This window comes from Brassica napus, chromosome C1, assembly GCF_020379485.1.
Source record: "Brassica napus cultivar Da-Ae chromosome C1, Da-Ae, whole genome shotgun sequence".
NCBI lineage: Eukaryota > Viridiplantae > Streptophyta > Magnoliopsida > Brassicales > Brassicaceae > Brassica > Brassica napus.
The window spans coordinates 10243213-10380966 of NC_063444.1; the positions used below are offsets into that span (position 1 = coordinate 10243213).

Below are 137754 nucleotides of genomic sequence, written 5' to 3' on the forward strand. Positions count from 1 at the left end.
ACTCTGCCAACTAACTAAACAGAAGCGACTATTCGGTTAATGCCTTGCACGAAAAGCATATACGTAATAAATTTAACCTTTACATATTCGGTCAGCCCATTCCGAATTTAATACAACCAACCATTATGTTAATAATAAAATTTGGAATTAAATACATAATCAAAAGTTTACTTATGTAGATATAGCGAATCGTTGTGTAAGGAGTATATCAGTAATCACGATAGGGGATATGAAACAATTGTATTTGACGGTGTAACAATTATATAACATTTTGCTAGGATGTTTAATTTTAGACTAAGCTCAACATATTGAGCTCTATTTAACTGCCACGTAAGACAATTAAGAGCACAAAAAACTGACACGTAGGAAGGGGCTATTTTTAATTATTACAAATTTGAGGTTCTAACTTTTTAAATGATTCACAATTAATATATAGGGGATTAGAAAATGTGTCATATATTTTACTCACAGATCATTTAGATGCAAGCAAACATGCATAATTAAAGTTTATAATTATCCTTGAAAAAATAAAAAAAAAATTACATATTTTCATTAAAAATGTTACTTTATCAAAATATAAAATATTATTTTTTCGTTTCAACTGTAAAATCATATTTTGTTAGAAATGTAAAAGTTTAACTCTTCTTCACAGCTGTAAAATATATTTATGTAAAAAAATATCAAAACTAAATTTTCACTAAATCCATATCATTTTTTTTTACAACGAATAGCTATTATATTTTCTTAAAACACCAAATCCAAAGCATTATATATTTTTTAAGATCCAATAACCATATAAATGATATGTATCTCTGATTATTCATTTATTATTTAAATGATACTTCCTTTTTCAATGAATTTGACTCACTAAAATAAATAAAGGTAACTGATTTCTAAACATTAGCTACGAAATGGTTGATATATGCTACTACCACATTCAATTTTTTTAAAAAATATGACATAATTTTTAAAAATATAACGATATCTATATAATTGTGACATGTACAATTCTACTTTTAAAATTTTATATTTTTGCAAGTTTTTAAATATGGTAATGATTTTTTTTGTGCACCAATAAATATGGTAATGAATATTAACTTATAACCATTAGTATATTACTATAAATTATTTATATAAACAATTATTTTTGGAAAAAACTATAAAATAAATTAATATTTACAAACTCATATATCACTATTTCTCCTGTTGTAACAAAAATCTAGGAGTAATAATAAACATATTAAGTTATAGCCATCACACGTTAGAAATGCTCACACTAAATGACGATACAACAGGAGATATCACTACAACAATCATAGCCAAATGATGAAGGACGGCCAATGCAACAAGATATATCATCTTTGGAGTTGGCCAAACTTCAAGGACCAATGTCTACAATGTTACGTAGTCATAACCAAAATTATGAAGAAATTTCATTTAATAAAAAGGTCTTTAAAAAATTTTCAACCCCCCACCCCAAAAAAAAAATTCAGATCTGGATCAGGATGCGATTTATGCTATTACTTCAAACAAATGAAATGTTATGTCTGTTTCATGGAGCCTAACGCACTATCTTTTTCTTCCAACATGCAGCTTTAAGCCATGTGGTTATGCTCGCAATTAATCAAATACATTATTTGTGTATTCTATAAATATTTCAAAAATACTACTTTCTCAAACAAATAGAATTTTGTTATACCCTCATTACAAACGCGAGTTTTTAAGTGGTTGATCAAGTTTTTTATAATAATTTATTTAGATATAGAATCTACATAAAGAACATAGTTAATTTTTCAAGCTTCTATTCTTGAATAAATCATTCAAACATAGAGAACGTAATCAATCTTCTATGAAACCACCTTGGTAAAGGAAAATCTCATCTTCTCTCTACAACTCATTTTTTACTAGATAACTTTCAATAGCTCCCATCAAAATCTCCTAAATGGTCTAAATAGGCAAATTGCTTAGAATATAATTTTTTTAAGAAAATACGCAATTTCTAGGATTTTAGTTTAAGATTAATAACTTAGAAAATAAGCGCAAAACAAGTTCATATGAAGTTATATTTACAAGCCCATCTATCAATACTTTGTTTACGTTTTCAAATACTACTTAAACTATTCGTCTACACAATAAATATAATTCGTCTACACAATAATATATTTATATCACATTACTCAATAAATAATATATTTACTCACATATATAATAGAATTGCAAATGGTAATAAAGATGTGATTCTCAACAGTTGCGACTGTTCCAATAACAACTCTCTCATTCTATACAAATAACAACACACTATTGGAAAACTAATACGAATTATCTTATGCCATAACTCTAATTGTTAACTTTTTTCTGTGCAACAACTCTAATTGTTAACTCATAATTAGTTTTCCGAACAAAAAAACCAACATTATGTCATATAATTAACGTATATCCCGCGCGCAGACTCTAGTTACATATATATTAATGAAACCGTTGTGACACTCTTCTTCTTCATCTATCCGTTTGTTTGATCTGATGGATTTCTTTCTCATCACTTTTTTTCTGATGGATTTCTTTCGCTCAGATCTTTTTCTCAAGATTATGTCCCTTTCTTCAACACCTGGAATGTGCTCTGAGAAAAAAGAGCATATATCTCTTTAAAATTTGATGAGAATAAAATTTAAGTTTTTTTTAATCAACACTAACCTTTACTATTTATTTTTAACAATATTTTTATAATTATTTTGTATAGATCACATACTTTGTACCACCCATAGTTTTTTTTTAAATATATTTTTTACTTTTTCTAAACGTTTTTCTTAGTTTGACTATGATAATAAATAGAATGAAAGTTTAGAAATTGTTTCCAAAAAAAAAGTTTAGAAATTGACATTAACTTTTTCTCTTTTTAATTTTTTTTCTTAAATTCAATAGTGTTTTCCTATTTTATATATTTTCTTAAAATTGTTGATTTTGACAATATGAAAAATAATCAATTCACTGTAATAAATACAATATTTTTAGTTAGGTACTTCATCACGAAAATCAAATATTGATAATTGCTATTTAAAAAATAGAATCTTTTGTTTAAATCTTGGCAGGTACTTGAAAAATAATCATGATCAACCAACAACCAACAATAGAATATATTCAGTAATAAACCCAGCAATGAATATATCAGTTAGGAATGTTCTGTCTAGTCTCTCTGTTCCTTTTCTGACTTTGAGTGAGAGTCAAATCATTTTTGTTCTTCCGATTTTACATGGAAACTGCTAATCTCAGCGTTTGTTCAATGTAAAAACAAAAAGTTAGTAAAAGAAGTTTGTTCAATGTAAAAGCAAAAAGTTAGTAAAAGAAGTTTAAAGAACAATAATAATGAAGATAGCACTTTCACTAATCTCATCTATAATTTTTTGTTTTTTTTAATCAAGATATGCCAGATTGCTGGAGCATGTCATAACACGATACTTTAATTACTCCTTGACATTGACTTCTCCTCAAGAATCTTGTTAAGTAAATCAGGGTTTATTTTACCTTTTGACATTCTCATAACCTTGAACAGAAAGCAACACATGAGTTAAACTAATTCAGGCGTCAAAAGTTTTCAAGCAAAGGGATCGTCGTATCTGCCATACCTGGCCAGCAAAAAAAAAAGCCATGGAGCTTGGTTTTCCCATTTCGGTACTGCTCAAGCTGCTTTGAGGATTCAAAGACCACTTTCATAACCATTTTCTCAATCTCCACACGATCAGTTATATGTAGCACGTCACACAAAATCAAAAATTACTTTACAGTAGGGCAAAACTGAAATATATTCAAAATGTGCCTCAGGATCCTTCGCATCTCACCGGTGTATTCAGCGGCTTCGATCCCATTTCTCATATCAGGTTCAAATACAATCTCGAGCAAAGGATCTCCTGCTCTTTTAGATACACATGCACCATAAGAGATACCAAACATTAAGAAGCAGATACATATCCCCTAAAACCAAGAATCTGATTGCATAACGTCTTTGCTTGATCATTGGTTATACGGATAACACATATAATATATATAATCAAATCTGGTGATCCGAAGCCTCACATGTATCCTGCAAATCTTCTACGTACAGCCGTAAACATTTCTAGGAACGTTTCTAAAAAAAAATATTTCTAGGAACAATAACATGGTAAACAACAAACTAATATGAAATGTGGTGGAGCCATTGATGAGAAGTACGGGAGACTTCGTTTCAATTTATAAGAAATTCTTTTGACGGAGTAATAATGGGAGTTTAAAGAGACATAGTGGAAGATTCTTGATTATGTAATTTAAGATGGAGTTTAGGAGTTACATGTTCGTTCGGTACGGTGAAATCGGGGTAGGCGTGTCGTTGCCTCGTTAAGGGCTTGGAGGAAGTGGAAGCTGAGATGTGAGGAAGAAGATTGATTTTAAAACTAAATGTAAGGTTCTTTTTGTTTTCTTTAAAGGATTTTTAACGTTAAAACCCCTCAACTAAGTTTGTTTTGGGTAAAAATCTCCAAACTAAGTATTTAATAAAAAAATCCTCGAACTAACGTTATTTAATGAATTAAACCCTAGCAGGTCATAATTACCATTACTACCGGTAAATCTTTAATTTAGGGGTTTCTACATTAAGTAAATAAGTTGAGGGGTTTTACCATTAAAATTTAAAAAACAAAAAAAATCAAAATTTTATAATATTATTTAAAAAATAGTAACTTTTTTTTGACAACATAAGCGAGAACTAAGTAACTGAACCGCACGATTCAGAAAGCCAAACCAAAAGTATTGAATCGACATATAACATAGTTGAGGGAGAACTTCTCTCACCACTTGCAAGCTTGTCCGCCATAGTATTTTGTGCTCTTGGAATATGTCTGATCCGGTAGTTAGGAAAGAAAGTCTTACTGCGTCTAAATTCTTTATATAATTTTTGTTATATTTTTTTGGTTTTTACATTTTTAATTTATACATATATAATGTTGATGTTAAAAACACATCAAACTCATATATTTACAAAAAAAAATTAAAAATGCTAATTTTGAAAATTTAAGTTACTAATTTTTGGATAATATTATAAAATTTTGCTTTTTTTTATTTTTAATGGTAAAATCCTTCAAGTATGTTTACTTAATGTAGAAACCCCTAAACTAAAGATTTACCGGTAGTATTGGTAATTATGACCTGTTAGGGTTTACTTCATTAAATAAAGTTAGTTTGAGGGTTTTTACGTTAAATACTTAGTTTGGGAGTTTTTACTCAAAACAAACTTAGCTGAGGGGTTTTAACGTTAAAAATTCTTCTTTTAAACACAAATAAGGTTTGTTTTCAAAATAACTAATGGGATATGGAACGTTTCAAATATTTTTATCGGAAACCATGGAAACTGAATGTGGACGGCGCTGAACAATTACCTACGCTAACACAAACCTGAAACACATGTTGGGCTGAGATTTGAATCAAGATGGGCCCAAACGAATAACCCAGCGAGAATTTGAGACCTGTCGAACACAATCGTTTTTAAAAGAAGTAAAGAGAGAGGGAACATGACACGTGGCAAAATTTGGAGATAGCATTGGCACAATTTGGAGATAGGAATGCTGAAGTGGCGCATCGTGGCGAGTTTCTTTTCTACTAGAGGGCTGTTCGTTTGGTTGCCGCAGGTACCGGCGGCAGCGGCAGCGTCAACATTATGCGTCAACTCTTGTTCGTTTCGTTGACGCAGGAAACTGCGTCTGACGCCGCGTCCGAACGCCGTGTCCTGCGGCTGACGCCGATAAAATCTGCGGTCGCGATATAGTATGCGGCAGCGGCAGCGGCAGTGGCAGCGTCAGCGTCTGCGAAACGAACAACAACTGTTCTCATTGACGCTGCCGCCGAAACCTGCGGCAACCAAACGAACAGGACTTAGATAGATATTACTAATACTAGTTTTTGCATGAGCATTGAACACATAATGGTTACTGTTTCCTTTTTTTTTTTTTTTTACCAAATGGTTACTGTTTCCAAATACATCCATCTGATGGTAAAATATATATATATAAGTATGTTGTCTAACAACTACAAAGATTATAAGGTCGTAATAAACAAGAACCTCGAAACTTTGGAATCCACTGATAAAACCCTTAAGGTCTCTCCACAACACAAATCTTTTCTTGAACAAAAAGCTTAGACCAATCCCCATTTTAGTACTTCACTGAGCTAACGTATCCGTTCTTTCTCTTTGTCTATGTACATATAGAAAAGTACCATATGTATATGTACTTGTAAGACATCTCTTGTTGAAAAATGTTTCTCTAGACTTTACCACTAAATGGTGAAGATTCTCCGCTGATCCTGCTATGAGCAGGAGTATTCCTCCGCGACTGACGTTTGGTGGGAACAATAATGGCTTCCTCCTCAAACTTCCGGAGCTTGTCATCATCATAGTCATCCTCATCTTCATCGCCTCTAAACACTGGATGAACGTAAGCACTCTGCAAGTAGCCTCTGAGGTTCAAGTTCGGCTCTCTCGCGCTTTCCAATGTATCTTTCATCTTAGCTTCCTGCAAAGGGTACCTGACGAAAGCCGGCTCGTAACGACCTTTGCAGAAGTGGTGGAACCCGATGGTAAGCACAGGCAAAGCAATGAGAAACGGCGCAGCTAACGCAGCGTGTTTAGTTCCCAGTAGACCCATAAGAAGCAGCTGAGATATTATCAACGCAGCTATGACTCGTCCATGAACGTCTGGCCAAAACGCAGCAGCGCTCTCGTATTCTTGATTGTACACGTTTATGATCTGATGACGGTAAACAATGTAAGCAAGAGCGAAGAAAACCAAGATGAAAGGAAGAAGCATAGGCGTCACAGGAGCGTAGACAAGACCAAGAAGGAAGTAAAGCTGTATCCTCGGCTCTCCAGTGTTAAACCCAATGCTCCCCGGATCCATCGCCTCCTCTCTGTCTTTCTCAGTCTTGACCAAGAACGTGTTCTTGAGATGGAACATGATCAGAGGTTTCAGCATAAGTATCTCTCCAGCTACACCTGCCCAGCCGTCGACCATTATGTAAGTGATGAAGAACGTCGCCTTCATCGGTATAGCCACACCGATGGTTTTGGGGATTTGGTTTGGGGACTGGTTGAGGAAAGCGCTGAGCTGTTCAAACGCAGCTCCGGTGATGACGCTGGCGAGAAAGACGTTGACGAAGTTGAAGATGTAGTACCTCGACGCCGAGCGTCTCTCTAAGGAAGAGATCGATGTGAAGCCTTCGAACTTGGACATGATCATGAGGATGGATGGGAGGAAGATGAGGAAGAGCTTCAACGCTATACCAGGTAGAAACCCTTGTATCACTGACTTCATAAACTTGCTGCACAAGAAACAAACAGACTCAGCAAATGTTTTCAGTAAGAAGAAAGAGAAGGGACTCACTCTTCGACGATAACTTTCAAGAACGGTGCAGCTTTGACAATCCCTTCAATGGTAGCGAGAGATTGAACAAAGGCGATTGGGATGATGAAGAAGAAGGTTAGGAAGAAGAAGGCAACGTGCATTAACAGTCTTCTAACGGTCAGAGAAACGTATGGGATAGCGAGGTTGGGCCAGTATACATCACGAGGCTCTGGAGCCCATTCGGTTAGCCATTGGGTGGGGTTCCGGGTCTGCTGGGTCTGAGCGCAGACGGCAGCAGCCCAACGAGTTTTGAAGGAGACGAAAGATGCTGGCATGATGGACTTGGGGTCTTTCACCACTTCCTCTCTCTCTTTAGCTATCTCTTTTGATATTTTGTCAACTTCGGCTATGTAGTGTTCGATTGCATCCACTTTTTGTCCCCAAAGCCCAAGGAAGCCAAGCTGGTTTGATGAAAAGGGTCAATCTAACAGAACAAAAACTAAAATTTGTGAAAACTGAGATTTTCATTTCAAGTACCTTCACCATAAGTCTCTGAGAGTTGTTTCTAGCGTATTTGAGCTGGTAATAGTCAAGCCAGTTCTGCATCTTTTTCTTCTTTTTCACCAAATCTGCTAGCTTGTTTGCATTGCATACAACCTACATATTGTTTCCACAAAAGGTAAGAAGAACCCATCAAGGTACTTAACAGATTCAAATTACAAACTTCTGAGAGATTTACCTGATTAGTCAGGTAGTGATCAGGGTGATTGACAAGGAAGAAATGCTCCACAAGTTCACTAACAGACTCATCTGCATCCGGAGGTACATTTCTGACAAGAACCTATCATAAATCTCAACATATTAGATTCCAACTTTGTTCGGTTTTTCGAAATTTAAACCAAGGGGGGAAGAGAAAAGAGTGTTTACAGTGAACTGGTCAGGTCGGCGAGCTTCTGATGCAACAAACTGAAGCCTCATGTTAGCAACCGTCTCATATTCTTTCATCAACACATAACAAGTCCAGATGGTAAATGCATATGCCATCACTATATGTGTCCAAAACCTGGTAAAAAAAAAAACAACAAAAATGTCAAGAGACAATGCAGCTCAAAACCCAACCTTTATAAACAGATGGTAAAGGTCTGAACCCACCTCATTGAATACTCTGGGATATTCGAAACAGACAGTTTATCAATATCACTCGACGTTACATTCCTTAGCTGCCTAGCCAACTCCAACGTGTTGTTCGTCCAGTTAACCGGCACAAGAACAGCCCAAGCAAGCGCTGCTATTGGAACAAAGATCTTAAGCCTGCACACACAAATCGACAACACAACAGAATCAAGAAGAGAAGGAGAAACTAAGTACTAAAACCAACAAAGTTCAAGACTTTTTACCCTAGCCAGTAAATCCTGAGATACACAACAGAATCCAAACCGGCGTGATCGATCAACTCAGGCTCAGGCATCTTGAGAGCCTCAGGCATCCAATTCAAGAACTTCAAGTACGCCCTGAAGTCCAAGTTCACAAAGCGCTGCACAAAGGCGCCACCGCGAGAAGGGCTGCTCCTCAGCCCCTTGAGGTACCATTTGGAGAAGTAGACTCTGTCGTTAAAGGGCTGGAGCCTCAGAACCGCAAAGATTATGAAGAAAATGAATGCACTGAGGATGTTAATCCCAGCTGATACACCAATATCCGAAAGTGTTGCCATTTATTATATTGCCCAAGGACTTAACCTGTAAACAATACAAAGAAGCAGCAAACTTGTTATTGCCAAAGTTAAAAGATTGAAACTTTATGATAAAGAACGTTCATTTTCAAAGCTTAACCAAATCAAAAAATCTTGGGGCTAACTTCAGATCTGAATCTAAGGGGAAATGCTAATTATAAACCCAGAAAGGACAAGTCTTTGGGAGCAAACCTCACAACAAAGTTCCAAAAACAGTTCGAATCTTTCTAGAGAACCTTTGAAAGGGACAATGCACAACAGCTCAGAGAATCAAAAAAAAGGTTTTCTTTTTCGTTTAGTTATCCCTCAAGTTTACTCCACAGAAGCAATGAGATCCAGAGACAAGAGTAAATACAAAAGAAAGAAGGAAGAAGAGAGAGAGGGAGAGAGAAACCCAAGAGAAGAGGAGTGGAATAAGACAGTGTTTCATCCAAAGCTAAGAACTTTCTTTTTTCTCTCTACCCTCTTCAGTGAGTTACTCACACGCAAACACAAACACACAAACCAAACCCTCTGAAAAAAGTATATAGGGAAGATTTATAAAGTTAAAGCAAACAAAAATAGAATCGTTTTTTTTCAGGAAATGTTTATTATATTTTTATAATACTGTTTCGAGACAATGCAGTTACGTAGGGGTAAAAGTAAGGGAGTGAGAGATGAAAGAGATCGTTACAGTCGCGTGGAAGAAGAAGAAGAAGAAGAAGAGGAAGACGGCCAGGGTTTTTGTCGTGATGCTCCACTGGCTTACCAAAAGTATCCATATAAAATATTTTTCATAATTTTTTATATTCTATAGTACCGTTGGATTATTTATTCTTGTGAAAGGCTACTACGTTCGTTTCACCTAATTAACTAAAAACAAATTAAGAGACGGTCAATTAAACAATTTCTAAAGTTGTTTTCCGAATCTTCCTTTGTTTTTTAGCTTTGCTTAAACAAAGTGTGAGATGATCTTTGACGCAACCGACAACATGTGTATTTTTATTGTTTATTTGATCAGGCTGCTAATTGTTGAACGTTACATATATGTTTAGGTAGAAAAATGTCATCCATTTACCTTTGAAGTTACTATTTCCCCAATCACTATTACGCTTTTTTTTTATATAAATAATATTTCCATCTCATGTAGAATTGATAAAATGAATAGCTTAGTTAGTGGGTTGGAATTGGCCTTTAAAGGATCAAAATAGATGCTATGTCGTTTGGAATCCAAAAACAGATGCTGTAAAACCCTATCAATACACCATCTTTGGATTCCAAACGATTGAGCATTTATTTTCAACTTTAAGATTCCATCCAAACCACTAACTAAACTATTCATTTTGACCTTAAGACACCATGATGCATCGACTTGGCAAGTCATAATCGGAGGTATAAAAGAAGAGCTTCATCAACACCAAGAACTGGCGTTTATCTCGACATCATCCTTTCTTATGTTGCCCTTTCTTTGAGATTATCTAGTTGAAATGTGTGAACCGGTGAAATATATTTTCACTGAATAATTATCGTTCATTACTTTTTAAATGTATAAAATGATCCAAAAGAACTTGTTGAATTATGGTTTCAGGATACTATCTCTTTTCTCTTCCAAAATATGAACTTTGTATTCTAGTATATGGATATACTTTTCTTACTGTTTTAGGAGTCTTTTCTATTAATTGTGTTAATCACTGACCTATAAGAAATTATAAGAATTTCTTATAGTTAAAGCTTTTAAACCCGATATTAACATGAAACTAAATATTAAAATTCGAATGATTTATGTTCTCTCATTCCAGCTTCCTCTATGAATAAATCTACTTCACATTGTATAGTGATTGATTTAAATCCACTTTGCACATTGTTGATCAAAAACAGCATTTTGTTCACTAAACAATACTACAAGTGTTATTAACTTATATTGTTGTGTAAATAGTTCTTTCTTTAGTATGGGAACAATTGTTTTGGCGATTTCCGACCGTTGATGTTTTTATATTTTTAATGAGCATTTTTGTTCAAAAAGAGCATTTATTGAGTGAGCTGTAAGTTTTGTAAAAACGGTTAGTTGAGCAAGGACTTCGTAACGGGCAGAAAATGCAGACTGTTTGGAAATTTGAATCATGCGTAAATTAAGCGACTGGCTAGAGGGCAGAGATTGGGTAAGACATACGCTTTACGTGGGACACACAAATGTTTATGATTAGGGCATGCTTGGAGCGTGTGAGTGGTTTACTAAAACTTTAATTACCATACTTAAATGAGTATTGAGTAGGAGTATTATTTTGGCCTAAACTCTAAAGTGAAAACTTTATGCTGAAAATCATGCAAGGTGGCGTGTTCTTTCACAGTCCACTAGATAAATAAAATTTGTTGAATAGGTGAATCTTTTTGTTGGAATTAGACTAACAAATAGCAACAAATTCTACTTATGAATTCATTTTCTAAGAGTACATGGCTTACTGGCCACGACCCCATAATACGTTTTCATGTATATTTTGGATTCGGTTATGGAGCCCACTATATGATGAAAATTAAAAAAGACCAATTGATTCGAAAAAAATATATAGAAAGTGATAGGTGTGGACGTCCGGATACCTGTCGGGTTCGGATCGGATATTTTAGATTTTTGGGTATTTCGGTATAGGGATATAGAACCCGTTCGGGTATTTCTATATTTTGGGTTGGGTTCGGGTATTTTTAGTTCGAGTTCGGTTATTTCGGGTTGGGTTCGGATATTGAGATTTTGAAAGAAAATAATTAAATTTTCATTTTTAGATTTATTCTATTTAAAAATATAGATTTCACTTAACAGTTTTTTTTATTTTTTTAATAGATTGAATGATTGATAGATTTGGAGATAACATTTCAAAAATAAATAAACATTAATTTGGCTATTGTTTTGAAATTTCAAATGTAACTTTTGTTAATATATGAAAAAAAAAATTTGACATGCATTTTAATTGAGTGACAAATCATTTTTCCGTAATTATATGTATATTATATGATCATAAAGTATGTGTAACATCAATATAAATATTTTAAATAAAATAAGAGATGTAAACAAGAAATATAAGGGTAAGTATATATATGTTCGGTTATCTTCGGATATCCATTCGGGTTCGGATATTACCCGTTCGGATATTACCCGTTCGGGTTCGGATATTCAATCTCTCCTAAATCAATACCCGTTCGGGTATTTTGCTATTTCGGTTCGGATTTTGGTTCGGGTTTTTCGGTTCGGGTTTGGGTATCGGGTAAAATGCCCAAAGTGATATCAAAGGATTGAGTATTACAATTTACAACTAAACATACAATAATAAGAATCAATGTTCAATATTTGTTAAAATATTGATCCTGACTTCACAAATTATGGGAAAGACATGTAATTTATCGCATATTTTGAAGAAAGAATTGAAGTTAGTTTAAGAGGAAAAGTTTTACGCGGTATGAAGCAAACCGTTTTTCGGTTATAGAAAGCGGCGGTTGGCGTAGGTTATGAGAGCTTTGAGCTTGTCTGCGGGGTTCTCTTGATCTTCGGTGATATCTTTCGGTGTGGATGCACATCACAATGCCATGGCCTTTTCTTTGATCTGCTCATGGTAGTGCATTTCACTATTACTTCTTTTCCAGGTCACATGACTTAAACTGGTTCGAGTTGTTGTGGTTGACTCGGTCCCATTTTCTTGTTCATTTGTGCTTGTCGAAAGGTTTCTACGGTCTCTCTTAATACAATTTGAGGTGTTTGTGCAATTGGATTTTACAAGGCACTCTCTCTAGGTTAGTGTATTTGGCTCTACCTTCAATTCGTCGGCGCTAAAGTGACAGTTCGATTACAAATAAATATCGAAGATATCTTTGGATACTAGTTACTCCGGAGACGCGGTAGGAACTCCCGACATCTGAGGCAAAGAGAAGAATCTTACATTTTCGTGTCAGTTGAAGGTTAAAATTATTATTCAATTCCCAGGGATTTATAATTTGAACTAGCAAAATGTACCGGGAGAGTTAGGTCGAAAAAAGCTATTAGAGTTTTTACTTGGGTTATTTTGTGCAAAAATCTTATGGGGATGTATTCAACCCATAGTTTCGGGTAATTTGCGTAAAAATGACAAATCCACTGTTATTGAAACATGAATTTTAAAAACTCATTTAAAATCCAGTGTTATTGAACTTGACATTTTATAAAGTACTCTGAAATTTACTGTTATTGAAAATATTTTAAGATTTGAATGATTTTAAAGTGTTTGAGTGGAGTTTCCTAGTTAAAAAAATTAAAACTCAAATCTCATAGTTTTAGGTGATATTTTAGAGTGGTTTAACAAAAATTATTTTATTCTCCGCAATTTCCTAAAATCATCTAAAAACTCGTTAAAAATCAAATCACCTCAAATTTTAGGTCGAATACACTCTCCCCCTTAGTAATCAAAATTATTCTCGATTCTCGAGTCAAAAATAAAAAAAAAAAATATTTGAAAAAACAAAAGTTTTATGCCGCGCTTCAAATTTCCCGGACATATATAGTAACCAAACCATAAATGTTTGGGCCGGAGTCCAATAAGGCCCTTCCCAAGTAGCTTGATTGACGGACCAGGATTAATAAATTCTCATATGCTTCGAACCAATAAGTCGGTCTGAGGTTTTTCACTCTTTAATTTTTATAACACTTGTTTTTTTTTTTTTTTTTTAACAATTTTAGTTGATCCGGATGGACCGGATCAATTTGGATTAGAACAAGATTCAACCACACACCTGTCTTAAGCTGGCCGACTAATTCCATTTGTTTTGTTTTTTTTCCACTGATTTCTATAATCTCATTTTCGTTTCGTCGACAATAAATTTGGCATGTCTCTCAATCACGAATATCCTGTGAATTCTGTGACTTTTGTTTCTTTCAATTTTTTTTTATGAGAAAATGAAATTACATTTAGTGTTAGCCCGTTAGGGTCTTCCTGAAAATAATAAAACATTACTTGTTTCCACTTCCCTTATGATCTCATAGATTTCCCATAGATTTTAGAAATTTGAAGTTGTGTATATGTCAAAAATTATAACTTTGTTGTAAAAAAGGTTTTTTTCTATGCATAGAAGAGAAGAGTTGTAGCTTTATTTTGTGTAAAACACAAACATAATAATGTGATTCCAGGTATAGAATTTATTTGGAGACATTAGGGATTTGGAAGATTCATTTTCGTTATAAAGACTGTATAAAGTTCCAAACAGAATGTTATGTACTAGGTAGTATGTCCTTCACTATCAATGATTTTGAAGCATCAAACAAACAAACAAAAATCGTCGTTAGATGGTTTAAATATGAAACGTGCAATGTGAATTTAAAGTATTTTTGCTACATGCATGACTGACTCAACTACTCATCATCTATATTATTTTCCTTAAGTTCTGTTCGAAATGTGGTCATATTGAAGTCTTGATCCAAATTTTTTTTTTTGTTCCAAATAAGTTAGGATTTCATGAAAAAATATATGCAGAAACAGTTACGATACAATAGTAACACTTCGTAGTTTTTAATTTCTCAATTATGACATATATAATGGTATTTTAATATATTTACGTTGGAAGAATCCAAGACAAGTTCACGGGATTTCATTCCATGGAATAAAGTCTCTCCTTCGAGACATTATGGAATAAAGTCTCTCCATTGAGACATTAAACAAGCAATCTTGATTCTTCAAATTACCCTGCAAGTTCATGTACTTTTTCAGTTCACCAACACAATACACAACACAAGACAGTAAGAAGTACTGTATTTCTTTTTACTTAGAGTCTTAGACGATAATTAATCATTAAGATTTTTCAAAAATATATATAAATATTACAAAATAACACAAACTACAGTGATATGAATTCATTAGACCATCATTAACCACAGTCTCTTAACTGAAGTTCTTAACTTTGACGAAGAAAGGGTTCTTAGTTTTTATTAGATTTTAACTAAAAAAATTTAAGAACCGTTTTTTAAATAAGAAATATAAGAACCATCTATTAAATAAGAGATATAAAAATCGTCTCTTAGCTAAAAAGTGTAAAAAAAAAAATGTCAAATCATAAGTTAAAAAACCCGGTTAAGACATTGGGGTTAATCATGCCCTCAGTGTTTTAGGGTTTCCAAATTCCAATTACATTAGTCTCTTGATAAGAGCGCATTAACTAGACAAAGTATATCTCTTATCAGTCATTCAAATTTCACTGTAATGAAAAGAACAAAAGATAATGAGGAAAAGTTTAATTTATCAAAATTAATGTTCTCTTCTCTGTCAAGAACAGGTGAACAAGTTTATAAGCTACTAGCCAGAGTGGATACACACATAATTCTACTTTCAGCTTCTTTGATCTCTACATGTACTCATTGATGAATTAAAATATATATCGAGAGGAAATAATATTTTCATAAAAAGTACAAAAAATAATACAACATGAGAACAGGCCAAAAGGTAACACAATATTCGTGTTTTCATGAGTGGGCAATACTTTTGCACTATTTATTCTATTTTTAGTCGTTTTCAAGAATCCCACATTTCTTTTGTCCAAAGACATATGTCGTTTTCCTATTTGATGCCATTATAATTTCTTCAAAATTCTCTTAAAATTATAGAAAAAGGAAGAAACTTGCAAATACCTTCACGTGTTAGATAAAAAGAAACTCATGCACAATGTAGTAAAAATTGTATTTATTTTTATCGTCGTATATTGGTTGGCAAGCGAATAAGACTGCTAATGAAAACATAAATGATAAGTACTCAAAACTTATAAATGAGAGACAGAGATGTAAGTAGTTTAAAAAAAAAAATTGTTTCAAAATGCAAATAATTTTCATATTTCTAGGTAACTTTTATATTTATTAAATAACCAATCACATTTTAGGTTAAATTATATCTGACCTATTTATTATATAATTTTTTTGTAAAATATACTAATAATTTTCTTGATCTTTTGTGCTTTTAGACTAAATTATTTATAGTATAAAACGGAGGAAGTACAAAATAATTGGTGAGGAAATGGGTGGAATTAACTCATTGACGTGGTAGTGGCACAGAAACATAAAAGTGTACTATAAGAAAGGAAGGGACACCCGTAGAGGATCACAGAAAAATGAGTTCTGGAAAAAGCAAAACGAAGCTGAGAGCGAAAGCCAAATAGCCCAAAAAGAACGCGAGTCAAATGTTTGCTTTAACTATTCTTTTCACTTCCCCAAAACTATACTATGCTAATTCCTATTGTTTAAATATTTTAAAAATGCTTAATAAAACTTTTTAAAATATATGTGGACGGGAAAAATGAATAGCAAATTCCAAACTCCCACCGACACTAACACCAGTCAATAGTCAGATTTTTCAATTGAATTTCATCTCATCTCAATCATACGTTTGTCAAAAATAATAAAATAATACTACTTTTATTAATAATATAATCATTAAATCAGCACAATTAAGAATCTTGCCTTATGAGTTATGAGTTTAATTGAAGTCTTTAAATCAGTTAATGTTGCATGAATCTACGAAGAAACAGAGGTTTTTAATACTCCAAGGAAAAGAAACCTGTATTAATTAAAATAATAATCATAAAGCTCTCTCTCTCTCTTCATAACTCTCTCTCTCTCTCTATATGCTTTTCTTTAATGGCGATGCTTCTAACCACTATCCCCAACACAACACCCACTGTAACTATTTTTCTTCTTTTTCTCTCACTCTTTATCATCTCTGTACTCTTGTTTTCACCTTTTGGAGCTTCCATAGAGTATGTTTCTCTGTAATGTTACCCTCCGCATGTGATCACCGACACACGTAATGGCTACTGGAGATAGAGCTATGCTTCTGGTTTTGCTTGTACTCTTCACTTCGATCTATGTTGTTCGTTGTGTTACTGATCCATCTGATGGTAAAGTATTCAGCTTTTCTTGCTTTTACATCATTGTGATCGTCTCTCTTTTGCGGTTCTTTTGAGTGAAACCTGAGGTTTTCTGGGTTTCTTTTTTTTTTTGGGATTTTCCGGGTTTCTTTGTTTCTATCTTAAAGTGTTAAGACTTTAGATTCAAAAGATAAACCCTTTTTCTTAGAATCTGTTTTGCCTTAATGTTTGTTTTAATGATTTTTAAGAATGTTTTTACTTACTTTTTAGCTCAGAAAGGAAAGCTGTAAGCTTTATGAAAGATTTTACTGATAGATCCTTGATTGGTTTCTCACTCTCTGAGGTGTACTCTTCTGATTGGTCTATTGCAGTTCAAGCCCTTCAAGTTTTGTATACTTCACTAAATAGTCCTTCACAGCTAACCAATTGGAATAATGGAGGTGGTCCATGTGGAGAGTCATGGAAAGGGGTTACTTGTGAGGGCTCAGCAGTTGTCTCTATGTAAAGGAATCAGACTCTTGATTTTTTGTTTCTTTCCACTTGACATTGATTGATTTGATTGTTGAGTGTTGTTAATGTTCTTGTTTTGTTGTTGTGACTTGTAACAGAGATATATCAAATTTAGGAGTCTCTGGCACTCTTGGATACTTGCTTTCAGACCTAATGTCACTCAGAAAATTGTAATTTTTTTGTTTCTGTTTGTTTGATCTTTGTTCTTTTTGAGGATTTTGATTCAATAACTTTAGTCCCTTCCACTTTGTTACAGGGATGTAAGCGGAAACAGCATCCATGACACACTTCCCTATCAACTGCCACCAAATCTCACAAGCCTGTAATGCTGTCTTTAGCTTAACAATGTTTTTTTTTTATAATTTTAAGTCTCAGTGTTCAGTTTGAAACTAACAGTTGAAAATAAAATGTAATGCAGAAACTTGGCTAGAAACAACCTAAGTGGCAACCTTCCGTACTCCATATCTGCTATGGGATCTCTTTCTTACATGTTAGTTTAACATTTTAGATTATGTGATTTAGCATTATCCTTCTTGTGCATTAAAGTTTGAAAATGTTGTTGTCCAGGAACGTAAGTGGTAATTCACTTTCCATGTCCGTAGGAGATATATTTGCCAGTCTTAAGTCACTTTCTACACTGTAATATCTCTTTCCTCTCCATATATCGCATTCATATCATTGCCAGCTTCCATTTATCTTCCACTGTTGATGTATCCAGGGACCTTTCTCATAATAACTTCAGTGGCGATCTTCCGAGTTCCTTGAGTACACTGTCTCAACTTTCCGTTATGTGAGTGCTTTTAAACTTTCTCTGTTGCATTGAGAAGTGCCATTAAGAAGTTACTAAATGATGATGATATCTTCATTTGTGACAGTTACGTTCAGAACAATCAGTTGACAGGTACTATCGATGTACTCTCCGGTTTGCCTTTGACAACTCTGTAAGTTTCATTTCCAGATAGAAAAAAGCAACCACTGTGGTAATCCCCATCACATTTACCCATGGTTCTAAAATTTGGTTTAGGCTGTGCCTAGCTGACACAAATTTGTTAAATCGATTTAAATCAGTTTGAATCTGTTTAAATCAATTTATATCAGTTTAAATCAATTTAAATCAGTTTAAATCTGTTAAATTAGTAATAATGTTAGTGCAAATTTATCTAATTTTTTTTGTATATCTTATCTAATTCACCAAAATAATTTTATAATTAACCCAAAAACTAAAATATCTTATCCAAACGTTAAATATATATATAATATATCAATAGTTATCAATAGTTCATTAATGCCTATGATCCGAATAATCCGCTTAGTCACTAGTCGTATACAAAACACATAGTTACCACCTATATATTTCTTGAATATTTAACTATATGTTTTCTTGGCAGAAATGTTGCAAACAACCATTTCAATGGGTCCATACCTAAGGAGCTTAGCTCTATCAAGACCTTAATGTAAGTTTTCAATAACAATCTGTTCACTTCTTTACTTGGAGTTTTAATTCACTTTATGTCTTTGAATTGTATCCAAAATTGAAACAGCTATGATGGAAACTCCTTTGATAACGCACCTGCATCTCCTCAACCAGAAAGACCTGACAAAAAGAGTAAACCTTCTTCTGGTTCCAAGAAACCCAAAAACACCCCTGACGCTAAACAAAAGTCTTCTGAATCTTCTGACAAGGGTGGTTTATCCGGTGGAGTAGTAACCGGCATAGTCTTCGGTTCTCTGTTCGTTGCTGGTATCATAGCACTTGTTCTTTACTTGTGCCTTCATAAAAAGAAGAAAAGGAAAGTTGGAGAAAGCACAACAAGAGCTTCTCACAGAACAAGCCTTCCACTTAGTGTCATACCCGAAGTGCAAGAGCAGAGAGTCAAAACCGTAGCAGACATGAAGTCATCATCATCGCCTCCAGACAAAGTAACCGTCGATAACGTTATGAAAAACGGGTCTCTAACTAGAATGAGATCTCCCATCACCGGTTCGCAGTACACCGTTTCGTCTCTCCAAGTAGCGACAAACAGCTTTAGCCAAGAGAACATCATCGGGGAAGGCTCTCTAGGCCGTGTCTACAGAGCAGAGTTCCCCAACGGGAAGGTGATGGCGGTTAAGAAGATCGATAACGCAGCGCTCTCGTTGCAAGAGGAAGATTGCTTCTTGGAAGCGGTTTCGAACATGTCGCGTTTGAGGCATCCGAACATCGTTCCGTTGGGTGGATACTGCACCGAGCATGGTCAGCGTCTGCTGGTGTATGAGTACGTTGGGAATGGGAATCTAGATGATATGCTTCACTTGAATGATGATAGAAGCATGGCGTTGACTTGGAACGCACGTGTTAAAGTGGCGCTTGGAACTGCCAAGGCTTTAGAGTATGTGACGTGTTTACATTTGTTTATGATTATTATGTCTAAGTCTCTAACCTGAGTTTGGATTAAACAGGTACTTGCACGAGGTTTGCTTGCCTTCAATAGTACATAGGAACTTCAAGTCAGCGAATATATTGCTAGATGAAGAGCTTAATCCTCACTTAACAGACTGTGGTTTAGCTGCTTTGAACCCAAACACTGAGAGACAGGTTTCAACACAAGTGGTGGGTTCATTTGGATACAGTGCTCCAGAGTTTGCATTGTCGGGAATCTATACTGTGAAAAGTGATGTGTACACTTTTGGTGTAGTCATGCTTGAGCTCTTAACTGGTCGGAAGCCTCTTGACAGGTTTCTTTTTCATCTAAATGTTAACTAACAAACACCACCATTCACTTCAATTTTTTCTTAATTATCTGCATTTTGTATGTGTGTTTGATAGCTCGAGAACGAGAGCAGAGCAGTCACTAGTGAGATGGGCAACACCGCAGCTTCACGATATAGATGCTTTGTCTAAAATGGTTGATCCTTCTCTTAATGGAATGTATCCAGCTAAGTCACTGTCTCGTTTTGCGGACATCATTGCTCTCTGTATTCAGGTACATTAACCATCCCTAAGAAAAATGAATTAAGCTCAAAATTATTTCAGAAAGTAACCAAATCATCTTCTCCGTTTTTTTTAAGCCGGAACCAGAGTTCAGGCCTCCAATGTCAGAGGTAGTGCAACAGCTAGTGAGGTTGGTTCAACGAGCAAGTGTAGTCAAAAGAAGATCAAGTGATGACACTGGATTTTCTTACAGGACACCTGAACATGAGCACATGGATATCTCTTTCTGAGTAATACAACTACTCTAAGCTCCATTCCAGTCTTCTGTTCACTCGAAGCAGCTCTTATACTCCCAGAGGGAGAGAGTTTTGCTTGGTAACAGAGAGGTAAAGAACGCATCCTGGTTCAGACTCACAAGTATATAAGAAGAGTCTCTGCATCTTTTGCAATCATCCTTTTTCTTCTTTTTGTTGAATAATCAATGAATCTGAGACTTCTAAAAGTTTTGAGTTTAGCATTCCGGTGTTCTCGTTTATTATTTCAAGATAAGCTAAAAATGATTAAGAAAATGGAAGACAGAAGGCAGATAAGAAGTGAAAGCGCTCTCTTCATGTTCTCATCAGACACAAAAACAACATTTACCCACAATAAACAGTAGACCTAAAAGTTAACTTAAAGACCCCACGGAGAAAGTCTATACAACAGACTCTGCCACCATAACTTGTCTTCATCATCTCTCTCCTTTTTTTTTCACATTTTCTCTTGAGTTTTGGAACGCAACATACAGGCATCATCACAACAAAGACTGACACAGGCAAAGAAAATCCTAACTTACTTAAATATGCATCAAAGAGCTTACAAGTTATATAACTTGACAACCCCTGCGCGGCTTTTACTCATGAGAACCTGGCGAATTATCTTTTTCTGCGCTTTGTTTCCACCTGAAGACAACAATGACATTGTTAATATCAGCCACAAGCTTTCGTACACAAAACAAAAAGAAAAAAAAGATGAGCCGTTTCCTATAAATGCCAAACATTTCAGAAGCTAACAATTGGGGAAAAAAGCTTTATGAAATCATATTCTCCCTGGTAACTCCAATATCTAATAGTATGCTCAAGTTGGTGGACGTAGAAGCAAATACATAATTGATCTTTGATAACCTTAACAAACAGATTGTTTTGCAGAAACGTTAAGCATAGATTAGATCCAGACAATACCAAGAACCACAGATTGTATCTCTCTGACCATTCCCAATTTAGCAAAGCACCATCAAGCCAAATGCATATTTTTGGATTTGAAACTTTTTTCAGATCTCAAATTGAGTCAATGACATGACATAGGAGCACCATACAGAGCGGTAGAGGCTAATGTTATCTAAGTAATAAAAAAATCTACACAGGAGATGACTAAAGAGACAAACGGACCTTGACATCATCAGCTGGAGACGCAGTAAACCCGTTCTGCGACTTCTTGACATCGTCATCAGAACTGCATTCAGCACACACAAAGTGATCAAGCTTCTTTGCTTCTTCAATGGTCATGCCAACACACCCAGGATGGTACCTACAACATCAAATTGCAACTCCTACCATCAATAAATCATGGGAAAAAGGGCGACATTAAGTTTCTTATGTATTGAAAACACAAGTAAGGAAGTTTATAAAAAGAAAAAAACATTAACATTTACCAGTCTTTGCAGCCTTCACACTGCACCATGAGATCGTCTGGATTATAAGGCATTTCACACTTGCAGTACCTTCAGAACCAAACACAATCCACAGCATTAATATAAAAACAACTGAAACTGCAGGGAATTTAAGAACTGATTGCAACTTATCTACTACTTACACAGCAACTCGGTCAGGGGTGAAGGCGCCAGTAGCAGCCTTGTACTCGAACCTACAATAATAATCCTCCGCTCCAACGTTTTCAAGCCTAGTGTAGTTCTTGAAGGTGTGAACAATGCATTTCCCCTCGATGGTGTGTCCGCTCTGAACGTCGAAATGGTCGGACAAGAAAAGCTCTTTAGCTCCATGGAACTGCCTCCTACCACCAAGGGACTCCTCGGGGCGGTAATACCACCGACAGTGCACCTTCACGTTGTTCCTAGCATCAGCTTCGATCTTCTCAACACGTGCCACGTATGGTGGCTTGCCAGCATCAGATGGGCGCATCAACACACACTCTCCAGCTGCAGAAAAAAACAAACATCAAAAGATTACTTCACAGCTCATCATAGGGATCTCGTGACATATCTAACTGACATTCTATAGTACAACAAACACCATAAGAAGCTTCAAATGAACAAAAACGTCAGAGTATGGGTTGCAAATTTAAGTATAACATTACTCTTGTTCACCTAAGTAAGTAAATGCAAGATCTTTCACATGTAAAAGCAAACATTTTTTCATCAACAGACTTAACGAGCTACAATGCAGATGCAATAAAACGATATAATGTAACAAATGAAACAAAAGAAAATGGTTTATATTTCACAGTTAAGCCACTGCCACTGAAAGAAAGCTTCTTCCGAACAGACCGAAAAGGTAAGAAAATTTACATAAAAGCAGACCAATTGACATAATGAAACAAAAGATCACACTTTGCGTCATTACATAAACCAAAAACACCTTCTAAAGTGTAGCTACGAAGCAGTGGAACGAATTAGACTAAGAAACAATGGTGAATCTTACAAAAAAAACAGACATTGGAGCGATACAGACCAAAGCAGACATTGGAACGATACAGACTCCACATCTAAGCTAACTAGCAATCTCTTCCTTTGTAAACATACTCTCAAACGCTCAAAAAAAACATGCAGAAGAATGTATAATTCTACGAGTAACGATATAAGATGATATGAGACTTACCTCTCACGACTTTGTTGGTGCCTTTGATGGTATAAGAGTCAAGCTCCTTCCTTCCGGTTTTGATTTTGGAGGGGACGCCAGGTCGAGTTTTCGCCATGGAAGGTAGACAGGTAAAGCGGGGGGGATGAAGCTAAGGTTTGTGTTCGGTCTCTGTACCTTTGAAATGTAACAGAGATTTGGGGGTTTAGGAAGATAAGGAGGATGTGTGTAGATCGAAGGAGGGGGAGAAGGATAGGAGAGGAAGAGGAAGAGTAAATCTGGAACCCTAGATTCTCTCTTGGTGGAGAAGATGAGTCATTTGTGATTTTAATGAGTTTTACTGTTCACATATGTGTAGTCAATTTACTATATTGCCCTTTTATTGTTTTTGACCAAACAAAATAGAAATATTGCCCTTTTATGGTTTTTCTTAAAAATGAGATCTGGAGGTGAAATACAATGATGGAATATAACCGACAATCAAATACAATCCCAGTGTCCAAAACCCATATAAAATCCAAAATAACAGAGATTTTGTTAAATGAATTAACTCGTAAATTTAATTTTTTTTCATAATTCAATTTATTTATTATTCAAAGTTTGATATATAAACTTAAATTTAAATCATCTTAATCACGCGTTAAATAAGTTAGCTGGTTTATATAATTCATAAGTTAATAATCTCTATCATTAAACTCATTTGTTTATACTCATGAAATTACCAAGTTGAAATAAGCCATCTGAAGATTTAGGTTTATTTGAAACTCCTAAGCACCATAAACCAAATCACAAATGTTACACAACTAATACAAGAATGAGATCACTCAACCTACTAGAGAGCAAAAGAAAAGAAATATAACTCAGGAACAAAATGATGGAAGACAGACACCTTACCACAATATCAAAAGGATATCGTAGAATAATATATTACCACCACTTGAAGGGGACAGAACCACAAGGAGCTTGAGCCAATTTACACATTCCGAAAAAAACTTATTGATAAACTGGTTTAAACATGGCTTTCCAAAATAAATTTCAGACATTTTGCCCTTTTCTTTCGGTTTTTACTTCCTCTTTTTTTTTTTTATCTTTTAACAAATTTTGGAATTATGTTTACTTTTTCCTGCAAGAGACATTTGCCGGAAATGGGAAAAGGCTCGATTTTAAAATTGTTTACTCCCGTCTGAGATTTTGATGGAAAATATTATTGCAAGAAAAAGGTAGAACTAGATAAATGAATTTATTTTTCGTTTGCATGGTCGTTCTTGTTTTTTATGTTATCATACCGTCAGCGACAGGATCAATGTTAGTATTTAAATCAAGAATGGTACCACGCGTGATCATCTTTCGGCAAATAAAATTACTAATTGTTCAATATAACTATCCAATAACAATATAACTATCCAATAATCATCAGTTTTGGTATGTGATGAAACCTAAAAATTGTTTTAGGTGAAACAAAACTACAAATTAATCAGTGCATCTAGCATGTCCAAAATCAGCCAGTTGGGATACCAGCAGAATGAATAATTTATTTAGAAGAAAACATTTTTTAACGATCATTAGTAAAAAAGAAAATTTTGAAAAAAGAACGATTATTGATAATTGATTAGATACAAACATCTTTTTGTAGCCATGTCATAATTGTTTAGATTTTGAACTTCTAATAAACACAAAATCAGGATAACTTTAGTGAGCGGAAAGAAAGAAGGTAGATGATCCCATCAACACAAACCAGGAATGTTTATGGAGACCTCCTCCCCTTAATTGGTTGAAATGCAATACTGATGGAGGTTGGCACAAAAATAGAATCAACAGTGGCGTGAGGTGGATCTGCAGAGATGAGAAAGGTCATGTGTTATGTGCTGTGACAGGACTGGAATCCAGTATTAGAACAGAGGCAGAGGCGCTAAAATAGGCTGTGGAAGCAATTGCAATGTTCAGCTACAACAAAATCATGTTTGAACCTGATTCCATGACCCTACTCAGGATGATAAATGAAACAGAAGAGGTTTGGCCAATGCTATATCCAGTAATAGAGGTCATTCGCCGGTCTTTTTCACATATTCAGGACTACAAGGAGAAGTATTATCTAAGAGAAAGAAATTAGACAGCTGACAAAATAGCAAAGGATACTATCATTTTTGTTTAATGTTCCTAAGTTATATTTTGTAGTGCCAAAGTGGTTGAAATTTCAAGTTGAATATGATTAAATGTTGCATGGAGAACGAATTGGTTAATAAAATTAGTTTATGAGTTAATAAAATAAAATAAAACTAAATCTTTTTTTAACGAAGATTTATGCTATTACAGATTGTGAAAAATATTATAAGGTGGCTATGCAATCGATAAATTTTACTCTATCCATTTCATTTTAATTATCATTTTAGACTTGGACAGACAAATTAAGAAAACAGTTAGTTAATTTTGTATATTTACTTAATAAAACCATAATTACCAATACACATAACCATATTTTAACTAATAAAATAATATACTAGAATATGAAAATAATAATTTTTTTGTGTACAAATTCATAAACTAAGGTTTTACTTTTACTACATATTATTTGCACCATGCTAAAATCACAAATCAAATCATTGTAATAAGAATGACTTCCATAAAATCAGATCATTTTTAGGTGAAAACTTGAAACACTTAAAACATAATTAAAAATCACTTAGTAACCAAACTTTCCACTTTTGTAACATGTAAGAACCCCTAAAACACACATACTCAAACAAAGAACATACGAACCATATATGATTTTTCCCCTTCTTGCCATAATAAGCCGATTATGCACTTTTTCTTACAAATCACAACATTCTTTTGGAAATCTTGGAGTGTATAATACTCTCTTTAAGAACAAAAGAAACAAAAAAGTTTCTAGAATTTCTGAATGACTACAGAGTTTGCGAGACCAGCTTGATCAATGGTCTGAAAAGGATCAGTAAGTGGCTTAGGTGGGAACCCCATGACCTGAAGGCTGTAGTTGATTGGATTCCTAGGTCTAGAAAAGTCAATGAAAGCCCGAATGTCATTGACAGTGTGATGGTTGTTGAACTTAGCCACCATGCGTGTCCCGTCAGCGAGTCTAAGCTGGATTGATGTGGATGGAAGAGTTTCATCTACTACAAGACTCTGTGACGGCGATGGAACCGCTGCTACATCGGTTGGATTGCTTAGGATTGGAGGGGTTGATGAGCTAGCACCGCCTAGAGTCCTTCCCACTCCTTGAAATGCAACCTTAGGTTTCTCACGTTCCTACAAAAATAGAAGAATGTATAACATGTTAGATTAGGTTTTACTATCATTTCATAAATGGAGAGAAGAGAGAAGACTCACGGGGCATTTCTCGTCTCTTCTCATAAGATTAACATGTACGGGAGCTCTTTTATCAGCAGGCTCAAGCTCTTTCGGACACTCAGACTTTCGTATGCTCTGCAATAATAAACAAACAACGGTTTCAACATGGGAAGATCATTATTAACCAAACACTGAAACCATATTTTAACCAAATGAGTTAAGTTTTTCATTTTACGTCGAGAAAAGAGGCGTTCTCTGGATCATCCAACTTCCTCAAAGGTCCATCATCAACAGTGAATCCGTTAGACCAGAAAACGATATTGTGAATCACAGGCTCGGGCTGTTGAAGAGCTGTCGGCACACTTTCTCCTGAAAGCAACCTCCCGGTTCCAGTAAAGCTTCTGGAACTTGAAGGACGCTCAAGAGGTCCTTCCACCGCTCCTAGTTGCCTTGCTTGGTTGAATATCTCATCAACATCATCGTGTTTCGGTTCTTTCGAAGGATCCTGAACTAGCATACCACTGCAAAAAGAAAAAAAAAACATAAAAACAGAACAAAGATCCAATCAAGTTTCAACCTTTCAGATTTACCAATCATAAAACTGAGATGATGAGTTTAGATACAAAGAAACTGAAATTTCAGAAAAAAAAAAAAATTGGAAAAATTAACCTTTTCTCTCCGCCGGTGTAGTACTCTTGAGGTCCATCGGAGTCACTGTCGGAGTCCGGTCCTGATCTTCGGTTCAGATCGGAAAGTGTACGGATACCACTGGTCCGACCACCAGACGGCTTCGACGGTTTCTTGTCCTTTGAAGACATCTCTCTTATGCTTTTTCTCCGGCTTGATCGAGAAAATTAGAAGAAGAAAAAACACGAAGTGGAGAGGAAGAGAGATTAACCGGTTGACACGCTAAAAGTTAACTACGCGAAAATAGAGCGAGTGTAATATACTTGCTGGCTTGAGACTTGTTAAGTGGTGACGCGTGTTCGTTTGTGCGCGTGTCTTTAGTGGAAAGACAGAGAAATAAAAAAGATTGATTAACAATGAGTTCACCTACTAATTGTATGGTTATGATGTTATTATCGTGTGAGATATAATCATGGGATCAATTATTTGTATTTCGCTTATGATAAATTGTTTCTATTATTTTCGATCAAAGAGCATCTCCAAGGCCAGTTTCTATTTTCTATTCTAAAATAGAGTTTAGAGTAAAAATATTTCAATGATATTTTATTTTATACTTTATAATATTGTTAACCTATTTTTTATTTTTTATTTTTTATTTTTTGTACATCATTCTATTTTTCATGTTAAAATAGAATATTATTGGAACAATATCTAACTATATTATAGAATTACTCTATTTCTCAACCTGAGATGGTCGAGATGGTCTAAGATGCTGTTACTGAAGTTCAAAGTGAGCTAAAGCGAAAAAAGTTAACTTTGAATCGGAAGTGGGACTACTTTAGTCTAAATCACTTTTAAAAGTCGAAAGAATCAAACCAAACAACAAGACCCATGTTCCACTGTCTCTCTCCCCACTTTACAAAACGATCACTCACCACACTTCATGGATGAGTCGGTGAGCCTCCGCCGGAGACTAAGCTCGGTCGAATCATCGTCAGAGTATAACATGACCAAAGATGGTTCCGATGATGGCCCTCTAAGCTCCGACTCCGGGACCGAGTCTAACCGAAGCTCTGACTTAACAGCCTCAACGGGACTGTCAACGATCATAAAGGTCTTATCTGATTCTCTACTGAGAACGGAACTGGCGGAGATGGAGATGATGAAGGCTCGCGAGGCAGCGAGGTGGGAAGCTGAGAAGAGAAGGATGGAAATGGAAGTTGAGTTGACTCGAATGGTGCTTCAGACTCATTTGCAGGTGACAACGTCGTTACTTGTCGAAGAACAGGAGATTTGTACGTCACAAAGGAAAAGGAAGAGATCAGAAGTTATAGAAGACGAGTCATCCACCACAAGGTCAGATACCCTTTTTCATTATTCTTACCATTAAAGTCGCATTAATTAGAGAAACATTAAGAATCTAAGACCATCATTAACGCATGGTTCTTAGTATATGGTTCTTAGAAGAATATAAGAATCCGATTCTTAATTTTTAACTGAAAAAGTTAAGAGTCGGTTCTTAAATCTCGCCGATTCTTAGCATTTTCAGTTAAAAATTAAGAGTCGGATTTTTATATTTCGCTAAGAGCTCCGTCCTAAGAATCCTGTTAATGGTGCTCTAAATAACAGAAGGTTCTGTGATGGATGTAGGGAAAAGAGTTTAGCTTTATTGCGCTTACTCCAACTTAACCTAATCTTCTCGAACTCATTGACCTGAGAAAATATTAAGTGTCAAAGTCAAATATCAACTGGATGATGATGACACGCTCAGAAACTGTCTTATTATTCTTATATATTATGTGTGTGTTTACTATACTAGTAGTTAGATGTTTACCCTTTTCTTCCTACGTCTCTAATGAATAAGATTTTACAATCTACAGGCGCTATGATTTTAATCAGAAACAAATATGAGATGTGTCGTTTGGTCCTTTCTTCAGTTTCCAATAAATAGTTTTAGTGAATTTTCCAATAAACACTCAAAAGTTCTCCTGTAATATATCCATTAGCATGAATAATGTCATCTACAAATCTTTAGCACGGACTACATGGACGTTGATTGCATAAACCGTATTGCCCTCACGCAAGAGTTCACATAAAACACGGTCATCTTTCTTCAGCTTGTTCCTGTCGCATATGCGGTTCCAATATCGGATACAAACACGATCTTTTGTTTTCATCGTCTCTGATTGTACTTTTCCAACACTGTCAATGTAGTGAATGCATTCCTTAAACTTTAAGCAATGGGTTTTCACCACTTTTGCATCAATCAACTGTAGTGGAAATACACAGAGGAAACACAAAAAAATTAGACAATTGAAGTAGTTGTACATATATGTAAGATCAACAATGTTTTTCCTTACCAGCTCATATGGTCTATTCTTTAGTTCACTCTCAAAATATATATTCTCTGGATTTTCCAGGTATTTCTCTGGATTTTTTATCTTGGGAACTACTGTAAAATTCTCAAGAAACAGAAAAACATGTTAATATAAGCAACTCACAAACAAATTAATAATAAGTAATGAAAATTAAGCAAAAATGTGTTTACATTTCCTTCTTTTCACAGAACAACTGGTGTTAGTGACCATTGCCTCCTCATCTTCTACTAGGCTTCCTGAAAAATCTCCAGACAAATTAGTTTTATATATAATATTGTAAGCGTGGTGCTAAATGATGCACCTGTGATGAAAACTTTATATGTTTTACCTTTCTTCTTATGATTCAAAGTGAAAGAAACGTCACTTTCGTCATCATCAGATGCAGAAGAATCGCTGCTCAAAGAAATAACAGTGTCCTCTTTCACCTAAAAGAAGGATATGCCAAAAGTGTGACACCAATATAATTAAAAAAAATCTGAAAATTGAGTGAACATAGATATGCACAATGTTAATCTTCGACTGCGACTTTAGTTATCTCTTACCAAAGACAAACTCAGAATTGAGATCATAGTTCACACTTCAACTAACTGTAAATAAAGAGAGTGAAATCTTAATAAACATATATACCTTTCTTAGTCCAGCGATCTTAGATGGTTCTACTCGTTGTTGGCAAACGGTGCTGCTAGAGCCGGCCAGTACCAAAGCCGGAACCATTATGGCAGCTCTGTTCTTTGTGGGACGACCGAGGGGTCGCATATTATCCAGGTTACTAGCTCCACCACGGCGGCCTGCATGCTTTTGAGGCTGAGAAGCTGAAACACCTGCTAGATCTGGTCATCTGGAGTATGTTGGTCGTTGGTGGTGGCAAGAATCCTAGACCTAGGAACTTCCAGACATGCATCAGGAGAAGCAGCGAACTTGTAGGTTTTCTTCACATCAACAATACGACTGTTCTTCAAGGTCTTGAGATGGCGTGTCAGCAAAGCATCATGATCAGGAGGCAACCCGGTGTAGTTTTTCTCAATATACGTCGAAATTGCCTCTTTGCTTAAACTGTCCCGTTCGTTTGACGCAGCAATCGCCATGCTTATCATCTACCCATCCATACATATATTTAGATAGGGAATACATGATCTTTTTCTAAGTTAAGTAGCTTAAGATGAGAGTTTTTACTTGGAAGTAAGGAGGATGGTTGAAGGAAGTATGTGGAGGCGCTTGGAAGACATGGTTGTTGTATATATGGATTCGGGGGAACCTTCCCATCAAATTGTGGATGATGATGATGATCAATGCTGGAAACGTAAAGAGATGGATCCATAGGTTTTAACTTTTGAGAGAAAGAAAAGATGGTAAAAGAATCATAGGAAGGTGAGATTTATAGATTTTAAGGGTTTTCTTTCCTTTTCACGCTTTCAATATGATTTTTTTTTTTTTTTCACAACACGCTTTCATGAGTATGATTTGTGTTATAAATTCGGATGAATATATCCCCTATATATTAATTGAGAAGCATTTGAAAAATTAAAACCTTAATTTTGTATTAATTAGAAAAAACCTCAAATCCTAGGTGGCACTCTAAATGCCTTCTAAATTTCATTTCAAAGAATTCTAGAGCATCTAATATAAAGTATAGTTTAATCTAATGGTGTCACATTATTTCATAATTATATAACACTAGAGAACATTATATTAACCTAAAATATAGGAAGTGTGTATTCTTTTCTTAAATAAAAGCTACGGAATTACCTAATATGATTTACATATATATGACAATCAATGATTATGAATAATAAAGATTTGATAACAATTTTTGCATCCTTCTTCATTTTCGTTTAAATTTATATTATTAAAAAAATTAAACAATCACATTAACCATATAATAAAAAAATAGATTTTTTTCTTATATGTTATATTTTGAATTTTTTAAAATGACTTTAAATTACAAAATGAGGAAACCTTATATGTTATATTTTTTTTAAACGACTTTAAAATACAAAAATGAGGATACCTTATATGTTATATTTTTTTTATGTGTTAGAATTTTCTTATATGTTATATTTTGAATTTTTTTTAAACGACTTTAAATTACAAAAATGTAAGTTTTCCTTAAGTAAACGACTAAAAACATTAAAATGACATGTATCAATTCGATGGTTGATTTGAAAGCTTTCAAAACCATATGGAAGATAAAAGTCAAAATAATTTAACTGTGGAAACAATACTGTTCACTTTTTTCAAGAATGTGTTCGATGGAAAAAATAAGGTTTTTATGTAATAATTTGTTTAATGTTCACTATAGAACATTATATTAACCTAAAATATAAGAAGTGTGTATTCTTTCCTTAAATAAAAGTTACAGAATTACCTAATATGATTTACATATATATGAAAATTAATGATTATGAATAATAAAGATTTGATAACAATTTTTGCATTCTTCTTCATTTTTGTTTAATTTTATATATTTTTTTTAAATAAACAATCACATTAACCATATAATAAAAAAATTAGATGTTTTCTTATATGTTATATTTTGAATTTTTTAAAATGACTTTAAATTACAAAAAAGAGGAAACCCTATATGTTATATATATATTTTTAAAAGACTTTAAAAAACAAAAATGAGGACACCGTATATGTTATATTTCTTATATGTTAGATTTTTTCTTATATGTTATATTTTGAATTTTTTAAAACGACTTTAAATTACAAAAATGTAAGTTTTCCTTAAGTATACGACTAAAAACATTTAAATGGCATGTATCAGTTCGGTGGTTGATTTGAAAGTTTTCAAAACTATATTGAAGATAAAAGTCAAAATAATTCAACTGTGAAATCAATACTGTTCACTTTTTCAAGAATGTGTTCGAGGGGAAAAATAAGGTTTTTATGTCATAATTTGTTTAATGTCCACTAGAGAACATTATATTAACCTAAAATATAAGAAGTGTGTATTCTTTCCCTAAATAAAAGCTACGAAATTACCTAATATTATTTACATATATATGGCAATTAATGATTATGAATAATAAAGATTTGACAATTTTTGCATCCTTCTTCATTTTGTTTAATTTTATATTATTAAAAAAAGAAACAATCACATTAACCATATAATAAAAAATTAGATTTTTTCTTATATGTTATATTTTTTAATTTTTTAAAATGACTTTAAATTACAAAAATGAGGAAACCCTATATGTTATATCTTTTTTTAAATGACTTTAAAATACAAAAATGAGGACATCTTATATTTTATATTTTTCTTATATGTTAGATTTTTTCTTATATGTTATATTTTGAATTTTTTAAAACAACTTTAAATTACAAAAATGTTAGTTTTCCTTAAGTATACAACTAAAAACATTAAAATGACATGTATCAATTCGATGGTTGATTTGAAAGCTTTCAAAACCATATGGAAGATAAAAGTCAAAATAATTCAACTGTGAAAACAATACTGTTCACTTTTTTCAAGAATGTGTTCGCTGGAAAAAATAAGGTTTTTATGTCATAATTTGCTTAATGTCCAATCCGATCAACCCATGATGTATTAATTATAGTTCTGTTGCATTATTTTTAATAAAAATTGATCTGATCCATCGAAAAGAAATTATATAATAACAACAAAAAATATTTTATATATATAAATAAAATGATCAAATATATAAAAGAAACTATCGATAATATATATAAATAAACTCACCTTGCGCAAGGCGCAGGTCTTATCCTAGTGACTCTATTATAATACTAGCAGAAAAAGAAAATCTACTATTATTCACTTAGGTTTTATTATACTAACTAGATGCTTTGTCCGCGCTTCGCGGATTATGTCTAAACCCCCATGGTGAAATTTATTGGAGCAAATTGCCTTAATTGGGAGATCCCGAATATTTTTGTTATTATTGCTGTCAATCTTAGAATATTACGTATTATTATACTTTAGTTCATGTGTATAATTTCATTTTTCTCTATATAGTCTTATTTATCTCTTATATTATATGTATGTATATTTCCAATAAATTGTGTTGAAGGTGTTATTCCATTTTTATTTTTATGCGTTTTGTTTACTATGGTAAATTCAAATGATTATTTAGCATAAAATATTAATATAAATTTAGTCTTGGAACTTAGTACATATTGGTTATTAGATTGTATTTTTTTTTTTTTTGCTTATATCCACTATAGTTGGTGTTATATTAGATTATGTTTCTTTTGGCTAATATATCGTATTTGGTTCAAAATATGTCCATACTTTGTTCCAACATTTGCCAAAAAAAAACTACTATAAGCATATCTATAATGAGTAAAATTTATTATTATTGAAACGATGTTTTGATAAGGAAAACAGTTACAAATTGTTTATAATATAATATGAAAAGTCGATAACCCCATAAGATGAGATAGTGGGTTACTTTTATGCTATGTAAGTGTTGATATGCAAATTGGGCTGGTTAAGATGATCTTGATCCAGACTAAAATGTATTGGTGATGATAGGTCTGGTTTCAATGGTAGTAAGAAACAGAAATTGTAGTTATGATAACAAAATATGGATTAAGTCAAGGAGAGAATCTCCAACTTAGATATGTGTATCACGGCATGTGGGACAATGTGGGACAACTTAGGTTATGGTGAATCCACTCCACAATGCATAGGTGATGATATATGTGGTTGCACCTCAGTGAGTTTACATCCCCATTTCCAATGAATTTGTCTTGGCAAGCTTTCTTTCAGGATCTGTGGTTGCAAGCTCTGTATCCGAGGAAAAGGAATAGGAAATATGTGGTTGATGGTTCATGATGATAAACTAAATTAAGATCTCTATGTGTACAGGGGATTGTTGATGCTTATATGGTGCTAGAGCTGAGGTAAGTTGAATGTCTATGAGTTTTCCGTAACAGTTGTGTTGTAAGTTACACGTTTGGTTTTATTGTTCTGAGTTAATGAAATTGTTGTTATCACTATTTAATTGTTTGAACATAAGTCTTATAGAAGACAGAAGTTATTCTATTTTAAAAGCATATATATGACATAATTATCGTGACAAGTACCACGATAGAATTTAAAAAGAATATATCTACACAACATTTCCTTTTTAGAAGGGTGGTTATGGTTGATGTTATTGGATTTAAAGTTGTTATATTGTTTTGGCAAAAGATTCAATGCGCGGTATGTATATCTAGATTTTAGTTTTTATCTTATTACTATATAAATAATCTTCTTTGAACTTGAATCTATTTTTTTTTTAATTTTAAGCAGTTTTAACTAAATATTGATTTATTATTCGCTTTGTTTATTCCTATAAATTTATAAGATAATTTGTTATTTCCTATGTTATACCACATATCTTTCGATACTATAAAATATGTTACAACTTTTGATAAATTGGGCCTGGCCCGAAATGAGTTGTGTCTTTGATGAGTGTTTATTAGCTTGTTTCAATTTGATAATGGCCCAACTCATTTCTATAATCTGTTTTATAAATAAGAAAACAATGATATAAACTTGGAAAATGATATTATTGTAGTTAATGCGTATAAAGTTCGAACGATATATGTTTTTATATATATTTTATAATTATATATATTTATATAGTTATATACTTGGGATTTGGTAGTAATCTCAATTTTATGTAGATTTACCGTAGTTTAATACAGTAAAACCTATATTTGGTTATAACGTATAGAAATAATGTTTTAATTTTTATTTTTGTAATAGATTTACTAATTTAATATATATTACCTGGTACATATAATATACATTGAATAGAATTTAACTGTGTTTATTATAGTTACTTAAAATTTTCTAGGAAATGCTTACCATATCATTTATCATTTTTTAATATAAATCTGAGATGGGTTTAAATATATTGTGTTTAGGATTGGAATATTGTGAGAATATAATAATTTTCTGTTTAGCATAAATATGTTATGATTGGATGTTTACATTTATAATAACTTTTAATTGATAGGAGTAGAAAGATGCTGAGAAAAATGTATTCCTATTATATTATTTACATTACGTGTTTGTTTATAAGAATGTCTTATAAACATACGAAAACATTAATAGAGGAACATTGAACCTTTTGCATTGCTGTGAACCACAGAACAGCCTGTGAAAGACTTCTCAATTTAAAATCTACGGAACAGATTTTGATGAGCAAGAAATGAAAATTCAAAAATATGATCATGAGCTTCAGTTCATTCTCTTGTTGATATGGTATTAGCCCTTTGTAGGACTTTCGTGCATGTTCAGCTATAGTATATATCAAACATTTTATGCTTTGTAAGATGAGTATCGCAACAAATATATGGAGCAAAATCACACTTAAAAAGAAGGCAATAACATAAGTTTAACCAAAAGAGTTTTTAAGAAAGACATTCAATTGTTGCAAAGATGAAGTTTGAAATTGAAAAGAAAAAAAGCATAAACGTCTAGTAACCATAAGTACCATCACTTAAAACATCCTAACCACATTTGGCTCGTTTAGGATCCTCTGCTTCATCATTTTCAGCAGCTCTTTTCACCTTCTCACCATTAGAGTCCATGGAAGGATCATCCTCAGCACCTCCATCATCCAAAGTTTTCTGGGCGGCTGGGACAATCACATCTTCCTCCAACTCGCCTTCAAGTTCTGGAGCTTCTGAAGGGAGCACCTTTGTCACAGTCAAAGATTGTGTCTTGCCAGTCAAATTGTGATTTGATACCTTCACAATGAACTTGCAAGTTTGTCCTATGGTATCAGACAGAGCTTGAGGCACTGGAACTATGTGATCATCTCCTACACTCTCATTGGCCTAACATAAATTTAAACAGTTGTCACTACACATTTCTAACTATCTTGTAAGAATACAGTTTCAAATAACAAAGACAGACAGGTCTGTAATTACCTCGAAATAGCTCTCAACCAATTCAGAGGCTTTCCTTCCAGTCAACTCATGACCAGCATCACCAAGGAGAAAAAAAAAATGCCTGGTCACTCTTATCGTACACAGAGATCTTGGCTAGAAACCTGTGTCATGAGCAGATTAATAATGAATACTTTGAAAGGATGAGTATAGGCAAATTTGGTTCACTTACTGTGCAACACCGACAATATCGCTTTTCCCACACTTCTTACACATAAGGGTGGTAGGCTCTTTGGTTGCCTTAGTGTGGCACACACCGCAGCCTATGTAGTACCAGCCTGAACCGTGCACAACATCAGCAACTAAGCAATCTGCAAAAATGTTTAAAAATTAAATGAGAAACAAAGACTATCATAATTAATGTGTTATCCATTGGTAATAAACTACCTTGGCAGCTGCTTGCTTCATATAGGAAAAGAGTTCGCCTATGGTCACTGTCTCAGTCTTAGTGACAACGTCTGCATCAACTCTGTTGGCGACATCTGAGTTTGAGACCAACCTGAAAACAATGTCAAAGCACAAGTACTATAATGGAAAACAATGAAGGATATGTAAATACAATATGCTTACCAAGTGAGATAATCTCGGGTTGCTTGGACATCACTGTCCATAAATACCCATGATGGAGTCATGGAAGATAGAAATAGGGCACGTATACCAGTTCCAATGATGTAATACAGATCAAAAATCTTTATAAAATGAGATGAAGAGACTACACACATCTATAATTTATGATACCCAGAACCTATCGAGTTACTCAACACCTAATTCTTCACAGACTTTACAAATGCTCAAAGCTGTTAAATTACAAATCCAATCAATTGCAGTTCTATTCCTCAAAGCTAAACTAACCAGATGAGAATCATTAACCATCCTATGTATCTTCTTAAACAATAAAAAAAAGTTGATATACAAACCTCCAAAACGTTTCGGGTTTAGCGTGGTGACTAAAATAACTTTTGCAGTTCTTCCAGATGCTTTAAATTTTTCACTTAAGTCCAAAGCAGCTTTGTCCCATAGGTATAGCTTCATAACGGGGCCACTACAACATCCAAACCACGCGTGGTAAGAGAAACAATATATGAAAATGGAAGAAGATATGTATTAGCTTACTCATGTGTTTGAACCTGAAGCAAAACACGGCGGGTTGAAGCTATCTCGGCTTCATCTAGCACGAGACTGTCATTGACAACCTGCCCATTCACAAGTTTGATGTGGCCAACATAGTCTACAAAAGACACCATTCAAAGTCAATACTTTATATACTATATTCGCAGCAATGAAACCTATATATATAAGAATGAACAAACCCAAAACTAAACTAAACATCATCGTATACAAATGGTGATGGGGTGGAATGATGGTGAGAACTTACCATAGAGATCTCCTTTCAAGTCACAGGCAGCATCGAATTCTTCATATCCATGGAACCGGAAACGGTCATCAGGGAAACAAACCGGACTGTTCTCCAGAACAGAGAGGGCAGATGTCGATGAGAAGGTGATAATGACACTTGGCTCAGCTACTCGGTACAGAGTCTTATTTTTAGAACCGAAAAAAATTGTTGAGTCTGTAAATGCCACCCGCTTTCATGTGTGGCAAATAAGTTTCCATCCTTGCAGATGGGATGAAGCCCTGGATAACAGTTCCCTGTTAACAACATTAAAGAGTTATATTAGAAAAGCTAGACATGAAATCTTTGGAAAGATGAACAAAGATATTAAAGATACTCAACAGTCGATATGAAATCAATAAGTTCAAAAACGATCCTGTTGATATAAATATTGATCTTAAAACGTAGAGCAAATGATTACAAAAAGCGAGACAGTAAAAAGAATTAGCTTATGTGGTTAAACTATCAAGCACGAACATTCAATTCTAAAATAAGTGCATCAATATATATTAGATTCTAAAAAATATCAAGTAGGAATAGACAGATAAGTTTGTATCTAAAATGATACATTAGCATGTAGTTTAAACAATTTGTTAACTTATAACATAAAAAATAACTCGGTTTATACCTCTTCGTCGATGAGAATCATCTCGAGACCGAGAAGAATCTTCGTCAGAACATTTCGAGCTTCCCAAAAGTGGATCAACCGAAACCTCACCTCGCTTTCATGAGGACCGAATTTCACATCTTTGAAGAACATCACTTCCACAACGTTGGCAGAGACAATAGCTTTACCCCTGACGTCAGAGGAGACAGGGGCTTTGCCCTTAACGCCGGAGGATACACCTGTCTTCGCCCTTTCAACTATCGGACCTGCAGAATAAATATGATCGTACTCATTGTCTGAGAAAACACAAAGCCTCAGATTTTATAATAAGATAACGAAAGACACGGGTTCACTTACCATTAGGTTTCTTCGAGTTAGATACGCCGGTGGGGACGCCGGGAGAGTCACCCGTCGTGCCGATGGGTTTGTTCAGACCGGGAGAGGAGACAGACGCATCGCCTTTGGATTTCTTCGAATGGGGATCGCCGATCGAGAGGCTGGAAGAGCCACCGTGTTTTCCGATGGACTTGTTCGTTCCGGGAAAGGAGTCAGCCCCAACGCCTCTTTGTTTCTTCGAATTCGGATCACCGTACAACGTGAATTTTCTGTTCGAACTCATCGCGATATCCAAGTTTGATCGAAATAAAACTCGGAGTAAAAGTTTTATAAATGAAATCATAACGCGAAAGGATGAGAGAATCCATAAATCAGATTAAATGGAGAAAGGATGTGGGGAACATATTGATTGATCGTGGATTAGATCGTGAAACGGAAACAAAGAGAGGAAAAGCAAAGGGTCTCACGATTAGATCTAGCAAAATGGGGTCTGAGAAAAGAGAAAGGGAAACGTCGAATCTCTCGCCTCTCAGATCGCGAACGGCGTGAAGAAGAAGCCAAACAACGGAGATGGGCTTACTGGGTCAACAACATTAACATTATGTCTTTTTTAAAAAAAAATCGAAGCCCAACAACCCACAGCCGAGATGACGTGTCAAAAAAGATCTTCTGATTGGTAGATTTTATTGTCCTACGTGGACGTCCTCTCCCATCAGTATATTGCCCTTTTATTACTTGTGTGATAATAATCACCTATTTAAAATACAAGATTCTTTCAATCGTTTGGATTTAAATACTCTTTCAGAGACTCCCTCTCTTGCGGCTCTCAATATTTGCCATGGAGGATAATAAGAAGCGAAACCCTAATTCTCACGAGTGTCTCAACTCATGGTCGGAGCTTCCTCTTGATCTCTTGAATATGGTGTTCAAGCGGCTTGGCTTTGTTGATTTCCAACGAGCTAAATCCGTGTGTTCGTCTTGGCTCTCTTCTTCGAGACAATCAGTACCCAAAAAGAATCACACCCCTTGGCTGATTCTCTTCCGCGAAGAGCAAAACAACAGTTACTGCAAGTTGTTCAATCCCGAGGAAAAAGAAAGACTTTACAAAACACAAGACACTGGTTTGGATTTTTCAAAGAGTGTTTGTGAAGCAACCTATGGAAGTTGGCTCTTGATGCATGATCTTTGTTATAATCTCCACATTGTGAATCTCTTTACCAACGAGAGAATAATTCTACCTTCTCTGGAGTCACAGCTTGGGGTGACAAAGGAGAAGCGAACCAAACCAAAGAATAGGAAACTATCCTCTCTGTTTTGGATTGACGAGAAAACCAAAGACTATGTTGTTGTATGCAGCGTAGTTAACTTAAAGTAAATAACTCTTGGAAGCAAATCCCTGATACTTCTAGCTGTCTTGACATGGTTTACAAGGATCACAAGCTTTACTTAACTTGCTGCGGTTATTTCAGTATCTTTGATTTTTATGGAGAGACTCCACAGCAAACCTTCCAACGAGAACTGAAAGTGGAAAGCGTCCATAGTCGTCAAATAAGTAGTCGGTTGCGCATTGTTGCAGACAGTAACAGGAAACGTCCTCATGGTTCAGAAAATATGGAGATCTATACCTATGACATGGTCATTCCTGGTTATCAAGGTTTATTCTTCAGAGAACCTGAGGGAACACCAACTGGTTAATTCTTTGGGCAATGAGTCGATGCTTTTTGATCAAGGCATCACTGTGCTCGCCATTGAGACTTATGGATTCATTGCAAATTCCATCTATTTCAGCGTCTGTGATGATAAAAAGACAGAAATGATCTCTTTTTTTTCCATCTTCAGACACACAAAACGGAGCTGCTGCACAAATTTGATTGTTCTAAATTTTGGTTCTCTAGAGCTCAATGGTTCTTACCAAGTTTTACACATGCATGATATTATGATGTCAATGCAATGTTTTTTAACTATATTAATGGTCCTTATTTTGAATAAAAGGTTTTACTTATATAAGTCTTCCACTAATTTAAATTTAATATTTCACCTAATAAGTTATCATTTGTCAGGGCAGGTCCTGGGCAAAGCCGGATGAAACATTCGCCTAGGACCCCCAAATTTTTTGAAAAAAACTACATAAACATAAGCCTCCAAATTTTTTAAAAAAGCCCCCAAATTTTCTTATATTTTTGTTTCAATGAAATCTTTACGAATATCGCCTAAGGTCTCCGAAATCTCGGGGCCGGCCCTGTCCTTTGTCCATCATATATGATTGTTTGATGCAAAAGTTTGAGAAAGTAGAAGAACAGATTACATAAAAGTTGGGTCAAAACATAGATGGAATGACAAGGGATATTATAACTAGTAACTCACATATGCCTAACAACGATTAATAACAAGGAAAAGCACTTGTATAGTCCTCCTATAAAGAGTAGCTAAGAGCAGTTACCATAAAACTTAAAAGCCTTTAATTCGACAACTAGTTTACTAGCTAGTTCGCAAACATTTTGCTTCTGAGCATTGGCATATTCCGAACTGATAATCAGAGAACCATCATTAATTACATGAGTGTTGATGAATTGATGAGACAGTTTTTAGATCTGCTTATTCCACGATAGTGGCAGATATGTTTCTCCTTATGATCAGCGGTGCCCTCCAAAAATCCTCCAAAACCCTTACTACAAAAAAAAACAGTGGCCTATAAAGACTGGACCGAAAAGCCCAATTTTCACTGAACAGAGAAAACTCTATTTTATAACATCGATCTCCCCCGTTTCTTCCACGTTACCCACTGAGGAAAAGCATAACCCTAACTCTTATGATCATCTCACAGCCCACAGGGAGATACAACCAAACCATGGTCGGATCTTCCTCTTGATCTCTTACTCTTATTAACGATATTGATACGGTTACATGCTAGCTTTTCTTGTTAGATTGTTTACCGTAGAAATTCTAGAAATTCACTAAATTAATAAATTTGATAAATTAATAATCGGCAATTCTATCTGAAAGTTATTTGTCACAAAAATAACATTCAAAGAGAAAAATGACCAAAATATTCACTTTTTATTTTAAATTTTTTAATATTTATTTTAAAAATTTTAAAATTTTAAAATTATATTCTCAAAACTTCATTCTTAACTCTAAATCATAAATCTATATTAGTTAATCCTAGGGTATAAATGTATTTTTATGAGAAATTCTCCTAAATAGACAATTTTCAAGTTTTGGTCAGAAAAATAGACCACAAAGAGGAAAATGACCAAAATGTTTCATTTAATAGGTAAAATAACACTAATACCCTAGATATATAAAAAAACTAAAAAATAATAAAAATAAAATAAAATAAAAAATAATTTTTTATAGTTTTAGATTATATGTTTTCAAATTCGAACTTTTTTTTTGAAATATTTTTTTCCAATTTTTTTTTTATTTTTTTTTAATTTTCTTTTTGTAATTCGAAAATACTATTTGAAACTATTTTTAAAATTTACTTTTTATTTTTTAAAATTTTAAATCTCAATCCCAAATCCCCACCCCTTAACTCTAAACCCTAAGGTTTGGATTAGTTAACCTTAGGGTATAAATGTATATTTACCTCTTTAATGAAATATTTTGGTCATTTTGATTTTTAGAGTTTATATTTGTGACAAAAACTTTTTTAGTGATATACTAGGATATTTCTCTATTTTTATTCTTTAATAAAATTTATTTTGGTTTTTTTCTTACTTGATAGCTATTTTTGTGAAAATAAACTAAAAAAAAGACTATTTTAGTAAATTTTTCATTAATAATTTTCACCGCTAATTTGTGTAAGATAATAAATTTTAGAAAATCAATGTATTCCTAGTCTAGGTAGAGAAAGACGGAAACTTCCGGAGTCTAAAGGCAAAACAACATTTAATCTGTATCCAATTTCAGTTCTGTCATGTAGCCCTGGGACGGATCGGGTATCCGGATAATTTTAAGATATCCGGATCCGGATCCTTATCCGGCGGATCCATAATTTTATTATCCTTATTCGGATTCTGGGTTCGCGGATATCCGGATGTCGGATATCTTTCTAAAAATTATAATACCCAGCGGATACCCGGATTCGGATTTGGATCCTTAAAATAAATAAAAAATAATATTAGTATATATAAAATATTAACAATAATTTAAAAATAAAAATATATATAATGTTTTTAATTATTTCTATGTATAATATTACAAAATTTACATAAAATTTATATATACTATTATAAAAATAAAAATATATTAAATAAAATTAGTTTTTATATAGAGATATTACTATTTTTGAAATAGTTATTAATAAAATTTACGGATCCGGATATCCGGACTAAAAAATCAAGATATCTGGATCCAGATTCGGCTTTGACGGATCCAACATTTTACTATCCGGATCCGGATTCGGCCTCTCCGATATCCGGATTTTCGGATCGGATCCGGATCGGATCCGGATCGGATCACGCATCGAATCCGGATCTCGGATAAAAGTTCCAAATTTCCAACGAGCTAAAGCCGTATGTTCGTCTTGGCACGCCTCTTCGAGACAATGCGTCCACACCCCCAAAAAGTCAGATCCATTGGTTGATTCTCTTCCCTGAAGACGACGAAAACAACAACAACAATTATCCATGCACGTTGTTCAATCCAGAGGAAAGAGACAAACGTTACAAGACACAAGATCTTGGTTTGGAGTTTGCAAATAGTTTTTGTATATCGACCTATGGAAGCTGGCTCTTGATGCGACACCCTCTACGTAGTCTCTACGTTGTGAATCTCTTTACCAACGAGAGAATCAATCTACCTTCCGTGGAGTCACAGCTTGGAATGGTAAAGGTCGAGCGAACCCTAGATGGTTATGAGTTACGTACTACAAGTCCCAACGAAAAGGTGTACAAAGGTATTAGTATACGAACCCCTGTGTTTTGGATTGATGAGAGAACCAACGATTATGTTGTTATATGGGGACTTCGAGACTTGTGTGTTGTTTATTCAAAGAAGAGAGACACCTCCTGGACTCAACTTCCCAAAACCGCAGGCTGTGTTGACGTGGTTTACAAGGAATCCAAGCTTTACTTCTTAAGCTTGTCTGGTTGTTTCTTAATCTTTGATTTATCTGGAGAGACTCCACAACAAATCTTTCAGAGCAACTCCAATGGTTAGAGCCCCTTACGAGTTCTAATAAATAATTTAATAGTTAATTTTGTGATTTGAGAAGTTTAGAACCTTTGTTAGTGTAATTAAATTTCTCATGGTCCAATGGGAGAACCTTTGAGGTTCTTAATTTTTCTTTAGAAGTTGAATTATTAAATTTAAATTTTACAAAACATAACACAATCCAATACTCTGAAAACAACACATGAATCCAGTGAATTGAATTCTAAGATGGATTATCTCGATACAAGGTGATGAAAATGATGATGTATATTACAGGTATTGCTAGTATGATTGTTCCAAAAAGAGCCTACAAATCGTCTACTACAACAACTGTTATACATGAGAATGAAATGTTTAAGATTTTCTTACCAGCAGCTGAATGAGCGAGAGCTAATATCAAACGCTGGATGTCTACTACAGAAAACCAATCTAATGGGGTGCCTCTCTTGAACGGCACTTTAACCTTGAAGCTTCCAGCTCTTGTTTTAGTGTCTCTATCTTAGTGAGCAATGCTGCATTTTCCTAACCCAATAGACAGAAGAACTAATGAGCCACAAGCATCCAATATTATAACTTATAAGGATTGTGGATTTGAATTTATGATTGGGACACAGGTAAACAGAAGAACTAATGAGCCACAGGTAAACTAAACCTTCAACGATCCAGGGACACAGAGCCAACAAAATAACCATTTACAAGACTATAGGAATGCACTAACCACGAAAACAAATGCAAGTTGAGCAGAACATGGGTTTACATGTCACCACAGAGACAACCATAACTAGGTACCATTCGAAGTCAATCCCTAAAGCAAAATAAAAGTGAAAAAACCTTTCTCTACATGGAGGAGGAGCTTAGAGAAACAGTACCAGTGCCAGCTCTGAGTTACAGTTAGAAGCTTTCTCAGCTTCACAGTCAAACATTCTCCGCCATTCTGCAGATTCATCCATTGCTTCCCTACACACCAGCGTGAACACTTACTTGATTAACCACCACTATACATCACCAACCATATAAACGCAGCTGAGCTCCAAAAGATCAAATCAAGGGAAAATGCAAATAAAAAGTCTGAAACTTTAACGAAACTGACGAACCCTTATCACCAAAAACCAATACTTGTAGCAAATACAACCCAGATTTGAGAAAAGAGAGGAGGAGAACCTTAAGCGTTCTGTGTCGTCAGAGGCAATTGAAAACATAAAGTCTGGAGCTTTAACGAAACTGACGAACCCTTATCACAGGAAACAAACCTCGTGGCTAGAGAGTCGACAATGTGTTTCTGAGAAGATGGTGGTGGCTTATGTTTGTAGTATCGCATGAATTCCCGAGACCCAAGAGTCCTGGTTACTTTGTTCTCCCCTCTCCTGGTTACTTTGTTCAACCCATTCATCCTCACTCAGCCAAAAGAACATAACTTTTAACATCCCCATCAATGCAAATCAAAAACCGAATCATCAAACACACAAAAAAAAACCGAATCATCAAACACGCAAATCAGCGACTCGTCTATCCTATCGCAGCCGAACTTTTCGATCACCTTCCCGTGATCGACATTACCGGAGACGACCCACGGAGTCACAGCTTGCGCCTCCTCCGATGTTGACGATTCAGGCTCTTGTTTCTCCAACGTCGACGAAGAGGAAGAGAAACAGAGAGAAGACATTAGCCAATAACAAAGAAGCACGTATAGGGTGCTTACCAGTTCTAAAAGTGTCATATTACAGTGCGGTGTTATTGTGGAAAGACTACGTTTAGGTCTTGTTGTTCCGACAAAACTTGTAGTCACGGTGACAGGAGAAGTCTTCAAGGTTGAAAAATGGTGGAGGCCGAGGTCTGAAACCTGGTCCTTCAGGGTTATCAAGGTTTGTTCACTAGGATTCCTGAGGATGAGGAATCACCAACTCGTTGGTTCTTTGGGAGACGAGTCAATGCTTTTGGATCAAGGCATCACTGTGCTCGGCAATGACGGATTCATTAGAGATTCCATCTATTTCAGTGTTAAAAGGGATAACACAAGTTCTATCTTTGTTTTTAATCTCAAGACAAAGAAGACAGAGCCGCTGCACAACTTTGATTGTTCTTACCAAGGTTTACGCAAACATGATGGATACCAACTACGTTATTGAGGAGACTAAAGTGTTTATGGGAGAAAGAAAAGCTCTTTTGAAAGTTAATCCCTTATATATTAATTCAGAAACATTACAACATTTAAGTGTAGACACATGTCATCACCAGAATGAAATTCAGAATCCTTAGAAAATATGTTGGTCCAATTAAGTATATATTATACTTTTCATTAAATTAATCATAAAATTAATTAAAGTGTACAATTACTATTTACTTTTCTTTCCTTAAGTAAAAGCTACGGAATTACCAAATATGACTAATATATATATGACAATTAATGATTGTAATAATAAAGATTTGATAATAATTTATATCTCATCCATCGTTTTTTTAATTTTATATTATTAAAATAAATTAAACAATCAAACTAGCTATAAAATTAAAATATAGATTTCTTCGTATATGTTATATTTTGAAAATTAAAAAATGACAAAATTACTAAAACTGTTAAAATTATTATGTTAAAAATAAATGATCAATGGTTTAACATCCCCTATATATTAATAGAGAAACATTTAAAAAGTTTATGACATGTACTTTGTACTAATTAAAAAAGTGTCATGCTGAGTTGTCAAGTAATTGAAATGTTAATTTGTTTACGTGGCGGCTTGAAAATTAATTGAGAATTTTGTTAGTCCAAAATTAAATTGTTAGAGAATATTATATTATATAGTATGTCCATTATGGACCATTCATTTATCAAATTGAAATTTATTATATATTATTTCCTTAAATGAAACTTACGGAATTACCTAATGTGATTATGATATAAATAGTAATTAATGATTTTAAATAATGAAGATTTGCAAATAATCTGTATACTTTCTATCATTTTTGTTTAATTCTTTATTATTAAAGTAAATTACACAATTACATTGATCATATAATAAAATTTTAGATTTTTTTGTATATGTTGTATTTTGAATTTTTCAAAACGAGTATAAATTACTAAAACTGTTAAAAGTCTCACATAAACTTTTGTGATCAATGTTTAATTTTTTTCTATAATAAGATACAATGATAATAAAATCACATAAATAAATAATTTTATTTTAATAGGTGTTTATGTTAATATATATATACTTCATATCGTTTAAATATAATTATATATTATATACGATATATAAGATCGATTGTTTTGATTTATTTGTCTTAAAATGATTGCGAATAAACAAGAGCGGTCATTTGATTTGTAAGTGAAAGCCAATTTATTACATAGTACTATCTGATTTCTTAGTTATTTAATTTTATTATTTCATAATATGCATAAAAATATAAAATAAGTAATAAATATAAAAAAAATATTCAGCAGAAGGCGCAAATCTTAACCTAAGTATGTATCTCTTCAATAATTTTGAATCCTAAAAGTTTTCTAAATATCAGGCCAAAATAAAAGAAAAAAATGAGAATAAACTCACAAAATCAATATTTATAACGAGCAATACCCAAAATGACACAAAAAAGAGAAAAATATCAAAGATAGATAGGATTGACACGTGAACGTAAACTTCTCATAACCATAATTAACTTTTAAATTGCTAAATCACGATATAAAACTAGGCTGACATAGTTTCATTGTAACCAAATAGTAGACATGACATTCTTGGGCCTAAACGTTAGTAAAAAAGTTTAAGTCATGATATAAAACTGATCTGGCATAGTTTTATCAGTAAACAAATTATATAATTAACAAAAAAATTTTTAAGAAATTGTTTAAGGGCCAAAAATATTAATTCGATCAATAATATAAATTTTATTTTGTATACGATATTTCTTAAATAATTTTCATATAAATTTACCCTGCGCAAAGCGCAGGTCTTATCCTAGTTATATATTAATAGAAAACATTTAAAAAGTTGTAACTATTATAAACCTTACGATGGATGTCAATAACCGGTAGAGAGAGACGGTCCGGTTAGAGAGAGAGAGAGTCGGCCATCTCTTTGTTTCCATTATCCTTACTGGTTTATGATTTGTACTATTTCCATATTCTAGACTTTTTCTATATTTGTACTCTTTTTTTTTTCTTTTTGTAATTCCCTATATATAAAAGACACACTTTATGTTTATGTATAGACAGAAAAATACAGATTATATTCTCTAGTTTCATAACACGTTATCAGCACGATTACTCTCTAAACCCTAAGCTAAAACAAACCCGTCAAATCAAACCCTAATCCCCTCGGCGAACATCCTTACCGGCGAGAACATAAATCCCGATAGTGATACATCCCATCCCGTGTTCAGCAACATCCAGCTCTTGTTCCCGATCAGCAAGCTCGCAACTCGATCTCAGCCTGTTCGTGAGACACAAACTCAGACAGTTCGCGACCCGCCTCAGCTCAGCGATAGACGATGTCAGTCTGTTCCTGCTCAGCTTGATACTCGATCCGTTCGCGACCCGATAGCAGCTCGTTCGTGTTCCGGATCAGCAAAGTCCAGTTCGCGTCTCTTCTCATTGGTGGTCCATTCAACCCGACTTGAGGATAAGGTAATCCTTAAACCCTAATCGAAACCCTAAGATAATAGATCAATACCCCAATGAGTAAAATCGAACTAATGATCATAAGATCGATTCCATAAAATCGAAACCCTAATATCTCAACCCTTAGCCGCATACATGCATAATGCATGTTATGCATGAAATCGATTCAAACCCTAAAGCTAATGCATATTCGATTTTATCTAAACCCTAATTCTTGAAATCGAAATCAATTGATTGCTTGATTGCTTGAATGGTCACATAGAAATTGTTTTGCTAGGATTGCTAAATTCATACTTGAATCTGATTGATTGATTAAATTGATAAAACTGATTGAATGTTTCAAATTGAAATCGTATTGCTTATTTGATTGAAACCCTAATGATTTGAAATCAAATACTAGTTTGATTGTTTGATTAAAATCAAATCCTTGAAACTGAAACTGATTGCTTGATCCGTTTGAATTAGAAATCGCTTGCTAGGTTAACTGATTTATACATTCTCGACTTGATAAAGATCCGGCTAGCATGATAGTTTTCATACATAACCGAATGAACGTTGATTGATTGCAATTACACTTAGAAACTGTCTTGGCCGTGAGGCTTGTTTGTCCATCACTTAACCGAATTGCATTATGAACTGATTGCATCATATCTGTCTTGGTCGTGCGGCTTATCATGCATCATATTCGTTTGGTCGTGTGACCAATTTGCATATCTGATTGTCTTGTATGCATCATAAGAACATTATAAATCCTTAGAATGAAACATATGATTTCAGATGTCGAAAATCAACAACTTGGATTTTGCTGCCCTAAATCTCTCTGGTGATAATTACTTGCAATGGGCACTTGATGCTAAGATCATCCTGAAATCCAAGGGACTCGGTGAATGTATCACCGAGGAAAATAATGCAAGTGAGAAAGATAGATACAGAGCGATATTGATTATACGCCATCATCTTATTGGGAGTCTCAAAGATCAGTATTTGACTATTGAGAATCCTCTAGACCTTTGGACAGAGTTGAAAACGAGATATGATCACCAGAGAACGATGTTATTACCAAAGGCTATGTATGATTGGAGGAATCTCAGAATCCAGAACTTTAAGTCCGGACGAGTATAACTCGGCCCTATTTAAGAGAGTTTCGAAATTGAAACTGTGTGGTGAGGATATAACGGATAAAGATATGCTTGAGAAAACCTTTTCCACCTTCCACACAAGCAATGTGTTGTTACAACAACAGTACCGTGAGAAGGGCTTCTCTACTTATGCTAATCTGATCTCTTGTCTTTTGCTCGCTGAGCAGAACAATGAATTGTTGATGAGAAACAGTGAATTGAGACCTCCTGGAACAACTTCATTACCTGAGGCAGATGCGGCCGTAGAGGCTAAGAAAGAGTCAAACCATGTCCAGGGTGATAGACAACACGGCTGTGGTCGTGGAAAATGGCATGGACGTGGTGGTCGAGGCCGAAACTCGTTTGGTCGAGGCCGAGGTAACTCATATGGCCGTGGCCAAGGAAACTCTTATGGAGGCCGTGGTCATGGCCGAGGCCGTGGTACATCTTTCAAGCCACAAAACTCGACCAAATCTGTGTGTCATAGATGTGGTATGGGTAATCATTGGGCTAAGACATGTAGGACTCCCAAACATCTCGTTGACCTCTATCAAGAGAGTTTGAAGGGGAAGAATCCTGAAGCTCATATGACTTATCAAGATGGTGAAGAAGATTTCAATCATGAACGAGATGATCTCGTGGATTATGAAACTTCAGATTGTTTAAAAGATCAAAGTTGATTTCGGCCATCTATGTTTTTGTTCTTTGCTTTGTGTTTTCTATGTTTTGATTGCTTTGAACTTGTTTTATTAATGAATGAGAGTTTTATAAAAGAAGTCTCTAAAGCATCATTCTATAATCTGTTTTGAAGAATGAAAGATGATATGGATGTGTTCGTTGTGGACAGTGGGTCAAGCTACACGATCTTAAGAGACAAAAGATATTTCATAAATCTAACTCTGAAAAACGCCAATATCAATACCATTGCGGATATAGCCAGTCTCATAGAGGGCTACGGCCAGGCTAACATCATGTTTCCTAAGGGTATGCATCTAGAGATATCTGATGCATTGTATTCACCCAGCTCTAAGAGAAACCTATTGAGCTTTAAATACATTCGAATGAATGGCTTTCATATTGAGACTAAGGGCGAATGAAAAAAAGATTTCCTTCAGATCATTGAGATCGGCCAAGGACATAAGAAAGTCCTAGATTCTATACATGCGCTCTCTACTGGCCTTTACTATGCTAAGGTCGGAATGATTGAGGCCAATGCCATATTAAACTGTGTGTCCACCGAGAATTTTACTCTCTGGCACGACCGGCTTGGTCATCCTGGTTTGATCATGATGCGAAAGTTGATTTCGAATACAAACGGCCATCCATTGAAAGGAAAACAAGTTGTCCCTAAGAATCTAACATGTGTGCCATGTTCACAAGGGAAACTCATTGTTAGGCCATCACCTGTCAAAGTGACTAAGGAAACAATAAGCTTTCTGGAAAGAATACAAGGAGACATCTGTGGACCAATACACCCACCTTGTGGGACGTTTAGATATTACATGGTCTTGATTGATGCGTCCACAAGATGGTCGCACGTCTATCTCCTATCAACTCGTAACTTGGCATTTGCGAGATAATTGGCTCAGATCATTCGTCTGAGAGCACACTTTCCAGATTTTCCTTTAAAGACTATACGTCTTGATAATGCTGGTGAGTTCACGTCCCAAGCGTTTAATGATTACTGTATGTCCATGGGGGTAAGTGTGGAACACTCCGTGGCACATGTACATACACAGAATGGCTTGGCTGAATCATTCATAAAACAAATTCAACTGATAGCTAGACCATTGCTTATGAGGTCTAAGCTTCCGGCCACAGCTTGGGGACACGAGGTCTTGCACGCGGCTGAACTCATACGCATCAGGCCATCTAGTGAACATAAATATTCCCCATCACAATTGCTTACGGGTCATGAGCCAGACATATCCCATCTTAAGATATTTGGCTGTGCCGTTTATGTTCCAATTGCTCCACCACAGAGAACAAAGATGGGACCTCAAAGGAAGATGGGGATATATGTTGGATATGATTCTCCCACGATTATTAAGTATCTTGAGTCAACTACGGGTGATTTGTTTAAGGCCAGATACGCGGATTGTCATTTCGATGAATCCGAACATCCAACATTAGGGGGAGATAATAATAAGCTGGTAAAAGAAATTACATGGAATCAAACATCCTTATCTTGGCAAGATCCTCGAACTCAAGAATGTTATTTAAAAGTCCAAAAGATAATACATTTACAAATGCTAGCTAATCAATTGCCATATTCCTTTGCTGACCCGAAAAGAGTGACTAAGTCATATATACCAGCTGCTAATGCACCAATTCGTATTGATGTTCAAGAGGGACACAATCAAGTTGCTACAAAGTCTAGACAACGTTTGAAACGTGGTATACCAATAGGTTCCAAAGATAAGAACCCTCGAAAAACAACGAAAGGTGCAGAGAATGAAACCGAGGGCAATGATATCCGAGACCCGGGCGCGGCTGATCTGAAAACCCGAGACATAGCCGTGGTCGAGCCTAAGGCCCTAGACACGGCCGGTCCAGATGTGCCAAACAATGGGGTTTGGGACGCCAAGCTTCATGGTACTGATGGTCCTGATAATAATGAGATCTCAATAAATTATGTCTTGTCTGGTATACAATGGAACAGAAAGAATGTCGACATTGATGATATATTTGCATACAAGGTAGCACTTGAACTTATGGATTTAAATGAGGATCATGAACTCACGTCTATTTATGAGTGCACTCAGCGATCAGATTGGATCCAATGAAAAGAAGCTATAAACGTAGAGTTAAATTCTTTAAAGAAAAGAGGTGTTTTCGGTCCTATAATCCAAACACCATATGATGTCAAACCAGTTGGATACAAATGGGTCTTTGTGAGGAAAAGAAATGAACATGGTGAAGTAGTAAGATATAAAGCACGGCTTATTGCACAAGGATTCTCACAGAGACCAGGAATCGATTATGAAGAAACATATTCCCCTGTGGTGGATGCTACTACTTTTAGATTCCTAATAAGTCTGGCTATAAGAGAAAACTTAGACTTGCGGTTAATGGATGTAGTAACTGCATACTTATATGGTCCACTGGATAATGAGATATATATGAAAGTCCCAGAGGGTATTGAATTGAAAAACAAATCGAGTTCTCGAGAACAACATTGTATAAAGTTGGATAAATCACTTTATGGACTGAAACAATCAGGTCGAATGTGGTACAATAGACTAAGGGAGTACCTAGTGAAAGAGGACTATAAGAATGACCCGATCAGTCCATGTATTTTTATAAAGAAATTCGAAAAAGGATTTGTGATCATAGCAGTGTATGTTGATAATCTGAATATCCTAGGAACCTCTGAAGAGATTTACCAAACAGTTGAATATCTTAAGAAAGAATTCGAGATGAAAGATCTAGGAAAAACAAAGTTCTGTTTGGGATTACAGCTTGAGTACATTAATGATGGAATCCTTGTGCATCAAATGGCATATACAGAAAAAGTACTCAAGAGATTTAATATGGCTGAGTCTCACCCATTATCGAGCCCCATGGTCGTGAGGTCCCTCGGCCTGGACACTGATCCATTTCGTCCTAAGATGGACGATGAAGATGTCCTTGGTCTCGAAATGCCATATATCAGTTCCATAGGAGCTTTGATGTATCTGGCTAGTCACACACGACCAGATATATGTTTTGCCGTGAATCTATTGTCTAGATTTAGCCATTGTCCGACCCAAAGGCATTGGAACAGGATTAAACATGTTCTTCGTTACCTGCAAGGAACGAAAGATTTGGGTCTATTTTATACTAACCAAAACAAAGAAGGTTTAGTTGGTTTTGCTGATGCAGGTTTTCTTTCGGATCCACACAATGCTCGATCACAGACACGCTATGTGTTTACACATGGTGCAACGGCCATATCATGGCGTTCCATGAAGCAGACGATAGTGGCCACATCTTCAAGCCATTCAGAGATCTTGGCGATACATGAAGCCAGCCGCGAGTGTGTTTGGTTGAGGTCCATGACCCAACATGTTTGAGTTGATTGTGGGATGTCCGAAGGCAATAACGCACCAACAGTGATGTATGAGGACAATGCAGCATGCATTGCTCAGCTCAAAGATGGCTACATCAAAGGAGACAGGACGAAGCACATCCTGCCCAAGCTCTTCTTCACGCATGAACTTCAGAAAGCCAGCGAGGTCCAAGTAGTCCAAGTGCGTTCCAGCGATAACTCAGCCGACCTGTTCACCAAATCACTTCCGACTTGCACGTTCAGGAAGTTCAAGCATCAGATTGGGATGCGTAGACTGAAAGACCTTCAGTGATGTTCAGAACAGGATGAGTAATACGTGTTGTACTCTTTTTCCTTCACCATGGTTTTGTCCCACTGGGTTTTCCTGGTAAGGTTTTAATGTGGCAACATTCAAAGCGTATTACAAACTCTGTATGGTTATTACATCCAAGGGGGAGTGTTATAAACCATATGATGGATGTCCATAACCGGTAGAGAGAGAGAGAGATGGTCCGGTTAGAGAGAGAGAGTCGGCCATCTCCTTCTTTCCATTATCCTTATTGGTTTATGATTTGTACTATTTCTATATTCTAGACTTTCCATATTTGTAGTCTTTCCTTTTTCTCTCTTTGTAATTCCCTATATATAAAGGGCACACTTTATGTTTATGTATAGACAGAAACATACAGATTCTATTCTCTAGTTTAACAACAGTAACTATGTATTTTGTACTAATTAAAAGAGTTATGATGAGTTGTCAGTTAATTAAGATGCCAATTAATCTGACATGATGGCTTAATAGTCAATTGAAAAAAATGTAGGTTCAAAATCGATTAAGGGTTTTCGCTAGGTACATAAGCGTATATTACTTTGGTTTTTGATATATGATATGATAAGATAATGCATTTTAAAAGAAACACGAGCATAAGAATCTTTAATATAATAAGGCATTTGCCTCATTCATGTGCCGCCACGTCAGCGGTCTGTGGGTCCCACTTTTAAAAAGTGTGATAAAAGTGTCAAGCCTGTGGCTCGAACCCGAGTCATTGAGATATAAACACCAACATTTATACCACTAAACTAAAGGATACTTTGTACATTGATGGCTGAAACTAATATATATTTATGATAGGAGAGTTTACTCTCTCCTTAAAGTGTACACATATGCATTTTATAAAGACTGTGGAGTCCATGATTCTCGGTTTGGTTTAGTAATTATGTTCTCGCGTTTGGTTTTTAAATTATATGGTATGATTTGAGTTTTTCCATTCAATTAATGTTTTATTATGTTATTAAACACATCGTTTTGTCGATTAGGTTTTTTTTAATTGTTCTTCGTCTCTTTATCTTTGCCGTCTCCGTTCAGCTTCTCTGCAAACACCAAACATTAATCTTCCCTATTGTTCAACGTATGTCTTTTGATTTACCAATAATGTTTTCGTCATTTAATTCAGAAGCGATGTCGACCTCTCCGTTTCCTTCACGCCAAACCTATAAATTATAGATGAATCTCCAGAACCTCTGTTGGTTAATCTTCTTTATCAAGCGTTCATTGTTGCTTGACTTCCCCCGTTTCTGGAACTCGAAAAACATCAAGGAGCATTGTGAATTCAAGGGAACCACTCTACTCAGGTATTGTATCGGCAAAAAATTAAGAGAATATTTACTTTCATTTTTTTTTGTTGCTATATGTTCCAGATTGTCTCTCATCACACTGCAGGGAATTATATGAAGTCAAAGAAGACAAATAAGAAGTTTGATTTCAAGGTGTTCACCGAGACCGGTCCAAAAACAATTATGATTACGGATGGTACACAACAAAGTAAGCGTACAAGTCTGATTTCTTTTTATGAATTAGAATTTCAAGAAGAAAACATCAAAAAGAAACATAAGAATTTTATCTGATTAATTTTCTATATTATAGGTTCAAGATAGATGACAGTGACCTTAAGAATAAAGGAGGCAAGCCTACTGTTAGAGTTTCTAACGTTGGCCACGCATTGCATGTCTGGCTCAATGGAGAATATCATGGTAAGATTGAGAAGCTACAACATTTAGATGTTATGTTTAGAGAACTGGAATAATTAATGAATTTGTTCAGGAAACAGACATGGTAGCCATGATGAGAAGAGCCCATGGTCATTGTCAGGACCCTGCTTCTGTTACTTTCTCTGTGTTAAGCCTAGCGATGCATTTCCATGGCTGACTCTTCTTCTTCATTACACTATACTATAAGTTGCCTCTCAAACAAGATAGGACGTTACTATGAATATGTTGGTTTCTGTTCATGAACTTTTGGTTCTAGAGTGCAGTTTTCCACATTCGGTAATCATCTACACATTACTTTTATCATCCACAATCTTCTGGTGATCTGTCTCTATGGTTTCTCAGGGATGTTGACATCACAAAGAGGTTGGACTACTCATCTGCAATAGCCGTTCTCGGATTCTCACTCATCGTATCCATCCTATGAACCTTTGATGTTCGGGTGGAGGCTGCAAGAGTCATGGTATCCACTCCAGTACTAGCTTTAGTCACCACCCACGTACTGTACATTAACTTCTACAAACTTTACTATGGTATACAGAGAACTCTTTCCCCTATCTGAAACCAGTTCTATTTTTTTTCTCCACATTCTCTGTGAGTTCAATGTTGTTTACAGGTTGGAGCATGATTGTGTGTGTGGCCATGGGAGTCGCTCAGCTTTTCCTATGGGCAAGATGGGCAGCTGTTTCTAGGCATCCTTCTAATTGGAAACTGTGGGTGGTTGTGATAGCTTCAGGTTTAGCTATGCTTTTAGAGATATATGACTTCCCTCCGTATGGAGGCTATTTCGATGCTCACTCTATTTGGCACGCCACAGTTCCTCTAACCATTCTCTGGTGGAGCTTTATTAGAGACGATGCTGAGTTCAGAACTTCCAGTCTTCTCAAGAAATCTAAGACAAAGGCGAAGTAAGTTTACTTACAGATGGAAAGGTTTCTTGAGCTTTTTCAATGTTTTTTATTCAGAGATTTGACTTGGCCTTGCTTTTGGTCAATTGAGTCTTAAGACTTTTGTCAATCTTTTTGGAGTCTTAAGACTTTTGTTAATATTATGAGAAAATCTTGTGATCTATATATGATTGTGTTAATAAAATTTGATTTTACATAAATTGTGTGAATTGTAGGGTTTAATTTAATTAAACAAAATAAGCTTTAATGACCATTCATACAAAATCTAAAGTATTTCAATAATTTCATGACACCATATTAACCATTGCGCAAAGTCACTTAAAACAATAGCAGCAAGGAACCACAAGTCGAAAGCCTTGGCCAGTTTATATACATTTACTCATGTTTGATACAACAATGTTCCATATTGAAAAAATATATTTTCCGAAGCGCAGGACTACGCTCCTAGATGCCTTTGACGGGGTGGACGATCATTGGGTTGAATTAATAACTGGAAACCTAGAAGCTTTCCCGACGATGAAAAATAAAGCGACCTAACAGTTGAGTTAGAAGCACAGAAAACTAATGTTCCAAGGCCCACTAAATTTCAAACCTAAACAATTTAAACCCAGATTATTTTCTTGAAACATAAAGCTATACCAATTTTTTTTTGGTCTGCGATTGATTTTTTTTTTTTAAACCACAAAACCATTTTTATTATAAAAAAATCGCTAAACCTCTATACTAAATAGTTATATAACAATATAAATATATAAATATCTTCACGTAATACTTTAATTTTACAAAAAAGATTACAATTGAGAAGTTTCACAATAAAATCCGTGTAAACTAAGAAAACTATTTTATTTACTGTACATATACATTTAAAAATTTTAAAATCAAAATTTAAACCCTTTTCCTTACACTATTTTAACCGTAACTTAGCAACTACAAAAGTTCGGTTATCTTTGATCATTTTTACGCTAGAGGTCAATCAAATCTATACCAATATAAGATTAAAAAAAATAACAACGAAATGAATACTATGGTCATTGTTAGATCTACCTAATCAACATGTATAACTTTCAATCCTCCTTTCGTAGACAATTATAGACAACATGACAAAATTAATTTTTATCAAAAAAAAAATAAACAATACAATTACATGCACAAAATAACACAATGCATCGATAACGTACCCAGTTTCGCGCAAACCCCTAGTATATAAAAAGTTAATGATATCGTTCACTTAAATTTGGGGTGGGTCCGAGTGAAATTGAAAGAAGAAGGTGGAGATAAATATAGTTTAAGTTTAAGGAGATAAATATCGTTCACTTAAATGTGAGTAAATTGACAAAATGTCGTAGAAGATAAATATAGTTTAAGTTTGTTCAGTATAAAATTGAATAAACCAAAAACCAACACTAGACATAGGCGTTCGGATCTTCGGATCGGGCCAGTTTCTTTCGGGTCCGGGTCTTTTCGGATCCTAAATATTTAGACCCAATAGGTACTTAGAAATTTTCGGTTCGGGTTCGGATCGGTTTTTCTCGGGTCCGGGTCGGTTTAGGTCTATAATTAAAATACCCATAAAATACCCGTAATTTTTCGGATCCATATCGGGTCCGGGTTGGGTTCGGGTATTTAGGATCTGAAAAGGACATGATATACCCAATTCCATCAACTTTAGTTGAATATTTGTCATATATATATCTAAAATTTAACAAAACAACTTAAATGAAACTATTAATAATTAAAATAAAATATTTTAAAACTCTAAATTTTACATTTTAAAGCTTTATATTACTTTAAAAATGTTAAAAAATAATAACAAATGTTGTTAACAAAAGATATTTCAACTAAATCATAAAATAATATATATAAAATAGAACACAAAAACATCATAGTTTTAGATATACATGTTTTTATGTCGGGTACAAATCGGTTCTTTTCGGGTCCGGGTCTATTCGGGTCGGTTCCTTTTCGGTTCCGGTTCTTTCGGGTAAAAAAAATTTAGACCCAAAAGGTACTTGTAAATTTTCTGTCCGGTTTCGGGTCGGATATTTTTGGGTCGGTTCCGGTTCGGGTCTTCGGGTCCAGGTTAAAATGCCCAGGCCTAACCAACACTGTAAAACTGAGCTAAACTAAGATAAAAAATAATTTTAATATGATATCTAATTTTTGTAAACCAAAATATTAAAAAATCAAACCGAAACCATACCAAAATTTAATAAACCAAAAACCACCGGTATATAAACTGAAAACCAAACTAAAATAATATGATTTTAATATGGTATCTAATTTTTATAAACCAAAATATCGAAAAACTAATCCGAGACCCTACCAAAATCCGGATTGAACAACCCTACCCAAAGCGTGGTCTCGAGATCGAACCTAACTCATTGAATCGACTCAATATGCTTTGAATACATTCAGTTCCGACATGCGATTCATTCATGGTTTATTGTAACAAACTGTTCGATGTTGTGCAACAATAAAATTGGAGAGACTGACACTATTCCACATTGATCAACCGTGTTTGTGTAGTTGGGTAATTATGGTTAGATTTTTGTATGAATGCAATTTCTCCCGAAAAAAAAAACAGAGACTGGGAATAAACAGTTTGGGTATATTGATGGACTGATGGTTAACTTTCAACCAAACCCAAAACCTTTCTTTGTCATCCAGTAGTTTTTGATTGAAATTATAAGGCTGCTGTTACACAATACCTTTCTTGGATAGTGAACTTAAAATTACAAATCGTCCCATCATAAAGAGTAATTTGTTTCCTCGTTATACGATTGAAGTTTTAGCAAAGACCATTTACCTCAGTAGATTAGTAGTTTTGTAGCAGATAGAAAATTACATCTACACACAGCTAGTTTACTTGGTCATGAAACTAACCCATAAAAATTGAGAAAATTAGTTACACACATAGATTAACATTTTAATAGAAAGCTTTCTCTTCTTAATTTACATGATGATAAGCAAACACGAATATTTGCCCAAATCCACACATCGTACTAAACAGCAAAAGTAGCAAATTAAAAAATAAAAATAGACCCTTTGAGACTATTGATAGGGCTTTTACAAAAGTCAATGAACCTTCTTAATGAAAAGATTACGAAAGCCAAATAAACCATTAGGATTGGGATTATTAACATTGGCGATATTATCATCACTCCCAATGTTATTACTTCCACTCTGGTCGTTTCTGCAGCTTAACCGGCTCCGATAACCGATGCACATAGGCACGTTCAAGTTTATGACTTTTGCTTTATTGCTCTCGATTCCAGTTTTACCCCTACGCGCCTCGGGAACTTCCCTTTTACCCGAAACCCGACCCACCGACTCGGATATCGTTTTCCCTGTCGGAGCTCCACTTCCACGTCGGACTTGCCAGACCGGACTGTTCCGACCAAGATGCACGCCGTTACGACCGGGACTGCTCGGCCATTTCCTAGACTTTGATTCGCCGGTGGAGTTGCTACGGGAACACGGCGCGCTGCTGACTTTCCGGGTCGTCGGAGCTCCAAACGACATTCTGGGTCGGGTCACGTTGTTACCAGCGGATCTGCTTCTTGAAAACGGCCAAATGTTGATATTCAGCTCCGCTCCTGAGCCCGAACCTGAACCTGAACCTGGACCCGAACCGGACTTCTTCTCTTTCTTCTTCTTATCTTTCACCTTCTCTTTCTTCCCAACCGGTTTATGTTCGGTCTTCTTGAATATATCCCTCCACCGCTTCGACACCGTTGGTTCACGAGACAACTCGGATCCTAAACCGGGTTCCGGTTCGGCTTTCTGCTCTGTGATCAAAGCATCGGTTGAAGGAGATGGATCCGGTTCGCACTCCGAGACATTCGGGTCGGGTTGAGGCTCGGATTTGATGGAGAGGAGGTGAAGGGGGAGAAGAACGCCGTCGTGAAAAAGCTCGTCGGCGGAGAGAAGATCTGACTCGGTTTGAAGGAATGAAGAGTTTGTTAGACGCCAGAACTCGAATTCCGGTGAGTTGGAGTCGCAGCTGCTCCTCCGTCTTTGGCTACCGCACGGGGAGAGAGTCTCCGGTGGAGGTTTACCGCGTATGCTCGTTGGACTATCCATGTCGCTGAGAGAGAGAGACTTGCAAGGTTGAGGATGATATTAATGAAATATATAGAGAGAGAGATAAACATGAGCAGGTGCAATGTGAGTTTGTTTATATGCAGAGTACATAAATGACGGAAAATTATGTACCAAATCATATTTTTCCATTATTTTAGATTGCTTCTATAATATTTAAATTAAAAATAGATGGAATCTGATTTAAATTAAAAATAGATGGAATCTGTTTATAACTGGAAAATATCTCTAATTTATTTAATTTTATATTTCTTTCCATGATTAAGAGTATAAAATATTGAACATGAAATACAAGACAAGATTTAAGCGACCTATCTATTTTTCATTAATAGTTAGTAAACAGAATAGTAAACTTCTTTTTTTTGATAAAAAATGGGAGTAATAAATTTCAAACAAAATTTCACCAAAAAGTTAAATATTTTTATTGCGTAGATGATATGCATCGTTGGGATAGTGGCCATTTAAACCAATTTAAACCAGAGGTGGACAAAATATCCGTAAAATTTGTTTCGATCTGTTATTCGTTTCAATTCGATCCGAAAAATTTGGATATTCGTGATTTTACAAATCGAAAAAAATTCAAGATTCGTCAAAGACAAAGCAAATCACAAATATTAATATTTAAAAAAATAGATATGATTATATATATATATATATAATTTTATATCTCTATATAAGTTTTATAATATTTTCATTCACTAAATTAATTATTTAGTTATTAATTTTTAAAAAGTATGTAGTTTTTATAATTTCTGTAATTAAATATTATTATTTATATCATATTTTTCTATTTTTTAATTTTTTTTTAAAAAAAAAAGAAAAATTAATTATTTTTAACGGATCAAATCGGATATCCGGTAAATTGTCTGGATTTTTTCGGATATCCGGTAAATTGTCTTGATTTTTTTGGATATCCGAAACACCAACGCTACAAATCGAATCCAAAAATCAATTATCCCAGAGCATAATGGATCACAAATATCTTTAAAATTCAGCCCCATGCCCACCCCCAATTTAAACTGAATAGTTTGTAATAATATCACATGAATGGATTGTTTTGTATATAAATCTCACGGTATAATATTATGTATGTGTATTATCAAAGAAATCGTCATACTACAGACTTTTTTTTGGTCGAAATCGTCATACAGACTTTTTCATTGTCTATGTTTTTTTTCTTTTGCCGCATTGTTTCTTTACTTTTTATTACTAGTTCAGCATTAATACTTAATCCTCAGCACCTTGAAGCATTCGCTGCATGTATATACGACCCAACTCATTTAACTATCCTCACTTAACTTAATTTTAAGCAAATATATATCATATGAATCACTTCTATATTTCAAGAGACAAGCTAACCAAACTATAGGTTTTCCTATGTAGATTGCCAAATTCATATTCAAAATCCAGCTCATGGTGAGACTCTTCAAGTATAACTTATCCTAAACTGCAATTGGTTACTGGAAAGTTTTTTGAAATGAATTTATCAATTTATATTAACAGTGCATTAGTCTAGTGGTTTTATGTTAACATTTAGCAACAAAACGTATAAATACATAAGTAAACATTTATGTTAAATTAACTAAGATGCGATGCAATGTTGTTTATAAACATTCGAAATCTCTGTCTCTAGTTCAATTCCAGTTGGGAATGGAATTTACGTTATGTTTATGTTTTGGTATTAGCAATTGCTGCTTTCGGTTTAAGTGAATTATTTAGGTAATTCTATACACCTCTCAATTAATAAAAATAAATTATATCATAGTTTTATTTACACTATCCAAGACAAACGCGATATGCTATACTTCGTATTGTTGTTGTTTTATTTCTTTCTTTCTTTTTGTCACCTGTTGTTATATTTCTTAACCTATCCTTTGTATTGCATTTCGCTTCTCTTATAATTTTCAACTTATTTACACATGCACATATATGTCCATATCCTCCGTATTGGTGTTGTTGTTTTATTTGTTAACACGTCCTTTGTATTGCTTCTCATATTATATAAACATGAACATATACATGTGGAAGGCATAAAAATAAGGAGAATACTGATCCCACCAAAATTTAGTCCTGGACCCCTCGGAACTTGATATTTTTTCGTTTCATGATTAATGGTTTCCGAGAAAATAGCAAACGAAAGTTAAACTTTATGGATTACAAGAATGAAATTTGGAAACTGAAGTTGACCCTTTTCATGTTTAAAATCTTCTGCGATTATCATTACCCTGAAACCCGGAAGTCATTTCATTTTACATTTCGTCTTATTTTGTTTTTTTCTCAGAACAAAGTTATTAATTAAAATATGATGTCATTGTGATGTTGGTGATACCAAGTTTCAAAGTTTCAAAGTTTCAAAGTTTCAAAATTTTAATTATTTATACATCATAAGATTTTCAATCATTTCTTTAATTTGACTAAAAATAATTAGAAGAACAAATCACATTCCTCGACCGCATTTCATGGAAAATAAAATAGCAAAATACTTAGGGTATATATACTTTAACATAAAAAGTAAAGAGTTTTTGTCAACTGTATATTCAACTACCAAGTTACTAGCGTATATTACCTTCCACCAATTTTTTAAATAAGTTTCTGATTATGTTTGATATTCTTCTTGTAGCTCACGAATAATTTTCATTCTTTTGTTTGGTTATGTTCTTTTGTCTTGCCAACTCCTGTATTTATTTTTCTTTTGTCAACCTTGACAAGTTATGTTATATTTACAAGACCAATATATGAAATAGATTTTTTTTTTGTCGGCAATAAGGAAATTAAATACAAGCCACAAGAGTATCGTGAAAAACTACAAAATATTAGCGATAAAAGAGCAAGCCAGGAGAAGTAAACGGGCCAAAATGAGGCCCATTAATAGATGGAAACAAATAATTAAGAACCGGACGTGATCAATGGGACCCACACGTATTAAACGCTTTTAGCGCATACTGTATAGTTCAGCTTTTTTTTCTGGTGGAGCATTACCAATGGCTGTGAAGGAAACTTGATCATAAAACTATCAGTATGTTTATACATCCTATATATTAATCTAGAAGTATTTAAAAAGTTAAAATCTTAATTTTGTATTAATTAAAAAAAAACTTAATCTTAGGTGGCACTTTTAAATGTTTTCTAAATTTCATTTCAAAGAATTCTAGAACATCTAATATAAAGTATAGTTTAAAAATATACTAACAACATTATATAACCCAAAGTATAAGAAATGTATATTCTTTCCTTAAATAAAAGTTACAGAATTACCTAATATGATTAACATATATATGACAATTAATGACTATGAATAATAAATATTTGATAACAATTTTTGCATCATTCTTCATTTTTGTTTAATTTTATATTATTAAAAAGATTAAACAATCACATTAATCATATAATAAAAAAATAGTTTTTTTTTCTTATATGTTATATTTTGATTTTTTAAAAATGACTTTGAAATTACATAAATGAGGAAATTTTATATGTTATATTTAAGTTTTTTTAAAAAGATTTTAAATTACAAAAATAAGGAAACCTTATATATTTTATTATTCTTATTTTGAATTTTTTAAAACGATTTTAAATTACAAAAATGTAAGTTTTTCTTAATCAAACAACTAAAAGCATTAAAATAACATGTATAAATTCGATGGTTCATCTGAAACTTTTCAAAACCATATGGAAGATAAATGTCAAAATAATTCAACTGTGGAAACAATACTGTTCAATTGTTTTCAAAAATGTGTTCGGTGGAAAAAAAAATAAAGTTTTTGTGTCATAATTTGTTTAATGTCCAATATGATCAACCCATAATATATTAATCATAGTTTAGTTCCACCATTTTTAATAAAAAAATGATCTGGTCCATTTAGGGGTGTTCAATTCGGATATCGGTTCGGTTTCGGTTCGATTTTTTCGGTTTTTAGATATTTTTGTTTATGAAAAATAGCTACCATATTAAAACCATATTTACTTTGGTTTGGTTTGGTTTATATACCGTCGGTTTTCGGTTTATTCGGTTTATATCAAAATACCAAAATACCATAAATTTGTTTAAAAAAAAAGTATTTTATGGATTTTATTTATATTATTAGATATTAGTTTTTATATAACATGAAGATATTTCGGTTTTTACTATTTAAAATATTTAGTAAACATATTAAGTTAATAATTATAATAGTTTTTACATAATAGAAATTAGTAATCCATAATATTATAAATAACTAAATCTAAACACTCATATTTGTTAACAAGAGGGTAAACATTATGTTTTATTTAATTTGATAAAAATAAAAAATAACTTTTAACTTAGAACAAAATATTAAGTTACTAAAAACAACGTTTCAATATAAAAATCAAATTAATAAAATAAATTATGTATATATTCTTAATTATATTATAAACTTTACATATAATTATACTACTATATTTTAAATGATCGGTTTATTCGATTTATTCGGTTTGATCGGTTTATATACCAAACCATATCCATATACCGCGGTTTTCGAAAATGACATTCATTCGGTATATTTGGTATTACCAAGTCCAAACTACTTTCTCTATTTCGGTTCGGTTTGGTTTTAATTGGTTCGATTTTACCGGATTGAACACCCCTAGGTCCGTCCATCAGAAAGAAATTATATAATAACAACAAAAAATATTGTATATGTATAAATAAAATAATTAAATATATAAAAAAAATTATCGATAATATATACAAATAAATTTCTTATCCTAGTTAAATAAAAAAATATCAAATTAACATATTTTCAGCAATAAATCATTCATGATTTGAAAATGAGCATAATAGATGAGCATCAATATATAAAAATTTGCTGGCAAAGAAAAAAAGGATAGAAATAATAGCGAAGAGATTTTGTTGGTTCGCTTATGTTTGGAAACAGACATAAGATAATGTAAGGCCATGTGATGGATAGCATTATCTCACACTCATTTAATGACGTGGGGTCTCTGATTACTCAATGTCATAAATACCCTTAAAACTCCTCTGCACGTAGCTTCGACGTTACATGGATTTGGTATCTGAGGTTTTCCCCATTTCAGCATCCGTACACTGCCACAATGTTACGACTTCAGATCAATCTTTAAAAGTTGTCTACCACAAAGTTTTTATTTATTTATTTAATCACAGCTTTAAAAGGACATATTCTTATAACTTAACATAAATGTATATTCTTATAACTTAAGATAAATGTATATATTCGTATTTGGATAATAATGCTAAACGGAACTAAAGTTTCAAGTTTGGTAAGCGTCGGGGCCGTAGCCGTATATATAAACGGAGAAGGCTTTTCTTTGTAGGTCCTTACACAGCATGCTCGTGTATTTTTTGTTTGATTTTATTGTCAGCTAGTTGTATTTTTCAAACTAATCACAAAATCTAAAGGTATAGTTTGATCGTTACTTTGGTTCTATGTTATTGGCCTTTTATACTCTATCTTCTGAACAATACTTCACTGCCCAATATTACATGCATATCTAATTCAGAAAGAAAGAAAAACCAGGTCATAAAACATGTTTGCATATGTTAGTTGTTTGTAACTTCCAAATTTAACAATAAAAAAATTTATGTAATGTTCATCGTGATTAAGAAAAATCGAAGGTGCATTAAACTGTTGCTGTGTAGTTGTTTATCAACGTTTGTATTACTTAAGCTGATTTACTATAAATGTAAGGTAGGGTTTTGGAGTTGTGTCCAAACTTCAAGTGGAGCAAAAAGTCGTATTATTGTATGGATCCATTGACAAAGAAGTATCATAAACTGACGTGATGATCACGTGATCATTCTCTTCAATTCAACGACTATATTCCATAATACCAAACAAAATAACGTGTACAACCTCAGAATGATGTTCCGAAATATAAATACAAACTCAATAATTCGAATCGTAGCCATAGCATGTGATACTGGTACTACGGACAGTCACGTCACATTTTCATATATGAAAGAAACTAAACGTTAATGTTGAAAAGTTAGCAACATTATTACGTTTTATAATTTTTTTTTTGTCAATTATAATTTTTTTTATTTATATTACGTTTTATAATTTTATACTAAATTTCAGTTTCCTTTTTTCTTGGTAAATTTAGTACTATCATTCTCAGATTCACACGTTCGTAATATATGATTTCTTACATTTTCTTACTCCAGCAATAATATATTTTACATCCAATGATATTATTATATCTTCGCTTTTCATTTTTTTTTACTTCAAATTCATTTTTTCACGGTAATAATCTTATCTCATACATTTTTTTTTTGTTTTTAAATTTCGTTTTCTAAATTATTATCTTTTCCACAAAGTAAAGCTTGTCATTGTCTCTTATCACTTCAATACTGTCAATCTCAGCTCCATCTTCATTCGTCACCATCATCTCACTTCCGTTAAACCCAAGCTTTTCCTCTGTTTCATGCACACAAAACGAACCATGTTAAAAAGAAAAACAAACCGAACCCGGTTAGCACACTAAACCAAACCAGGTCTAAGACCTGTAATTTTCTTGTTTACCTGCAATTTTCTTGAGATCATCCAGCGAAGGAGGAAGCAAAATAAGCATCCCAGCTTCATAGCTACTTCTTTCTTTTCTCTCCAATGGATGTCCTCTGAAAATACTCACTCTTTCTTTTTCTTTTTCCACAACTCTTAACTTCTCCAATGATGTGAGCTCATTTGTAACCATATCCGCACCGTTCATATTTAAGAGATTAACCATATCCATTTGGTTCTGGGACATAGCCACCTTCAAAGCTGTGAAACCATGGTGGTCCTTTGTGTCAACATTGATCCCCTGTTTCAGAAGATCCTCTATCACTTCTACATTGTTCTGTCTCACAGCTTCACATAGAAGATCTCCAGCTACGTGTGGATCCGATATGGCTGCGAAATGATAAAGGATTCTGAATATAGAGTGGTGCTTCTTTGAGATTGCTTCCCATAGTGCCGTGTTACCAGTCACATCTGCAAGTGAATGTTGTGCTTAATACATTTCTGCAGAACGTAAAATATAACACTTCTTGATTATGATGTGTTCACCTCTAATGTGAATGTTGCATCCGTGCTTCAGGAGTACTAGAACACAATCTTCATACCCTTTAGAGGCTGCTATATGCTGAAACAATAACATAAGAAAAGTTAATGACTGATGATGAATACATGTTTAAATTGTTTTTCGGTGGAAGCATAAGGTTACCAGTGGAGTTTTTCCTTTGGAATCTGTAATGTCAGGGCTTAACTTAGCCTTGAGTATCTCATCAAGAAGAGCTGCATTGCCTGTTGATACAACAGTGATAAGATTTGAGGCAATGTTAGGCGAACCTTCATCCTTTTCTCCATCTTGTTGTGCACTTAGATCACCGACATCTAGATCACTCAGCTTCTTGTGATGCTGCAAGAAGTTCTTGAGCATCACGGCATTGTCTTGTTGTTTAATCTGCATTGTCTCAATAAGGAAAGATGTTTTGAGCCGGAGAAGCTGTGAAAGAGACTTTGTTTGAAAAGTGTAGCTCTGAGGTCTGCAACAAAGTGCTCCAACTTCTCCAAATATGTCTCCGCATCTTAGCGTGCCCAACACGCTATCTCTCTCCATCTCTGAGTCTATGATCTCAACTTCTCCTGATACAATTATGTAAACATCATCTGGTGCCTCGTTCTGCATGATGACATCCTCTCTTGGTGGTATGTACTCAGCCTTCATTTTGGAAACCTAATACACATATAAACACACACAAAAAAAGAACTCATTAACTATCCACAAACCCTAGTTAGCTTTGTTATATAACTCACCAGGAGAAGAAGTATCTCTCTGGAGACGCCTTTGAAGAGGTAAACCTTTTCAACAGATGGAAGAAAAAGATGTTGACAAATGCTTTTATGGATAGACTTTGGGAGCTGATCAATAACATGTTGCTGATTCAAGCTCTCTGCTTTAAACCTCAAACACATGTAAGCTAGTATCTGGTCTTTCAGTCTTGGAGGCAATCTGTTTCTGTTAACAAAGTTTGACGCTGCTTGAATGCTATTTCTCTGCACCACCACAACAACAACAAGAAGTTCCCTATGAAAAAACAATACAAAGGGAAAACTTTTTTCTTGAATATTAGGAGGTTCGGGCCGAAACTCGTAAACCCCCGAATCAAAACCACAACATGTAATATTAGTTTCTTTCCAGCGCTCATTCGAACCGGGGAGTCAGGAACGTCTAACATAATGGTCAGATTCCTTTACAGTTGAGCGAACGACCTCTGGTTACAAAGAAAAAAACTTATGTATAATCATAGAGTGAGAGCTTGATCAGACTCACAAATTCCATGGTACGACGAGTCCCTTCCACGACCAAATTAGTCATGTTACCAATAAGATAAGCAGTGAGGCCGAGATTGAATAACATATAGACTGTGATAAACACCATCTCAGTAGTGTTGCTTGCATGTAGATCTCCATATCCCACAGTGGTCATTGTTGTGATAGACCAATAAATGGCTGCAATGTACTTGATGGACAGACTCTTATCTCTGATGCTAGGGATCGCGTCGATCCATGTCTTTCCATGTGGATACCTGTCTGCTAGTAGGTAATAGATGCATCCAGCACAATGCACTAGAAACAACGTCACCTGTAATAATACTCATATCTCATCATCATCATACGTTTATGCAACTTCAATATCTAAAGACACGTATAGTTTTTTTCACTCACGCATAGTAGTCGAATGCAACGAATACAGAAGTAGCTGAATCTTATGTCCTTCTCTAGTCTGAAACAACACGTGAAACATGTGATGTATTTGTTAGTTTCTCCTAAAAGGGTTTGATTATATATAGACATGACAAGGAGCCATGTGTACCTTGTGAAGAGGTGTTTGACGCGGCGGAGTCTCCAAAACCTGAGCAGTCCCAAGATATTACAAGTGAGATTCAACTTGCCTGTGCCGGTGACTAAGTATCCGATTGCATCAAATGGTATTGTTGATGCAACATCCATCAAGAACCACGTAGAAAGGTACCTTTAATGAGAGATTAAAATATCATTTTTAGTTAGTACCTACCTACACAATAATTAAAAAGCTTTCTGTTCATGGAATATTAGAAACGGAATCTTTCTGTACTTTCCATAATCAGTAATTTTGTCTAATTGCTGATGGGTAAAAATAAAGAATCACATGGTGTGGGGCACAAGAGTCACCTAAACTTTGTCGTCTTCCACAAACTAATCAAAGGGTGACACAAAAAAATCATGAACAACAGAGACTGACCTTACTGCAATCTGTTTGGGTTCACGGACAAGAAGCTGTGTTCTTCGGTCTATGTAGGCAACGAAGAACGTCAAGACAATGTCAACAGCAAAGAACATGTCTACTATGTTGTCTGCGATGCAAAGGTTTCTCTTTGGTGAGGAGTTCAGAAACGCGACTTCGAAGGGGTAAACCCACGCAGAGTATGCAACCAAAAGCACCATAAATGACTCCCACCACCTGAATTAGCCAACCACACATGAATCATTAGTTTACTTCTTTACGTTACCTTTCAAGATAAACAAGAGTCTCTGATAACTTCCTTACTACAAGACCATTTGCATCATGAACTCAGTAGATATATTGTGTTACGCAAAAAAAAGATATAAAGAGTACGTTTTTTCAGGTACCCTATGTTGCTCTGTTTCACAGAAACAATCCATAAGAAGAATATGTCGGTGTACCTGTATCTTGAGTCCATGGGTGAGATGACCCATCCACTAGAAATGATCTGATTCTGGTTATAACTTGCAACACCAAGTGGAGGAAGAATAAGCTTTGACAAGTTGTTCAAGCTGAGAGAAGAAGCATCATACTCTTCATCTCTTTCTTTTCCTCGATGGTGCTTCATCACGTCTGGAGATAAGTTGCAATGAGATGCTGAGTACTTGAGGTCCATTATATTCACCCTGAAGAAACAAAATTGTTTTGGTAAACTAACATAAAAAGATAGATGGAAAGAAAGAGAGACGTTTTGGTGGATGGTGTAATTATTGCAACGAAGAGGGAGTTTGTGGTGTGTATGGTGCAAACCGTACGTGGTGGTGGTGGTCCTATTGTCAAACAAGTGAGATTGGGAAGCTTTTGTGGGGAACAAAGCTTTTATTTTTGGAGGACGAGTCACAATAAATAAGGGAAGAAAATTAGTTGATTAAATGTTTTGGAAGATAAGGTGTGAAGTGTGATTGATGCGGCCACAAATGAGAGATAGGTAATGGTTGAGTCTGAGAATGATGCAAAACGTGGCTTTTTAGACTCTTTGAGGGTCCCAATGTTTATCATTAGCAACTTTTAAACTCTATATTGAGAATCTAGCAGCGATTAAGAGGGCGTTGTAATGCTACGTTTCCCGCATAGTTAAAGAGAATGTTGTGTGTACTTAAGCACATTGACTAGCGGGTATATGAAGCAGAAGAAAAATTATGAGATAAAAATGGAATTAGATTCCAGTTGAGAAATGCATGGGACCAGTTTTTTTTTAGGCGGAAAAGACGATATATTTCCCTATTCGTGTAGTCATCTTCGGTATAGTATTCATCTAGATTGCTCATATATTCTTAATTTGGCTTTTGAGGCACTCACATGGTTAGCTTACAAAAAGGCAAAACAAAGTGAAAGGCAATTATAACCGATATGATTGTACTTTGTTGTAGGATAAATGTCATTAAGATCCCGTACGGAAGAATCACACTGCCTACTTTGCTCCTTCACCATGTTGCCTAACTTTGGTTTTTCTAATCCACATACATAAACCCTAGTTAATCTCACAATAGACTTGACGAGTCCCTAAAATGCATTCACCAGTGAGGAACACGTGGGAGCCAAATAAGATTGTTTTTTTTTCAGAAACCCAAGTTAGGTGAGCCACGCTATGCTAGTAGAACTTTTGCATCGGACAAGCTCTTCTTCCGATGAGTCCAGAGCAGATCGTAGGCTTCCATGCACCAGCAATCATGGTACCTAGGCAGAAACGGTATGAAGGTATCCCGTATCCACCTTTCAAGACAGAGCTCTAGAGATTCCGGGGAGACTTTTTCCAAAATAATGTCTAGGCAAAGGAAGGCAATGTCTTCTGAAGCTCCAGATTTGTCAACTGTCACTTTTTTTGATTGATCCTGTGAGTGAGCATTATGTTCCAAGATGATGAATTTGTGCTGTAGAGAATCAGTTTACATTTTGCTAGTTGAACAAGAATGTAATATACATGTTTGTTATAACCCATATCTATTTGTTTGCTGATGTTCTAGGATATCTCAAGGATACCAACTGAAGATGTAAATCATTCTTTGGTTCCTCAGCCACAGCCTTTTAAAAGCTCAAAGAAAGGAGGTCAACCAAGTCCGGTTTCAGTTCTAGAAGCTCTGTGACACCTCCACAACTTAAAATCTATACGGTGATAAATCGATGAATGCCACATGCTTTCTATTAGGGGATATTAACATATCAATAAACGATAAACGAGTCGGTATTAGAATAGAATATAGAATATAATATTTCCATTATTGTATCTTCCTCTTATCAATAGCATTAGGAAAACGTGTATGTACAACTTGATATTATACAACTTCTCACTTTCTGACACCTCCACAATCTTTCCGGTGAAGACAACCTCATTTTCCTTCTTATTCATCGATGGGAGATCAAGACATATCCCGTGGTACAAGAAAATGAATACAGAAGAATGACAAGATAACTAATGTTTGATTTTTGTCTAGAAAATTAGAACAATAGACGATTGAATCCCGTGTAAACCCTTAAATTAAATTTTAATACGGACCGCGTAGAATAATTGATAAAATTATACCTTAATCTAATATAACGTCGAAGGCAGTCATGTTACAAATTACAATACATTGTTATGTACAAGAAAGCATGTGATCGCTTGTAATTTTGAACTTTTTCTGCGCTCTGCATCGCCTATAAATCAAAACCTCCTTTTGGCTAAATATATCACAAAGAAAGAAAGAAAGAAAGAAGAGCAATGAGGAGCTTGAGATTGAGCATAGCTGTTCTCGCTGCAGTTTTTGTTTGTCTCTCCATTCTGCAATCCACTAGAGGTTCGTACGTCAAACCACACTAATTATTTGGTTAGAGAATTCATTAACGACAGTAAAAAAAATGCTTATATCTTCTGAATGTTATAATCCAATTAACTAGTTACCACACTGATCAGATGTATAAGTATTGAATTGTCTCAAATATTTTTCAATATTTTCCGTATCTTAAATGATGGTTTACAAAGATCTTATAACATATTGTTAATCCTTTGTACCCTTATGAATTACATTAATTCAATTCTTCTTATCGGGGAGCAGTTGCAGCTTTTCCGCCTTCCGTAAAGTGTATCATTCCATACGGTCAATGTACACCTGCGGATCCCCCCGGTGAAACATGCAATGAGAGATGCCTGAAGTCGGAGAGAATACATACGGAAGGCGGCCAGTGCATCACTAATCCGGGGTATTGTATGTGCTGCTATGATTTCGGCGTTTAAAAAAGAAAGCATGATCAGATTTCAAAAGATAGAGAACGACGTCACTTTGTGTGAGTGTGTGTGGAGGTGTTGCAGTTTGATACTTAAGTGTTTTGTATTCTACTTTGTTATACCTTTGATTTGTGTTCTGTTTGTTTTATGGTGATCAAGTTTCATATAATAAAGCTTTTTTTTAACACTGAATTCAATAAACTTTCAAATGGAACCTCTAGTTCAGGACATCTCAAACTCCATTCTATTTATCACTCTAAAATAGAACGTAGAGTAAAAATAATTCAAAGGTATTCTATTTTTCACTTTATAATAATGTAAAAATGAGTTTACTTAAGTTGTTTATTTTTTGTTCACCACTCTATTTTTCAATCTAAAATAGAGTACAATTGAAGTATAACTCAATTATATTATAGAATTATTCTATTTTAGAGTGAAAAATAGAGAAAACCATTAGAAATGGTCTTAGAATATTACTGACGGCTAAATAGACTTAGAAGGAAGATAGTGCAAAATAATAAAGAATAAAAGGGATTGATGAATATTACTTTTCATATAATAAAGCTGATTACAGTGGTGGATGTAAAAAAAACCTTGAATTAATTCTTTCTCTTTTGAGACGATTTCCGGCTAAGTCAATTGACTGGTAGTTGCCTTTTATAATTCTCCAATATTTTCCCTGAGATCAGTGGAACCGATTACCGGCCCTTTTGCCACGGTGGTTACTTTAGGAAATTATATTTTATTTCTTTTTTTGAGTCTAGCTTGACTCTTTGGTTCCCTCTTTTGTTTCAAAAATATTCTACTTTTCTCTTTTCCACCCTAAATCGAAGCAACAATTCCTTTTCTGATGGATTCTAAAAAAATCTTGACTGAATTTTGTCTTACTAATGGGAATTTGGCATCAATCACGCTAGACCTGCTCCCAAAGAATTTTCACCACCACCGCTGCGTAGTCTGTTTCTTCTCTCCGGCAACAACTAACATGGCGGATGTTCTCCACAAAGCGATAAGAGCTATGTCAATTGAGGATGAAGAGGAACCTCTCACGCTACCAGACGAACCCCGATTTCGCGTTTTTGATGAGAATGAGACAAGCCTTTTAGAGCGCTTGCTCAATCCGGACTATCAATCCATGTCTCGAATGATAGAGTATATGATGACGGCGTGGAGAGTCTACGATCGTTTTCAAGGGATTGCGCTCTCAAGGGATAGATTTCAGTTTATTTTCCAGAGGGAAGAGGACTTGCAGACTGTACTCAAAGACCGTCCTTGGTCTTACAATCATTGGACTATAGCCCTTGAGAGATGGACGGCTAACCCTCCTGATGATTTCTTGAAGACGATGGATCTATGGATCCGTATAAGGCATATTCCGGTGAACCATTTCACTAGTGATACTATGTATCGCCTTGCTTCAGAGGTGGGCAAAGTTGATGTCATTGCCTACGACCCTAAGGTCTCTCAGACTAAGGATTACATCAGAGCTAAAGTGTGTTTCAACCTGGAGAACCCGGCCAAGGCATCTAGGAAGATGAACATCAAATCAGGGGGTACAGTGATCACAGAATTTGAGTATGAGAAAATTCACAAACGATGTTTTCACTGTCTTCGCCTCACCCATGAGAAGATTCGATGCCCTTTGCTTCGTCAGGGAAATATTAAAGATAAGCAAGCTCAGGATGTGCAACAAGGTAGCAACCAAGCCGCTCAAATTGCGAAACCGTTGATGATAGCAGAGGGTCCTCCGGGGTTTCCTCCATTGTTCCCTGAGCTATCAAAACAGGATCAAAAGATGGCTATGCTATATATCTCCCATGCTAATGAAACTGAGCGCAGAGCCAGGATTAAGAGAGTTAAGCAAGGGATAGCAGATAGCACTATAGAGACCTCGATACGCCTTACCAAAATTACTAATGAGTTGGATAAGGGTAAAGGCCACGTATTCTCTTATCAAGAGGAAACAGCGCCAATGAAAAAACAGAAACCCTTCCTGCTTGTTTCACGCTCAGAAGACTCCCCAGGCTTGCTTAATGACGATGAAGCAGACTCCTCAGCTACTAACACCTCCTTCGCTTCTGCTCCAACTTTGATACCAACGGGTTTTCAGCTTGGCCCTTCTTCGGGGGGAGGGGGGGGTGGGGGGTGGGAGGGGGGGGCGAGTCACCGGGTCCCAAAGTGTAAGCAAAGCTCAAAGAAGAAGGCCTCCTTCATGGAAAAGGAAAATAGGAAGCAGACATGCGTCTTCTCATGGTATGACTTCATCTGTTCCCGCTCTTCCAGCACCTGCAACAAGATGAAAAGGAAGTCATCTCCTCCTCCCTCTTCCTAAGAAACCAAAATCCCAAAGTTCATAGAACCTACGGTGGCTTCCGTATTGAAGCCGCTGCTTCCCCAATGAGCATCTTGAGTTGGAACTGTCAAGGAGCAGGAAGCACCGAGACAGTTCAGCAAATACGGGAGTATCGTCGCAAATATTTCCCAGATTTCTTGTTCTTGATGGAAACAAAACAAAAGTTTGAGTATGTTAATGGTTTGAGGAAAAGCTTGGGTTATGTTCAGTTGATTACGGTGAAGCCGGAGGGTTTAAGTGGTGGTCTTGCAGTATTGTGGAAAGATAGTTATCAGGTGGAGGTGTTGGCTACAGATAAAACAATTATTGATTTGAAGGTCTCTTTGGGATCGACATTCTTTTTCTTAACATGTGTCTATGGCGACCCGGTTAAGGCCAAGAGACGGGAGGTCTGGGATCGACTGGTGAACATTGGTTTGAGGAGAGATGAAGCTTGGATGCTGGCTGGCGACTTTAATCAGCTTCTCTCTAATGAGGAAAAAAGTGGAGGTGTTGTACGAGAAGAATCAAGTTTTTGGGATTTTAGAGACATGGTTCAAAATTGTAAACTTAAGGAAATTTGGCACACTGGAAATTGGCTCTCTTGGGCTGGCTGGAGAGATAAAGTATGGGTACAGTGCAGGCTGGATAGAAGTTTCGGAAATAGTGAATGGTTCTCACTGTTTCCTCGCTCTAATATGGAGTATTTGGAATTATGGGCTTCTAACCATCACCCAATTAGAATCTGCTTTGCTCTTGAACGAGATGATCCGACAAGGAGTAGGTTCTTCTTTGATAAAAGGTTGCTTTCCAGAAAAGGGTTTGAAGATCTAGTACGTCGGAGCTGGGAAGGTGACAGTGAGACTCACTCTTGTACGATGGATCGAATTATTCGGTGCAGACGTAAGATCATGGAGCTGAAGAAACGAGCGAACCTCAACTCTAGGCATAAAATCGTGCGGCTGAGAACCTTACTAGAACAGGAAGTAGCAAAGATATCTCCTTCGTATAGGCTGATGCAGAAACTTAAACAGGAGCTTGCGGCTGCACTTCGAGAGGAGGAACTGTTCTAGAGACAGAAATGTCGTGAGGAATGTCTCAAGGCAGGAGATCGCAATACAAAGTACTTTCACAATTGTGTTAAGGGGCGTAGGATCCAGAACAGAATTCTTATGTTACTGGATGACTCTGATCAAGAGCATTTCTCTGAAGGGGCCAAGGGTAACATCGCTGTGGAGTTTTTCAGAGACTTGTTAACAAGTTCCAACCCCTATGACTTAGAAACTTTGTTTCACGGTTTCAACAATAGGGTGACAGATGCCATGAATGTGCACCTTACTGCTCCAGTATCATCGGAAGAGATCAAAGCTGCAGCTTTCAGTGTTAAAGGTAATAGCACACCAGGAGAGGACGGCCTTACGGGAATCTTCTACCATAAGTTCTGGCATGTAGTAGGTCCTTCGTTGTCAGCAGAAATCAGCCAGTTCTTCAACACAGCGATCATACCGGAGGGTTGGAATCATACCTAGCTAAGTCTCCTTCCCAAAGTCGTTAAACCAACGAGAATGAAGGACATGCGCCCCATCAGCTTCTGCTCAGTTCAATATAAGATTATCTCCAAAATCTTATGCAACAGACTGAAAATTATCCTCCCTGAAATCATCTCAGAAACACAAGGGGCGTTCGTATCAGGTCATCTCATCTCTGATAACATCATCATAGCCCACGAGTTGGTTCACAGTCTCCGCACAAATGAAAAAACTGCTAAGGACTAGATGGAAATCAAAACTGACATGTCCAAAGCAGATGATAGAGTTGAATGGAACTTCCTGGAAGTGCTAATGAAGAAAATGGGATTCGACAGAATTTGGATAAGATGGATCATGGCGTGTGTGAACTCTGTTACATTCTCGGTACTGCTCAACGGAAACTCACACGGGTTTATCAGACCAGAACGAGGTATTCGACAAGGTGATTAACTCTCACCATTTCTCTTCATTCTCTGTCCGGAGGCTCTGGTAAGCAGATTAAACAGCTCAGAAAGGTCTGGCTACTTGCACGATATTAAGCTGGCGGAGAGATGTCCTTCAGTTCACCATTTACTGTTTGCTGATGATAGTCTTCTTCTGGGTAAATCATCTCAATCAGAAGCTGAGGAAATTATGAGATGCATTGAGCTTTATGGTGAAGCTTTAGGACAGAGAGTTAACTTCCAGAAGTCCTCCATAATATTTGCCTCCAAGGTTGCAGAAGAAACGAAGACTAGGGTTAAAGCAGTAACGGGCACTGAACAGGAAGGGGGCGAAGGCTCCTACTTAGGCCTGCCTGAATGTTTTAGTGGCTCCAAACGAAAGTTGCTGAGCTTCATTCGTGAGAAACTCCAAGGTAGACTGAATGGATGGTTTGCGAAGTCACTTTCACAGGGAGGCAAGGAGATTCTTCTCAAATCGGTTGGCTTAGCCTTGCCCATATTTGCAATGTCTTGTTTCAAAATTTCAAAAGATGTTTCTGAAAAGCTCACAAGTGCGATGATAGAATTTTGGTGGGGCAGTGGGAATAACCGGAAGAAAATTGCTTGGGTGGCTTGGCAAAAATTGTGCAAAGATAAAGAAGTGGGAGGCCTAGGTTTCAAAGATCTAGAAAAATTCAACCAAGCCTTGTTAGCCAAGCAAGCGTGGAGAATTTGGAAAAACCCTCAGTCGCTGCTTGCTCGTATCCTCAAATAACGATACTTCCGAAAGACTGAATTCTTAGAGAGTAGCATAGGAGCGAGACCCTCTTTTGCATGGCGCAGCATCCTTCATGGAAGGGACCTGTTGAAACAAGGTCTAGTGAAGAACATCGGCAATGGTGAAACCTCCAAGGTCTGGTTAGATAATTGGATAATGGATCCACTTCCTCGAGCACCTCAATACCACCCTGAAGTTACCGTTGATTTGACACTGAGAGTATCTGACCTTATGGAGCCTGCATCAGGCAATTGGGACTTGAGGATCTTGCGCCAGTTGTTTGTAGAAGAAGAAATTCCTCTGATTATGAGAATCAATACTCGTAGAGATAAAGATGATACAATAAGATGGGGTTTCTCAAGAAACGGTATCTACGATTCGAAAAGCGGTTACAAACTTCTCGAAAACATTGTAGATATCAACTCTGATCAGCCTACTGGACTTCTTCCCCTGGAGAAAAAACTATGGAGAGACTTATGAAAGACTAAAACTTCGCCAAAGTTAAGGCATTTTCTCTGGAAGATTATGGCTGGAGCTCTTACAGTGAAAACACAACTCCAGTCTTGTGGCATTCACTTGGATCCTACATGTACTCTTTGTGGTCAAGAACGAGAAACCATTTGCCATATGTTGTTTCATTACCCATCTTCAAAGGCTGTTTGGGAGCGTTCTGGTCTACCACTTCCTCCTGCAGGTTTCTCCACATCTTCAATTTTTTTTTGAACATGCACTATTTACTGTCATGTAGCAAGAAAAGTACATTGGACCCTAAGATTCGTCTAGCCTTTCCATGGTTATTATGGCACATCTGGAAGAACCGGAACCTAGTGTGTTTTGAACATCGGAGGAATGACATCGACACAATTTGGGTTAAGGCTATGGACGAGGCGTTTGTTTGGCTGCACCTCAATTCCTTTATATCGGCTTCGTTGTCTGAGGTTGATTTTAGTTGAAGGATCAACAGATATGGGAGAAACGTCTGCAAGGACTGATTAAGTGTAACGTGGGTTCTGTTTGGTCTGCACCTTCTGAGAATGGTGGAGCTGCGTGGTTAACAAGAGATTCTTCAGGTACAGCGTTAGCCCATAGCAGACGTTCAGGTGTGGGTATCAGATCTCAGCTGGAAGCTGATCTACTAGCTCTCGTTTGGTCAATGGAAGCACTCATTGATCTCAAACATAAGAAAGTCATTATTGAGATTTCTTCATCCCGGATTCCAGCTGCTATGTCAGTGTCTTCCATCCCTTGGGACCTTCATCCCCTTTTGAAAAGATTAAAACGAGCTCTAGACAGGTTTGATGAATGTCAACTGGCCTTTGTTCATCAAGGAAGCAATACAGTTGCTGATTCCATTGCACGAAGTGTGGTTCAACATCGACGTTATCAATCTTACATTGCAAGGAACGGCCCGAAGTTGGTTGGACTCTCAAATCCGCCTTGATGCAGTGGGAGGCTCATGATCTGGTATCTCTCAGGTTTCTTAAGCTGTTGTTGTTGCTAGCTATAATAAAAGATCCTCGTTTACTTGCTTGTCCAACTTTTTGGGTTTTGTTTTTAGCGCCTACTGGCTGCTTTGTTGCTCCCTTTATATTATTTTGGTACTCTGTTTTATCACAACCTTTTGGCTCGTGAATGGTTCTATGAAACTTCAATGACAAAAAAAAAACTGATTACAGTTTCGTACTTTTCATTATTCTGCTTGATTTAATATATATTTTATTACTAGATGACTTTTTCGTGCTTATGCATGAGTTCAATCACTTACAAAATAATTAAACTGTAATAATTATTTAATATTTTAATTTGACTTTTATTTAATTTTAAATTATTTTTTAATTTATATGTATGAAAAAATAAATTGGAGATTATGTAAAATTTCATTTATGCTGTTATTTTGATTCGATATGCAGTTTTGAGTACGATTTAGATTGGTTCAATTACATACACTATCTAAAATTAATATTTATATTTTCTATGTACGATTCTTTTTGGCGTTATATTTATATTTTCTATGTCAATCTCAGCCTCTTCTCTCCCTCTTCGTTACATACACTATCTAAAATTAATATTAAGTGTTATGAAAAATAATGTGCGAGTACCATTTAGTAGTTACTGCATATATAATATTAGAAACGTTTTCATTTTTGTTTGACCATATATAAAACTAGTCATTGCCCGGCAAAGAAAAATAATTAGTCATGCTTAAGTATTGTTTAAAAATAATACCAACATGCTTACCATCAGCTTGATCAGAGAGTAGTTTAATGTTAAGTAAGGTTGTACATACCTGTCAATCTCAGCCTCTTCCCTCCCTCTACGTTGAATACACTCTAAAACGAGAGCAAACATCAAATTAGATATCAAGAAGATAAATAACAGAGATGGATAGCTTGAGGTTTACCACAGTTGCTGTTGCACTCCTTCTTCTATCCTTCCTCCATTCTCCCACAGGTTCTTATCATCAATATACGTTTTCAATTTAATCATCAATTATTTTTATATGTTATATGTAATCTAAAAAGACAAGTACGTGTGGTGGTTATATGTTATGTGTGTTTTACAGAAGCGGAAGGTGGCGTGTGCACTGAGATCCAAGGATCTTGTCTCGAAACCAGCTCCTGCACGAGACTTTGCTTAGAAAGCAAGGGCGACAAAATGGTGAAGAGCGAATGCCGGCCACCTGAGGTTAATCCAGGCACGCCGCCAATCAGTTATACTATGTGCTTTTGTAGCTACATATGTGACCAAACTTCTGAGGAGACCATGTGATCATCATCATCTCTCTTTCCATCCGATTTTTGGTTCCCTTTGCTTTTTAACCTCTCATTATTTTCCCTTTTCATGTGGAAGTCAAATTGTTTGAGATTTGCTTTACATCATCAATACTCCATGATATAAACTTTATGTAATCTATTATTCTCTGTCTCAAATCGAATTCTTGGAAAGTCATTTTGTCCGTAAAATGCAAACTAGACAGAAGAAAATCATTGTAGATTTATCTTTCATAGATACTGCTAATTTCCCAACCATTACAAAACATCAAACAGCAAAGACTACATGGCAAAAGCAAAACATTCTTCTCAGATGTTTTTTGTCCAACAGAGTTTATTCAAAAGTACTTCTTAGACTTGAACCTTAAGAGAACATACCATATAGGAGCTCTTCTACACATCCCCTGTTTTCACCATCATATACACATAATGGTATAAACGTTGACGGGAGAAATCAAGCTTGTGCGGTTTCTCCAGCACCGTCTGTCTTCTAACGCTTCTCCTTGTGGTCTTTTCTTGATAGCGTCCTCCGCCAACATACTGCAATGGAGCTTCACTGGAGGAGAGAGAGACGGGGAATCCTCTCCTCCGCAGCTTTTCATCCTAGATCCATAACTATGTGGGCCTGGCCCAATGCGAGAGTTGAAGATGAAAGCCCATCTGCCAACGTACCAAAACTCAGAACCAGGGATTTGAAAGTGAGACAAATTATTATGCTTTTGGTATTTCTGGGTTGTTTAAGATTTCTGATGGATTATCAGGGTTTACACTCTACGATCATTGCATTATCTCTCTCATATGAATAATTTTTGATGGGTTCACCGTCGTTCTGTCTATGTGTACCATTTTCCTTTTTTCGGAGAGGGTATCTTACAATCAAGCTCCTTTATGTGAAAGAGGATGATTTCTCGGGTCTTTTGTCGAGCCTTTACTTTAACTTACTCACTGGTTTGTCAACGTACGTATCGGTTTGTACGGTGCCAAAAGATGCAATTGAGACTTCTTGGGATCGTTTTGTTTGTGAGGATTGGTTTCCAAGGTCACAATATAAATTGATTAAATTTTTGCTGTGGCTTCTTTGAAACGACTCGAGCTCGACCACCACTTGATCTGCTAACTGTGCACTGACGAAAAAGGAGAGCCTCGGTTTGAATTTGTTGTCAACTTTTCATGAATACTTATCGTATTCAATTTCTTATGATAGGTGTGGCACCTGACGGATTTTTTTAGAAGATGCCTAATTGCTTCTTTGTTATTGTAATCTAAAGAAGTTGATTTTAAGGAAACTAATACCTATATAATATATACATATATAATATATACATACATATATATATATTTTAAGAGCTCTAATTGGAAGAACTCCCATGCTTTCTTTGGCAGTACTGATAATTAGTCAGTATCTTAAAGTTGACTATATCAGCTTAATTAACAAAGTACTTTTAAACGTTTTAGCTATAGTATTAGTATGTACACTTGGATCAACTTGGTATATACAATCGCATAAGTCAAATCTCTAGCTAATATATAAGAAGTTAAGTGAATGGAACGACTTAACAAGCAGTTTCCCATGCCTTATTGTTACTGGCTTAGTGTTAATTAGTCTGTTAGACTGTTACTATGGCTGCAAAGAAGAGACCATTACGCTATATTGAGCGTAGCTAATAAACAAGATTTTGAACTAAAACACAACTCAAGCTTATGGAAATTAAACTGGGTTAAATCAGCTAATGATTCATTTTTTTATACTTTGCCAATTTGGACTACGTACATGCAAGTTGTATAGTTTTATGATTAAAATAGTGTGCATATATGTATATCTTTACAATAACGTGCATGCATGCTAGCCGCGCTACATATATTTTATTATTCATGTTTTTAAACACTTTTTATCATTATTAATGGTATCAAAATATATTTAATATAACTCCTTATTTTTGTTTGACCTTCATATATATTTTATTATTCATGTTTTTAAACACTTTTTATCATTATTAATGTTATCAAAATATATTTAATATAACTCCTTATTTTTGTTTGACCTTCATATATTGTATCTTGATCTAGTTTGCTATTCCTTCCTTGATTATGTCCCCTCCACCTCCTGATTCTTAAATCTTGATCTCTATATACCTCTCAACCGAAATCTCAAGTAATCAAATCCTTGAATCGATTGATTGTTAACGACGAATTAAATCTTAGACCCGATCATGGAAGCCTAGGAACTTAATACTTTTTTTTGTGAAAGGAACTTAATACTTTTGAGGCATCACTTGTTGAATTGATCATAACCTCTCTCTCTCTCTATCAGGAGAAATTTTCTTAATTTACGTTCTTACGAGAGATCGATCCAACACCGCAAAATCAAACTTCTTGATTGCGATTATTATTCAGCTGGGAAAAGACAATTAGAAAAAGGAAAAGACAAGTGAGAAGACTTAACGCCGCGCTAACGAACGTCACTTCTTGCAAAACAATATTCCGGATTAGGCAACCTCGTTTCCTGTGGAGAGTCTTAATTTGATATTGAATAAAGTTTCAAACGGTCCGCGTAAGATTATTGATATAAATATACATTCAATCTAAAATAATGTTCGAAGCTATGTAAAAAAAATGCATCACTTCGTGGTTTTTAGCGTTCTCCCCTCTGCATCGCCTATATATTAAAACCTCCTTTTGGCTAAATAATTCACTAAGAAAGAAAGAAAGAAAGAAAGAAAGAAAGAAAGAAGAGCAATGGGGAGCTTAAGAATGAGCACAGCTATTGTCGCTGCATTTTTTGTTTGTCTCTCCATCATGCAATCCTCTGCAGGTTCGTGCGCAAAAAAGAAAGTAAATATATGTTCAGAAAACTAATTCTCAACGCAAAAATGCTTATGTCTTCTATAGGTGACAAGAGATTAACTAAGTTACCACAATGATCAGATCAAAGTATACATGTTGAATCGACTCAAATATGTTATAAAAGTTTATGTACAACATATTATCTGATGGCAACATATTATAAAAGTTTATGTTAACATATTATCTAATATCCAATGCTTATATAACTAGGAGAAATAAAAATTCTTTCATAAATTAAACTGATGCGACTTGTTCGAAAAAAAACGAAGAACAAAAACTTATTGTTAAGCAAGGTAGACAAGTATATTAATTTCTGTGTACCTTTATAAATTACATAAAATAATTTCTTCTTATTGGGGAGCAGTTGCACAGTTTCAGTTTGCACCTCCCATGATTCTGTGCGCCACTCCATACGGTCTCTGTACATCTGCGGATCCTTCCGGTGTAGTATGCAATGAGAGATGTCTCAATGCGGAGGGAAGAAATTATGTTGACGGCATATGCATGACTAATCCGGGGACTTGTATGTGCTGCTATAGAATCGGTGTTTAGAAAAGAAAGCAAGATCCGATTTCAAAAGATAGAAAACGACGTCACTTTATGTGGGTCTGTGTGTGTGAAGGTGTTGCAATTTGAAATTTATGTTTTGAGTGTTTTCTGTTCTACTTTGTTGTACCGTGATTTGTGTTCTGTTTGTTTTGTGGTGATCAAGTTTCATATAATAAAGCTGGGTTGTTTCTGATAACAAATCATCCGTTACGGAATCGCCGTATACGTGTATAAAAAATAAGTATTTTTCTTTTCTTTTTTTCCATTTGCTGTCCAAGAATTTCATTTTTCAATCATTTAAAATAGCTACAATTTTGTTTGTTTTCCCCTACCGAACGACCTAATTTAGTACATATTTCATGATATTTTTGTGATAAATGTTATAATCTGTTTTATTGGGTAAAATGTTATAATCGATTTTTACAAATAATAATTTATTTAATTTTTACAACTATTAAAGTCAATGGTTGCATGCCCTCGATAATATCTTAATGTTTATGTTAGCGTAATTTACAAAGTGCGTGTTTAGAGTTTGTAGCTGTAGTGATATACACTTGGATCGACTCGGCATATATATAATCGCATAAGTCTATCTCTAGCTAATATATAGGACTAGTCAAGTGAATGGAACAACTTTACATGCTGTTTACGTTCTCCCGTACCTTATTGTTACTGACGTACTGTTGCTATGGATGCAAAGAAGAGGCCATAACCATAACGCTATAGGCACCGAGCGTTAATGGAAAGATAACTAATGAACAAGATTTTGATCTAAAAACATAACTCAAGCTTATGGACATTCAACTGGGTTAAATCAGCTCATGAGCTAATGATTCATTCTGATATAATTTGGACTACGTACATGCAAGTTGTACTTGTACTGTATAATTAATGTATTAAAGAATAATTTGCATATACTATCTCTATTATAATGTGCAATGCATGCGGGTCGCGTTACACATATTTTATTATTGTTGTTATCAAGATATTTTTGATAATAATTCATTATTTTGTTTGACTGACATGATGAGTTTCTGTTTAAATTAATAACCCATCTGGATTCATCACGTTGAGAATCTCAAAAGAAATAGTGAAATACCAAATCAAACTTTTTTCAATATATATACTAGTATGGAAAATCAAAATGCTAATCTTCTGCAAGTGTATTTTACATCTAATGTTTCTAAAAACCAAAAGTAAATTTATTACTTATATCGAACAATTTCACTCAGCAGCAACTCTTTTGGAAGATTTTTCCTCATTTATCCTTAGAAAAAAAATTATCCCTTATCGATCTCTCATTTTCCATTTCTTTATAAAAGCAAATGTTGTGATGAGTTCATTCGTGATGTTTACCAAAATGTTATTTTTAAAAAGTTAATTAGTTCATGTTACTTGATTGCGCATCTAAAAACTCAAATGAATCGTAAAGAGTAGTTAATGCACAATACTACATACTTTTTTTTAACCATGATTTTTAATTAGTTTTGTGGTAAAAAATGAAAGAGCCCAGCATTTTATATGCTTTAAATGGTGTTTGTATAATAGGCATCTAAAAGTAATATTATAAATAATTATATTACAAAATCCTAAATTTTATCAAATTTTTCTTATTCTCAAAATATTATATATATATATTTTTTTAAGTAATACAATACCGATTCCTTTAATTATTTTCTCTCTTTTCATAGCAAATATATTTACAATACTGAAAGATAGTTCATGTTATGTTTGCACAATACTAAAAAGATAGTTCGTGTTATATAACTTATAAGTGGCTAAATTAAGTGTTATGAAAAATAAAATGTGAGTAGTGAGTACCAGTTGGTAGTTATAACATGTAATAAGACTGACCCGAAATTATCTTGACAGTTGACACGATATAAAACGTTTAGATTTATCGAGATATTTAAACATAATCTTTTATGATTTATCTAAAAAAGTTTTAATATTAATTTGTTTTAAAAAGAACATCTTTTGTGGGTGTGGTTTGCATAATAGTCTTTTTCACTTCTTTCTCTATAATAATATCTTCACAAGCTATTAAACTTTGTTAATGGAGTGTCATATATATAATACAATTTTTTTTGTTACTTTTACTCTTTTATTTCACTTAACTTAAAGATTTTTTATTTAGAACCCAAAAAACATTTGATCAACGTTTCTCTTCACATAACAACCAAAATTTATTCCGTCCGAAGGTTTATAAATTTAAGTTCCAACATGTGTAACATTGGAAATGTCTTGATTTCTGTTTGACCATATATATATAATTAGTCATTGGCCGGCAAAGAAAACAATTAGCCATTTAAGTTTTGTTATAAAATAATACCCACATGATATCATCGCCTTGATCAGAGTCTTAAAATGAAAAGGATTAGTGTAAAGAAGAGTAATCTGCAGTTGGCTGTACATCTAACAATACATGGATGTGGTTATATGTGTTTTACAGAAGTGGAAGGTGGCGAGTGCATGTGGATTTTAGACTTTTGTATTACAACCAGCAAGTGCACGGGACGTTGCTTAAAATATAAGGGTGACAAAGTGGAGAAGAGCGAATGCAAGGTCCCTGAGGTTCATCCAGGCCAGCCGATATACCCTTTCAGAATGTGTTTCTGTACCTACATATATATGTGACAAAGTTTCAGAGGAGACCATGTGAATATGATCATCTCTCTCTCTCTCTCACACACAAACGTGGAACTTGATGTTTAGTTCCCTTTGCTTTTTAATAAAAGTTCATATAATTTATCAATATTTTCCCTTTTCATGAGAGTCAATTAGTTTGAGACTGCTTAATATCAAAATACTCCATGATATAAATCTCACAAAGAAAGGAAAAATCATTACAAAACATCAAACAACAAAGACTACAGAGCAAAAGTAAATCATTCTTCTCAGATGTTTTTGTCAAACAGAGTTTATTAAAAAGTACTTCTTAGACTTGAACCTTTAAGAGAACATAACCATATAGGTCCTCTTCTACAACTCCCCTGTTTTCACCATCATATACACATAATGGTATAAACATCAACAGAAGGAATCAAGCCTGCGTGGTTTCTCAAGCACCATTTGTCTTCACACGCTTCTCCTTGTAATCTTTCACAGCTGCCTTGATGGCGTCCTCCGCCAACATACTGCAATGGAGCTTCACAGGTGGGAGAGAAAGATGCTTGGCGATTTCGCTTCACAGATAAGAAAAGCACACATTAAACACAAGTTCACGTAATGCAACAACAACAACTCAAAACATATTATGTTAATGCCTTACGTGTTCTTGATGGTCAGGACTTCCTCCATAGCTTTCCCTTTCACCCATTCAGTTGCTGAAAACATCAAAACCAGTCAAACAGAAATCACTAAGCCGTAGACTAACCACAAGGAAGGACCATAAGACATAGCATTCATAAGATAACAATCGATTTGAAACCCAAATCAATCTATTTGAGAACAACTAATCAGAATCTCTAATTGAACCTCAAGTCCTCTAATTTCACTAATTACATGGACAACAGAACAGAACAGAACATGAAGATCTTCACCAAATATTACCAAACAAGTAAACATACCGACAGATGAAGAGGCGATGGCGGAGCCACAACCAAAGGTCTTGAAGCGAGCATCGATGATTTGACCGGTCTTCTCATCGACCTTGATTTGCAGCTTCATTACATCACCGCAGGCGGGAGCCCCCACGAGACCCGTGCCGACGGTGGGATCGTTCTTATCGAAAGAGCCGACGTTGCGGGGATTGTCGTAGTGGTCGATGACGTTCTCATGGTACGATCGGAAGATACCGACGGAGCAAGGAGTTGATTGGCGTGACGTAATCCCTAGAGCCTTCTTCGCAGCTTGCCTGATCATCATCGTCGTCGATTTAGGGTTTGTTTGTTTGTTTGTTTGAGAGCTCTGTTCCGCGGATATTTATCGAAATGAAAGGACCTTCGTTTATGTGGTTACGAGAAGCCGGTTCGGTTCGGACATAAGGTGTGACACGTGGACGGTTCTCGGATATTTATCTTGTTTTTTCTTTTTAGCTAATTCGAGACGCTAATCGGATGAGATGACTTTTTCCTTGAGAACGGATCGGATATCCGGACAATTTTAAAGTATCCGGATCCGGATACTTATCCGGCGGATCTATAATTTTACTATTGTAATATTCGGCGGATATCCGGATCCGGATTTGGATCCTTAAAATAAATAAAATGTCAACAATAATTTTTTTAAAAATATATATAATATCTTTAATTATTTCTATGTATAATATTACAAAATTTACATAAAATTTATATATACTATTATAAAAATAAAAATATATTAAATAAAATTAATTTATATATATATATATATTACTATTTTTAAAATATATATTAATAAAACTTACGGATCCGGATATCCGGACTTAAAAATTAAGATATCCGGATCCACCATTTTATTATCCAGATATCCGGATTTTTGGATCGGATCCGGATCGAATCCGGATCTCGGATAAAAGTTCCAGGCCTAGCCACGATTATTTTGTTTTTCATGACCTTTATCAAGCCTACTCATTCACAATGCATGATTTAGAAGACTAAAATTAATAATCCTTAAGAAATCATTTTTTTTTATGATAATCATAGCCTTATTATCTCTTCAATTTTCTTTAGAAGTTTTGATTTTCTATTTATTTTATCAAATTACATTTTGAAATATAATTTGAAAAGCTAAATAGAGTACCAAATTTTTTTATGGTGCCCTATTCTGCCTTCTCAAAACATTATTTTATTTTCACAATATTAAAAATGAATTAACATTTTTTATCACATCTTATTACTTATCATTTTGCTTTGAAATATTTTACTAACACGTTTATGCTATTTATAATTATATCTTATTACTCGTTACTATATATTTAAAATACTTAAATTTAATAATTTAAAATAGTTTTTATTTATTTTATGTTGATTTAGTGGTTATATTTTAGTAATTTAGCTTAATAAACAAGAAGAATGATATAATTTGCAAGGGATGGATATTAGAAATGATATTGAAAGCTAAAAAGTAAATATACAAAAACTGAAGGTGACAATTAAAACAACACATACTCGTAGTAAAGGTAATCAGGTTTCTTTGTTGGATATGCTAAAAAGAAACCCAAAGAGCAAAGAGATTCTTAACATTTGTATTTTTATTTTAGTATTTTTATAGCAGCTACAACATTATTTCTTAACTCCATAGTCCATACCATCCGAGGTAATACAAACGATTAACAACACTACAACAACAAATATTAAACACTTAGTTTGTACTTGGCATTAAAGAGTTCAAGGGTTCAAGAGAGGGCTTCCTTCTTTGATAAGCACAAAGACGCTTCCACCATCTCCTCTAGAGATCCTAATGTCCTTGTCCAGATAAGTCGTGAGCAGCCACGACTGTGCATTGTCCCCAGGCAAAGAGAATTTCAACGGTGGCTGGCTCGATATGGTTCTAGCCACAGACGTAGCCGTGTCTTGTACAGATGTAAGCAACCCTCTGATCGGAGTAAGATCAATCTTCTGACCAAGAAACTCAACATACTCCGGGATCTCGATCGAATCCGTTAGCTGAGGAGTGCCGATCACACCTTCCTCGAACTTAATCTGGACGCGTTTGGGGCTACGGATTTCGAATTTGGCGTTGGTGCTGATTGAGGTTGTAGCTAACGGACCAGCGAACAGAACAGAGTTCTCGACCGTGAAGTTTTCCGAATCAATAGTCTGTGAGATCTCGTCGACTTTAACTAACGGCACGATCCCTCGTGAAAGCAACGGGAACAAACCAACGAACGATGTGTACCTGCGGAAAAAAAAAAAAAAAACAGATATAATTATAACGAACGAAACACAAAGGATAAGAGTTTTGTGTCGGGGGAAACTTACGCGAGGATCCATTTGCCGTTGAGAAGGAAGAGAGCATCGGTGGGAGCTGGTGTAGGGTTCTTGGACTCGAGCTGTGTGATTAGATCTCCGATCTCGGCTCTCGTCTCGCTCGATGCGCTCAACCCTCGGTCTGTGCCGTACAACGAATCCACCAGCGATCTCTTGAGAACCTCCGTCTCTTCCACGGATTCGATTGCTTCCTCCGCCATCAATAGAGCAGATCCTCCCTCACTCGTCTCCGGATCCAACTCGTCTTCTGCATCGATGACTCTGACTCTGAAATCCGCACGGGAAACGGCGAATTCGCCGGGGGAGAACAACGGACGGCGAGTGAGCGTGCTCATAGGCACCAGAGTCGTTGGCTTGGAGAGGGGTTTAGGGTTTGGTGGGCTTTGGACTCGGGTTGTGCAGGGGAATTGGTTGAAGAACTGAACCGTCGCCATTGTTTTCGTTTTAATTATTCGAAAGAAACTCCGAAGCTAGTGAACAAGAAAAATGTACATATACTGAGTACTAATTTATAGCCATCACTAGTAGTGATTCACTACTGCTGATTTGGCAAATGGCGTAATCTCAAACCAAATCACGAGGGGTTATAAATGTTAGCCACATAAATTGGTAAGGTCGAAGGACGATAATTAGACATCTTAAGCATCGTGTGGTCTGATGGTGTGAGGCGATAATTGTTTTGGGCTTTTTGGCTCTTGTTTATGGCAAGAAATCCAATTTGACACATGCTGACTAATTTTCAAAAAGCATAAAGGGATTCTGAAACTAGGAGTACAATTTTACACACAGAAAAACCACATAATCATAACCTATAATTACGATGTGATTCAATGCTATGATTATATCTTCAAACTGAAAGTCATAGAGCTCATTAAATTGTTGCCTTTTGTTATATATTAATGGTATGACGTGTGTCACATAATGTCCTTTAAATGCTTTTGTACTTTGTGAAATTTTGAAATAAACAAAATACATTGTTTCTGTATGCACATGGAAAGTACTACTAATAAAGTTTCTCTGCAAAAAAACAAAAAATATATTTAGGGATAGACAGAAATTATTGTTTAGGAAAGTTGCTCTTTATTATCTCTAGTCTCGACGAGAATTAGGCGCCATGCAAATGACAAGATGCTAGAAACTTCGGCAGTGTACTATTGTCTGGCTGTTTTCTGATTATCGCTCAGTTTGCCAACTACTTTGGTCCTTAACGGTCGAGATCTGCTACCATGCGATAAATATCTTGACAGCGTTTTTCTTGCGTTTTGGAAAGAGCGATTGAGAGGAAACGTCTTCCAAACTATTTGTTTATTGGGCTTATAATTGACTTAATGGGCCTTGTTAATAGAATCTCTTGTATTTTTTTTTCTTTTAAAATTTACATCACTTTCCCATAACAAACGAAATGCAACAAACTGTAAAAAAACTTTGTGTTAGATCGAGAATTTACAGCCATCCGATTGGTTTCAAAATATGTCAAGAATCTCAATGATCGGACGGTTGCAAAGAGGACACGAGCCTCGGTTGAGCCACAGCTCTCTGGAGCAAACTCTGCAAAAAGTGTGTCCACAGGGGATAAACGCAGCGCCTTTCTTTCTTCCCATACACACGCAGCACACCGAATCGTTACCCGTTAACGTCCCCAACGACGCCATCGAGATCTCCGTCTCTCTCCCGTCATCGTCCACTCCCTCCGCCGTCTCATCCAGCAATCTCATCAACGACACTCTCCTCGGCGTCATATCAACCGCCGGTTCTCCCCGGTTGTATCTCTCCGCCTCTAAAGCCGTCGCGAGATTCATACCCGAACACGATCCAGTGTTTGACCCGGTAACGAACTGGATTTCACTTTGTTCTTCGATTTCGTCTTCTCTAGAGGTTGGACTGTGGAGAGTAGCACTAGTTGTTGTATTGTTGAGGGTGGGCCCACAGCATGCGGTGAATTTGAATCTCAACCGTTCTCTAAGAGTCCGCTTTCTCCTGGTGCGATCGGCAACGCTCATCTGGCGTCGGAGTAGATCAAGAAACGTCGTCGTACGGTGTGTCTCAGTCGTCATCCTCCGAGTCGTTCCGAGATCGAAATCACTCATTATTCGACTCAGTTCTAGAATCTCCTCTCTGATAGTGAAACAGACGGACCGGCTCCGCCATGAGAGGGTGAGAGAGATTGTTTATAAACTAGGGGGGGGGGGGGGGTTATGGCGGGAAAATGTTTGTTCTTGATTAATCACCATGGCGGAAAAATAATTTGAAAACTAAAAGAAAAAGAAGGTAAAAAAAAAGGAAGAGTGAAATTAAAGAGAGAGAGAGAGAGACGCATTAATCAAGGCTTTTCCCACGTGAGATGTCCCCATTTACGTCGTCATCTTCGCGCCATAATTTTCCCCAATTACGTGAAGAGAGAGACTCTAACGCTAATACCAATGAGAGCTTTTTTAAGAGATGATGATGATATGTTCAATGATTTTGTACTTGAAAAACATTTACGATCATCATCTTCCGAAAAGTAAATCACAGTCTACAATGTTACTCTAGATAGTTCAAAGAAATTATGGACAAACCAACCACATTTTATTTATTTAATGTTTGCATAAAACGATGAAGTAACGGCGACTAAAAATGATTTTAAAACATTTTACTAGTTGAATAAAGTAATTTTACATATATCATATAACGAATTCTCTCCCACATACATAACAATGGGGAATCTCACACTTTTCCTTTTATTTTCTAAGTATATATATTGGCTTTTTATCTATTCTTTTAACCTTAAATTGATACAAAGCAGTCTTCGGTCTTGTGTCTTCCTGATTTATTTAATTAGTAATGGATTTCTTGACGCAGTCTACAATACCTTCGCAATGAGCCTCCTCAGGAATAACACATCCTGATTCTTCATCACACTCTTCGTCTTCTAAAACGGAGTGTGGAGAACGGAGACTTCCTAGAGTCTGACAAGCTCTCATCGTCTTGCAGTGTTCTGCTTCATCGTCTCTTATGTTCACAAACACATCGTATAAATTCTCTGCCCCCCCAACATAATCACATTACAACACGTTAGAGAGAGGTCTTTACAAAAGCAACACCAAAGTAAAGTCACAAACTGATAACAATGTTGCATATATAAATCATTACCTATGACTGGCCTTCTAGTATTTGGAGCTCTAGATGTTTGGAACTCATCTGCAAACAAAAAGAGAGGCTCCTACTAGTCAAAAGGAAGACATTCTGAGGAACTCGAGAACAAAAGGTTAATCTTTACCAAACAAGTACATGTCGCTTCCGGTATAGTATTTTACGGCGATGTCAGGTGCAGGAGATTTCTTCAACTCCTCTGATGAACAATACGGAATGAAAAGATCGTTGATGACTTTTGTGTGAATTTAAAATCAATAAAAGCCCATAAACAACTAATATTGAAAATGTTAAAAAAAACAAACAACCTCCATTGGTCTTGAGAAATTTGTCATAAGTCTCAAACGCATGGCTCTCCACACATTCTGAAAAGTGATCTGCATCACGGGAACACACAGGTCGATCAATTCACCAGGACCAGAAGCAGTTTTGTATGATTAATGGGTCTCAAGAGCTAAAAAGAAACTTACATGCCATTCTTGGGCTTACGATATACAAGAACACGGTCATGAAGTAATAGAAGGTTGCTACGATCTGGCCCAGAAAACGATCAAACCACCATGAGTTTCCACCCAGTTCCTGGGATACAAAAACCATGCATTCCACAATTTTTAACCAACTATTTAAGTTGAGAGAATGAAACTAGTAGAAGAATGGAAAGCTTGTGAAGTTCTTACTTCCATGATGAGCAAGTGGTGCATCTCATTCCAGCTCTCAGCAAAATGGACTTTCAAATAGTCAGCTCTCCTCCACCAACCAAAGGTCTCATACATGTGTAGCACTGACATAAAAGCTGCATTGAGCATAAATTAACTAAACATCATGTTCCCCTTTTGGCATTCAGCAGCTCCATAAACTATTGATAGACAAAAGGAAGAAGACATATATACTACATATGTATGCCTCCTCTAAACACTATCAAGTGACTTTCACAATCTTACTGTCTTACGAAGAGTCTCTCCCTTATCAGGAATACAAACCTAATGGATACTAGGGAATGATGATAAAATGAAACTACTACAAAGGGATGCATGCACTTACCAAAATAAGGGACTCTAGCAATGGTTTCAAGAACAAAGAACCTTGGATAGGTTCGGTCACGGTACAATGTGTCAAGTATCTTAATCACCGAATCCTGATGGAAACCAAAACAAAAATTGGTTAGACTCACAGGAGGATAATCAAGGGGGGGGGTGTGTCTGTCATTTAAACTCTTACAGTAAGGAAGACATTGACTCCTTGCTCGAGCTTGATGACCGAAGCCTCCAGAGCACTAGAACTCGTATCCGACTCCTCCTCGAGAAGAGGTCCTTTACCAGGAAAAGTCTCAGCTTTAAAAGACTCTTCCACCACAACTTTCTCTTCGTCGTCTTGTAAAATCGTGGCTTGAACGCGACGAACGTTCCTGAAACGTTGCAAAGACAGTAATAAATCAGAAAAACAAGAAACGGATGAAAGACAAAACTAAACAATTTTATTCAAATCGCGCAACCTGAAAAGTAGGCGAGGAGAAGAGATAGAACGATGACGAAGGAATTGACGAGAGGAACTGTACGAAATAGCGGCGGCTCTGGAGCGATGGAGAGCAACCAAAGGCCGTGAGGATATGCTCGAAATCGCCACCGTAGCTGTCGCCATCTCCGTCAAGGAACCCAGTAAAGAGCACAAACTTCTTCACAGGGAATAAAAGTAAAGCTTTGATTTTTTTTTTTGCGGGTTAATAGGCGTAAACGAATATGGGTTGGGCGGATATTCTGATTGGTTCTCCACGACTTCTCTCGTGCCCGTCGACGTCATACATACACCAAATCACGGCCGGAGATATTTCCTACCAAAAAAGGATCCGATTCAGTCAAATTATCCGACTCGGGTTACGTTCTTGGGCTTTCTAATGAAGTATGGCCTAAGGCCCAAATTTTGTGACACGTCATTTCCATCAACTGATTTTCTAGTCCGTGAGAGAGGAGAGTAGCTAAACATTTCGAACATCTGTATGGCTATAAACTGCTGTGTTGTAATTTAACCCCGTGAATTCAATCATGCTTGTAATTTAAAAACAGCAAAAAGAAGAGAAAAACAAATTTACCAACTTGAAAAGAACTTTATATTAACTACCCTGCGATTTACATTCGTATGGACCAGTTTGATTAAGGGACATATCATCATCATACGGCCGATAGAAAAGTTATGTTAAAATGAGGACACGTCATAACTATGAACTGGATTTTGTAGGACGAAAATAATTTTTATTTTTAAAGTTAAAACGTGATTGAATTTCACGCGGTTAATTATCACTTCCTCCTAGTCTTACTCTACTTTTAGTTAGGAATGTTCGATAGTTTCACGGGTTACAAAATCAGTTTGTAGGTATGACGTGTTCCCGTTTTCACGTAATATTAGTTTCGACGAGTTTAAAAACTGATACTAGTAAATACTAGTATTACAAAAAAAAAATACTCGAACTAATGTGTAATCTAGATTTTTACGGTATTTTTTGTTGTTGGCCAACTTAAATTTTTTTTGTTTTTACAAATACAGCAGCTGGATTTGAAAGTCATATAGAGTCAAATTCCTAAACAATAAACACGTAATAAACTAATCATTGCCTCATTTGATTACGTACACCATTCCACTAGCTTCTCTACGACAAGCAGAAGTGAAAATAAAACTCTCTTTCCAACAAACAATCAATCAGCAAACCACATAATATCTAAAAATCAATAAACTACCACAAAAACATATAGGCCCATGTGTTAACAATACGTGTGTGTTTTAAAATTAAAACATACGGTATATATTAAAATAAACTCACGAAACTTTACTATTTAAACAGAGGATTACAGGTGGTTCTTCGCATAACCATAAAATCAACGCGATTTCGCTCTTTGTTTGTATTTTCACCCGAAGAATCCTCTTAAAGCTTCAAATCCCGAAACTACCCTTTTTCATGGAAAAGCCATCATCGGAGCAAGGATCTCGGGAACATCTACTCCACCCGGAGTTTCCGCCGTCGCGTTTCCCCTTCTTGAGCACCGTCCTCTGGTTCGACAAGTCTAGTCGCGGCACCGCTCTGCTTTCCTGGTCCGTTTTCTTCCTTCTCGTCGTCGGCGTCCCGATCATCTCCCACTTCGTGCTCGTATGCTCCGACTGCGATTTCCACCACCGACGCCCTTACGACGCCGTGGTTCAGCTTTCTCTCTCGATTTTCGCTGGAATCTCGTTCGTTAGCCTCTCCTATTGGTCGAGGAAGTTCGGGATGCGACGGTTCCTGTTCCTCGATAAGCTCTTGGATGTTAGCGACAAGGTTCGGATCGAATACGAAGCTGAGATTCAGGTATGTAAAATTAATTAATCATTAAACACCGATCATAATCGTTCCTAGATTACAATTAGAGAGGATGATATTACAAAACCTAATGGTTCCAAAAGAATAGAAGAAGATGCTTTACCAAATGATGTGATAGGAAGCAAGAAACTGACATGTATTCATATTAGTTATTAATTTCCAGTCTCGTTTTTCTATGTTGCAGAGCCCAACAATCATTTTCACTAATTTATTCTATTTTTATAATTTATGTTTTAATTCTGGATAATTCGTTCAAAGTTGAGAATCTTTTGATATATTTCTTTCAAAAAGCTTGAAATTATTTTAAAATGATGAATAAAATATCTAAATGTAAGCACTCTCTTTCTTCTGGCCGACAATTTTCGGTTTTTTTATTTGTTGTTGAAGCGTCACGCTTCATTTTCTTCTTTTCTCTTTTTTTTTTGTAAATTACTGAAAAAAATATCTTTAGAAAAAAAAAAAGAAAAAACAATCCGACCTGCCGGAATCGAACCAGCGACCTAAAGATTTGCTGTCACAGACTACAGTCTTCCGCTCTACCAACTGAGCTAAGGTCGGATGTTAATTTTGTTTGTTATGTTTGTTTAAGTAATCTTGTCTCCTCTGTTTATTCATGATTACAGAGATCAAAGAAACGGCTAATGATCTTCGTCCTCCCATCACTTACACTCGAAGCGACCTACAGAATCTGGTGGTACATCTCCGGCTCCGACCAGATTCCTTACCTCATCAACCCTCTTCTAAGCAACGTCATCGCCTGCACTCTCCAGCTCTCTTCTTGGCTTTACCGTAACGCCATCTTCATCACCGTCTGCATCCTCTACCAAATCACATGCCATCTACAGACTCTCCGTCTCAACGACTTCGCACGCTGCTTCGCCTCTGAGATCACAGACGTTGGCGCAGCTCTCGCCGAGCACCAAAAGATCCGTCGTAACTTGAGGATTGTTAGTCATCGTTTCAGGAGATTCATCCTCTTGTCTTTGATTCTTGTTACCGGTACTCAGTTCATGGCGTTGCTTACCACGACGAGAGCTAGTGTTGCTGTTAATATCTATGAAGTTGGCGAGCTTGCGGTAAGAGTTCTTAAAGTACCCTTTCACATTAAGATGCTTGGATTAGTACTAATCAAATGTGTGTTTATGTCTGTTATTATTACAGTTATGTTCGTTGATTTTGGTTACGGGAGTATTCATATGTTTGAGAAGTGCAACGAAGATAACTCATAAAGCTCAGTCTGTAACAAGCCTTGCAGCTAAATGGAACGTGTGCGCCACGGTAGACTCGTTTGAGAACCTTCATGATGGAGAAACTCCTACAGCTTCAAATGTTGAGTCACAGATTTCAACATGTCGCAATGAGATGGATACATCTGATGATGAGGAAGGAGAAGGGGACGATGAACTTGACAATACTAAGATACATCCCATCTACGCCAATACAATTTCTTATCAAAAACGTCAAGCTCTAGGTAAGTATTTTTTCAAAAAAAAAATTGAAAAAAATTGTTTAACATGAATGATTTTTTTTTTTTTTTTGTTATAAAGATTTAACAAAATTACGAAACTTATTACTTGATGATTGTTCTGTTTTGCAGTGACGTATCTGGAGAACAACAGAGCTGGGATCACAGTGTATGGATTCCTTGTGGATAGATCATGGTTGCATACGATTTTCGGCGTTGAACTTGCTCTACTTCTATGGTTGCTCAATAAAACAATCGGTATGTATATTTATTGGCTTTAAGTCAACCTTCTCTTTTCTAAAACATAATCTTCTCATGGCAATCATTTGGTAACTCTCTTTTTTTTTTTCTTCTTGACAGTGAACATAGCATGAATAAGGTATTTGATAAATACATAGTAAAATATAGGACTGGATTGTTTTTGGCATGTTGTATTCTATAGAAGAGATGACGAAGAAGAAGGGTAGATATTGTTTCACCGTGGCGATGATATGGTTTCTCTCTTCCTTCAGTTTTGTTTAATTAGTGTTTACAAATACGGAAGTGTCACAAGTATTTTTTTTGGTTCAGTAATAGATACAAAACATGTACGTGGTTCTAAAATATATATGTATCTCTCTATCTGTATGTTTGATTTGTTTTGAGTTTAATTAAGACATGTATGATGTATCGACTTTTAAGTTACTAACTCTGATATAGAGTGATGAATAAAACATAGCATTTTGTTCTATACTATCCATAACTAGGTGTTTCACAGAAATATTCTTCTTAAAAAAAAACAGGATTAAAAAGTCAATAAAGGTTAAGCTTTGTAATAAGATTTCAAGGGATAAGTCATTTTTATACTAAGATCCGATCTCAATCAATCGTATTAATTATTAATTTAATAAAAACTAGTAAGTTAAGCTCGAAGAGTCGTAACACACTTGACTAAATACAACCATTTTTGCATTCACAAACTGAGGAGTCGTACTTTGTTTATCCGCATGTTATATATTACAGTAATATGTCTCACGATGCAGTGAATAGTAGATGGAGCATAATATTTATTTAAACATTTACAATTTGGAGCGTTATGTACAGAAACAAACATTACATAAAAACCTCAGCCAGGGGGAAACAAGAACAGCTAATATGATCATCGCAAAAGGCAAAGCCCATCTGGTTTCCTTTTTAAACCAACCTGGGCCCTGCTCTCTCAGTCTCGTGAGCCTACCTCTTAAGCATTGAATATTGGGGAAAAAAAGAAAGCATTAGATACATGTTGGGTTTCAGACCGGGATGACATCAGCGTTTTGATTATCGTCGCACGTGATGATTAGACCATCTGCGTAGGTCGGGAGGAGGCAATGCCACCACCGGCAGCCACTGGAGACAGCTTCTGTAGGAGGAACTATCATCAGAACATTGTCGTGTCTTCTCACCATTCCCATCACGCTCACCGTGCTTCCTTCCTTTATGTATCTGATCATGACCACACAATAACTTATGATTTAAATGTGAAACAAATTGAGCTTTCTTGTAATAAAAACGGTGACTTTAAGGGGTCTTACTAACTTTAGTCCTAATTCAAACTTATCAAACACTGATGTGAAAAGTTAATAGATCTCTTCCCACATCACATGTTTCATCACTTATTTTTCCATGCTCAAGACTTTTAATGTGGAATAAAATCCATGGGTACCAGTCAAAGTAAACGTCTACTTCTAGAAGTAAAGTCAAACAGGTTGTATAGCATACCCTTCTTTGAGACGCATGACACGGTTATCAGCAGAGAGGTTGCGATCCGAAAGCCACTTAAGGAAGCTGGGAGACAAGTCTTTGTTCCGAGTCGTTACATCAGCCACTGTCGCCGGTTTGACGAAAGGAGAAACCTTTGCTCCATACCCTGCTTTTACTAGCGCCCTCAATCCAGATTGAAAATCTGATACGTAAAAATCCGAAACGTATTTCTGCAAAAACAGAACATAGAACACATCAAACTTGTACTCGTCACTGAGACAAAAATCATATTAACTAACCTCTGCATGTCTAGATCCCCAAGAGAAGCATCGATGCTTAGAATTTGCGGATCTTCCACCAAGACCTTTGTACTCATACAACTCCGTGGAAACATAGACGCATCTTGGTGTTCTTTGGTACGAAGTCTCCAGAGGAATGCTTCCACATGTTACAACCTACAAACACAAAACCAAAAGATTTAACCAGATCCATACGAAACGACAAGGATAATGACATTCTAATTACCAAACTTAAACTATTAAAAGACAAAAACTAAAACTTGAACATAACAACACTCAGAGATCTTTTGACAATACCCCAGTAACTTTGACGAACTGTCCATCAATGGCGCCTCTAAGCTCAGCATCTGGATACTTCTTGATGAAGCCCAACAACCCTTTCCTTCCCCAAACGCAATTCCACACCAAAACCACCACGGCGGGAACCACCGCCGCTATCACCGCCGCAATCACCACCGGTTTCTTAACTGCCACGGTTAGAAACGCCCCCACGAGCAACCCCATCGCCGCCACAATCATCACCGCCCAAACAACCGTTTTCGGCACCTTAAACCCGACCCGAACCGGGTCCGTGCTCAGGCTCGTCACCGACGACCCGTATTTCGCCTTGCTCGACCCCAAGTTACTAAATTGGCGGTCCATTTGACCCGACCGTCTGGACCCGGACCCAATCGGACCGGAACCACCGAGCGAACCGGAGGTTATCAAACCGGTAGGCTGGAGCTGAGAGAGCGGACCCGAAGACTTCTTAACCGTCCCAGAGTTGGGTCTCGATCCACTGTTGGGGTTCGAAGACGAGCCGGAGACACGTGGCGGCGCCATCTGTCTCGAGTTCCCGCCGCTGCTGTTACCACCGACGATGAGCGGCGGCGGAGGTCCTTGGGGATCTAAGACGGAGATGTCGAACATCCTTCCGAGCTCGCCGGATTTCTTGATGTCGCCGCCGGTGTAAGGCATAGCGCGAGCCGCCATTGTCGGTGGTCGCGGTTCTTTAGGCTGCTCGAGCTTTCCCGAGACGAACAGCCCATTGGGTAGCTGGTGTGATTGAATCCGACCTGCCATTTTTTCTAGAGAGAGTAGCTGAAATCTAAAAGCAGAGAACTTTACTCTTTTGAGTGCTTCAGAAGAGAGAGAGAGAAAGAAGGTAGAAGAAAGATATTAAATGACGAAAAAGGGTATCTGATGTTTTTCATATTACAAATTTGCCACTGTTGTTCTTAAACTAGGCGATTGCGTGATCTTTGAAGTAGACAACTGTTAGTTAGAGTTGTGAGGTTTTGTTTTTTTTTCATTGGTTCATTTGTAACAGTATTCCCTGCTATGGTTGGCGCCTTTTTTTTTATTTTACGCTTTTTCCACCTATGTTTCTAAACTTTGCTAAATTACCCCTTTTGTAAGTTTCTTGACATAAATCTCCCAATTTATAATTTTAGAGCAAGAAAATGAGACACTATCAAACCAGCCTTTTATTCATTTCTTAGTTTTTTACATATATGTTTATATCAATGTAGTTGTGACGTTGTCACCTACAAAATTTTGGGGGTCAAATATCCGGTTTCTTAATTTGGCTAATGCAATAAGAAAGAAGAAAAAAACACGTCACATGTGAGCACTATTTTGGACTATGGTATTTTTGTGTACATTACAATAAAAAAACATGAAGTCTAGTATCTTTGCCTGTCGCGACAAAAGTGTAGGAGGTCTTTTGACCCTTGTTAAATACAAGCTTAAACACCAAATTCGGAACTTCTTATTAAAAGAAACTAAAGATCGACAATTTTGTTGGTATTATTATTATTTTATTTAATTTTGTTGTAAAAGAAGATTATTAAAGTTCGGCTGTTGAAGTCACAAGAATTGATAGATTCGATTGGTGTTAACGAGTAATAGACCTTTCCTCTTAATGTAGGACCATCTCCAATGACCCCATGCCAGCGTTTCAATATCATAATAAGTTCTTACACGTATAAATGTTTCATGTTTTTATGACCTTCTCCTTGTTACTTTCTCTAGCTTGTAAATTTGCATTTCAAATTCAGAATGATTTGCAATAACTGAAACAGTATAAAATATACAGTACCGGTATGAATAGATCAAACAACCACTTGTTACTATCTAAAGCCTAAGATAATACATCGGTTTGAAGACTACTTGTCTTCCACTATAAATAATTATCATCAAGTAGTACTTGCAATCTTGGATGATAGATTTAATTAATGATACTAGTTGGGTTTGTTTGATGATAATTTAGGTCAGGGGCTTTCTAATTACACGTTTCCTCTAAATTTCTTAAACATTAATCAATAGTTCAATACTTTGTTTAACAATGACATGTATACTGCTTATTGGACTTGGATTCTTATTCTAGCTGTCACTCCAGTGTCAAAATTCTGTAATATTTGAATTAGTCTAGGGGTGATTGTGGCAAATCACATATCGTCGGTGGATGCAGCTGCGAGAATCCAAAGAGATAATATGGGCGCAAATGGGATATTCATATTTTAGACGTGAATACCCTTGCAGTTTCAACACACCATGCAACTCATTTGGATTTTCTTTTTTGGTTTCTGTCGGATCTAATAATTGTTCACTATTTATATGATTTCAGATTTAGATATCGACATATGCTGAATCATCATTTTTAAATTCGGTTTCGGGTGCTTTAAGAACATAATGTTAAAACTATGATATAGACTTTTATCTTTGTTCTTACGTTAAATAAATCTCCACTTACAAAAACATCATTCTCACAAAATCTTGAAATATTACATGATGGCCATTTGCCCAACATATATGGTATTTCAATAGTTAATTTGAACAAAGTTAGCAAAATACTCGAGATTTGTAATTTTAGCTTTTTGATATTGGTTTAGTTTAACAGTTAACATATAAATTCGAATTCTTGTCACTTATATTTCATAGTATTGATGATCCCAAAAAAGAAGAAGAGTATATTGTCTACAAGTATTAGCATATGTTTTATCAAATCAAAAACAAAAATATACCGACTAAGAGCATCTCCAATGTATTACTCCATTTTCTACTCCAAAATGGAGTAACTCCAAAATAGAGTTAAGTTTTACTCCAATGTATTACTCCATTTCCCATTCCAAAATAGAATATTTCTAATATTTTATATTTTATATTTATTTAAAAATTAGTAATATCACCTTTCATTTATACTATTTGCAAAACAGTCCATTTTTAGATTGTAATAATTATATTAAATACAATATTAACCACAATTAATTTTTTATTATATAAATACTCGACAAGATTTATAAAGAAAACATTTATTACATTAAAAATTACATTACATAGCTTAAACACAATAATACATCAACTTAAAGTATTCATTAGAATTAGTATAATTTTTCCACAAATGATCAACTAATGCATTTCGAAGTAAAAAATGAGCTTCTTTATCTTTGATTTTTCTGAAACGGGAAATAAACTCTTGGAATCTCGCATTATTATTTCCTACATTAGAATTAGTATGTTATTTCTTTTGTATGGTGCTTATCTTTTATTTTTTATATGTATGATCTGTTATGTTTTATATTATATATATTTTGTTGCATAAAATAGTTCATTAAATGCCTATATATATAATTAAGAAATGTTAACAGTAAATTTTATAATATATATAGTAAAATAATATTAATATACTTATTTATAATAATTTTACTGAAAATGAAAATATTTAAAGGTGGAGGACCATTTTATAAATAAAAAAGTTCAACTCCATTTTGGAGTAATGAGTTGGTTTACTCCATATTTGGAGTAATCATGTCTATTACTCCATTTTGGAGTGGGTTTTGGAGTGGGGTTGGAGATGATTTTACTGCAAAATGGAGTTTGGAGTGGGTTTTGGAGTAGGGTTGGAGATGCTCTAAACCCAAAATAGTTTTCACAACCCCTTTCATCATAGTTTTCACAAACCCTTCCTTCGCACCTTCCATGGGAGAATCTGAAGTTTACGCAAGTGTGTTCAAGGCTTTCGTATATATTAACTTGAGGCTTTATATTTTTGTATCTAAGCTCTTTTATATAGCTCATCTTCTTGTTTGGATTCTTTACTAATATATCTAGTTTTTGCTAAAGTTTTTGACTATATATCAAGGCCAGTTTTTTTTCAAAAAGAAGTTTTTGACTAGTTCTTTATTTTTTCTTCATGTATGCATGCAAGACTATGAATTTCAAAATCAATAAAATCACAGAACGTATGAGATATCATCAACAAGGTAACAGATTCGGTAACTAAAAGAAACCATAAAGTTCAACGATAGAGATACGGGAAGTGGAAGCAGAGTCCAGATACCAAATAGTATTAGCTTCAAGTCATCATTGTTCTTCTTGTCTTCACAGATGACATGTATATGTACAATATATATTTACCTAAGATTGGTTTAGGCAATTCAAAACAAAAACGACAAATTTTGCATCCGCAACCTGATCCATGACTCTACATACAGTAGCTCCTTGTTGCTGATCTAGTGCCCAAGACCGGGATATGCCTGTAGATAGACAGTTTACATTGTTACAAGAGAGAGTATAGGTTGTTTAGTACATTTGGATTATCATTTCCCTTAAACTAAGGTCTTCAGAGAGAAACTTTTAGTTTTTGTTTTGTTTAAAAAAATCCATTTTAGTATAAAAAGAGTCTGAGATTATACTCCCTCCGTTTCTCGTTTTAGAAAAAAAATTTCGTTACAAAATAAGTTTCGTTTTCGATTTTCAATGCAAAATTTATTAATTTTATGCAAAATTTATTTTTCTATTGGTTGAAATATGGTTAGGTGTATAGGTAATAGTGTTTTTTTATAGGAAATGTACAAAATTAATTGTTTTCTTAATCCGTGTGTCAAAACCTAAAACTCACACTTAAAATGAAACAGAAGGAGTATATTTTTTTTTTGGAATATAAAGAGAGTCGGCTTGTTCAATAAATGGAAGAGCAAAAGCTCGTCAACAGTGTCATGAGAGCACAAGACTGGTGTGTACCGAACAATGGATACTAAGTCACAAGGTTTCAATTCCTAGAGAAACTGAATTATCAAAATAACAGAAAAGATGCTTTATTGTTCTTGTGACGTATTCACCACATCCACATGAATACAAATCATTCAGGTACAATGATGAGGGTTCTTCCTGTTGTTTATAGTTAAAGTAACTCGTTCTGGGTGCACGGGGTGCTGAATCTCTATAGGAAGATCAACCCATTTTTGGGTGAACAGAAGAGTAAGGTGTTGTTAGTTTGTACAACTCTAAGATGCAACCAAATGATTCATTTAGATGTTTTATTCAGACGGTTGAATCCTCAAAAGCAAGGGTAAATCCTCAAAAAACATGTAAAATTGTAGGACTTAAAATTGTAGGACTTAGAATTATATTATAAAGATGATTCTTTTTTTTTTCTTTCATAAAAAAAAATCATCTTTATGTTATAAAAGTAATGGAAAAGTCTATCTTTATTCATAACATAGAGATTCCTTATATATGAGATTACACCGTCATAGATAAATGGAAAGATTACAAATCATAATCTTTTGGTTATGAGTCATTCACAATCTGGTTCATAACATTTTCCCTTAGATGCCATAACCATTTAGATGTGCTTTAATGTTGTCTCATTAAAATCTTACCAGGAAAACCCAATTGGGACAAAACCATGGTGAAGGAAAAAGAGTACAACACACATTACTCCCCCTGATTTGGACATTACTGAAGGTCCCTTGGACCTCTCCAATTTTCTGCAATCCGTGGGTGATGAAGATCTTGGGCAGAATATGCTTCGTCCTCGAACATGATAGTTGGTTCTTCTTTACCATCGGCCATGCCACAATCTGATCGAACATATTGAATCATCGACCTCAAATACACACACACGAAATCTTGGATGATGTTGCTGTGATATGTGTGTACCACCATGTGTAAAACATAACTTGTCTGAAAACAAATCAACAAAACCAAATAACCCCTCTTTGGGCTGGTTAGTATAAAATAAACCAAAATCAAAGGCTTTTTCATCGTTCTTCTTATGGACCAAACAGATCAGTATCTAAAACAGACTTCTGAATCGTCCATCTCAGGACTAAATGGACTTCTTTATCGTCCACCTTTGGACTGAATGGATCAGTGTCCAAAACAAGTGATCTCACGCCTATGTACTAGATAATGGGTGAGACTGGTCCATATTAAATCTCTTGAGTACCCTTTTCTGTATATACTATTTGATGCACAAGGATTTCATTGTTAATGTACTCAAGCTGTAATCCCAAACAAAAATTTGTTTTCCAAGATCTTTCATCTCAAACTATTTCTTGAGATATTCAACTGTTTGGGAAATTGTATCCAGAAGTTCCTAGGATATTCAGATCATATACTTTGATGATTATCAATATTATTCTCGAGAACTTGCTGTTATTTCAGCTCAATACCCTCTAGTACTTTCATTATCCAGTGGACCATATAAATATGCAGTCACTACATCAATTTGCTGCATGTCTAATTTTCTCTCTTATATAGCCAGACTTATGAGAAATCTAAAACTAGTTGCATCCACCACATGGGAGTATGCCTCCTCATAATCTATTACTGGTCTTTGTGAGAATCCTTGTGCAACATCAACTTTATATCTCATGATTTCTATTCCTCACAAGACCCATTTATATCCACTGGTTTTAACATCATATGGCGTCTTAATCATATGGCCAAATACGTCTTTCTTCTTTAAACTATTTAACCCCACGTTTCTATTCAATCCAATCTGTTCTACGAGTGCGCACTCTTATATTGACGTGGGTTCATGATCCTCGCTTATATTCATAAATTCAAGTGCTACCTTGTATGCAAATAAATCATCTTATGTCGACATTCCTTATTGGTTCCATTATGTTCCAGACATGATATAATCGATTGAGATTCATTATTATCATGACCTTTAATACTTTGCAGCTTGGCGTCCCAAGCTACATTGTTTGGTACCTGTACCTTAGAGCCGGCCGACCTTATCTCCATGTCTGGGATTGTTTTCTTAGTAACCTCGGATTTGGATTTTGATTATCATTCTCTGCACCTTTCTTTTGTTTCCGAGGATTCTTATCTTTTGGAACCTATTGGTCTACCACGTTTCATACGTTGTCGAGACTCTGTAGCAACTTGATTGTGTCTCTTCTTGGACATTAAATTCGTTAGTGCTTTACAAGCTGGATTATATATGACTTAGTAATTTTTTTCGGGTTAGCAAATGTGTCTGGCATTTGATTAGCTAGCTTTGTAAATGTATAATCTTTCGATGTCTATTTCACATTCTTTAGTCCGAGGATCTTGCCAAGACATTGATGGTTGATTCCATTCTATTTCTTTTACCATTCTTTTACTAGCTTTATTATTTTTCTCCTCCTGGTCTTAAAATAATCTGTGTACCTGACCTCAAATATAATCACCCATACTTGGCTCAAAGTACTTTATTATTGTGGGAGAATCATATCCAACATATATCTCCATCCTACTTTTGAGGTCCCATCTTAGTTATCTGTGGTGAAGCAATTAGTACATAGACAGCACATCCAAATGTCTTATGAGGTCTGGCTCTTGACCCGTTAATAATTGTGATAGGGGATATCTATGCTCACTAAATGGCCTGATGCGTATTAACTTAGGTGCATGTAATTTTCGTGTGGCCCAAGCTGTGAATGAGAGTTTGACCTCATAAGTTATGGTCTATCAATCAGCTATTTGCGCTGTGAATGAGAGTTTTGACCTCATAAGTTATGGTCTATCAATCAGCTATTTGCATTTTAAAAGATTTCGGCCAAGCCGTTCTTGGTATGGACATGTATCACAAAATTGTCCACACTTACCCCCATGGACATACCATAATCATTTAAACGCTTGGGACATGTATTCACCAGTATTATCTAGACATATAGTCTTTATTTATGAAAAAGGGGCTCGTAGCCGTTTTACTGGTGATGGCCTAATGAGTTTCCCTTGTGTACATGCTACACATGTGAGATTCTTTGGGATAACTCTTCTTATCTTTTAATGTGTGCCTTTTGAATATCAATTTTTGCATCATGTTTTGACCATGATGGCCAATCCGGTCGTGCCATAAAGTGTATATTTTTGCAGGCTTTTAGCCTCTATCATACTGATCTATGCAATGCATAGTCTAGGTCAGTAGAGAATGCATATATAGTCTTTAGGACTTATTATGACCTTGGGCGATTTTATACATATATTTGAAGGAACTCTTTGTTTCCTTTGCCCATTGTTTCAATATGGAAACCATTCATTCTTATATCTTTAAAACTCAATATGCTGCTCTTGCTCTTAGAGATGGGTGAATATAAGGCATCACTTATTTCTAGATGCATACCCTTAGGCAATAGTATATTAGCCTAGCAATAGTCTTTTTTCAGACTGGCGATACCTGCTTTAGTACTTATATTGGCGTTTTTCAGTGTACTCATATAGAAAATCATTCATTCATTTAATCTAAACAGACAATGTAATAGAAATAAATTCAAGGAGATAAAAATCAGAGAAAGCATACAAGCAAAGCAATCACACAAGTTTGATGTCGAAATCAGATTATCAACTTGATTCTTTTAGGCAATCATAAGTCTCATATTCCATAAGATCATCTTGATCATGTTCGAAATTATTTTCACCATCTTTATAGACCAAGTGGGTTTCAGGATTCTTCCCTTTCAGAATCTCTTTGATAGAGGTCACAAAAATGTTTGGGAGTCCTTCATATCTTAGCCCAATGGTTTCTCATTCCACATCTATGGCACACTGATTTGGTCAAGCTTTGTGGTTTAAAGGATATACCACGGCCACTGCCTTGACCATGGCTCAAAATGGGTTGATACCCATGGCCTCTGCCATAGTGATTCCCACGGCCAAATGTGTTATAGTGGCCATTGCCACGTCCTTTCCATCCTCCACGGCCATGACCGTGTGGTCTATCATTCTGGACGTGGTTACCTTTTTTATTCTTTTTCTTCTGCGGCCTTATTGGTATCAGGTAATGGGGTTAATCCAGGAGGTCTCAATTCACTGTTTCTCATCAGTAATCCATTATTTTGCCCAGCTAGCAAAATACTCATCCACGGACTTATAGTCCTGGATTCTGGGATTCCTCCAATCAAATAGGACCTTTGGTAATAACACCGTTCTTGAGTGATCATATCTCGATTTTTAACTCTGTCCAAAGGTCTAGAGGATTCTCTATAGTCAGATACTGATCTTTGCGACTCTTAATAAGATGATGGCTAATAATTAATATTGCTCTGTATCAATCTTTCTCATTTGGCATTATCGTCTTTTGTGATTCATTCACCAAGTCCTTTGACTTTAGGATAAACTCAGTATCCAGTGCCCATTTCAAATAATTATCTTCTGAAAGATTTAGGGCAGCAAAATCCAATTTGATTTTTGACATCTCAAATCATATATCAATCAATTTTAGATCTCATAAAATATTTAAAATACGGCCATAAACAAGACATGCTATCAAGTCAATACATTTCTAATAAGCAAACAAACCACACGACCAAATGTGATATAATGCAATAAGGCCACGCGGCCAAAGTGATATATGATGCATAATAAGTCACACAGATTTATCAAGCAAGGGTATCGACCAAACAAGCAATTTCTATATGTTTTCATGTGGCCATATGGTTATAATGCAAACCTAGCATACTGATTCTATATGTACAGGAGTGGAATTATGGAACCTCAATTTAAAACAATCAGATAATGCAAAGGTGATAATAATCAGATCATGCGTATAACATAAACATATTGGTCAGGATGATATATGATGCAAACTGGCCACACGGCCAAGTAGATATGATGCACTCAATCTTAGCAATCAGATTCTATATGTGCAAGGGTAATATTAAAACATTCAATCAAGATTTAGCAATTAATCAATCAATTTCAAGTATGAGATTTAGCTAGACTAACAATCAGATTCAATCAGGTTTTATCAAGACTACCAATTGGATCAATAATCAAAAATAATCAAACGGATTCAAGCATTACACAATTTAGGGTTTCGATCCAAAAATAGGGTTTCCATCATGAAAAACCAAAACAATCAGTTTCAAGGCTGATTCTTTCAATTTTATTAATCAGTTTCAAGGCTGATATTTATCAGTTTCAAGGCTGATATTAGCAATACTAGAATATAGATTTCAAGCATGAATTTCAATGAACCAGTTTCAAGGCTGATTGATATTTAGCATAAACCATGTGTAAATAATTTATCTAGTATTTGAATTTATCAAACCTCAAAAACATATAATCAGATCAATCAATTTAATCGAACTTAGCATACAATCTTAAACCTCCAGACATTAAATTTTATCATGAATCTATCAACTTAGCATACGGATTCTCAATTCTCAAAGACATCCAAATCAGATCAATATAACCTATCATACGGATTATTTTCTATTTAAAACAGATCAGATTACAAAACTATCAATCCTAGCAGATGATATTAAACCCCAAGAATCATGCAATCAGATCATTCGGATTTTAAACAAGTAAACCTCAATCAATCTATCAACCTATCGGATTATATAAGCAAAGCAAGCTAGCAACCTATCGGATTCAATCAATGTTTTAACAGGCTGGTCAGTTTAAACAATTTTAAGTCAGATGAACAATTAACCAAGCAGGATGAGAAAATAAATCTATCAATTTAACGGTCAAACAATTCTAGCAACATAGCATCAGATTCAATCAGATTTAAAACCTCAATGATCAAAACCGAAAACAATTTTGGTTTCAAAATATTCGATTAGGGTTTTAATATGTGATTTGATAATTATAGTATAATTAATTCTGATACTTATATTATTTAGGATTTATAGATATAGGGTTATGGTTTATCGGATTTTAACTTGTAAAAACTGATTTGGGGTTTTAATCATATAGGAACATGATTTAGGGTTTGGGGTATCGAACTTTTAGAGCTTCGATTTACTCAATTAGGATTTTTGATCTATTACCCTATGGTTTTGATTCATAAAGATTATGGTTTTAGGGTTTCATTCTTTATCAATCAACCCATGTTCGATTATGGGTTTTTTGGTTTTGAATTACCTTTTAACCTTAGATGATTGTTGAATCGGACCACCAAAGGAGTTGAGTCGCGAGCTGGACACGAACGGGACGCGAGCTGTCTAATGCTGTCGCGAACGAGGAAGAGGTCGCGTGCTGGAGCTGCTCTCGGGTCGCGAACGTCTGAGCTAGGATCAGGAACGCCTTGGGCTGAACCTGATCAGGGACGCGAGCTGGAACAGATGTGAGAACAAGAGACGCGATCAGGGATTTAGGGTTTTAGGGTTTTAGGGATTTAGAGCTGGAACAAATGCTGGCTAGGGTTAGGGTTTTAGGGTTTTTCGATTTGGGTATTAGCTTAGGGATTTAGAGTTTCGTGCTGATAACGTGTTATAAAAGTAATGGAAAAGTCTATCTTTATTCATAACATAGAGATTCCTTATATAGGAGATTACACCGTCATAGATAAATGAAAAGATTACAAATCATAATCTCTTGGTTATGAGCCATCCACAATCTGGTGCATAACACTTTATAATATAATTCTTGTTCTTTGTAATAACATTATTATTATTACTAGAGGCTTTTCCCGGGCTACGCCCGGGGTATTCGTATAAGTTTTAATTAAATTAAAAAAATTACAATAACATTTGAATATAAATTGTTATATATACTACAATCGATTTTAAACTATTAAATTGGTAAGAAATTTAAATTCGTTTGAATTTATTGATTGCCCTGTGTCTAAAATATTTCATATAATTTAACTCACAATTTGTTATTAAAGGAAATCATATATAGAATGATCAGTAAGATGAGTCAAAGTATTAACTAAACTTTGTTATACTTTAAAATATATTTATCTTATTAATTTAGGTTTTGTATAAAACAATTGTAAATTTAAAACCGATTTAAACTTTGTTTTAACTTTAGAATTGTTGAGTTGTAATACCATATTGAACAGTTTCATAACAGAAATTAAATTGAATAAAAATTTGATCCAAACTAAGGATAATGTTGTTCTCCAAATCAATTTATGAAAATACATAATAAATAAAAATTATAACAGACCAAACCAGTTTTAAGACAATTTTTTAAATAAACCATCACCGAAACTTTATTTTTAAATCATATAAACCAATAATAACTCTTTAAATTAAGATATTCTGGCCTCGTCACAAAGAGATTAGTCTTTACTTTTATGTTGATTTCTACATTTGGTTATTTATTTTAAAGTTATAATCTGGTGTTTTTTTAAAATTTATATATGGTGAGGATTTAGTTTAATATTCACAACTTTTAAATTACTTATGAAGATTGTTGTTGAATGAATATAATTTGAAGAAGTGGTCGAAGTCTAAATCCTTAACTCCATGATGTGTTTGAGTCTCCATTTTACACTCTTTTCATCGTAACTGTTACCAATGAAATGTGTTCAAAATTTCAATCATCGTAATTACTACCAATTTTCGTGTTTAATTTTAGACTAACTACATATGTTGTTTTGAGCCCAGTTATTCATCGTACCATGTTACAAAAAGAACATACGAATTATTTGAAAAATGTAATCCATTGGAACAAATTAACAGTGATTAGTTTCCAATATATGGTGTAAGATTAAATACTTTCAACGGCGGGCAAGTCTCATTCATTGTCTTCCTAAGTTTTTTTATGCTTTTTTTTTGCTAAAATTTGGTGCAATTGTCTTTCTAAGTTCTTTATGTATCTTAGCTAATTTATTAGTCAAATAATTTATAAAAGGTTCCCAACTTGGATTTTGATATATAAACTTTATGTGTATATATGGTCTTGAAAGTCTTCAGAAACATTTAATCTTTCTATCTTTTTGTGCAAATATCACTTTGTCCCCAAACGATATCTTCTTCTTCTGAGATTCTTCCAGACATCAGCAATAACTCAGGAGAGAGAGAGAGAGCTAAAAGCTTAAAAATCACGAAACTTAGCGGATAGTTATTAGAAACCTAAAATAAAGATTAAAAAAAGGCTGCAATGGTTGCGATGTGCCCCGGAGTGGCAACAAGAATTACATCCTTCGGCCATGTATTCAATGGATAGAAACAGCCGAAGCTCAGGGACACGCGTTGCTAAATTATTTAGACTCCCCCGTCCCATGTCATTTAGCGCCGGTAATTAATTTGACAAATACTTTTGAAGATTGAGTATCATCTTCAAAGGCTTTGGTTTCACCTTGTTCATGTATTAAAGAAAGAAACAAATCTCTAGTCTCAAGCTCAAGAATTGATTAGTGAATAAAAGATGAATGGTAAATTTGTCCAAAAAAAGATTAATAACACTTAGCACCATTGTCTCTAGAGGGAATTTATTGGCAACTGTTTCAGGTTTATCAGTGAACCCATGCAAAAAAAATTAAGTCTTCAACAATCTGGAAATAAACTTTGATTTAAAAAGAAAAGGACTAAACAAAAATATTGCTATAGATCTTTTACAACTCCCGAACACAGAAAGGAATTTGTTTTTTAAGTTATTACCCCAGAAGCTGGGATCTCTATGTTTACAGATGACCCAGGCTCAACGACAACTTCAGAAACAGCTTCGTTGGAGAATCAGCTTCGTTGGAGAATTTGGTATCATCATCTCTTTCGTTACCACCGTACTGAACCGAGATCTCCTCTGCAAGAAAGTACATTCATCAATCCACAATGCATTAATGTTATGGTAAAGATTGACTTCTAGAGCATACTATGGGGTTCTTACTTAGAAGAGTCTCTGTGACATTAGCTGGAGGAGTCACAACAAACTTGCTCTTCATTCTTCGTGTTAAGAATGGAGAGAGGAGAGTGCTGCCAGCTTAGAACCCATTATATATCTAAGGCACAGGATCGATACATCTCAAGCTAGTTTGTAAAGATTGAGCCGTTTGGATTAGGTTCCTCTTTGTTCCATGAGCTGTGTGTCTTCGTCCAACATCGTCCCCGGATTCTCCTTCTGCACCATTTATTTTATTGAATCATTAGAAAGTGCTTTCCATTTTAATATGAAAGGGTAATAATATTTTTTTACTTCTTTCCTGTCGACATGAGCGTGGAAGAAGTTGAGAGATATCATTACTATGGAAGCATTAAGAAGTTGGGTGGTAATATGGAATACAATTTACTTACTCTTTAGGTTGTACGTGTACCAACAATCTCCTTCCCCGTGATCATGTCAAGGACTGGACGTTGCTGGAGATGATGCCCAACGATGAGCTTCATGTGCCCAATAAATCTAAAACATTAATGCACCTAATACAAAACAGGGAGGAGAGGTCAGAACTGTTGGGGAATATTAAATAGATCCCTTTTGTGGAGACCAGTTTCATCACATCTATAATTCAATTCTCAATTTTATAGTCTATATGTAATTATACTACAATATAATTGAATTCCATTTTATTAGTTTAGTAAAACCGTATCTGATTTTTACATTTAAAAATATTTGCATCATTTATATGGTTTTAGTAGAACCATCTAACAATACTCCCCAAATCCTCCAAAACTCTTTATAGTTTTTTAACATTTTAGAAAACATTAATTTGTCTCAAAAAAAATCTATCAAGCTGATAAACGTTGATATTTTTATTTGATATTATTTTTAAAAGGGGTAAATTTTTGTGAATTTTTCCTTTTGTAAATAAGTTTATCTAGGCTATGTATTTTAAAAATAGAGATAAAATTTGTAAATGAACGAAATTGTTCTTTAGAAAGATAAAAAAAACAAAAAACAATTTGTAAAACGAACAAAGAGGTTGAAGTTTTTCTTTTCCTCTCTAGCTTTTATCTTCTTGATGTTTTTTATCCGTCCTTTGAAGTGTTTGACGTATTTTATTGAGCTGTCAAAGTAAAATCTTGTTGCGAGTGAAAAAGCGATTCAAGATGATTTTAAATATTTTGTGTTTTTTTTTTGTTAACTAAATTTTGTGAGTTCAAGATGATTTTAAATATTTTGTGTTGTTATTTTTTTTGTTAACTAAATTTTGTATGAATAATAATTTGCTAACGTAATTACTTATGTTTCTAATTGAAAGCTTGCAAGTTATGGAAAATTACGATCCATGGGGTTGGCCATAATAATGCAGCCGTTGCTGTTTCTAATTTTGGTCCATTGTGCATTATACAGGTTTGGTAGAAACAATATCCTGCTCTAATATATTTATTAAAAACAACGGAGTTGTTCATTTAGTTCACTAAACAAAATATTATAATATTCTGTTCGTAAACAAATATATAATAAGACGACAAAAGATGTTACGGTAGTATGTTATGGCGTTAATGGCATAGAGATGACCAAAAGATATATCTAGAGATATCATGCCCAAATACTAAGGGGGGAAAAGAAATCTAAAATAGTAAAACCAAATATTGTGTCGCAAAAATAAAAGCTAGGTTTGATAAGTTCAAAATGAGAAGAAACTAAAGCCCACACATAAGTCCAGTGCAAATAAAAGAAAAACTTGAAGCCCAGACGTAATTGAAGTCCGCTGATGTGTAAAAACGAAATGAACTGATTGGATGATTATTTTTGATGATGTGGATAGCCTAATTGCTCAATATATCTTGCTTTTGGTACTGTGATTATTATTTTTGGTAAAATTGTAATAACATTATTCATCAGCTTTGAAAGAAATCAAAAGGTTTAACTAGGCAAGGGTGGAACTTGTAGTTTAAGAAAAAGAAGTTAGATCAATTTTTTTTTTTTTGGTTTTTTTGGTTTCTTGTTTTTTGTTTGTGCAACATGTTGGATCAATTCATACCAGCCAAAAAAGGAGCTCAAGGACATATCAATCAAACCAAGAAGGGGGCGACAGAAAATAAAGGAAGCTGAAATGACAAAAATGTCCTCGAGTGCACGTTCAGTGTATAACGACATCGTATGGTGTACCTTTGGTAAGTATGGTTTTGTAGAGAGGAGGAAAGGAAAAAAGAATCTCAGTAAACGATTGATTGATTGGTTGGTGAGCTATTCTTTAGGATACGAAAATAATCGATGGCGACTTTGAAGCTTCAAGCTCTCTGGAATCACCCTACCGGTCCTAAAACCAGTGAGTCATGGTTCCATGATCATAGCTTTGTTTTTTTTTGCATCGATTTCGATTATACTCCTTTTCCTTTTTGATGGTCGATTTTTTTTATTATAAATTGCTCAACTAATCTGGGATATGACTGTTGTCGCTAGAGCCATGTTTAAATTCTAGGATTGGAATTAATATGTTGCTACGATCTCCACTTAAAAAAAAAAAAAATGTATAACAACTTTGATTGTACAAACACACAAAGAATCACAGTCTGTATGTCATATGAATTGAAGTCTCTGTTAATACATTCTCGGAACAGAATAATTCAAAGCTGAATTGAAATCGACGAAATGCTTTCGTAGTAGTTTGATCAAAGCTCTTTCTTGTACTCTCTTTTGGATCATTTATGGTGAAAGTGAGCGATTCTCGTTTTTAATTTATTGGTTGGTCAGTTCATTTTTGGGCGCCAACGTTCAAGTGGGGAATCAGCATAGCCAACATTGCAGACTTTGCCAAACCTACTGACAAAATCTCTTACCCGCAACAGCTTGGTAGTATCTTTTTACTCCCACTGTCTTTTTGATTGCTTTCCTTTTGTCTTAATGCTCTTTAACAGTTTTTTTTTCTTTAATCTGATGATATCTCTTATAGCTGTTACATGCACTGGAGTTATCTGGTCTCGCTACAGCATGGTTATCACTCCTGTGAGTTTTCCTTTTAAACACTCCTTCATAATGCCATCACAGGGAAAATAACTCACTCTTCTTCTTTGCTCTTTTGTGACTAAGAATATTTTGGTTTTACAGAAAAACTGGAACCTCTTTAGCGTTAATGTTGCTATGGCCGGGACTGGCATTTACCAGCTTTCTCGTAAAATCAAGTAAGATCAAATATAAAATGCTCTCCAGTTTTAGGCTACTGGAATAATAACTAATCTCATCCTTCATTTGCTATTTTGAGCAATGCTTTGATTTCTACTAATGAACATTCTTTAACTCTTAGACAAAAATCGATACACTTGTTTTGGTTTACAGAAACGATTTTGCATCTTAACCCGAGCTTGTTGTTGCCAAAGAATGATTATGACGACGAAGAAGATGAAGACATCAAAACGAAGCTGGATACCATCTTGCTTGTGTTTGAATATCAAGTCCCAATATCTCTTAATTCCCAGATCTATCTGGGTCGGATTACCAATCATTTTTCAATGTTTTAAAGTAATTCTTGTATCTTAGAAGAAGCTCCATTCATAATGCTACTTTTAAAGCACTTCATCATATCTTCTCCAAAGTGAAATAAAAATGTGTTATCAGACCAGGAAAACAACAGAAACAAGAATTCTAAATGAAATTGCATATTCAATTCGTAGTTAATGAGTTTGGATCTCACCATCAGGTTCAGGAACAAGCAACAGACTGGACTAGTCGGGGAGGATGATGAATCATTAAGTCATTCCTAACTAATGTTTTCTTCTTACTGCCTATATTGTATTCTTTTAAATGACAATGGTGGAGTTGGGGAGAAATAACCAACTGGGGTTCCAATGAATGCAAAAGCACAAAGAAAAAACAAGAATCCTCTGTGAATTTTGAATGTTTAGTTCTGAATCAATGAAACGATAAGCCAAACCCTGAGTTACGCAGTGGCGCCAGTTTATCACTCTTCTAATGGCTCGACCCCTTTTGGATTGTTTTCAGAAATTATGCATAAGAGTAACAAGCTGGTCATCAGTGTCATGAGACCACAACACTGATGTGTACCGACTAAAGTATATCAAGTCGCAAGGTTTTGAATCCCAAATATTGCAAATTATGCAAATTAATGAAAAGATGTTTACAAAAATGTGTAAAGAGTACTGTTATACAAGTGACACACTTGGACGTATATCTTCGTAAATCAGGTATAATCATCGGCGATAAAATTGTTTATGCAATATTTGTCAATTTGTAATAGATAAAATCAGCAGTAAGAAGTTCACAAGGTTTAACTAGGGGTGGAAGTCAGAGCCTGTTCTAGAAAGTTAAGGGCCCCATTCAAAATAAAAATATTTAATTTATATTTTAAAATTAATGATATTTTTATTTTTATTTTTGTCAAATTTATTAATTTTATTTTAACGAAAATATATTTATTATTTTCAAAGAAAATTGTAGATTATTGATTGGGAAATTCTAATTTAACCACAAATTTGATATCACTTTCCAAATTTACTTTAAATAATAATTATTTTCTATAAATACTTTAAGTTTGTGATGAAAAATTAACTTACCCTCTTAAATCATTTAAAAATGTTTAAGAATCATTTGTAAAATATTTATAAAAGTTTATAAACTCAACCCATTCCATAAATAGTAAGCCATAAACTCAAATGTTATGGCATTTTTGGGTAAAGGTAATATTAAAAATGGTACTTTATGGTATTTTAAACATTTTGTTATTAATTTTATTCATCATAAATCATAATAACAAAAATCTATTAAACTTATATATAATATTTTTTCAACTTTTGATCTTTTGTTTTACATTTATATTTATATATATAATTATATGAATATATATGCATGTAGATAAATGATTTTTAAAAAAATTGGAGGCCCACAAAATGGGGACCATTCAAATGTTTCGTACATATGCTATCAAGTCCGGCGGCTCTGGGTCGAACTAGCAGTTTAAGAAATATAGATCAAGTCAGACAAGTCCAAAAGGAAGCTCAGGGACATCAAACCAAGAAGGCTGAGACAAAACAGAGAGGAAGCTGAAATGACAAAAATGTCCTCGAGTGCATGCTCCGTGTATAAACGATATCGTTTGGCACCTGCAGTAGCTAAAGTTTTGTAGAGGAAAGGAAAAAAATAATCTAGGGGAGACGATTGATTGATTGATTGATTGATTGGTGAGAACATCTCTAGGATACAAAAAAAAAAATCGATGGCGACTTCGAAGCTTCAAGCTCTCTGGAATCACCCTGCCGGTCCTAAAACCAGTCAGTCATATTCCAAGCTCATAGCTTTGTTCTTTTATTTTCATCATTATTTAGATGATCGTTTTTTATATAAATTGCTCAACTAATTTGGGTTATCGTTCTTCTTTGTTAGGTTTCTCTTCATATCTCCAATTGTGGTGAAATTGTTGTTTTTACTTGGTAAAACATTTTAGGAGATGATATATAAACTGTTTTCTATAGAACTATGTTTAAATTCCAGGATTGTAATGAATATGTTTGCTACGTTCTATTTTTTTAAAAAGATATAAATAACTTTGATTTTTACAAAAGACAAAAGAATCACTCTTTCCTCTATATGTCAGTGTGTCTCACATGAATTCATAATCCTCGGGGTTGGTTTATCGTACTCTGGTTTTGATCATAATGGTGAAAGTGTGAACCTCTCGTTTATTTTAATTGTCAGTTCATTTTTGGGCGCCCACGTTCAAGTGGGGTATAAGCATAGCTAACATTGCAGACTTTGCCAAACCTACTGACAAAATTTCTTACCCTCAACAGCTTGGTATTATATATCTTTTTACTCCCACTGTCTTTTTTTGATTGCTTTCCTTTGTCTTAATATGATCTTTAACAGTTTATTAATCTGATGATATCTCTTTTAGTTGTTACATGCTCTGGAGTTATCTGGTTTCGCTACGGCATGGTTATCACTCCAGTAAGTTTTCCTTTTAAACAGGCCTCCACTTCTTTTTGTTTTTTTTCATCTTCTTCTTTGCTCTTTTTTGACTAGGAATATTTTGGTTTACAGAAAAACTGGAACCTCTCTAGCGTTAATCTTGCTATGGCCGGGACTGGCATTTGCCAGCTTGCTCGTAAAATCAAGTAAGATCAATATTTCTTCTTGCAATAACTTGAAAATAAAATAAGAACTAGTTTTTTTTTTTTTTTTTTTTTGCTATTATGAGCAATTCTTTCTACTAATGAACATACAAAATCTTACGATGCTTTCTTAACCTCTTAGACAAAATTTGATATAATTGTTTTGATCTCTACAGAAACGATTTTGCATCTGAAGTGGAGCCTGTTGTTGCCAAAGAATGATTAATGACGAAGAAGGATCTTCTTGCTTGTGCTTGATAATCATCATCCCCAAATATTTGATTTTTATTTTAACACTCAGACCTTCTTGGTTGGATTAAGAAACCAATTTTCCAATGTTTTTCAGTACATCATACGTTCTCTAAAGTGATATCAAACGTTTCAATGAGTTTGGACTTGACCATCAGGACAAGGAACAAGCCAACAGACTAGACTAGACGAGTAGAGGAGGAGGATGAATGATACAATAAGACATCTCTAACTACTGCTTTCTTCTTTCTATATTGTAACATTTAGTTGACATTAGTCGAGTTGAGGAGGAAGCACCAACTCGAGCTGCAATGAATGAAAAAGCTCTGTTCATATGATATCAAAAGTGCCATCATTCATAATTAAAATGCTTAATCAGATTAAAAATCAAAACAAAAAGACCAAGAATCCTCTGTAAATTGAATGTTTAGTTCCGAATAAATGGAGTCTAGTCATCAAAGAAGGAAAGGAAGAAGCCATGGACGTACACAGACCATCTCAAACAAATGCTTTCTTCTCACCGTATTGTCTCTTGTTCATGACGACAGTGAAAGTTAAGGAATACGATAAAGCCAAACCCTGAGTTACGGGGTATGCAATGGCCAGTTTATGACTCTTATACTGGCTCGCCCCCTTTCGGATTGTTTTCAGAATCCGCATCTACATCGGCAGTGCTTTCGTTGAGATCTTGTCGCACTATTTTATCTTCCTCCTAATTTTGCGTAGATAACAAAAGATCACTTTAAAGATTGAACACATTGAAAATATCTAAAGAGTGAACAAAATCCAAGATTGCAAAGAAGTTTCTTAGTTTGCTGCTATAATGGTTAAGTGCAAATCTTTTAACAAGCCAACCAAAAGAAATGACGTATATACTCTCTTTAACAAATGGTTCCAGAATCCAATTATCAGCAGAAAAAAACAAGCAAAGTCACGAGAAGGCGAAGACATAAGTTTGGGTTTAGGCTAATAAAAGAATGAGGCTGAACGTTTAACCTGATTATCTTCCATGGGAACATCATTCATGTCTGGTTTTTCCTCAATCTTCTTCTCGCTTGGCTCCACTGCACTTGCCTCATCCTCTTCAACCTTGTCGTCTTCCTCAGTCTCTGTAGCTTCCTTCTTCTGCTCCTCAAGCACTGCGATCTACACACACTTTTTTTAAACTTCAACTATGGATCACAAGGACTCTAAAACAATCAAGAATATGTTTCATGAATCAACTATTGAAGTTCCACATTGTTAATCCAACACAATTTATTAAACCATACAACCCCCAATGTCTACCAAAAGCCTAGATCCATCAACTTTCTTGCTAAAAAATCAAAACTTTTTAAATCAAGACATGCTCTCAACTAATCACATTACCTAATCCTCAGTTTATTCAATAGAAATTAAAACCCTAATCACTGTAGCGCAAGAATCAATAAACTAACCGGCACGTATTTGAATCTGCGGCGCGGAGGCTCTTCTTCTGCCTCCGTCGCCGTCACAGGCTCTTCGCTGGGAGAATTACTCTCGCTTTTGCCATCTTCGTTCCCGCTGCCGCCCTGAGACAATGGAGCCCACTTGAAGAACAACAAGTGCGATCCATCGGAAGCGGACCCACCGTTAACGACGGAGGAGGTATGTTTCTTGGAGGAGGGAGAGACGTGAACCCACTTCTTCTTCCACTTCCTAACCGGACCCGTGAATACCGTTGCCGGTCCTCCGTAACGAGTCGAGGACCTACCTAACCGAGCTCCTACTCCTTCCATACTTAACGACTCGCTGATCCAATTCCTAAATTCAAATCACGATCCCGCTTTTGAATTTTTATTTTACAGATTAATAAATGAATTTAAAAAAAAAAAAACTAATGTTTCGTCTCTTTCCTCCGTAAGAACAAAGAAAAAGAAGGCTCTCTCTCTCTCTTTCAGATCTCAAGTTTTGCTATAACCCCCGATCTTATTGGGAAGAGAAGAAGACTCTGTCTTGGCTAGAGGGTTTTCGTTATTGTAATGCTAACTGTAAACCTACGAAAGACTCTTTCTCACCCAGAGGATCTCTGCTAGTCTTGACCTAATAGCGGCGCCTCCAGAGATAGAGCTAACTCGAAAAGACCTTTATATCCCTGATGTTTTATCCTATATTAACAATCTTTCATTGTCATCATCTCTTCTTCACGCCGCCTAGTACTAGGGTTCGCACATCTATCTGATTCAAATTAACGTTTGTTCGCGTGTTGAGTTATATAATTGGGGGGGTGCTACATTGTACCAAGAGAAGGGGTTTCGACAATACCCTTTATTCTTGAATTGGCCAATACGGCTGTAGCTAGATCAATTCAGAAGCTATCTGGCCGGTGGTCGCGAGAGAGATTCTAATCTCTCCGGTCGATTCATCTGCTTACCGAGTTTCTTACATTTTAGTTTTGGTCCTGTCATTCGCCTCCTGTTATTTCTAAACTGTTATTCATGAGACATATATCGAAAAGACATTTGTATCCCTCTATTGTTTGTGTGGCTACATTGTACCAAGAGAAGGGGTTAACTATGCCCTTATTCTTGAATTGGCCAATTCGGCTGTAGCTAGATAGAGTTAGAAGCTATCTGGCCGGTGGTCGCGAGCGAGATTTAAATCTCTCCGGTCGATTCATCTGCTTACCGAGTTTCTTACATGTTTTATAACTATGATTTGTGTTAGTAAGTTTTGTGTTTTTTTCTTTAGAAACTGTGAGTCAAGAGAAAGGGTATAAAAGAAAAGAGAAATGCAGATTTAAAACAATTGTCATTTTTCAAGAAACCTTTCTCGTAGATCAAACATTGGGCTCCTTTCCAGGCAATCTGCTCTTTGTTAGTGAGCAGCTATGTGTCTTATGGGTGCCTACATACGAATATACTCGATTATAAATTAAGTTCAACACAACTGCGATAATGGTCGTCCATTTGTTTTGGGTAATGTGTGGTGGTTGTGCATTACTGAAGAATATAAAAAGTTATCGTGTTTATGAATAAATTAAAACAGATGCATGACAGAAATTTATCTTAATTTTTACTGCAAGATATTGAAATTCATAGAACCGACAAGCTTCGGTTATCTTAAAGGCAAATGACTATCATCGGCTTCTCAAATATTGATTAGTTTTCAAGTCGGTTTCTCTCCGTTAGATTTAACCTTAATTTGTTCAAAATTATAAGATTTGACATTAAGAATCTCTTATTTAATGGAACTGGTAAAAGCCTCAGATGTGTGGTCATTATCGTTGTAATCTTTAGCCTTTAGGCCAAAAATATTTAAACGTCTGTTGTCACATCCAAGGACTGTAATGGGATAAACGATTTCTTCGGTGAGCAAGCACTATACAGTAGTGAGGATTATTCAGTTTAAAAGAAACAAAGTTGTTAATGCTCAACAGTTGCGAAATTAATCTTAAAGATGAACTCAACCGGTGAAACAGCAGTTACGTAGTTGTGTTAGATGGCCGCATTTAGCGTATATCTTCGTCAGTAGCCTTGTTTTGGGATGTACAGGAGATCCATTCCACGCAGAACTCGAGAAAATAGTACCGATGAGTAACAAATGAGGCGGAGCTTGTGTCAACATCATACATAGGTTAACGTTTACAAATTACAATAAAGGAGAAACCGGAGTATTTCAAGTGTTTTGGAGTTTGAAACATGTAGTTGCGAATCTTGAGTTTGTGTTTTCAGGTGGATACTAGTAAACGGCTTTTAGCAACTTAATCAAATCCTAATCATCTATGAGGTCTTTGTACTAATTCGCTTAATCTATGTACTTATTGTATAAAACCGATCCACTTAGCTTATCCAGCCAGAACAAGTAGTTTTTCTTTAATACAGTCATGGGCCAATCGAAGAAGGCCCAGTTATTTCATGAATTTTAGAAGCTAGCCTAACCAACAAAGAACCATTAAGACCAAGAAAATCTATATTATAATAGTTGAGTTTTTGCTCACTACTTAGCGTGTCACGTCAGCGTTTTGTGGGCCCTACTTTTAAAAGTGTGAAAAAGTGTCAAGCTCATGGCTCGAACCCGGGTTATTGAGATATAAACACCAACATTTATACCACTAAGCTAAATGATACTTTGTACATTGATGGTCGAACCTAATATATATTTATGAAGGTCGGAAGCCTTTGCTTCTTCGGCTTCCTCTGAGGGTCGGACCTACAAGTGTATTATGGGTTTCATTTTTAAATGAGATTCATCACGTTATATGAAAAAATCTCAAGTTTGCAACAATTATAGTTTTTCCATATTGTAAATTGTTGTCGTTTAACATGAGTTTGAGTTCTTTTCATCATTGTCTCAAACAAGTTTGAGCTACAGAGTTGCGCTGTGTGTCTGTTCGTAATCTATTTTTTTCACCGGTGAACTCTTCATGTCCCCATCTTAAATCGCTTGATCATAAATGTTCCTGATTTGTAACTCCTCCGTAAACCCTATATATGATTCTCATCTTTGATGAACCTAATCTGCACCTCCACAAAACTCATTGATTCCTCTTAGCTTTAACCATCTTCTAGAAAATGTTTCTCCCTGCCTCTCCAGTTCCTCAAACCGGCATCCCGGCGTCTGTCACTCAACCTTCGAGTGTCTCCGTCTTGATCGTAGTAGTCAGAGCATCGCCTCTGGCTTCCTAAACTTCAAGAAAGACATGGATTTTGTGGGAATCACGGTTCTCTTACATGATGAAAAGGTAAGTTAATCTTCGATCTATCACATTTATTTAACATAATTGTTTTAATTGATTTTCTGATTTTTTGTTGAATAATATTATTTGCAGATTCCGTGATTCATGGGTTTACTTCCGTCGGGCGTGCTAATCATTACATGCCATCTTTGAAAGCAGATTCCATTGTGAAAGTCAATCGTTTTGAGATTGTTATGTGCTCAAGCATGTACAAGATAACTGATCATCCATTCTTCATTCGTTTCATCTCACTAACCATTATTGATGAAGTCATCATGAGTACTCCTGAGATCAATCTCTTGTAAAGATTAGACTGTTTGAAATCTCCAAGTGATTGCAAACACAAACCTAGAACTCCCATGTATATTATCATATTGCATCTGGGTTTATATTATGTTTTGATATCATAACTAATATTTAAACTCGCAGATGTGGTTGGGCAAATCCGTTCTGTCCAGGGCTCTGACCTCTCCAAAAAAACAAGTCGAGTCGTTATCCGTCTCCTCATTGATCCGTGAGAAACAATCAACACATAATTATCTTTATATTACTCTCTATATTGTGCTAACATCAATAATCAAAAATATTTTCTACCCAAGATTTGTGGTCGTATATTTATCTCCCTTACTTATCAATATAATTTTACACAAATCTTTATTTTACAGCTCAAAAGAAACCACAATAACCCAAAACAATCAAAACACCAAAAACTAAAATCCCAAAAAAGACGAATCATTAATGATCACCTCTCTTTTTGTCTAATCTTACAAATAAACTTCAAAACAAATATACCAAACCAATCAACTCAATTAAAACTCAACGACACATACATTGAGCCAGCTAAACAAATACAAACTACATGACCAGCTATTTAACAATTTACAAACTTACTTTCACAGATGCTTACGAAGACGACAACCAAGATCAGTGAAATTACCTAAACAAAAAAGCATAGTAAGTTACAAACTCTGATAAATATAACTAACAATGATTTTTGTTTACATATTACACATCAAATAAAAGAGAAACAAACACAGCCACACCAGCAAATACAAGAGACAATCCCAACAAATACAAATGAGGCAACAACATATCCACCTGCACTCCTCTTGTCTTATGAAAATAGCTTATAATCTCAATGTCAACAGGCCAATGATATTGTCTTCTTATGAGAAATACATATATTCGTTTTAAGACTCAAATACTAATTGTCACTCATTTTATAATTATTTCTACAAGTCTTCATGTATTTGTTTTAAAAGTCCGGTAAAATCAACAAGTTTAAAAAAAAAAAACATATAACCAACATAATAAGAATAAAAAAATATTACTTAATACACACAAATTACACAACTAAATTGGAGAAAAAATATTCAGAAACAAAAGGTATTCTCAACAACCTTAATATAATTTATGTAATTTCAACAATACAAATAACAAATTAAAAAGACAAACAAACAATAAGTCTCAATGACACAGCAAGCAACACTACGAACTATATCAATCACATTACTAACACAGTTTAGTCCTTCATGAGTGGAGAACAGTGCATACACAGTTCATCGTCACAACTCTAACCCTATAACAATAAAAAAAAACTTGAAAACAATGATTAACCCAAAACGCAAAATTCACACCTACAATAACCCTAACAAATATTAAGATGAAACAAGAACTCTGTCCACAACTCCGCGCTTGCGCGGAGGCAATGCCCCTAGTCCTAAGAGTGAGTCAAACAATATTTCGGGATTCAGAGAGTTAGATGCAGCATGTTCGCTCGAGATACACACAATAGTTGACGATGTTCCTAATTAACGAGCTTAAAAATAGGAACATGTGAGCTCTTTTGAAGGACATCAGATGGAGATATCATTTTGTAATCTTTTAATTCGTTATTTATATAAGTTCAGCTCGTCAATTAAATCTCAGTAAAGTTATATCCATAGATAATATTGCTTTTCTAAATTCATACTGCCAGTTATAAAATTTTAATTGTGGTTTTTAAATTCATTTTTTAGATTTTGTAAAACTATTAGATTCAAAATTTTGATTTAAATTTAAAAAAACACATGTAGATTTCAAATCTTACTTAATTCCTTAAAAAATAATTTACTTATAATCTTTTATTGAAATTTATTTTAAACAAGATAATCTTGAGCCCGTTGTGTTGCAACGGGTTTTGTTTGATGTTTTAATTTAATAAAAATCATAAAATAATAAATCACTTTATTATAATATTATGATTGTTTTTTTTTGCATATGTTGTTTGAGATTTATTTTATTATTCAAACTCATTTTCATACATAAGTTCAAGTTAATATTTGTATTTTATAATCATGATGTATAGATGAGTTGTTATAAACTTTATATTAAGGATTGTAGAAAATACTATACATAAACATTTAAACTGAACACAATCCGAAATAAGAAATGAAAAGAAAAAAGAAGTGAAAGTTAAATACATCAATCGAATCAATGACAACATTATACATCTTCTTATGTACTTATTTCATGATTTATTAAATAAGTCTTTAAAATTTTATTTTGCTAGGATTTTTTAAATCTCCTTTTTATTTACAATAAGAAAATAAAAATAACAATATTAAATACTTTTTTACAATTTTGTTTAAGATTTTAGAAAAGGTAAATTACTCTCATATAACCTATTACAATTTTCTCTTTAAAATTTCAAAAAAAAGTATTGTTATCAAATAATTATTTTTAGTTACTAATAAATATTTTTAAAATTGCTATTTTTACAATTCGTATCAATACTAATTTTACACTTCTTTTGCTAATTGAATAATTTATAATAATTTTAATATCAAATAAAATTTTACAATTCTCTTTTGGTTAGGATTTAAAAATATTATATAATTTTTTTTTTTAGGATTTTTTTATAGAAAAAGGAAAAAAACTATCAAATATTTTTTTTACAGTTTTGTAGGATTTTAGAAAAGGAAATTAATATTACATAATCTTTTACAATTATATTTTGTCTAGGATTTAAAAAATAAAATTTCTATCAAATAACTATTTCCAGTTAATATTAACTATTTTTAAAAGTTTCAACTTTCAAAATTAGTTTTTTCAATATCATTAATATTTTTACAATTTTGCTTGTTAATTGAATAACTAGACCCTGACCAGCGCGCCAGCGCGGATATGAATTTTCAGTTTTTAATTATTTATTTTATTAAATGATGTATTTGTAATATTCGTTCATATTATATTCATTAAGTAAATATTTTTTTTTGCATCTTAAACTATCTGTTTTTTTACGAATGTGTGATATCATATAAAAAAAAAGAGTATAGAGTTAATTAGATAATTTTAAAAACAGAAATTTTTCTTTCGTGTGCGATATCATATAAATAATGATCCGCCCAGTTAACAAAAATCATGATTATTTTATGTGTAATTTTTTTTATTTTGACAATTTCCTTAAAACTATATTAAATTTTACATATTTTAATTAGAATATTTTTAATATCTTTACCTTTTTATTTGAAATGCAACTCAATATTTTTTTTAACAATTATAACAAAATATTTAAAAATTGTTTTTAGAATTTGTTTGAAAAATATGAAAATTACATTTTAAATTAAAATTATCCTAAAATATGATAAGTTTTGATGTAAACGAAAACTCAAATTATGTCAAAAATAATTATATTCAATGATAATAACAATTTTAACTGATTATTTTTTAAAAAATACATTAACAAAAATATTGTTTGAAAGAAAATTCATTTATCTTTCAAATATAAAATGAAAATATTATAATTAAATAATAAAAAATATAAATAAAACCATAAATTTAGCAAATGACAACTGAGTTATATTATGCTAAAATTTTCTTTCTAACAATTTATCAAATGACAAATGAGTTATGAGCAAATAATACCATATAATTTTTAAAAACATAGCAATTCTTAAATATTTTTTGAATAAATAATTATTTTTAAATTTAATCAACTAAAAATAATATCCGTACAATTGTGTGAGTCAAATTCTAGTTTTATTGATGCATGTTATATATTAGTGCTGCATGTTTTAGGTAACATTTTAATGATGCACATTTTTAAAAATCTCCATTATTAAAATTATGCACGTAAGGATAACTCATGAGTTTTTTTGGTTGATTAAATGACATTATGTCCAAATTTATTTAAGGATATTTTATTAAGGTAACTGAAAAAGACAAACAATAAAATAGGAAGTTTAAATTCATTTAAGCGTATTTCATTAATGTAACTGAAAAGACAAGTAATAAATTAGGCAGTTTTATTCGTTTTAGGATATTTCATAAATGCAAATGAAAAAGACAAGAAAAAAAAGGGAGTTTAATTAATGAAGTAAGAACATTTTCAAATGGGTACTTCTCTTTTAATAATATAGATTGTTACCATCATGCATGTTTATCATTAAAATTTTGACGTAAAAATTACTTTTCAATAAAATTTAAAATTCTATCTGGTCATGATTTAAAAAAAAGAAATTTTTTTAATTGGTTAAAATTAGAAAAAAAAAATATTTTAGAAAATTATTTTATTTAAGATTTTAGGAAAAGAAGAAATTATTTGAGGATGATTTTAACCTCAAACATATACTCAAACTTGAATCAAATGCAAAACTAACTTAAAAGCCTTGTGAAATTACAGCCCAGACCCTTGTGACCAAACAAAAAAACATAACCATTTTTATGAATATAGCCCTAGTAAGTCGTCTGAGTCGTCTGAGATGTTGGAAGTCGTCTGGACGACTTCAAAGTAAGTCTCCTGGTGTAGCTGATCTTAAAAATAATTTATAAATTTTTAATAAAATATTTTGATAAGCAAAAATTTAAAATCATGTAATTATAAATAGTTTTAAGTGATATAAATTAAAATATAACAAAATTGAATTGTTTTCAACATAGATGAGTGTAAGTAGTGAATCATGGTATTCTTTGGTCTAGGGTTTGGCAACATATGTTGTAGTATTGTATGTATACTTAGGGTTAGATTTTGGAAAGCTTAAATGTTTTTTTGAAAAATAAATTTTTTACCTATACATGTTTATTTTTGTGTATAGTAAACACTTTTGAAGTTTAATTTGAATTTATGAAGTGTTTAGTTAGTTAATTAAGTTTAGGGGTTATGTTTAGGGTCTAGACGACTTACATTTCAGTCGTCTGGTGAAGAAATTAAAACAGACGACTTACATGTAAGTCGTCCAAATATTCCCGCCTAAATTTTTTAAAAAAATTATTTTCCCGCTTAAATAATTTAAACCAGACGACTTACTTGTAAGTTGTCTGAGAAGTCTTCTATTTTAGTTTCCCACTAAAAATATTTTAATGTCCTGCTAAAAATATTTTAATGTCCCGCTAAAAATATTAAAGTGTTCTGGACGACTTACAAGTAAGTCGTCTAGGAAGTCGTCTGAATCAAAAATATTTAACCTAATTGGATTTTTTGTCTCCCTATATAAAGAAAATTTTACACATTCTCTCTCCTCCTCTCAAATGGCTGCAACAAAAATGTAATGTTCATCACTCTAAAATTCTTCAACCTCTCTCTAATCTCCTTGACTTGAAAACACCAAACTTTATATGAATTTTTCAGTTTTGTCTCATGTCTTTCTTACTAATCTATTTTTTTGCAGGTTTTTAATCAGAAGGTACTCATCTTTCACTCATTTAAAGGTAGATCTATTAATATTAGATATATATTTTTGTGTGTTCTATAAAGGTAGATTTATCTAATCTTCCACTCATTTTTTCTGTTTTTAAGTCATTTGAACGTTTTTGGATATCCAGGTGTTTCAGATCTAGATTTGATATGCAAGTTTTTCAGAACTGGAAGACTTCTGAGACTACTTACCTACTAGTCGTCTAAAATATAATGCACTAGACGACTTCCAGAAAGTCTTCCAGACGACTTCCATTTCAGTCTTCTGGACTTCCTGGAAGTCATATGGACTTCCTGGAAGTCATATGGACTTCATGGAAGTCTTCTGACGAAGTCTCCCTTTCATAATAGATCTGAGCGTTTTGGTAAGTTTTTATGTCTGATTTTTCTTCATTTGGTAACTTCTTGTTGTATAAAGTTCTTACTTTTTTCCCAAACTTAAACTCTCCAAACCCACTCTAATCTCTTTGACTTGAAAACACCAAATTTTAAATGAATTTTTCAGTTTTGTCTCATGTTTTTCTTACTAATCTATTTTTTTTGCAGGTTTTTAATCAGATGGCACTCATCTTCCACTTATTTAAAGGTAGATCTATTAATTTTAGATATGTATTTTTGTGTGTTCTATAAAGGTAGATTTATCTAATCTTCCACTCATTTTTTCTGTTTTAAGTCATTTGAACGTTTTTGGATATGTAGGTTTTTCAGATCTGGATTTGATATGCAAGTTTTTCAGATCTGGAAGACTTCTGGGACGACTTACCTATTAGTCGTCTAAAATATAATGCACTAGACGACTTCCAGGAAGTCTTCCAGACGACTTCCAGGAAGTCTTCCAGACGACTTCCAAGAAGTCTTCCAGACGACTTCCAGGAAGTCTTCCAGACGACTTCCATTTCAGTCGTCTAGACTTCCTGGAAGTCGTCTGGACTTCCTGGAAGTCTTCTGACAAAGTCTTCTTCCATATCAAATGAAGTCCAAGCTTGTCTTTGTAGAGGAATGATCTATAATAGTTTTGTTTGTGGTCTATTTTGTGAATTGCATGTCTACTCTTTTAGTTGTGATTTTTTTTGTAAAATCAGTAATAATGTTTCTCAAGATGTAATACATGTGCTAACAATGTGTTTACACATTTACAAATCAATGAAATAATAAACTTCAGTAGCCTTTTTTTATCAATAATAAACAAATCAATGAAATAATAAACTTCAGTAGCCCGTCTTCCGCTGATCCTCTCACCATTTGTTGCGCATACAACAATGCTCTGTATGAAGTGGTGTAATCCAGTGTCATGCCAAACATGTCTATAACTTGTAACATGAATAGGAAGAAAGTCTGAAGCCATCTGTTGTAATGAGTAGGTTAACTCTACAGACTCTGTGTTCATGTCCAGGTTATAATCTTCTTGAGCCATTGCAACAAGATCAGCATGTGTCGAACCTTCACTCAAAAATAACATTCTCGCTCCTTTGAAATGACCAACCACAAAATTCCAACATCCATCTTTCAACAACCATTCTCCATACACTGCATGTAACTGACGCATCTTCTGAAAAAGTCAAAATAAAACACATTAGCAAACTTAGAACAAAGAAAACGAAAGTTTATTAAAGATCGAAGTGGACGACTTCAATCTAAATACTCCTAACGACTAAACTATACGTCGCCTGGTCAACGCAGAGGTTATTTTTGCAATTGACTTTGAAATCTGTTATTTCAGACGACTGAAAAATAAGCCGTCTACTTTTGTTTGGTTAAAAAAAAGCTAGACGACTTACATTTCAGTCGTCATAGGTTAGTTTTGCATTTGACTGGATTATTTCAGAAGTTTGACTTTCCTGGACGACTTACATTTCAGTCGTCTCGTGAAAATTAAAATAATAATATTTTTTTAAAACTAGACGACTTACAATTAAGTCGTCATAGGTTAGTTTTGCAATTGAAAAAAAAACTTCAATATTTAATTATATATAGACGACTTACAATTCAGTCGTCCGTCGGACGACTTACATGTAAGTCGTCCAGGATTTACGAGGTTTGACCAGAATCTCGGAATAAAATCCTAGACGACTTACATCGGGCGGATGACTAAATTGTAAGTCGTCTGGATATGATTAAATATTGAAGTTTTTTTTTTCAATTGCAAAACTAACCTATGACGACTTAATTGTAAGTCGTCTAGTGTTAATAAAATATTAATATTTTAATTTTCACCAGACGACTGAAATGTAAGTCGTCCGGGAAAGTCAAACTTCTGAATTAATCCAGTCAAATGCAAAACTAACCTATAACGACTGAAATGTAAGTAGTCTAGGTTCTTTGGATATTTTTCTGTAACCAAACAAAATCAGACCACTTAACTTTCAGTCGTCTCAGAAAACCGATTTCAAAGTCAATTGCAAAAATAACCTCTGCGTTGACCAGACGACTTCCAGGTAAGTCGTCTACAGCCAGACGACTTCCCATGTAAGTCGTCTGACGAACAGATCTGGAAAAAAACTCGATTTCATACCTTAAATTGGTGAGATAACTTCCTTAGCACACATAAGGCTTCTCCAAGCACACATAATCTCAAACGAAAGTGACCCACCCAGAATCGTTAGCTTCTATGACTCTATGAACCATAAAAAATGTAGAATCAAAATCTTGGGTTTTTTTAGCTCATTGTGGAAAGAAAGTGAGAGATATGTTGTGTTTAGTTCACAAGAATGGAAAAAGAAGAAGGGTAACTCGATTTTGGGAGCATTAAGAGCTTCAAATTGGTTGTTCATGGTGGTTGGGGTATTGATGACAATGACAATCTTGTAATTACTTGAAGATGATGAGGGTGAGAGAGTAAAAATATCATTTTCGAAAAGAAAAAAAAAATGATGGTATTTTCGTGAATTATATGAACTTGTGGGGTGAATAGGGCAAAACCAATTTCCAAAAAAAAGGAGGTTAGTTTTGTGTTTGACTTTAAGTTGTAGGTCAATTATGCAAAAAGCCCAAGTTATTTTCACATAATGAAAGTTTTTATTTACACATTCACAATCTAATTTTTTAATTGACACATATCACAATCATATTAGGTGAAATATGTGAAGTTATTTTTTGTTTATATTTTTAACACAAATTTATTAAAAAGTAAAGTTAGTTAATTATAAGAAAAATAGATTAGTTTTACGTTTTTATTTTATTTAGACTTTTAAAAAGGAAATTAATTATTTTATTTCTTTTAGATTTTATACAACTATTTTATTTTCAATAGAAAATTTCTGTTTAATTATTTATATATTTTGTGTTATACATACAAACACATATTTAACATATTCACACATACTAATGTTTGACAATAACATCAAAATTTAAAATTATGCTAGCATCATAAGATGTAATAAGGATAATAAAAAATTGAGTTGTATCAAGAAATTAAAAGAAAATACTCAGTTAATTCTTTTCATGTAAATTCTATTGTGTTTTGTAAAAATAATATGTGAAAGCTTAAACTTAAATATAGATGTGAAATATTTGTAGCTATTTTTTGTCATATTTTTTAACATACAATTATCTATTAAAAAGGAAGGTTGTTTACTTGTAAGAAAATAATAAGAGTACTTTTACAATTATATTTTAATTATGCTTTTAAAAAAGTAATATTATTTATTTTAAAGTTAGTTTTTTCTTGTTTTTATTAAATAATTCATTGTACTTGTAGGATTTTACAATTCGTTTTTGTTTAACATTTGTTTCTTAAAAATTAATGTTTAGCTTTTATAATTCTCTATCTTTAGTATCTTCTAAAACAAAGATTATAATGTAAACTAATAATAACAATTATAATAATAATAATAATAAGACTATTAAATAATATTTATAGTTAATTTTTAAGAAAAATATTTTTTATTATTTTAGTATATATATTTTTGATTATGATATAGTTAAACACATATCACATTTTTAAATATATATAACTATCATGTGTCACAATCATGTTAATTAGCAATTTTGAAGGATCAAGCTCAATATAATCTTTTATAATTATATTTCCACTAAAAGTTTTGAAAATACATTTATATTAAATAAATTGTTTTCAAATCTATTTTTTAGGATTTTGAAAAGGGAAAATTTCTAAAACAATTACTACTAAATATTTTTTTAAAAATCGTTTTTACTATTAAATAATTTTTAAAAGTATTTGTTTTAAAATTCATTTTTATTTTGTTATTATATATATTTTTAATCATTATATATTTAAACACATGTCACAATATTAGAAGGAAAATTATTATCAAATAATCTTTTGCAATAATCTTTTGATTAGGATTTAAAAAAAAAGAAAATTGCTATTAAATAATATATAATAAGATTTTTAATAAAATACGTTTTTCTTAATATCTTAGTATATATTCTTTTAATTATGAGATAGATTAACACATGTCAAAATCTTAAATATATAATTACTATGTGTCGCGATCATATTAATTAGCAACTTTGAAGAATCAAGTTTTATATAATAAGATATTTACTATTCTAAACCTTTAAAATTATCTATTGTTGAATAATTTGGATTTTAAGATGACTTTTAAAATTTTAGTTAAATAATAGTAAATAATAAATGGAAAAAATCCAATAAACATAAATTTTGAAGTATGATTTAAAATTATTAATTAAATAAATTAGGTTCTGGTAATATTTTAATTTATTTAAATATATATAGTTGAATAACACCCTTTAGTTAAATGATTTTTTTTTCAATGTCAAAAGTCAAAACAAGGAAAAAAAAATGTTGACTAGTGACATTTGTAGTTAGTTAAACTAAATGATTAATTGTACAACCACTCGATTTAAAGATTTTTGCAATCGATTCTTAGATAATACAATTTTGTGTTGATTTATGATATAGAATTCCGATAAATTTTAGGGCACTACATACATAGCCATTCATTGCTGTTATATGTTACGCCGAGAGTCTGTCTATTGTAGGTTTTTTTATATTTAGAATTGTATGTCGATCGGAGTATTAAGGGGAATGTTGCATATGTGATTTGAATGTTGATAGAGATAGAATAACTGTTGATCAATATCGTATATGTTAGATGTAACTGATCATCATATATATAGTATATAATAGAGAGAGATTATATGATAATGTATTTGAGATTTGACTAATGTTGAATGATGATGGGATGTAATGTTGTAGTCCATATCAAGTATAAAGGAAACAACAGCAGGGACCAGAAATGTAAATTAATACTAATTTACTAACCATCATCACATCATGTCGACGATACGCGCCGCTCTTAGTTTTGTTAATCTTAAGTTTTATTATTATTACCTTAAAATCCAAATCCCGGAAGATGAAAAGACGACAATGCCCCTGAAAAGAGAGAGAAGCCGAAGAAGAAACAAAACGATCGATCAGGGAGGCAGAGAAAGAGATAGAGAGAGAAAGGTGATCTGATTCCTTCGATCTGCTAAGAGATTTCTCTGCGTGAAGGAAGGAAGGAAGGAGATAGATCTTCTTTGTCTGCATCATCGCCCAGGAGTATAAACGGTCTGTGTTTGATACCTTCCCGTAGATCGGGTTTAGATTCTCTTATGTTGATTTACTGATGGAGTTGTTTCCGTATCGTCGACGTCGTGGATCTGATACTTCATCTGAATCCCTCCCATTGTTTTTAGTTTAGTAGGTGTGACCTAGATTCGTTGTTGGATTTCATTTTGTTGATCGTTCGTGTGTTTGTAAGATATGCTTTTGAGCTTTGGGTTTTCACTCTAATTGTGTGTTGGCTACTGTACAAGGGGATAGATTCTCAACTGCCACCATTAGCGTGTAGGTTCATGTAAAAATGATTACTTTTTATACTTATTATGGTATTGTTGCTTCTTCCTGCAAGTAAAGTCTTCACCTTTACTCTTTATTCTTTATTCATTTGCCTACTAGCCTGTCCTTTTCACTCAAGATAATGTTTAAATTAACGAATGAGAAAGCTAGTTTCTTTAGATGAATCATGTTTGTTTCCTTTGAGATGGGTTTTTAATGGTGGCTTCTCTTAGTAGTGTCTGGAGGCTTTTACACAGAGGAGTAAGATTCATACCGAGAGAGGAGGATAGAGAAATGGCTGATGGGATATCGAGCTTTTGGGGTCCTGTGACCTCTACTATAGAGTGTTGTGAGAAGAACTACGCCTACTCTTCTTACGTTGCAGAGTTCTACAACACCATCTCCGGTCTCCCTGGAATCCTACTGGCTCTCATTGGTCTCGTCAATGCCTTAAGGCAACGCTTTGAGAAGAGGTTCAGCATCCTTCACATCTCCAACATGATCCTTGCTATCGGCAGCATGCTCTACCATGCCACCTTGCAGCACGTGTAAGTACACTCCCTAAGCTGTTTTGAATGATCCAAAGTTTGGTTAATGATGATTCTATGTCTCTTGTTCGGAACAGGCAACAACAGAGTGATGAGACCCCAATGGTGTGGGAGATACTTCTCTACATGTACATCCTCTACTCACCAGACTGGCATTACAGAAGCACCATGCCCACTTTTCTCTTCCTCTACGGTGCTGCCTTTGCTGCAGTCCATGCTTACCTCAGGTTTGGGATCGTTTTCAAGGTCCACTACGTGATCCTCTGCCTTCTCTGCATCCCTCGGATGTACAAGTACTACATTCACACCGAGGACGCCGCGGCCAAAAGGATTGCGAAATGGTACGTTGCCACGATCCTGGTGGGGAGCGTGTGCTGGTTCTGCGACCGTGTGTTCTGCAAGAGGATATCTCAGTGGCCTGTGAACCCTCAGGGACATGCTCTGTGGCATGTCTGCATGGGTTTCAACTCTTACTTCGCAAACACGTTCTTGATGTTCT

The 137754-nt window shown here is 34.7% G+C and overlaps 21 protein-coding genes, 2 long non-coding RNA genes, 3 other non-coding genes and 2 pseudogenes across 32 annotated transcripts in view; 14 read left to right on the forward strand and 14 right to left on the reverse strand.

Moving 5' to 3' along the window:
* Positions 1 to 6008: 6008 nt before the first annotated feature.
* Positions 6009 to 9866, reverse strand: LOC106437646 (calcium permeable stress-gated cation channel 1). 4 transcript variants are annotated; one of them, XM_013878571.3, is made up of 8 exons: positions 9764 to 9866; positions 8759 to 9097; positions 8514 to 8672; positions 8289 to 8424; positions 8101 to 8202; positions 7899 to 8018; positions 7401 to 7822; positions 6009 to 7338 (listed from the first exon to the last, which is right to left on the reverse strand). In XM_013878571.3, the coding sequence occupies exons 2-8, from the start codon at positions 9070 to 9072 to the stop codon at positions 6285 to 6287; spliced, it is 2307 nt and encodes a 768-aa protein (XP_013734025.2). In that variant the 5' UTR covers positions 9073 to 9097; positions 9764 to 9866; the 3' UTR covers positions 6009 to 6284. The 4 variants fall into 4 exon arrangements, with proteins under 4 accessions (XP_013734025.2, XP_013734023.2, XP_013734022.2 ...); XM_013878569.3 differs by lacking the exon at positions 9764 to 9866 and adding an exon at positions 9485 to 9733; XM_013878568.3 differs by lacking the exon at positions 9764 to 9866 and adding an exon at positions 9283 to 9733.
* A 6762-nt stretch (positions 9867 to 16628) lies between these two features.
* LOC106437644 (protein STRUBBELIG-RECEPTOR FAMILY 8-like) lies at positions 16629 to 20870 on the forward strand. Its single transcript, XM_013878566.3, has 13 exons — positions 16629 to 16962; positions 17304 to 17433; positions 17541 to 17612; positions 17699 to 17764; positions 17861 to 17932; positions 18010 to 18081; positions 18161 to 18232; positions 18318 to 18383; positions 18831 to 18896; positions 18984 to 19811; positions 19882 to 20157; positions 20249 to 20405; positions 20491 to 20870. Exons 1-13 carry the CDS (start codon positions 16872 to 16874, stop codon positions 20641 to 20643), a joined length of 2121 nt encoding a protein of 706 aa, XP_013734020.2. The 5' UTR covers positions 16629 to 16871; the 3' UTR covers positions 20644 to 20870.
* A 70-nt stretch (positions 20871 to 20940) lies between these two features.
* Positions 20941 to 23525, reverse strand: LOC106437645 (chromatin remodeling protein EBS). Its single transcript, XM_013878567.3, has 5 exons — positions 23227 to 23525; positions 22205 to 22547; positions 22044 to 22112; positions 21781 to 21919; positions 20941 to 21294 (listed from the first exon to the last, which is right to left on the reverse strand). The coding sequence occupies exons 1-5, from the start codon at positions 23321 to 23323 to the stop codon at positions 21268 to 21270; spliced, it is 675 nt and encodes a 224-aa protein (XP_013734021.2). The 5' UTR covers positions 23324 to 23525; the 3' UTR covers positions 20941 to 21267.
* A 2426-nt stretch (positions 23526 to 25951) lies between these two features.
* LOC106437643 (plant UBX domain-containing protein 3) lies at positions 25952 to 27437 on the reverse strand. Its single transcript, XM_013878565.3, has 4 exons — positions 27181 to 27437; positions 26747 to 27032; positions 26551 to 26646; positions 25952 to 26469 (listed from the first exon to the last, which is right to left on the reverse strand). The coding sequence occupies exons 1-4, from the start codon at positions 27327 to 27329 to the stop codon at positions 26092 to 26094; spliced, it is 909 nt and encodes a 302-aa protein (XP_013734019.2). The 5' UTR covers positions 27330 to 27437; the 3' UTR covers positions 25952 to 26091.
* Positions 27438 to 27949: 512 nt separating this feature from the next.
* Positions 27950 to 29065, forward strand: BNAC01G13610D (uncharacterized protein At4g22160). The gene is made up of 2 exons (XM_013878561.3): positions 27950 to 28494; positions 28789 to 29065. Exons 1-2 carry the CDS (start codon positions 28082 to 28084, stop codon positions 28853 to 28855), a joined length of 480 nt encoding a protein of 159 aa, XP_013734015.1. The 5' UTR covers positions 27950 to 28081; the 3' UTR covers positions 28856 to 29065.
* Positions 28194 to 41869, forward strand: LOC125580681 (annotated as a pseudogene).
* Positions 28945 to 30642, reverse strand: LOC111202202 (B3 domain-containing protein At4g34400). The gene is made up of 5 exons (XM_022694665.2): positions 30144 to 30642; positions 29845 to 29941; positions 29687 to 29752; positions 29499 to 29590; positions 28945 to 29408 (listed from the first exon to the last, which is right to left on the reverse strand). Exons 1-5 carry the CDS (start codon positions 30270 to 30272, stop codon positions 29160 to 29162), a joined length of 633 nt encoding a protein of 210 aa, XP_022550386.1. The 5' UTR covers positions 30273 to 30642; the 3' UTR covers positions 28945 to 29159.
* On the forward strand, positions 41092 to 43989 carry LOC125579785 (annotated as a pseudogene).
* Positions 43990 to 44164: 175 nt separating this feature from the next.
* Positions 44165 to 46197, reverse strand: LOC125580682. Its single transcript, XR_007318415.1, has 2 exons — positions 45077 to 46197; positions 44165 to 44910 (listed from the first exon to the last, which is right to left on the reverse strand). It is a non-coding gene; the product is annotated as an uncharacterized LOC125580682 (long non-coding RNA).
* Positions 46198 to 59534: 13337 nt separating this feature from the next.
* Positions 59535 to 60900, reverse strand: BNAC01G13700D. The gene has a single exon (XM_013878559.3). It carries the CDS (start codon positions 60710 to 60712, stop codon positions 59705 to 59707), a length of 1008 nt encoding a protein of 335 aa, XP_013734013.2. The 5' UTR covers positions 60713 to 60900; the 3' UTR covers positions 59535 to 59704.
* Positions 60901 to 66740: 5840 nt separating this feature from the next.
* On the reverse strand, positions 66741 to 70925 carry LOC106437638 (potassium channel AKT2/3-like). 3 transcript variants are annotated; one of them, XM_013878557.3, is made up of 11 exons: positions 70792 to 70925; positions 70438 to 70662; positions 69995 to 70213; positions 69587 to 69745; positions 69439 to 69496; positions 69044 to 69355; positions 68527 to 68766; positions 67934 to 68446; positions 67777 to 67852; positions 67252 to 67701; positions 66741 to 67146 (listed from the first exon to the last, which is right to left on the reverse strand). In XM_013878557.3, exons 2-11 carry the CDS (start codon positions 70650 to 70652, stop codon positions 67022 to 67024), a joined length of 2367 nt encoding a protein of 788 aa, XP_013734011.2. In that variant the 5' UTR covers positions 70653 to 70662; positions 70792 to 70925; the 3' UTR covers positions 66741 to 67021. The 3 variants fall into 3 exon arrangements, with proteins under 3 accessions (XP_013734011.2, XP_048601576.1, XP_048601577.1); XM_048745619.1 differs by having other exon boundaries at positions 70725 to 70843; XM_048745620.1 differs by having other exon boundaries at positions 70787 to 70827.
* Positions 70926 to 71146: 221 nt separating this feature from the next.
* On the forward strand, positions 71147 to 75570 carry LOC125579786. The gene is made up of 2 exons (XM_048743633.1): positions 71147 to 72810; positions 73069 to 75570. The coding sequence occupies exon 2, from the start codon at positions 74089 to 74091 to the stop codon at positions 75568 to 75570; it is 1482 nt and encodes a 493-aa protein (XP_048599590.1). The 5' UTR covers positions 71147 to 72810; positions 73069 to 74088.
* LOC125580683 lies at positions 75406 to 80945 on the forward strand. Its single transcript, XM_048745621.1, has 2 exons — positions 75406 to 80750; positions 80863 to 80945. Exon 1 carries the CDS (start codon positions 75636 to 75638, stop codon positions 76641 to 76643), a length of 1008 nt encoding a protein of 335 aa, XP_048601578.1. The 5' UTR covers positions 75406 to 75635; the 3' UTR covers positions 76644 to 80750; positions 80863 to 80945.
* Positions 78456 to 79740, forward strand: LOC125579787. The gene is made up of 2 exons (XM_048743634.1): positions 78456 to 78710; positions 79249 to 79740. Exons 1-2 carry the CDS (start codon positions 78456 to 78458, stop codon positions 79738 to 79740), a joined length of 747 nt encoding a protein of 248 aa, XP_048599591.1.
* Positions 80946 to 82544: 1599 nt separating the features above from the next.
* Positions 82545 to 84656, forward strand: LOC125580684. Its single transcript, XR_007318416.1, has 2 exons — positions 82545 to 83882; positions 84279 to 84656. It is a non-coding gene; the product is annotated as an uncharacterized LOC125580684 (long non-coding RNA).
* Positions 84657 to 87262: 2606 nt separating this feature from the next.
* Positions 87263 to 88442, reverse strand: LOC106437637 (iron-sulfur cluster assembly protein 1). The gene is made up of 3 exons (XM_013878556.3): positions 88033 to 88442; positions 87735 to 87789; positions 87263 to 87648 (listed from the first exon to the last, which is right to left on the reverse strand). Exons 1-3 carry the CDS (start codon positions 88328 to 88330, stop codon positions 87525 to 87527), a joined length of 477 nt encoding a protein of 158 aa, XP_013734010.2. The 5' UTR covers positions 88331 to 88442; the 3' UTR covers positions 87263 to 87524.
* A 1174-nt stretch (positions 88443 to 89616) lies between these two features.
* LOC106437636 (plastid lipid-associated protein 2, chloroplastic) lies at positions 89617 to 90948 on the reverse strand. The gene is made up of 2 exons (XM_013878555.3): positions 90367 to 90948; positions 89617 to 90283 (listed from the first exon to the last, which is right to left on the reverse strand). Exons 1-2 carry the CDS (start codon positions 90807 to 90809, stop codon positions 89773 to 89775), a joined length of 954 nt encoding a protein of 317 aa, XP_013734009.2. The 5' UTR covers positions 90810 to 90948; the 3' UTR covers positions 89617 to 89772.
* A 751-nt stretch (positions 90949 to 91699) lies between these two features.
* LOC106374672 (death-associated inhibitor of apoptosis 1-like) lies at positions 91700 to 92801 on the reverse strand. The gene has a single exon (XM_013814644.3). The coding sequence runs from the start codon at positions 92460 to 92462 to the stop codon at positions 91839 to 91841; it is 624 nt and encodes a 207-aa protein (XP_013670098.2). The 5' UTR covers positions 92463 to 92801; the 3' UTR covers positions 91700 to 91838.
* A 191-nt stretch (positions 92802 to 92992) lies between these two features.
* On the reverse strand, positions 92993 to 95332 carry LOC106437635 (ubiquinol oxidase 4, chloroplastic/chromoplastic). The gene is made up of 9 exons (XM_013878554.3): positions 95000 to 95332; positions 94726 to 94912; positions 94549 to 94642; positions 94185 to 94300; positions 93978 to 94086; positions 93816 to 93884; positions 93635 to 93706; positions 93508 to 93555; positions 92993 to 93397 (listed from the first exon to the last, which is right to left on the reverse strand). Exons 1-9 carry the CDS (start codon positions 95143 to 95145, stop codon positions 93189 to 93191), a joined length of 1050 nt encoding a protein of 349 aa, XP_013734008.2. The 5' UTR covers positions 95146 to 95332; the 3' UTR covers positions 92993 to 93188.
* Positions 95333 to 96166: 834 nt separating this feature from the next.
* Positions 96167 to 99048, forward strand: BNAC01G13780D. The gene is made up of 5 exons (XM_013878553.3): positions 96167 to 96841; positions 97477 to 97929; positions 98015 to 98324; positions 98451 to 98576; positions 98679 to 99048. Exons 1-5 carry the CDS (start codon positions 96455 to 96457, stop codon positions 98690 to 98692), a joined length of 1290 nt encoding a protein of 429 aa, XP_013734007.1. The 5' UTR covers positions 96167 to 96454; the 3' UTR covers positions 98693 to 99048.
* TRNAY-GUA lies at positions 97326 to 97411 on the reverse strand. The gene is given in 2 exon segments: positions 97326 to 97361; positions 97375 to 97411. It is a non-coding gene; the product is annotated as a tRNA-Tyr (tRNA).
* A 296-nt stretch (positions 99049 to 99344) lies between the features above and the next one.
* Positions 99345 to 101518, reverse strand: BNAC01G13790D (uncharacterized membrane protein At1g16860). The gene is made up of 4 exons (XM_013878551.3): positions 100637 to 101518; positions 100340 to 100495; positions 100059 to 100270; positions 99345 to 99782 (listed from the first exon to the last, which is right to left on the reverse strand). The coding sequence occupies exons 1-4, from the start codon at positions 101399 to 101401 to the stop codon at positions 99590 to 99592; spliced, it is 1326 nt and encodes a 441-aa protein (XP_013734005.1). The 5' UTR covers positions 101402 to 101518; the 3' UTR covers positions 99345 to 99589.
* A 14779-nt stretch (positions 101519 to 116297) lies between these two features.
* On the forward strand, positions 116298 to 117776 carry LOC106437632 (mitochondrial pyruvate carrier 4). The gene is made up of 5 exons (XM_013878550.3): positions 116298 to 116486; positions 116912 to 117010; positions 117111 to 117163; positions 117266 to 117339; positions 117494 to 117776. Exons 1-5 carry the CDS (start codon positions 116432 to 116434, stop codon positions 117510 to 117512), a joined length of 300 nt encoding a protein of 99 aa, XP_013734004.1. The 5' UTR covers positions 116298 to 116431; the 3' UTR covers positions 117513 to 117776.
* A 1404-nt stretch (positions 117777 to 119180) lies between these two features.
* On the forward strand, positions 119181 to 120670 carry LOC106376515 (mitochondrial pyruvate carrier 4). Its single transcript, XM_013816603.3, has 5 exons — positions 119181 to 119442; positions 119867 to 119965; positions 120066 to 120118; positions 120212 to 120285; positions 120459 to 120670. Exons 1-5 carry the CDS (start codon positions 119388 to 119390, stop codon positions 120502 to 120504), a joined length of 327 nt encoding a protein of 108 aa, XP_013672057.2. The 5' UTR covers positions 119181 to 119387; the 3' UTR covers positions 120505 to 120670.
* Positions 120671 to 120890: 220 nt separating this feature from the next.
* On the reverse strand, positions 120891 to 123546 carry LOC106376514. The gene is made up of 3 exons (XM_013816602.3): positions 121968 to 123546; positions 121528 to 121677; positions 120891 to 121243 (listed from the first exon to the last, which is right to left on the reverse strand). Exons 1-3 carry the CDS (start codon positions 122286 to 122288, stop codon positions 121148 to 121150), a joined length of 567 nt encoding a protein of 188 aa, XP_013672056.2. The 5' UTR covers positions 122289 to 123546; the 3' UTR covers positions 120891 to 121147.
* Positions 122839 to 122939, forward strand: LOC125581192. The gene has a single exon (XR_007318899.1). It is a non-coding gene; the product is annotated as a small nucleolar RNA snoR109 (small nucleolar RNA).
* LOC125581193 lies at positions 123093 to 123193 on the forward strand. The gene has a single exon (XR_007318900.1). It is a non-coding gene; the product is annotated as a small nucleolar RNA snoR109 (small nucleolar RNA).
* A 12645-nt stretch (positions 123547 to 136191) lies between the features above and the next one.
* LOC106376517 (alkaline ceramidase) overlaps positions 136192 to 137754 on the forward strand; it is a 1854-nt gene continuing 291 nt past the window's right edge. The window contains exons 1-3 of one of the 2 annotated variants that reach the window (XM_013816606.3): positions 136192 to 136437; positions 136944 to 137255; positions 137333 to 137754. The exon at positions 137333 to 137754 is cut by the window's right edge and continues 291 nt beyond it. In XM_013816606.3, the coding sequence (XP_013672060.2) occupies positions 137002 to 137255; positions 137333 to 137754 (676 nt within the window). In that variant the 5' untranslated portion in view covers positions 136192 to 136437; positions 136944 to 137001. Of the gene's footprint in view, positions 136438 to 136940; positions 137256 to 137332 lie in introns of both variants that reach the window. The other variant, XM_013816607.3, reaches the window with a different exon arrangement.

Bases quoted from the DNA above. Each gene is read 5' to 3' on its own strand.
- LOC106437646 (XM_013878571.3), bottom strand. From the start codon at position 9,072: ATGGCAACACTTTCGGATATTGGTGTATCAGCTGGGATTAACATCCTC. The intron at 8,203-8,288 runs GTAAACACTCTT...GATTTATGATAG, and splicing joins GCCGACCTGACCAGTTCACT to GTTCTTGTCAGAAATGTACC. The intron at 8,019-8,100 runs GTAAATCTCTCA...AACAATATGTAG, and splicing joins ATCACTACCTGACTAATCAG to GTTGTATGCAATGCAAACAA.
- LOC106437644 (XM_013878566.3), top strand. From the start codon at position 16,872: ATGGCTACTGGAGATAGAGCTATGCTTCTGGTTTTGCTTGTACTCTTC. The intron at 18,233-18,317 runs GTGAGTGCTTTT...CATTTGTGACAG, and splicing joins CTGTCTCAACTTTCCGTTAT to TTACGTTCAGAACAATCAGT. The intron at 18,897-18,983 runs GTAAGTTTTCAA...AAATTGAAACAG, and splicing joins AGCTCTATCAAGACCTTAAT to CTATGATGGAAACTCCTTTG.
- LOC106437645 (XM_013878567.3), bottom strand. From the start codon at position 23,323: ATGGCGAAAACTCGACCTGGCGTCCCCTCCAAAATCAAAACCGGAAGG. The intron at 22,113-22,204 runs GTAAGTAGTAGA...TTGGTTCTGAAG, and splicing joins ACCCCTGACCGAGTTGCTGT to GTACTGCAAGTGTGAAATGC. The intron at 21,920-22,043 runs GTAAATGTTAAT...TTGATGTTGTAG, and splicing joins TGTGAAGGCTGCAAAGACTG to GTACCATCCTGGGTGTGTTG.
- LOC106437643 (XM_013878565.3), bottom strand. From the start codon at position 27,329: ATGTCTTCAAAGGACAAGAAACCGTCGAAGCCGTCTGGTGGTCGGACC. The intron at 27,033-27,180 runs GTTAATTTTTCC...TTCTTTTTGCAG, and splicing joins TACACCGGCGGAGAGAAAAG to TGGTATGCTAGTTCAGGATC. The intron at 26,470-26,550 runs GTGAGTCTTCTC...CTATTTTTGTAG, and splicing joins GAAGAGACGAGAAATGCCCC to GAACGTGAGAAACCTAAGGT.
- BNAC01G13610D (XM_013878561.3), top strand. From the start codon at position 28,082: ATGGATGAGTCGGTGAGCCTCCGCCGGAGACTAAGCTCGGTCGAATCA. The intron at 28,495-28,788 runs GTCAGATACCCT...TGATGGATGTAG, and splicing joins GACGAGTCATCCACCACAAG to GGAAAAGAGTTTAGCTTTAT.
- LOC111202202 (XM_022694665.2), bottom strand. From the start codon at position 30,272: ATGCGACCCCTCGGTCGTCCCACAAAGAACAGAGCTGCCATAATGGTT. The intron at 29,942-30,143 runs GTATATATGTTT...TCCTTCTTTTAG, and splicing joins AGATCGCTGGACTAAGAAAG to GTGAAAGAGGACACTGTTAT. The intron at 29,591-29,686 runs GTAAACACATTT...AGAATTTTACAG, and splicing joins TTCTGTGAAAAGAAGGAAAT to TAGTTCCCAAGATAAAAAAT.
- BNAC01G13700D (XM_013878559.3), bottom strand. From the start codon at position 60,712: ATGGATAGTCCAACGAGCATACGCGGTAAACCTCCACCGGAGACTCTC.
- LOC106437638 (XM_013878557.3), bottom strand. From the start codon at position 70,652: ATGGACCTCAAGTACTCAGCATCTCATTGCAACTTATCTCCAGACGTG. The intron at 70,214-70,437 runs GTACACCGACAT...TGGCTAATTCAG, and splicing joins CCCATGGACTCAAGATACAG to GTGGTGGGAGTCATTTATGG. The intron at 69,356-69,438 runs GTGAGTGAAAAA...GTATTATTACAG, and splicing joins GTTGCATTCGACTACTATGC to GTGACGTTGTTTCTAGTGCA.
- LOC125579786 (XM_048743633.1), top strand. From the start codon at position 74,089: ATGGATTCTAAAAAAATCTTGACTGAATTTTGTCTTACTAATGGGAAT.
- LOC125580683 (XM_048745621.1), top strand. From the start codon at position 75,636: ATGAGCATCTTGAGTTGGAACTGTCAAGGAGCAGGAAGCACCGAGACA.
- LOC125579787 (XM_048743634.1), top strand. From the start codon at position 78,456: ATGGATCCACTTCCTCGAGCACCTCAATACCACCCTGAAGTTACCGTT. The intron at 78,711-79,248 runs GTAGATATCAAC...GGTTGATTTTAG, and splicing joins ACAAACTTCTCGAAAACATT to TTGAAGGATCAACAGATATG.
- LOC106437637 (XM_013878556.3), bottom strand. From the start codon at position 88,330: ATGATGATCAGGCAAGCTGCGAAGAAGGCTCTAGGGATTACGTCACGC. The intron at 87,790-88,032 runs GTATGTTTACTT...TGATGTTTTCAG, and splicing joins CATCGCCTCTTCATCTGTCG to CAACTGAATGGGTGAAAGGG. The intron at 87,649-87,734 runs GTAAGGCATTAA...TTATCTGTGAAG, and splicing joins GTCCTGACCATCAAGAACAC to CGAAATCGCCAAGCATCTTT.
- LOC106437636 (XM_013878555.3), bottom strand. From the start codon at position 90,809: ATGGCGACGGTTCAGTTCTTCAACCAATTCCCCTGCACAACCCGAGTC. The intron at 90,284-90,366 runs GTAAGTTTCCCC...TTTTTTCCGCAG, and splicing joins AACGGCAAATGGATCCTCGC to GTACACATCGTTCGTTGGTT.
- LOC106374672 (XM_013814644.3), bottom strand. From the start codon at position 92,462: ATGAGTGATTTCGATCTCGGAACGACTCGGAGGATGACGACTGAGACA.
- LOC106437635 (XM_013878554.3), bottom strand. From the start codon at position 95,145: ATGGCGACAGCTACGGTGGCGATTTCGAGCATATCCTCACGGCCTTTG. The intron at 94,301-94,548 runs GTAAGTGCATGC...TGCTCAATGCAG, and splicing joins TGCTAGAGTCCCTTATTTTG to CTTTTATGTCAGTGCTACAC. The intron at 93,885-93,977 runs GTAAGTTTCTTT...CCCGTGATGCAG, and splicing joins CGTAAGCCCAAGAATGGCAT to ATCACTTTTCAGAATGTGTG.
- BNAC01G13780D (XM_013878553.3), top strand. From the start codon at position 96,455: ATGGAAAAGCCATCATCGGAGCAAGGATCTCGGGAACATCTACTCCAC. The intron at 96,842-97,476 runs GTATGTAAAATT...TCATGATTACAG, and splicing joins AATACGAAGCTGAGATTCAG to AGATCAAAGAAACGGCTAAT. The intron at 98,325-98,450 runs GTAAGTATTTTT...TCTGTTTTGCAG, and splicing joins TCAAAAACGTCAAGCTCTAG to TGACGTATCTGGAGAACAAC.
- BNAC01G13790D (XM_013878551.3), bottom strand. From the start codon at position 101,401: ATGGCAGGTCGGATTCAATCACACCAGCTACCCAATGGGCTGTTCGTC. The intron at 100,496-100,636 runs GTATTGTCAAAA...TTGTGTTTGTAG, and splicing joins AGTTCGTCAAAGTTACTGGG to GTTGTAACATGTGGAAGCAT. The intron at 100,271-100,339 runs GTTAGTTAATAT...CTGTTTTTGCAG, and splicing joins GGGGATCTAGACATGCAGAG to AAATACGTTTCGGATTTTTA.
- LOC106437632 (XM_013878550.3), top strand. From the start codon at position 116,432: ATGGCGACTTTGAAGCTTCAAGCTCTCTGGAATCACCCTACCGGTCCT. The intron at 117,011-117,110 runs GTAGTATCTTTT...TATCTCTTATAG, and splicing joins CTCTTACCCGCAACAGCTTG to CTGTTACATGCACTGGAGTT. The intron at 117,164-117,265 runs GTGAGTTTTCCT...TTGGTTTTACAG, and splicing joins ACAGCATGGTTATCACTCCT to AAAAACTGGAACCTCTTTAG.
- LOC106376515 (XM_013816603.3), top strand. From the start codon at position 119,388: ATGGCGACTTCGAAGCTTCAAGCTCTCTGGAATCACCCTGCCGGTCCT. The intron at 120,119-120,211 runs GTAAGTTTTCCT...TTTGGTTTACAG, and splicing joins ACGGCATGGTTATCACTCCA to AAAAACTGGAACCTCTCTAG. The intron at 120,286-120,458 runs GTAAGATCAATA...TGATCTCTACAG, and splicing joins CAGCTTGCTCGTAAAATCAA to AAACGATTTTGCATCTGAAG.
- LOC106376514 (XM_013816602.3), bottom strand. From the start codon at position 122,288: ATGGAAGGAGTAGGAGCTCGGTTAGGTAGGTCCTCGACTCGTTACGGA. The intron at 121,678-121,967 runs GTTAGTTTATTG...AAGTGTGTGTAG, and splicing joins GCAGATTCAAATACGTGCCG to ATCGCAGTGCTTGAGGAGCA. The intron at 121,244-121,527 runs GTTAAACGTTCA...ACGCAAAATTAG, and splicing joins TTCCCATGGAAGATAATCAG to GAGGAAGATAAAATAGTGCG.